At 49.6% G+C, this 143,327-nt stretch overlaps 1 protein-coding gene across 12 annotated transcripts; it reads right to left on the bottom strand.

Annotated features, from left to right (window-relative positions):
* Positions 1–86,392: 86,392 nt before the first annotated feature.
* On the bottom strand, positions 86,393–131,295 carry Tle3 (TLE family member 3, transcriptional corepressor). Of its 12 annotated transcripts, none has more exons than XM_051156607.1 (20): positions 131,155–131,295; positions 130,556–130,656; positions 130,032–130,095; positions 129,097–129,141; positions 110,895–110,957; positions 109,438–109,542; positions 101,857–102,061; positions 100,266–100,282; positions 96,210–96,329; positions 95,331–95,381; positions 94,727–94,879; positions 94,192–94,333; positions 93,490–93,689; positions 92,270–92,346; positions 90,873–91,122; positions 90,297–90,544; positions 89,402–89,549; positions 88,702–88,852; positions 87,977–88,053; positions 86,393–86,769 (listed from the first exon to the last, which is right to left on the bottom strand). In XM_051156607.1, the coding sequence occupies exons 1-20, from the start codon at positions 131,176–131,178 to the stop codon at positions 86,662–86,664; spliced, it is 2,349 nt and encodes a 782-aa protein (XP_051012564.1). In that variant the 5' UTR covers positions 131,179–131,295; the 3' UTR covers positions 86,393–86,661. The 12 variants fall into 12 exon arrangements, with proteins under 12 accessions (XP_051012564.1, XP_051012567.1, XP_051012566.1 ...); XM_051156610.1 differs by having other exon boundaries at positions 93,505–93,689; XM_051156609.1 differs by having other exon boundaries at positions 94,201–94,333.
* Positions 131,296–143,327: the final 12,032 nt, after the last annotated feature.

The raw sequence follows: 143,327 nt of genomic DNA, 5'->3' as shown, positions 1-143,327 counted from the left end.
GAAGCTTGAGGCGGCTGTCCCAGTGCCATCAGGAAGCAGAGAGGTGGTTGCTGGCTGTCTCCTTAGGTGATTCTAGATACTGCCAGGTGCCAGTATGACATCACGGTATCACGCAGGTCAATCTTTTAGAGTTGGTGCCTACATTTAGAGCAATGCTTTCTGGCAATTTGGAGGAATATATGGCATGAATCTAAAGTGCAGTAAGGGAAGGAAAAACAAATAATAACAGGAAGATTGCAGAAGAGAAACATAAAGGGTAGATGAGGCTGCCATCCTTAGACAGTGAGGTTCAAGCCAAAGCTTGAAGAGTTCAGGTAGCATACGAATAAGCAAGGTGGAACAAATATGCCAGAGACAAGAGGCCAAGAAGAAGGATGCATTGTCAAGATGGGGCAGAGAGCTGGGCACGGTGGCACATACCTGTAATCCCAGCACTCAGGGAGGCAGAGGCAGGTGGATCGCTGTGAGTTCGAAGCCAGTCTGGTCTACAAAGCGAGTCCAGGACAGCCAAGGCTACACAGAGAAACCCTGTCTTGCAGCAACAACAACAAAGATGGGGCAGAGGTTGCTCAAGTGACGGGGATAGCCGGGCAGACACCTATGAAGGTTACACAGACCCAGGCCTCCACTGTACCCATGATCTCTGTTTCAGATCAGCATCCACTGAAGCCGTCCCTGTGTGTTGTTGAGTATCTCCTTTCTGCCTCTGGAAGGATGCTCCAGGGAGCTGATTGGCTCCCCCACCACTGCTCCAGCTCCAGGGCCTAGAACCGCATCTGGCTCATGGTTGTTGGGAAACATTTGACGAGTGAACAAGGTCTAAATGTTGAAATCACTTTTGGAGCAGTGGGAGTGGTCACGGGGGAGTGTTCACATGCTCTTACAGAACATGTTACTTTCTAAATATCACAAGACTCAAAAGCCACAAACGAATTTTATCAGTTTCAATCAAAGAAAAAAACCATTCAAGCCAAAACCCATCATAATTAAACACAAAAATAAGTGACAATCTGGTTTAAAGAAAAAAAAAAAAACCTTATATTTTGTGTAACAGAGTGCTCATAACGTACTGTAAAAAGAGACCTTTTTGAAAAAGATAACACGAGAGAAAAATTGGCAAAGAGTGCAAATAGAAATTCACTAAAAGTTGTTCATTCTTATTCATGATATGAAAATTGCAAATTCAAACTCCAACGAGATACCAGTTTTCATCTACTAACTTGGCAAGATCTCACATTTCAACAGCACACGGAAGTGTTGAGGGTACACAGAAAAAGAACACACACACACACACACACACACACACACACACACACACACACACACACCCTTATAAATCACCCGGGAGTATAACTTAGTTTTCTGTGGCAGGCAGTCCAAAGATGCCATCCAAATGGTAAATACTTATGCTTTTTGATTCAGAAATGTCACTTCTAGGAATTTTCTTTACAGATGTGCTCAACTGGGTCCCAAGTGGGCTGAGCCAGGCTGGACATTTAGTATAGAAAGAAAGACAACCCTGGTGTCCCTGTGTAGAGAGATGATCAAACCATAATGAACCTTCATACAACAGAGCAGTGGGCTCTGTGTTGCTGGGAAGCCTTGACAGCCAAACAATCACAGACAGACAGACAGACAGACAGACAGACAGACACACACACACACACACACACACACACACACACACACACACACACACACACAAAGAGTCATACATGTCTAGACTAGCTCTGAACGTGGGCACGGGATTCTAACAGTATCAGTTGCCCTAAGGAGGAAGTATGACAAAATGAATGTAAAAATTAGACCCCCTTATCTTCTGGCTCACTGTCTTAGTTAATGCTCTATTGCTGTGAAGAGACACCATGACCGTGGCAACTCTTTTTTTTTTTTTTTCCATTTTTTTTTATTAATTTATTCTTGTTACATCTCAATGTTTATCCCATCCCTTGTATCCTCCCATTCCTCCCCCCCTTCATTTTCCCATTATTCCCCTCCCCTATGACTGTTCCTGGGGGGGATTACCTCCCCCTGTATATTCTCATAGGGTATCGAGTCTCTTCTTGGCTACCTGCTGTCCTTCCTCTGAGTGCCACCAGGTCTCCCCCTCCAGGGGACATGGTCAAATGTGAGGCACCAGAGCACGTGAGAAAGTCATATCACACTCTCCACTCAACTGTGGAGAATATTCTGACCATTGGCTAGATCTGGGAAGGGGTTTAAAGTTTACCTCCTGTATTGTCCTTGGCTGGTGCCTTAGTTTGAGCGGGACCCCTGGGCCCAAATCTGCCTATCATATTGTTCTACTTGTAGATTTCTAGGACCCTCTGGATCCTTTTATTTTGCTATTCTCCCATGCGTCTCTCATTTAGAGTTCCAATAGGATGCCTTTCCCTCTGTCCCAGTTTCCTGGTAAGTGAAGGCTTTCGTGGGACATGCCCCTTGGGCTAGTATGCAGATATAAGTGAGTATATACTATTTGATTCTTTCTGCTTCTGGGTTAACTCACTCATTATGATCATTTCTAGCTCAATCCATTTATCCACAAATTTCGAGAATTCCTTGTTTTTAATAGCTGAGTAGTATTCCATAGTGTATATGTACCACAGTTTCTTTATCCACTCTTCTATTGAGGGACACTTAGGCTGTTTCCATGTTCTGGCTATTATGAATAAGGCTGCTATGAACATGGTTGAGCAAATTTTCTTGTTGTGTGCTGGAGCATCTTCTGGGTATATTCCAAGGAGTGGAATAGCTGGGTCTTGAGGAAACCCTATTCCCATTTTTCTGAGATAGCACCAGATAGATTTCCAAAGTGGCTGTACTAGTTTGCATTCCCACCAGCAATGAAGGAGTGTTCCTCTCTCCCCACATCCTCGCCAGCATGTGGTGTCGCTTGAGTTTTTGATCTTAGCCATTCTGATGGGTGTAAGATGGAATCTCAGAGTTGTTTTGGTTTGCATTTCCCTGATGACTAAGGAGGTTGAGCATTTCTTTAAGTGTTTCTCAGCCATTTGATACTCCTCTGTTGAGAATTCTCTGTTTAGTTCCAAGCCCCATTTCTCTATTGTGTTATTCGGTTTGGTGGTGTTTAATTTCTTGAGTTCTTTATATATTTTGGATATTAGACCTTTGTCAGATGTAGGGTTGGTGAAGATTTTTTCCCAGTCTGTAGGCTGTCGCTTTGTTCTCTTGACAGTGTCTCCTGCCTTACAGAAGCTTCTCAGCCTCATGAGGTCCCATTTATTAATGGTTGACATTAAGGCCTGGGCCGTTGGTGTTCTGTTCAGGAAGTTGTCTCCTGTGGACCGTGGCAACTCTTATAAAGGAAAACCTTGAATTGGAGCTTGCTTGCAATTTCAGAGGTTTAGTTCATTGTCAGCATGGCAGGAAAGCGTGGCAGGGAAGCGTGGCAGGACTCAGATAGATATGGTGCTGAGGGAGCTAAGAGTTCTTCATCTGGTTCTACAGGCAGCAGGAAAAGAGAGAGAGCCACTGGGCCTGGCTTGGGCTTTTGAAACCTCAAAGCCCACCTCCTGTGACACACTTCCTTTAACACGGCCACACCTACCCCAACAAGGCCACATCTAACAGTGCTACTCCTTGATGACCAAGCATTCAAATCTCTGAGCCTATGGGGCCATTCCTACTCTAACCTCCACACTAACGACAGAAGTTGTTTTCTTGTTTACTTAATAGTCTAGGATGGGCAACCTTTTTAAACAAACATTTGGAGATTCCTGCTGATGGTGACACTCTGTCTTTTAACAGAAGACTTCAGGATGTGTAGTCACTGTTCACGGAAGGGGACAGAACTGGAGTGGCAGGTAGTGCAGCTCTCCTGGGCCAGGCCTGGAAGAACAGCCTCAGGGACTGTGGGTTAGGTCTCAGCCACAGTACACAGCTGCTGCAAGGGAGGCTGGGAAGTGCACTCACGGTGAGAAAGGAGAGTGGCCTGGCACCCATGATCCTGGATCTCATGGACCAGAAAGGCCTCAGCTTTCTGAATGCTGGGATTGCAAATGTGCCCAGCGATACTCAACTTCCGTCTGTAGTTTTTGAACTTTGAAATCCACAAATAAAAGTTGAAAGAAAAACCCCGGAGTTATGTCTGTCCTGAGAGCTTTCAATTAAGAATTCTCAGATACATAATATTTGCTTATATGAACGTGACAACTCTTGTCACTGAGAAAAATCATAGATGTTTCTTAAAGACGTGACATTAGATAAAAAGAGTAACCATGAAGAAAGACAGAACTCTGGAGCTTTGCCTCACCTCCTGCCTCATGAAAACACTTAAAAATGCACTCAGGAATTACATTTAAGAGAAGAAACAAAAGTCTTAGAAGAAAATGTAGCCTGGGAGAAAATGTCTTTTGAAGACTCAAGGCTCCATGGGAGCCTGTAAATATGAGCGTGTGAAGATGAGGAAGGAAAGCGTAAAGTCAGAAGACAACGGACTAGAAGAAAACGTTTGCCCTGTGAATGAAAGACACAGGAAAAATATCCCCTGTTGTGAGAATTCCTCTCCCAGGACGCCATAAGCCATGTCTACCCTACCTCCTCTTCCTTATAAAATCCCAGTGACAAACCAAAGCTCACCCTGGGGAATCAACATCTTTTTCCAGGCAAAGTCACAGAGTCTGAGATAGATCTGCACATCTAGCCATAGTGATGGTAGTGGGTTTGTTTTCTCATAAGTATCAAGTGAGGTGTGCGTGTGTGCATGTGTCTCTGTGTTTGCATGTGTGAAGATGCGTGTGGGCAGGGTGTGTGCGGAGGCCTGAGATTGCCAATTACATCTGTCTTGATCACTCCCACCTTTCATACTGAGGCAGGGGCTCCCAGATGAAGTCAGAGCTCGTGGATTTAAGCTAGCCAGCTTTCCCAGAGTGTCCCATGGCCGCTCTCATGTGCTGGGACTGTAAGTGAAATGTGACCGCCACTCTTTTTATTCCAGTCCCTGTGTCACAACACGAAGTGTGGAGGTCAGAAAACAACTTTGGGTCAGTCCTTCCTTTCTAACCATGTAAGTTCTGGGGGACTGAACTCGTGTTGTCAGCAAGTCTCACAAGCTGGGGCTTCATGCAGGCCCCACCCAGCGCAAACACTCACCTATTAAGCACAAGAGGTCTGTGGAGGACCTGCCCTATCTGGCCACTGCACTCAGCTCTGCTTTCAACATCAGGGGGTGGACACTGTCACCCTCACTTGCAGGTGAGAAAGAAGGTGATATAAGAGGTTAAAATAGTCTCCTGGGTCAGGGGAGATGTCTCAAGGGGTAACATGCTAGCCCCAAACCCAAGAGGGCCTGAGTTCAATCCCTAAACTCAACTAGAACTGCAAGCATGGTGTCCCTCACCTGTAATCCCAATGCTGGGGAGGCCACAGGCAGCTCTCTGGGGCTCGGTGGCCAAATCAGCAAGTTCCAGTTGCCAGAGAGGGGTAATGGCGCCTGGGTTCAGGCCCCAGGACCAAAGTGGTGGAAAAAGAGAATTGACTCCTTCAAGTTATCCTCTGACCTCCACAAGCATGCTGTGGCATCTGTCCTCCTACACTCACAGATTGCAGGGGGTGGGGGGAGAGAGTGGGGAGAGGGAGGGAGAGAGAGAGAGAAGGGGGAAGAGTGGGAGGGGGAAGGAGAGTGAGAAGGAGGGGGAGAGAGAGAGAAACAGAGTTAGGGGAGAAAAGAAAAACGAAGGGAAGGGGAGAGCAGGGGAGGGGGAGGAATGGAAGGGGAGGGGAGGGGTGAGAGAATTAAAAATACAAGGTGAATAACTCCCGAGAAATGATGCCTGAGGTTGACCTCTGTCCTCTACACATGGAGGAGGTACGTTTACACGTACCTCCATGTGTATACATCCGTGATTTGTGCATACACACACACACACACACACACACACACACACACACACACACACACACACACACCAGTCTCCTGAGGTCTTTAGATAAGAAGCGCTGAGCTGAGATTGAAGTTTAAGGGTCTGGTTTTAGAGGCCTCTTTCAGCAAGAGTGGGAAAGAGACCAGAAGTGCTAGGGTGAGAGAGCCTCTGAGGCAGGCAAGGTCCCTGGAGATGAGTTCCTGTCCCATCAACCACAGCGCTGCCTGGTTTTCAGCTGGCTCTGATGACCCCAGAATTCTAACCACATCTGGATGGCAGATCTCAGATGAGAGCATGTAGCAACTCTCATCCATGGCCCGATCTTCTCCTGGAAGGGGGGAGAAACTGAGGCTCACACGGGATGGGGCTCCAGACATCAGAAGTCAGCACGGAAGCTAAAAGGAGACCCAGGTATTCTTGGCTTCTCTCCCTGTAGGCTGCGAACCCTAACCCCAATGGCAATGTCTGTGCATGCAAGTGCAGCTCCAGCACTTCCACAGACAGAGGATGTCACAATCGCTTCTCAGTGCTTTGCACAGTAGTGTGCTGCCCGGATTCCTACACTTCAGACACCTGGGGATATTCCTGGGGAAATTGTCACAAATACCTCTGGTGTCTTCACAATAGCAGGAGATGGCCAGGGTAGGGCTTGTCCTTTGTCTTTTGAGGGGCCTCTCTCTCTCTCTTTCTCTCTCTCTCTCTCTCCTTCTTTTCCTTCCTTGCACTCCCTCCTTTCTCCCCAGTCCCCTCTATCTTATTTTAAATTATCTGACTGCTCCTGGCTAGGCTGAGCAGAGCAATTACTGCCCATTGATTGGATCAATCTTTAGGGCCTGGGGACTGCCTTCTGGGTTCATTAAAATGACTGTTGTTGCTCCTGACCAGAGGATCCAATACATCTGTAGACTAAAGTCATAGCCCAGGATCCTTGGGTATGGAAACTTTGCTCTCAGAAGTCCTGGAAACACTTGCCTGGGCATCTTGCTGATCCTGCCCTGCTCTGGCCCGGTTGCCTCCTCGTTGTAACCTCAGGCCATCAGAGAAGTTGTCAATGAAGGAACAGGTCGAAAATGAGGCCTCAGAATGTGGGGCATCATATCACTTGGCCAGGATGAACGCCAGGCAGCTGCACACTGGACACTAGGCCCTGGAGTGTGGTAAAGCACCTTGGCTCTCCAGGTCATGACTGGATCATATTTTTGTTGTTGTTCAGTTGGCTGATTTGGTATTTGAAACAGGTTCTTGCTATTTTGCCCTGGACAACCTGGAACGCACTGTGTGGCCCAAACTGGCTTTGAACTTACAGTGAACCTCTTGCCGAGTTCTGGGATTCCAAATGTATGCCACCATGCTCAACTACCTCTGCCTTATTTTAAATCACTAAATTTGTGACTATTTTGTTATGGCAGCAGTAGAAGCCCAGAAAAGCTTAGCAATTGCTGTAGTTAATGTACCACACTTCTGGAAACCATTTAGAAATGCTATAAGGTTGGTGTCATTAAAGATAGTTTGGAAGTCATTGCTCTGGATGGGTGACAGGCTAGGGAGGAAGGATTGTGTCATCCAAGGAGATTGCCTCGACAAAGAAACAAGTTGCTGCACTTCAGATTCACCAAGTACCAGATCTATGCATCTGACAAGAAAGAACTGCCTCATGAGGGATGCTGTCTCTTCCGTGTGCCCCTTTCCCTTGCTAACCTCAAGCTCAGGGAGTACCTGTGATGTGCTGGAGTAACTTACCTGCCCTGTGCCACTTCTCCACCATGTCCTAACGCTTGGGTACAGACATGGGGTAGAGCAGAGCATGGTAAATACTAAAACGGGGCATAAACACAGCTTACAATGCTCAGTGACAAGCCAGACACCACACAGCAGTCATAAATAAATAAATAGGTAGACGAATAGATAGATAGATAGATAGATAGATAGATAGATAGATAGATAGATAAAGAAGGCAGAAGGCCTGTGATGGGCATGCTCTGAGGATATGACCCCCAGAGCCTTTTGTGCCAAGATTTTGTATGGTGATAAGTCACAGGGCTCTGAATTTATATTACCTAGAACTGTCATCTTCCTATGCCAAAGCTGATACTCAGAATCACTGCTCTATGCATGGAAGGGGAGGTAAGACAGGACAGAGTTGTAGGGTCCCAGGACAGTCTCTTCTGGGAAGCCTAGGGTGACAGAAGGTAGGCCAACAGTCCTAGGGAGTGATAATGGGCATACTGTTTGGAAGGTCAGAGGAACCTTCCAGAAGAATTAGTAATGGGAACAGAGATGCCACCGACATGGGTTATGTGTTGGATTCTTGGACAGAGGCACAGTGTATTGTCATCTGCAAAGTTCACGCTTGAGAGCCACACAGAAATATCATCAAAAAAAGGTCTCAGTCTTGTTTAAAATCTCCATCTTATTTTAATGTGTGTGTGTGTGTGTGCGCGCGCGCGCACGCACGCGCTCGCTCACAGGTGCATATGTAGTCAGGTAGGGTGATATATACTCATGGTTACAGGTACCCATGGAGGCAAGGACATTAGATCTCCTGGAGCTATAGTTGCAGGAGGTTGTGAGCCACTTAATTCAGGTGCTGGGACCTAAACTGAGGTCCTTTGCAAGAGCAGCCAGTGCTCTTAGCTCATGAGCTGTTTCTCTGGCCCCTTGTCATTTTATCTATCTATCTATCTATCTATCTATCTATCTATCCATCCATCTATCTATCATCTATCATCTGTCTATCTACTTAGGTCAAGGTCTCTATACACAGCCCTGGCTATCCTGGAACTCAGTCTGGCATCACAGAGACCCACTTGCCTCTGCCTCCTGAGTGCTGGGATTAAAGGTATGCGCCACACTGGCTCCCCTGTGATGTTTTAAGTAAGTTTGTGATTTTGTGTTAGGTGAAATCATAGCTGTCCTGGCCTGCAGGCTACACACAGTTATTGGATAACACCCCACCTTCCAAGCCAACACACACACACACACACACACACTTCAGCTGGACTGGTAATATAATGTATGATAATTTGTTAATTGAACAAAGCTATTGCAAAACCATACAAACACACACTCAAAAGTTTGGTATTGATTTTGCTAAAATCAAAATGACAGTGAAAGAACAGAAGAGCCATCAAGATAGAAACCATTGTGGTGTGTTTTATCCTATTTTTTATGTACACGTTTTATTATTACTGTCACTTTTACAAAAGTGGTTTTGCAGAGCCACAGCAACGACTGTCCAGACCCTAAGCAAGTATGGCAGCAGTATGTCTGCACTTCCCAGATTTGCACATTGAGGTCTTGTCTCCAAACTAAAGATATTAAAAGGAGGAGTCCTTATTAACGGGATTAGGGAACTTTTCAAAGAGGCCCCAGAGGACGGCATTGTCCTTTCCACTACATGAGGACACAAGGAGAGGGTGTCATCTAGGAGGCGCCTTGATCTTGGACTATGGAACTCTGACCTTTAGAAGCTCCCGCAGCTGTGACATATTGTGACAGCAGCTCAGGTGAGCTACGACAGTAACTCAGAAGAAAGCCGTGGCCAGTGAGGGACTCAGAGGTTAAAGAGTGGAATGCTATGCAGGAATCAGAGAGGTGACAGGTACAGAAACTGGAAGGAGTTGAGCAGCAGCTGTGTAGGTGCATAGGAGGAAGGGTTCATGTACAAGGACATCCAGTACAGCCTTCATGACAACAGTGTGACACTAGAAACAACTCTGCTGGCCAAAGTTAAATAGAAGGTGATGTGGCCCCATACCAGGTGATGTCATGCAGCAAAATAAGCCAACGCAATGCCAGGGCCACCTTTCAGCAGAGAAAGATGACTTTGTTGATGGCATCAGGGTCTCCCACAGTCCACTGGGAGAGGATTGCTCAAAGTCAAAACTGGGTAGAGTCAGTGTTGGCCCAACATTACACAGCAGCAATTTGACTATATAGGTATCAGAATTGAGGGTTCACCGAGATGGCTCAGTGAGCAAAGACGCTTGCCACCACAGTTGATGAGCTTGGTTTGATCCCTGAGATTCTCACGGTGAAAGGAGAGAACTGACTCACAAAACATGTTCTTTGACCTCTCTACACGTGCACCATGGCATTTGGACCCGCAGTCACACACAATAAGTCTTGATTTTAAAAAATAGTGTTTATGTTGTTTGCTTAAAGTAAAATTTCTTCTTTTAGAAACACCCTGAAGAAAGTGTCTAAAGATTGATGATGTACACCACACTGTTACTTACAATAGTAGAAGAGAAAAAAGGATCCAGGCAAAGGCCCAAACCTGAAACAACAACACAGTAAAATATGGTGCAGCTCTGTGATGAGATACGGGGGGGTCATCAAAAGCATGCTTTGACAGCCAGGTGTGGTGGCACACACCTGTGATCCCAGCACTGCAGAGGTCGAGACAAGAGGGCCAGAGTTCAAGGTCAGCCTAGACTGCATGGAGAGACCAGATTCTGTCTCAACAAAACAAAACAGAAATGTGTGTTTCACTTGTCTGTTTGCTTTTAAATACTATTGAAAAAAATGTTGTGACACAACATTAAGCAAAATGAAAAACAGTCAAATTATATACAGTGCAGTACAATACAGAAAAAAGAAAAATATCCTTAGGTAAGAAGGGAAATAAATATGTTCAATGTGGTTCTAATAGCTGCCTCTCGGTGCCACTGCAGCAAGGGTGGGTGCCACCACCTTCTTCACTCTTCCCTGGACTGGAGATAATCTTGAGTGTGGACCACATATAATTTAAGTTGTTATGAAAATAATAGGCCCAGTGAGATGTTCCAGGGGGGTAAAAGTGTTTGCCACAAAAGCCTAGAACCCGAGTTCAATCCCTGAAACCCATAGTGGACAGAGAGAACCAAATCAGAAAGCTGACTCTGATTTCCACACGCTAGCAATGGTATATGGGCATTCATACACACACACACACACACACACACACACAAATAAATAAATATTGGATTTTTTCCTCTGGATAAAGAACAGAATGCGCATATGTAGAAAGGGAGAGTAGTATGTATGGATTGTTCTTTTTGTACAACCAGCTGCCAAGAAAAAAAATCTCGAGGTTGGATGGTATTACCTTGGGTGCAAGTCCCAGAGCAGGATGGCTTTTCAGTTGCCGTTTGCTTGTGTTTGTGTGTTTAGAGTGGAAGAAATACGACGGGTTTACAATCTCTGTAGCAAGCACCAGCAGAAACGAGGCTGCCAAAGCAGGGCCCAGGAAGTGCAGGTGAGCTTGACTGCAGGAAAGCAAGGCCCAGGAGGCTCCTCGCACCTCAAAGTGTCCAAACTGACAAATGTCACTCAGGACACTAGCAGAAGGAGAGGCCTCACAGCCAAGTCTGGGATCCCCAAGTCTCAGCTACAGAGTCCAACAGAGGGTGTTGCCACCCTCTGAATGGAAATAGCTGGCTTAGGAGCTAGAGAGATGGCTCCGATGTTCTATCAGAGGACCCAGGTTCAACTCCCAGCACTCACGTGGTGGTTCACAACCATCTGTAGCTTTAGTGCCAGGAGATCTAACACCCTCTTTCACCTTCTGTAAGAAGAAGACGGTGTGTAGTGCACAGGCATACATGCATATAAAACACGATGCATATAAAAACTAAATCTTTAGAAAAAATAGCCAGTTGGGCCAGAAAAGTGGCTGGTTCACTCCAGGAGCTATATGTGGCTGAGGGAATGAATCCACAGAGCTACTCCCATCCCTTCCTTTAGAAACACTACCACAAGTCAGGCGGTGCATCTGACAGAGTGGGGTGGACCCGTTCTGTTTTTATAGGAGTCTCACTGAGGAAAAGACGGCAGGCAAGAATGCCCTCACCATCCAGTGTGGCTCCATCTGAGAAGGCAGTCCTAGGACTTGATCACAGATAACACATCACCCAAGCCACACCCCTGGGAAAGGATATTTCAGAATGATCTCTGAGAAACAGGTCAAATTAAGTGTTCACGAGATGATACAGAAGAAGGCGAAAGACCCAGAGACAGACACCACGACGGACTTAAATGCTGGGCCGCCATTCTCAGAGGAGCGTGGGAGGAAGGAGCCTCTCATCAAAAGAGGTTACATGTACACTTCAAATATCTGAGGAGAGGGGCTGGGAAGATGGCTCGATTTAATGTGCTTGCCATGCAAGCGTGAGGACATGAGTTCAGGTCCTAGCAGGCACTTTACACGGCCAGGTATAGTGTGTACAGTACTGTTGCTGGGGAGGTGGAGAGGGAGGACCACGGGGACCATGGGCTAGCCAGTCTAACTGAAATGGTGAACTACAAGTTCAGTAAGAGACATTGTCTCAAAGTAATAAGGATACTGGTGATCCTGATAAATAAAATGGAAGGTTATTAAAGAAGATACCTAGCATCGACATGTGGCCTCCACATGAACATGCACATACATGTTTGTGCACATGCACATGTACACACATGCATACTCACAACTGAATGGCTAAGCTCTCATTTGATTGACAAGTTAAGCAGTAGGTACAGACAGGGCAAACTTGAGGTACATATATAGTAAAGCTGCCACAGCCTACCAAGGATGCAAACTGCCATGTTACCAGGGCCTACCTCAGGAACACAGGACCCACATAATAAGCAGGGTCTGACAGATATGGCACCCCAGTGTCAAGCTAGTTTTTTCACATTTGTTTGTTTGTTGGTTGGTTGGTTGGTTTCATATGTGTGTGGAGGGTGGAGACACAGGCGTCTCAACACAAGTGTGAAAGTCAGAGGACAACTTGTTGGGGAGTAGGTCTGTCCTTCCAACAAGTGGGTCCTCCTGGAAAACAAACTCAGATCATCAGGCTAGGTGGCAAGTGCCTTTAGCAAATAAGCCATTTCACCAGGCCCAAACTTCTGAAATATTTGTTCATAATTAGCCACTGTGTTTGAACATTGTCCTGATTTTGTTTGTTTGCTTTCTTTCTGTTTTGTTTCATTTTGAGACAGGGTCTCTCCGCACAGCCCTGGCTGTTCTGGAACTCACTCTATAGACCAGGCTGGCCTCCAACTCACAGAGATCAGCTTACTTCTGTCTCCCGAGTGCTGGGACTAAAGGCCTGCACCACAGTGCCCAGCCCACAGTCTTGATTTTGAAATCTCAGAAAACGAAGAATACAAAGACCTCCTCCCCACCCCCACCGCCACCAACATGGAAAAGAAGCCAACAGCCAAATTACAAGTTGTAAAACCCCATTAAAGTCAGCTCTAAGAATATCCCTAACAACCACGGCTTAATTAATGCCTACACAGAGCCAGGTGTGGACAGGTTCCCAGGAGTTGTTACTTCATCCCCCAGCGATCTTACTGAGTTGATGCACTTGACAAGATGAGGAAACCAACATGACTTAGGAGGGTCATGAGGGAGACACACTGAATCGTTTTGATAAGACAAACCTAAGTGGAGGGTGGACCCAGTTCCTAAATGGGCTTTTAATTGACTTCATACTATGTGCCAATCACAAGTGCTGGGTAAGAGAGAGAAAGAGCAGCAAAGACAATAGGAAGGCCAAAGGGAGGTGGTTGGGAGCTTAGGAGAGACTCTGAGGTGGAGGAGGGGTTCAGAGGCCTGTTGTTTTGTTTGGGAACGTAGGGATAAGTGAGTGGATGGATGTGTGGGTGTGTGCGCGCGCGCGCGCGCGCACACACACACACACACGAAGGCCAGAGGTGACATTAGGTGTCTTCCTCCAATGCTTCTCCATCCTCACTTTTGAGATGTGTCTCTTTCTGAATCTGAAACTCATTTGTTGGCAGGGATCCTCCTGTCTCCATTTTCCCCAGCTCTGGAATTACAGGCACACACTACTACTGGGGACCGGAGGCTGAGTTCATTGGGGGAGGGGAGCACTGACAGTATGCACCAATCTCGAGTTAGGAGAGCAACCATTGTGGTGGGGCAATGAGTCACCCTGAGGGGCCAGAGCGAGAGTGATCAGCAAACGCTGGCACAGCCAGGGGAAGGCTCTGAGAACTGGAGGGACAGCGGCTCAGCCCGGAGGGGCACACCAGCTGGGGAAGCAGAGAAACCCCAGCAGTTGAGTCTGGAATTGTAGCCACATTCTACAGTGTTTTCAAACAGCAAAGGTAGACCGAATGCACAGGCCATCTGTAGAGGCGGGTTACCTTATGGTACCAGCCAGCTTCGTATATGGTACTCCCTAGATACTTGTAAAAAAAAAAAAAAAATACAGCCACAAATGTGGAACTGGATCCGAACTGAACCACACAAAGTGGCGGCTTGGCAAAGTCTGAATAGGTCATGTGACAACATTTTCACAAGGTGTCACCTAAGGCATAGCATGATCTCAGCCGTGATTTCTAAAATAAAAACAAAATGTGTGTGTTCGTATACACTGCAGGAGATGGCTGGGGTGGGCATGAATTGAGCAAGGTTACTTTATTCGACTTTATTATCCTTTAGTTTTGATTAGCATATGCTAATTATACATGATAGATTTCAGTATGACATTTTCATATGTTGAGTATAAGGCATTTTTGTTCTATTCACCCTCTGTTCCCTTTTTGTCCCCTCCCACTCCCATAGATTCCCTTTCTCTCCCACTAGCCCCTTCTGCTTTTGTGTTTGCTTGGTGGTGATGCTGTTTGAATCAGCCAGTCACACCATTTTCACTTTAGCAATATGGAAGCCGGACAAGAAACCAGCCACAGGCCTGAAAAGATGCCCTGTGGTTGCCCCAATCCCTCCCCAAGTGACTGTGTGTGTGTGTGTGTGTGTGTGTGTGTGTGTGTGTGTGTGTGTGTGTGTGTGTGTGTACACACACCCATGGCGGTGCGCCAAGTATGCACAAGCCACGGTCATGTGTGGGAGGTCAGAGGACAACCTTGGCCGTCAATCCATTGCCTTCTCCCTCATTAAAGATGTTTCTCGTTTGGCAGCTTCCAACACCAGCCTACCTGGTATGTGACCTTCTGGGCATCTCACCATCTCTGACACCCGAAGAGCCACAAGAGTACTGAGATAACACCCACATGTTACCATGCCTGGCTTCCTGTGGGTGTCGGGGGTCTGAACTCAGACCCTCACACTCACATGGCAAATACTTACTCCACTGAACCATCTCCAGGGTGAGACCAGTCACGTGGAGGGACAGGATCTCTGGCCTTTAAGGCTCCATGGAGTTTCTTCTTGGCTCCAACATGACTTCAGGTCCGGTGTTATTTTCAACTCTACCTGTGACCCAAAGTCACCTCCATCTGCCAAGTCATCCAAGTCCTTACAGAGAACACTATTCAAAAACCACTGAAGCACCTGACCCCAGCAAGGAGGCCCCAGCCAGGGCAGGGGTGGGTGAGTCTTTTAATGTCCTAATGCTTTGGATGGATTACGCATTCACTTTTATCTGGATTATTATTTTTTTCCATGAATATAAGCCATTTTGCATTTTGGAGCCCTTCTGCAAACAGAGCAGTTTGTCTTTGTGTTTTCTCATTTAAAAACAAATATTTGCCTGCCAAGCAAATACTGTCTCTTAGGATGTGCTATTAATAGAATAATTAGGCAGCCGGTAATGAAAAGGATTGCTGGTAATTATGGCAAGATTTGTTTTGGCATTTGAAGGCAGCGATAGAGGCTGGAGTGCTAAAATCTACCTTAGAGTTAATTAGCACAATTAGAACACACCTGAAAAAATAGCCCAGCTAACAACACTTGCTTTGCTTTTAAAGTGACAGCACTGGCCTACCCAGGCGGCCTGGGCAGTGCCCTGCCGCCAGGCGTTTCTAAGGTGACGGTGTGGTGCACAGATAGAACCTGCCTAGCCTTTATCTCCATGGCACCCCTTCTCTGTGGCCAGTTTTCCCCTTCAAGCCACTCCCATCACCTCTCTCTGGTCTGTAAGCCTTTTCTCCTTAGGGCCTCCTAATCCTTCCAGCTAGATGTGGTTGCATTCTTTCTCTCATCTTTCAGATAAGGAAATTGGGGATGAGAGATGCTCAGGGCGTCCAAGGCCACAGATGAAATCAGAAGTTATATGTAGGGTAAGGGGTCACAGATCAGGTCAGAGGTGACAGCCATGCATCTAAGAAATGTTAAGGAACAGATGCTTTAGGGAAAAAAAATAAAAAATAAATAAAAGTAAACTTCTGGTTCTTGCTAGGGTCCCCTGGCTCTGGCCTTGTTGAGTCATTCATGAATGAAGTAAGGTTCTCAGACTCTCTAACTGCAGCTCTCTTCGGTGTCACCAGTAACATGATGAGCCCAAAGCATAGATCACTCAGTTCAGGAAAGATTTTCAGCTGGGGGTGTAGCTCAGTGGAGAGTGCTTGTCTGGCATGTTCAGGCTCTGGGTTTGATTCCCAGTGTCACCAAGAGAAAGGGATGTGTTAGAATCTGCCTTCCTATCTTCCCTTCCTCACCCCCCTTTCCACCTCTACAGCCAGGTGCACACTGGTGTACCAGGGTGCACGTCTGATACATGTGGGTTTGCATGCACATGAATTTGCACAGGTGCTCTAGTGTACACACACTCAACTATCGGGAAGAGCATTAAAGAAACAGAGAGTACTGGGTGTGTTGGTGTGTACTTGCAGTCTCACCACTAGGGAGGTTGGAGTGGTTGAAGCCAGACTGGTCTGTGCATAGGGGGCTGGAGGAGGAGAGGAAGGGGGGAAAAGGAAGAGAAGAGGAGGAAAAGGAGAAGGACAGGAGAACTCTGAAATTGCAGACAAGTTATTCAGTTTCTATAAAGTCTTCATGCCCTCAACCCCGCCCCTCCCCCCAAACTGCTCTTCACCTTTACTGCTTGGCCTTGCAAATCCGCCGTGAGACCGTAAGACATAGCACACAGCCTGGCCACCCATCACTCATAACTAACCCTGTGGTGGACTTTCTCACTAAGCAACCCTTGGGCAGCCAGACAACACTCAAGCTCTCCTTACCCAGACCTGTGGGGTGGGAAGGAGAGCTGGTGAGCCTGAGAAGAGTACACCTCATGGCCTTCTGGGATCTGTCAAGCCTATGCTGAATACAAGGTAAATATTGAGTCTCTAAATCCTGAGAGAGGGAGGGGGAGGCAGAACAAGATTTGAAGGTGTGCCGGGCACTCTGTCAGCAACAATTTCCCCCTGAGTTGCAAACAATGACAGAATCTTCCATTTGAATGGTGATATTGTGCTTTCAAGTGTGGTGTCTAATTCTTAGGACAACAACACGAGGTCTTTTCTTATCATCTTCCCAAGACTGCAGACATTGGGGCTCAGAGAGGCTGGATAGCACATCCTGGACCACACAGGCAAGATGAATTCCAACCTGACTGACTGGCCCCAAACTCAGCCTCATTTCATTGATCTAACTTTAAGGATTTGAGGCCACAACACACAGGTCTCCCAGTTTCTACCAACACCCCATAGCCACCGGGAATTAGAAAGGACCAGAACAGAAATTGTGTTTTGTAAACTGAACTCAAAGAAGAAAACCTCTCACATTAAAAAAATGAAATCTGTGTCCCAGGCAGTAGCTGGATTTGCACTGATTAATTAGAAAATTGCATTTATATAACCCTTTAATCTGTATTTATGTGTTGCTAAGGATGCAGCGAGCTGGGCAGGGAATTACATCCAGATTAGCCTCGATCGGTAAGCAGCCTGGATGGGAGCTGCTTTCTACCCGGAACAGAGAGCATCCAAGGATTTGGGGCAGGGATCCCTGGCGAGGACCCCTTGCTTGCTGCTGCCTTGGACCTAAGTCTCCTGGCCCTCTAAGTGCCACACAGCAGCCTTAACACCGCAGGTCCAAAGGAGAGTTGAGAATGCTCAAAGAGCTCATTTCCAACCGAGTGCAGCCTCTGGTTTCCTAAACAAAATTGGTTTTATTCTTCTCAACATGTGCTCGGCAAGATTAAAGTTCTATCAACGGCGAGGCTTAGCGTGGGCTTTTTTTGGAAGTGGCTTATGCCCCAACGAGAGGGAGGGGGAAGTGGGAGGAGGCAGGGCCTGAAATCCTGCTTATTGGATACGAAAATGATCTCTTAATGGATAAAGGATATTTGAAGTGGGGTCCCCAATGCTTTTTGACATTCCGGGAGGGGGAGTTGGTCACAATAACTCATTGTGAGGTGTTTCACTGTGATTGTTGCTTTTTCTCTCATTATCATCATTGTCGTCGTCGTCGTCATCATCATCATCATTATTTGTGTGTGTGTGTGTGTGTGTGTGTGTGTGTGTGTGTGTGTGTGTGTGTGAGAGAGAGAGAGAGAGAGAGAGAGAGAGAGAGAGAGAGAGAGAGAGAGAGAGAGAGAGAGCGCCTTCAGCCTCTCCTTCCCCAGCACTGAGATTCCAGCACCCAACAAGTGCCCAGCTCTTTATGTGGGTACTAGAGATTCAAACACAGGCCCTCGTTTTTATGTGCCAAGTACTTTACCAAGTGAGCCATCTCCTGTGTCCTTTATTTTACTTTATTTCTTTTTAAAATGGATGGATATCAGTGGAGAGAGGTGTGGCCAGGGAGAGTCAGTCAGTGTCATCCTTCAGCGTGAGAGGCAGTCTAACTCTGTGCATTCAAGAAATAACATGGGTCCTTGCTGCCAAGAGATCAGGTAGTCCAGACTGGACTCTCAGGTACCTTTCAGGAAAAGAAGACAGTGTCAATGGGACAAGGGGCCTCCGGTGAATCGCCCCTGTTGCCAGGGAGTTTAATTGCACTGAGCAGAGTCTAGTATGGTTGCAGGGATGGACCTCGACTACGCTGTTGCCCACTTGACCTGACCAATCGTCTGTTCTACTGGAGGAAGTTGACTGACAAGAGTGAAGGGGGTACACAGCCTCACTTTTAAGAAAGCTTCCATCAACATCCTCACCAGTGAAAACGGTGTTTCCAGGGCTCTCTCACGCTCCTCGGGATGGTGTCTTATGGCTTCCAGGTTCCCCAGTAAGCCTGGTGGCAGAAACCCACCATTTCTGTATCGCTCAGGAGCCCTGCACCCTTACCATTCTTGATCCTGTTTCCTCTTCTTCGGCACTGGGATGATAACAGTATGTGCATCAGAGCCGGCTTGAGCACAGAATGGGTAAACGTGTGCCAATTTGGTAGCATAGCGCCTGGGAGGGGTGACTCCTCCATCCCCTGCAGCCTGTGATCTCACTCCCTGACTGCTAGCCACAAGCCACCCACCCACGGTGACTCACTGTGCCTAAGGGTGCATACCTCGGATAGCTCCTGGCTTGCATCTCTTGGCATGTACCTGGCTGTGCTCTCAAACCAGGCATTCCAAAAGTAGGCGTGGGTCGACGAGCCACTCCTTGCTTCCGCACTGAGTTCTTCCTGGCCGGCTCTGTCTCAGCTGACTATCAGTGATGGCTACCACGTAGCCACCGTGCATGGCACATTTACACACCTGCTCTTTTCTGGGTGTTTTGTGAGGAAAGTATGGATTTTCTGGTTTTGGTTTTGTTTTTGTTTTTAGGGCCTTCTGGCACCTCAAAATTGTAAATGGCCCTGGGCCTTCCAGGAGGCAGAGATAGGGTGTCTTTGGCAGATGTAGGCAGGTTGGTATTTCGAAAAAGTCCAGGGTGCCAAGCACCACCTGGCTCACCTGCACACACATACACACCCCCCAAACCATGGCACAGTGCTATGCTACTCCTCCACTTGGCAGAACTTGGGTCTCCCAAAAAACTATTGTGTGGGAAAGGTCTGGTTATGAGTCATTATGGAATATGGTTGTAGCTCTGAGGCAGGTAGTGAGTGACACCCATCCATGTGTGAAAGGCCCTGAGAGGTCCTTCAGCTGGGCAATTAGGCTCACTAGGAGTTCTGGTGACACAGCCCTCTTGCCATGTGACCCTCTTTCTGGCCTCTTACCACTCTGGGGGTGAACCTCTGATTGCCCTACTTCTAACACAGGCCACTTTTTCAGGCAACACTGAAAAACACACCCAGCAGCCATCCTTGGAAGCAGCTCCCAATCTTCACTTCTTGGCCTGAGGAAGAAAGAAAAAGGACACCAAAACAGAGCCTGTGTCCCCTGCTGTGTATAGCAAGGACAGAGGTGAAATGTGGCTGCAGGGGAATCTGGGAAGCCCAGCATGAATTGCTTCCTAGGAATAAATAAATCAGAGGTCACCCTGCAAAGCACGTTATGTTGCATTAGTTGAACAAGGCTGCTGGACATCTGGACTTTTTGTGAGCCCCCATCTCTCCTGTCTTCATAATTTAATCTAATCCTGTGGGGCCGGGGATCATAAGAATAATCCTCACATCTGTGTGGGCTTTTCAGCTTCTGAAAGCTCATTCATGGAATTATCTCATTAGTCCCACTCGATGCCTAGGGCAGGGACTCAGGGACAAGCATCAGCATTTAGCAGATAGGATACGAAGACTCAGAGAAAGCAAATGACGTTCTCAAAGTCACATGGCAAGCCAAATAGATATGGCTCCCCTAAAACCCAGCTCAGGACTGTCCCATGAGTACAGGACTCTATGATGAATCCATTGAGACTCAGAAATATACCCCTTTGCTACAATGCCAGAGCTCAGGGCTGTGCCTGACCTGAAGAAGTCATGGCCTTGTGTGAAAATAGAATGTGGAAGGAAAGATGAACTATGACCCTCACAGTCTGACTGCCTAACTTCAATTTCAGCTTTGGCTTCCTGGTCACCAGGCCTCAGACACTGTGGTTGTTGGTCTGTGCAAGCCCCTTCCCCATGAAGGGAATGATAACGCTGCGGGGCATCACCTTTTAGTAATGATACACAGTCTTTTGAGAACTGTTCCTCCACCAGCTCCAGCCACGGAGCTATGTGGGCATTTTCCCACCACTGCACAATCTGGAGCTGACATGGGATCCCACCAGATTGGTCAGAGATCTTCCCGGAGCCTCCCTAAGGTGAAAGAAGGACTTCCCTGGTGGGTGTGAAGATGCTTAGGTGAGTCTGGTCTTGTGGAGGCAGGTGTGATCTGAGATGCAGGAGTTATGTGCAGAAAGAAGCAGGCACGAGTCCTGGGGATGTGCACCCTGGGGCATGGTCCCCCTGGAGGAAACCCCTTCCCAGGGGTGTGTCGCAGAGCTGTTAAATCCCTTAGGAGCTCCTCAAGACAAACCTCAGGGCTCGAGATTTCTTGACTGCAGAGCAAATGGAACTACCACCCCTGCTGCTCACATTGCGGGTCCTGCCAAAACAAACAAACAAACAAAAACAGGTGGTGGCCCAAGGGACACACCAAACAGCACTCAAGTAGAGAGGAAAGGCCTTCCTGGACTCGAGAAACTCAGGACTCAAGAAGGGAGAGAGTTTCTAAAGTCCAGATCTCCTATTTGGGCCTAAGGGTGGGAAGGCCTTCTTCATGCATTTGAATTGGGAACTCTAAATGCTTGCCCCTGGTTAGGAAGAGTGGGGACAAATGGCTCAGAGGCACTGGCTCCTAGACTGATGCTCTGTATCTTATGTTCCCCCCTGCACTGGCTGTTACACTCTGGGGGGAGGATATTTATTGGGGGAGGGTACACACATGTGTATGGGGGGGCCAGAGGAAAACATTGGGTGTCCTGTTTTGTTATTCTCTTTGTTTCATAGAATATTGCTACTGCTGCTGCTGTTGCTATTACTACTACTACTACTACTAATAATAATAATAATAGTAATAATAATAATAATAATAATAATAATAATAATAATAATGTGTGTTACATGTGTGTAGGTGCCTGAGGAGGCCCAGAGAAGGCTTTGGATCCCCTGGAGCTGCAGTTAGAGGTGGTTGTAAGCCTCCTGTTGTGGGTGTTGGGAACTGGAGTGGGGTCCTCTGGAAGAGCAGTAAGCACTCTCTTCATCCCCACCTCCTTATTCCTTTGAGACAGAGTCTCTCACTGAACCTGGGGCTAGGCAAGCCAGCTAGCTATGGAGATCCTCCACTGTGCTGGAGTTACAGGCAAGTGTGATCATGTCTGGTGTTGGTTGTGAGTGCTGGGGCTTGGGACTCAGGTGCTTGTATTTGCAAGAGTTTTTTTTTTTACCCACTCAGCCATCTCCTGGTCCTGGTTTTCATGCTTTGAAAATAAGAGGGAAACAGCTGAAGTCAGTACTAATGGGAACAGGCTTGTTCTGTTTTCTGAGAGGAAGGAGTGAGGAAAGGAGCAGGATGACATGATAAGCAGATAAAGTCTACCATCCAAAACCAAAAGATCATTGCTTTGTGGAATTATAGAAGCGATAAGGGAAGAGAAAAGAAGAAGGAGATAGGATGGGATGTGGGGAGGGGAAGGATAAATAAAAGAGGAAGAAGAGAAAGGAAACAGGCACAGTAGTCTCCCATGGGGTGCTATCTCTCCTGTCTCTAACCACAACCTTTCAGCTGCCTCCACCTAAGAAACCCAGCAATGACCAACTGTCTTCCATTGCCAGGGCATGAGCAGAGCCCCCTACATTTGCTGCATTGTCTGCCATCCCTAACATGAGAGCAGCAACTGGCATGGGCAGCAGCATGCGACAACAGGCGTAGCTCTTCACACATTGTCCTTCCAGGATGCTTGCCTTGGAATAAGACTTCCTGAGCTAACAGACACCTAGCAAGGCCCACCAACTTCAATGTGGGAACCATATTCCTTTACACACATGTCTTACTGCTCTGAAAGCCTCTGTCCCCCCACTGACCCCAGGGCATGACACATGTATAACTAGCTTGGTTCAAACACAGCCCTTAGTGCCTGCCGCTGTCCGTAGTGCTGAAACGCCTTCCAAGTACTAGGGGCAAGGCTATTCAGTTATTCATTCAATAAATATTTTTACATATTTATATCTTTAATATCTTTAGCAGATAGTTATGACTATGAAGTGGCTTAACGCCTGCTAGCTTAAATTTCATTATTTCTTATAGTTCTGTGGGATGTGCCTATGGTGGTCTGTAGAGGCATCTGTGGTCAGCTAGTGCATTTGAACACTTGGTCCCCAATAGATGGTGTTGTTCAGGAAGTCTAGGGGTGTGGTATTGTTGAAGGAAGTATGTTACTGGGGTGTGGGCTTTACGATTTCAGAATCTCACACCACCACTCCCAGCCTTCCCTCTGCTTCCTGCTCACAGTTCAAGATGCAAGCACCTCAGCTTCTGCTCCAGCTGCCATGCCAGCCTCTTCCCGGTCATGATGGAATCATATCCCTCTAATACTGGGAGCCCAAATAAGCCGAAGTTGCCTTGGTCACAGTGTTTTTACCACAGAAGAAAAGTAAGCTAGCAGGTTCTTTCCTTTAAAAAATGTTTATTACATTTTATTTTCTGATTTTGTATGTGCATGTGTGTATGCATCTGTATGGGTGCACGTGTATCTCAGCATGTTTCCACAACTTGTGAAACTCAGTTCTCTACCATGTGGCTCTCAGGGATGACTCAGGTCATCAAGTGTGGTAACAAACACCTTTACACATTAAGCCATCAAGCCAGCCCTTATGAGTTCTTTCCTTAGGTCTGGGACATACTTTCTAATGAAGGTGATATATTTCCAATTCAAATGAATGATCCTTGAGTCAGTGTGGGAGGAGCCTGCAGATAGTTAGAGAGATGACTGCCACCATCTTTTGTTTGTTTGTTTGTTTGTTTGTTTTTTGTTTTTTGTTTTTGTTTTTGTTTTTTTTTTTTTTTTTTTTTTTTTTTTTTTTTTTTTTTTTTAGACAGAGTTTCTCTGTGTAACATCCCTCGTTGTCCTGGACTCACTTTCTAGACCAGGTTGGCCTCAAACTCACAGCGATCTGCCTGCCTCTGCCTCCCGGGTGCTGGGACTAAAGGTGTGCGCCACCACAGCCCAGCTGCTGATGGCCAGCATCTTAAAAATAAGATGTTGAACCTGTGGGGGAGTGGCTTCTCTCTTGAAAGTGTTTGAGCCAAGAGTTCTCTTGGCCTCTGCCAAAATCACTTTCATAATTTCATCAGGAGTGACCAAAGTTCTTCCACCATCCATCCCTGCACCCCCAGCCCTTGCTGAATCAGAGATTTTTTTTTTCTGCCAAGTGAGCAAATCCCCTTCTGAATCACAAGGTCTCCACAGTCATCAGCAACTGTGTATGTTAGTTGTGCATGGCTGGGCAATGGATCTCCAGGTACCTTCCTGACTGAAAACAGAAATGCTCCAGAGTAGCAACCTTTGTCCCACAGGTCCCCAGAAGGAATGTGTTCTTAAGGACTGCCTTTCGGAGCCTATAGTCAATACTCACCCCCTCCAATAGTGTCTTCACTGCTTCATGGAGAAAGCATATGAGATGGCGAGGGCTTGGTTGCATGGCAATAATTAAAACTCAAGTATTCATCTGGGCGTGGTGGCACATGCCTATAATTCCAGCCTTCAGGGAGGCAGAGGCAGGCAGATCTCTGTGAGTATAAGGCCAGCCTAGTCTACACAGCGAGTCCAGGACAACCAGGGCTACACAGATAAACACTGTCTTGAAGAAAACAAACACACCAAAAAAAAAAAAAAAAAAATACCCCTCAGGTATTCAGTAAAGTATTCAGGGCTGACAAGATGGCTTGGTGAGTAAAGGCTCTTGCCAACAAACTGACACACTGAGGTCCATTCCCCAGAACTTATGTGGTTCAAGGAGAGATCTGAGTACTGAAAATTATCCTTTAAGCCCACATATGCACTGTGGCACATGCAGATAGCTCCCTCCCCACCACACTACACAACACACACACACACACACACACACACACACACACACACACACACACACACATACACACACACTAAATAAATAAAAAATGTTTAAACTTAGACTTTTAAGTAAAATGCAAATTGAGGGTTCTTTCCATACAGACATCACTGTGCCATCACTATGGGGTTGCAGAACGCTTAATCCCAGAGTCTAGGCACAGGTGTTTGATTCCAGCTGTTTCTAGGTCCTGTGTGACCTTCAGGTGCTCCTGTGTGTGTATGTGTGTTGTGTTCATGTGAGGGTGCATGTGTGTGGGAGTCCACATGCGCATGTGTGCATGCACTAGACTAAATTGTCCCCCTTTTTTGGTTATGTGGGCAAACCCCTCAGGAAGCCTAGAAGCTGTGTAAGTCTGAAGACAGAGTGGTTCTGGCCAGAACGTAGAAACTTGCACTGGGTCCTGGTCAGCGACCTCTTGCCAAGCAAAGTCCCTCGGGTCTTGCTGAGCCCTGTTTTCAGCATCTGTGCAATGGGTGGAAGATGCCACATCTCAGGTTGTTGTATGTTTTAAATGAGGAAGGCGAGGCAAGAGCTTGAACTCTGAACAGGTCCAGGTTCCATGATTCAGTCACCCCTGCAAAGCCAGAACTTGTAAAGCACATCTCACATAGTTGTTGAGAGTTGGAGTGACGAAAGGCACAGCACGAGTCTGACACGGTCTAGATCATCAGTGCCGATGCTCTGGGAAGCCCTGCGGAGCTCTGGGGGAGATGGTCCAGCTAGTATAATGCTTGCAACACAAACATGAGGATCTGAGTTCCATCCTAGCACACACACGCACGCATGCACACACACTTGCTGGGCCTGTGCTGACTCACCATGGTGGCAGCATGCAAAACCTCCTATGGTGTGGGCTGGCTCATCTCCCTGAGGCAAGATGAAAATTCTTCAATACCTTAAGTTGGTCCTCTAATATAAAGTATGTAGGGCAGGCATAGTGAGACATCCATACACACCCCTGGTGCTCCAGGAGCCACACCCATGAAGAACAAGACACACTTGAGGTCTAGAACCAGAGAAGTAATGGGTTGGAACCCTGAGTTCACATCTGGATGTCTTGTGGCCTTCAGCTTCATTCTGTAAGCACCCAGGGAGGTCACCTTGGACTGGATGAGGAGGCATCCCGGGGTGGATTGTGAGCCGTCGACAGCTAAGAGGAAGAACCCTTACACTCTGGATGCCACAGGGCCATGATTCTCGTGTGTGTGTGTGTGTGTGTGTGTGTGTGTGTGTGTGTGTGTGTGTGTGTTAGGCAGAGGACAACTCCCAGGAATTTGTTCTTTCCTTCTACCACATGGGTCCCAGTCTTTGAACTCAAGATATTCTCCCTGGCACCAAGCTCCTTGGTCCTGCTAAAACCATCTCACCAGCCCTGTAAGGGCGATCTATGCAAGTGAGGAATGAGATAATGTGAACAGCAGCCTGGCACATCCAGCTTCTCCCCTGTCTGGCACTTGGATGACATTTTTTGTCTGCCATGTCCTTAGCCTTGGATGACTGGCTCAGAAACAGCCTCGGGCTCCTCTCCGGTGTCTACCTGTTTCCCCTCACCCCTACCTACTATCAGAGCTTGTCACCCCCTGGGAAAACACAACACACTCACCAGCAACCACAGTGAGTCAGCGGACAGTGGGTGGCCCGCCTGTGAGCATGGCAGGCGATCAGACACAGGATAACCCTGAATAGTCCAGAAGACCAGCGCCCTCAGCTGTGTCTCTCAACAAGAGCCTGCCCCTAGGCTGCAAACACAATTTCTGATCAAACTCCCAAACACTGGGTCTTTCTGTGTCCAGGCCTTTGAACTAAAGAGATGGGGAGAGAGAGGGAGGGAGGACACCTGCAGCTTTCTGACCCTGAGGCTGTGCCCAGGGGTGTTAAAAGTTCCAACTCCATGAGCTAAATAAAAAGTGAAAGAATATTTGGGAGAAATAAATAAATTGCAAGTGTCTAGGTTTTCTTCTTGGAGGAAGCCTTTAATACTTTTCTGTTTATTTATTTGTGTGTGTTACACGTGTGGGTGCACATGTGCTTGGTGCATATGTGGTCAGAGGACTATATGTGTAATTGTGCAGATGCACAATGACCTTGTGTGTTGGTTTTCTCCTTCCACCTTTCTATGGGTTCTGAGGATCAAACTCAGGTTATCAGTCTTAGTGGCAAGCGCATTTGCTCACTAAGCCACCTTGCCAGGCCTGGCGCCTTTGCTTGTAGACTTGGCATGGATCTTTTCATTTCACTTTGCATGCTGTCTGGTGGGCTTACTGTCCCTTTTCTGAGGAGGCACCTGCTGTCTGAGAATAAGAGCACCAGCACATGTGGGCCCCTTGTTGCTGATGCTCCCCTGGGAACTTGGTAGAAACATAGACTCTCAGAGCCAACCCAGCCCTGCCAAGGGAGAACCTGCATTTAGCAAGGACCCAGGTGTTCTGGTGCTCATGTGTTAGGGAAGTGCATGAGCTCCAAAGAAGGAAAGTTTCCAACATGGGATGCTCTCCTCCTGAGTGGGAGGGGCCAAGTACCCAGTGTGAAGTGATACCAGAGGAAACGTTTTGCTATTTAATAGCTTTTTAACTGTAATGGCTGTGAGTAGCTAATAGCATCATTCATAGAAATGGTAAATCAATATGGGTTGTTGCTTTTAATTACTCTGTGTGTGTGTGTGTGTGTGTGTGTGTGTGTGTGTTATGTGTGTATATTATATGCTTGTATTTGTATGTAAGTTCACTTATGTGTGTGTGTGTTCACGTGTGTATGTATGCACAGGTTCATGTGTGTTGTGTGTGCATAGGTTCATGTGTGTGTGTATAGGTTCACATGGGTGTGTGTGCATGTGTAGGTTTGTGTATGTGTATGTGTGTAGGTTTACAAATGTATGTGTGTGTAGGTTCACATGTGTGTATATGTGTGCACATATGTGTGTGTTTATGTGTATCTGTCTGTGTGTGAAAGATTGTGTATGTAAGTTCACATGTGTGTGTAAATTTATGTGTGTGTGTGTGTGTGTGTAGGTTCATATATGTGTGAGTGCGTATATGTCTGTATACGTGGGTCCACATGTCTGTATATTCATGGGGTGTGTGTGTGTGTAGGTTCACATGTGTGTTGTAATTCTGAGGACAACCTCAGATGTCCTAATTCAGGAGTCATACACCTTTTCTTTCCCAGTGCTGGGATTACAATCTCTAGCCACGATGCCTGGCACTTTTTTATATGTAAATTCTTAAGGTTAAGCTTAGGTCTTAATACTTGCACAGCTGTCATCTATGGCTTGGGCTATTACCCGAGCCAAAATTGCGGTAATCTTTAACTTTTACTATTGTTGTTATTGTTGTTGTTGTGTTTGAGAGGGGAAGTGGGGGGAGTGGGATCTTGCGTTCCACAGAGCTCTTGTGGAGGTCAGAGATCAGTTTTCAGGAGTCTGGAGTCTGTTCTCTCTTTCCAAGATGTGGGCCTTAGGGATCAACCTGGAGTCACTGGGCTTGGCAGCAGACACTATTACTCACTGAGCCGTCTTGTCAGCCCCCACTCTCTTCAGTGTTCCACATAAACTATGCAATGAACCAAATGTGGCATTCCATGCCTGCCCTCCAGGACCCCCTCACCCAGCATTTCGGAGAAGGCCAGAGTTTCCTCTGAACATCTGAAACCATCCTTCAAGGCCCAGTTTCAACACCCGGCCCTTTGAATCATCCCCAAGCTGCGTGCCACTCCCACTCTCCTACTCTGTGGTAAGGGTTAGGACAAGCCGTGAACTGCAGGGCTGTGCGAAGAGTGGGCTGTTCCAGGTTGCCCAACCGAGAGCCTAAAACACAGAAACTCTACTAGGATGAAAGACTTCTTCTGGTCTAGGCAAGTCCTAACCCACTGGGGATACCAGGCAAGGTTGAAGCGGGGCATAACATACCCTAGTTAAACATCTGTAAAAGGAGAATAAAACATAATATCTCCCTCATAAACCGTGTGACTACTACCTCGTAGCCAGTATGCCCGTGGTCTACTTCGTTAGTGCTCAGTATGAGAATAAAAGCATTGAACACTCAGACTGAAAGAGAGGGCCGTAGAGCCTAGCAAGATTGCAAGGCCTCAGGCCTCGGAAGTGCAGGTGGCCCCTCTCATCCACCTGCTGCTGGTCCCTCTGACATGCTACACCGGACACACATTCGGATGCTCCCCACTGCCTCTGACCCTGGCCTGCATGGAACTCTCCCTGCCCTACGCTCTGAATCTCCAGCAAAGAAGTCAGCCATGAAGGGGTTTTATCTGAGTTAAGAAACAGTGAAGATTTCAAACCTCAAGTGGAGAGGATACTTAAAGATCTACCCACTTAGGCTTTTGCCCGGAGACTACGCTTTGCAGCCTCCCAGCTGCACAGGATCTATTGTCAAGGTGGCGCCCTCCTCTCTCTCTCTCCTCCTTTTAAGGGACAATGACTCCACATCTACACTGATCTCAATAGAGATTCCCACAGAAGAGAAGCCAAAACTTCAAGCCACACCAACTTGAGTGGAGGTGATGAGTGAGGGGTGGGGGTGGAGTGGCGTGTCCTTTCTATGGATGACACAGGACCCTGACCTCTGACCTCACCAGGCCAATGACAGTGCACAGGTGACCCCCACACACACACATACACACACACACTTCTGTGACTGAGCTGGTTGCTTTCCTTAGGTGGGGGATACAGCCAACAGGTGTCGGGGGGAGGAGGTGGCCTGGGGCCCTCTGAGAAGCAGCAAAGATATATCAGGCTAGAGTTTTGTATGAGGAACAGTGGCAGCATATGACAACCCAAGTCAGACTAAAAGATTTTTTTTTTTTTTTGAGTCACCTCCTGAGGGAGGTCCTTAGCATAGCCAGGGAGGCCAGGTCAGGTGACAGCTAGAGTATGCAGGAGTCAGACTTTCTCAGGACCTCATCACACAGAAGCTGTCCTCCAAGTCCTGAAGTGCCCAGCCTGCAGGAGACGATTACCTCATTCTCTCTTCACTGCCAGGGGCAAGGCTGCAGACTCCAGCTCCCTTTCATGAATCACTCATCTCCCTTGGGAAAGGACAGACCCTTGGTCTAGTAAAAAAAAAAAAAAAAAGAAGCCCCTCCCATGTGCTTGGTTTCATGAGGGTGGAGCAGGAGAAGAGGGCATCAGCCTGGCATGGTCCTTCTACTGCCCAACTCCAGGCCAGAGCCCTGAAGGACCTGGAGAAAGATGAGTGAGTATTGGCGGGGACTTCTACCCTCAGCACTATGGAGCTGATGCCCAGGCAGGTTGCCTGTCCAGGACCACACGGAAAAAGTCAGGAAGCTTCCCTATGCTTCCTAGGGGGAATTTCCTCCTTCCTTCTTTCTTCCTTCCCTTCTTCCCTCCCTCCCTCCCTCCTTTCTTTTCCTTTCTTTCTTCTGCTTAATTAAGACAAAGTCTTTACATAGCTGGTCTAGAACCAACAATATCACTGCCTCATCCAATGCTAGGATGGTGAGCATCCCTCAGCGTGCCTAGCCTGAGTAGATTTCAGTTTACACCTGTTAGCAGCCTGGATTTCTTCAGATAGCCAAGGGCTCTCTCCTTTGGAGTCCAGACTCAGGAGGCTCAGCCCATGAACTGTGCTGCTTCTGTAGAGCTTTGCATCCAAGCCAAGAGAAGACCAAGCAGATGGAAAGGCCTCCAGGAGAGAAGCCACTCCTACATAAACCAGCAAATAGAAGGTCAGTGACTGTGGGGAGTTGGGATGTTGCAGGTCCAGAGATTAATTATATTAAATTATCTAGCCATTTATTTCCTACCTCTCTGTGATCTAATATTCTGTGACTGTTCCATAAGTTCTTTTTGTTTTTGTTTTTGTTTTTGTTTTTCCTACCTGCCCCAAGGCCAATAATGTCACCAGATAGCATCTGAGGCCTGTATCAGAGATTGCCCCACCTTTCTGAGACCCCCCCCACCTGATGATCCCACCTATGTATTTGAAAATACCTTGGTTTATGGCTTTCTTTCTTCTGTTACAACTAAGATGAAAGTCAAAACAAAACAAACAAAAACAAAAAATGTTACCACATTAGAATATCCTATTTGGGGTAACCTAAATCTCTGTCCCCAGGCCATGGCCACTCATATTTGGCCCCAGAATAAACTCTTATTCCCTGAGGTGAGAGATGTATGTCTGTGTGTGTGTGTGTGTGTGTGTGTGTGTGTGTGTGTGTGTGTGTGTTGACCACAGATCACTTGGTTTTAGTGTAAGATACTTGTAGCTTGTCTCTGTTACTTTGTGGGTTCTTCTTTTTCCCACCCTTTATCCACTTCCCCAAAGTTTCATCCCCTATCACTAGATAGGAGAGAAAGAAGAGAGGAGAGAGAGAGAGAGAGAGAGAGAGAGAGAGAGAGAGAGAGAGAGAGAGAGAGATCCTTGAATCTAATTTCTTTCTTATTTGAGCACAACTACTAACAATCCTCAACCACCCCCCCCCCCCCCCCCCCCCCGCCAATGGCCGAGAACCACCAACCTCACCTTTCAGGGCTCTAGCATTTAAATACCCTCTGAAAAGTTCCCAGAACTCCAAACGCCACACAATCGAGAAATCTATCTGCAGCTGGCAAAAGCACTCCACTGCTAGAGCATGAGGCAAATCATAGTCAGCTGCTGCGAACAGTCAGAAGCAGCCCCATAGCCCCACACCTGGAATTAAAATGAAAACATTCTTATAGTATTTCTGTGTTTTTAAAAAAACCAAACTTCCAGAATCCTCACTATAGAGACTGACCACTTCAACGGTCCTGAGTCAGACTGGCTCAGGCACACACACACACACACACACACACACACACACACACACACACACACACCTGTATCCAGCCATAACCACTTGACCTTGAAACTGCTACCACAAAAGTACCGGAGAATATTTCTCCACCCTAATCTAGGTTGGACTGAGGCTGTCTTTGAACTACAGTGTGTAACAGAAGTGGCAGGACTGTGTGTCATTTTTCCAGCCTTGTGCCCCTGTTTCTCACATGTGCACATGAGAGCTGTTGCCAACATACTGGGGTGTAGTTGGGGGAGTCAGCAACTAACGGCCCCCAGTGAAGTTGTCCCAAGTCAGCCAACATCAGATACATGGGAAAATCTGCAGGGCCTTCCAGGCTGAGCATCAAAGGCCAGTGGGTCTTTCCCAGGAAGCCTAGGTGGAGGGAATGTGGGTACCATCTCGGTGAAGGATGCTGACCCGGACTGCAGAGATGGCACTCAGCCTGTTCAACCCAGGGAGCAACTTGCAGGTCTACCGTGCTGCCAGCTCTAGCAGGATCACTGAATGAGGTGACAGCTCTGGACCATCAGCACCGACCCGGAACCACCACGGATCCGGTTCAGCCTCCGATCGATCCCTTCTGGGGAGCTGCCAGGCACGGCTTCCTGTGTCAGCCAAGCAGAGGGAAACAAATCATTTGCTAGATCTGTCTATGGCTCAGTGAAAGACAGTGAGCCTTTCTGCTGGGGACAGAAAGTGAGCTCCCGGGTCAACCACAGTGAAGCACAGGCCAGAGTGGGTGGGGGAGGCAGAGGAGGCAGGCAGGCACTGAAATCTTCCTTTAGGGGTGGCGGGTAGCCAAGGCACATAGCGGGGTAGCCATATGCTCCGGGTCATATGGCTGTCCAGAGGAAGACCCTGAAGTGGAAGAAGACCCAGCCTTGCCGAGCGCCTCTTGTGTTCTGAGCCGTTAATATACACTACGGAATCTAGCCCTCCCTAAACCTAGAAGGCGCAAGCCCTGCATTATATAAGATGCCCATGTGGAAGACAAGTAAGTAAACTGAGGCTTGGAGGTTTTGTTAAGCAGTCCAACAGCACAAGCCCCTACTGTAGTGCTTCTCAACCTGTGGGTCGAGACCACTGAGAAACATGTATTTCCGATGGTCTTAGGTACAGAGACACCTCTCGCTTATGAAGTAACAATGAAATAATTTTATAGTTGAGGGTCACCACTGCAACATCTGGAACTGTGTTAAAGGGCCGCAGCATGAGGAAGGTTGAAAGCCCGCCGCTCTAGTGTGTGAGGCCAGAGACTTGAACTCCGCCTCTGTCTTAAGCAATGGGGCTTAACCACTGCGCAGCTGCACACTCCAGGGAGGCAGAACCCAAGCTGCCTGCGGCAGAGCCTAACAAAGACCACTGCACCACAGAGCACAGGGCTTTCTTGCCCCTTCCTCTCATCTTCGTTTCTGTCTCCCCACATCTATTGACCAGGGCTCCTCTGCAGGTGGAGGTGTCTTTCAGGTGTGTGTGTGTGTGTGTGTGTGTGTGTGTGTGTGTGTGTGTGTGCTGCTCTCTGAATAATGCAGGGACAAAATTCTGCACTGAGTCAGTAGGTGGATAGATAGATAGATGGATGGATGGATAGGGGACTGCCTCGCTCCATGAGCAACAGACTTGGTAATGAGCAAAGCACATCCCAGCTAAAGCATGTGTGGCAGTCAAGTCTCACCATCATTGATTCACAGCCCATCCAACACTCCCTCCCCACAGCCAATGCATTCCATTTCTGTCTTAACCCAAAGCTCCTTCCCCAGGGCTTGATGGCCTGCATCCAGCTTTATTGTTGATACAGATCTTTATCTACCCGAGGCTTATAACTGACATTTAAATTACTCTGCAAACAACCAATCAATATTTATGGATTCCTGGACCCATGCATTTGCCAGGCCCAGTGTCCCAGAGTTTCTCCCTGGCCGAAGAGGCAGAGGACTCAAGGTCAGGCCTCTGTCTAATTACAAATGGGGATGCTGGGCATGCCTCGAGGCAAAGGTCTGGAGTTCGAATAGAGCTGCAGGTCTCCAGACTGTCTAAGTAGAACAAGGTGGATTCCCAGTGATGAGCCAGTCCACTTCACATCATTTTGTGGGCATCGCCTGTGTGTTCAGAATAGCACCCCCAGCCTAAGAGAGCAACAGATAGAACAAGATTAGAGGCCTCATCCATCAGCAGTTCTCACACTAGGGGCAGAGACGTGTGTAGCTGACAGCAGACAGGCTGTGTGGTCCATGGGAGACAAGGAAGGGAAGAAAGAACCCCAATGACAGAGCTTCTTGGAGGGCTTCCTGGAGGAGGAAGGGCATAGCAAGAGAGAGAAACACTCAAGCCCAGTGAGATGGGGACACAGGACATGTTTTAGGGGTGGCAGAAAAAAAATATGGATCATTCATTAAACTGAAGCCTGATTCTGGGTGGCCCTGGGTACAGATGGCAGCGTGTGGCTTTCCTTCTATACACAAAGGAGGGCTTTGCAATTCAGAGCCTTCTGAAAGCAGAAGAAGGACTTGAGGCAAGGGAAGGAGTTCCTCTGATACCAGGTCTCACTCCCCAGGCACAGCTAGGCTATTTTTCACCCTCCATTTTAAAAAGTGCAGCCCTCACCTGCCTTGAGGAAAACCAACAAACACGAGATGGATGCTTCCAGGGCCTCTTTGGCACAGTGAGTTATGGTGGCGGCCTTCATCTTGGAGGCCAAACCATTTATCACCCTAGTGAACTGAAGCTCCAGTTCCAGGAAAAACAGCTCTCTGTCCTGGCGCCAGCAGCAACAAGCCTTCTCAGACATGGAGGACATCACCCAGGTGCTTAGACTCAGCCACATGGTGGGGTGCCTGGCTCCCCAGGGGGACCTGTCCCCATAGAGTGAGGAAAATAGTCTGAGGAAGCAACTTTCACTAACCTCATCTCCCCAACCCCAGGCATGGGGAGCTCCATGTAAGGTCTGGGGGCACTTGCTTGCAGGCCCCTCTGGGTGATTGACTGCAGGGCATTGGGGCCAGGAGATGGCTCTTCCCAACAGGGCTGATTTATTTATCTAGTTGGCACAATTGGGTGGACCTGAGGTCCAGCATAAATTTTAATTCCTTTTAAAATCAAGAGAGAAACATGAATACAGCCCACCTTGGTGCACATGCATCTTAATGCCAATGCAGTTATAAATCAAATGATCCATCTGAAAGCTGGGGAGGGGGGTAATGGGGGCTCATTCTCAGAACCCCCCAGCAGGCATGAAAACCTGAGTTCAGTCCCCAGCACCTGTGTAAAAGCTGGACATGGTGGCTTCTAACCTCAGGGTTTGAGAGGCAGAGACAGGAAGATCCGTGGAACTCAGTGCCCAGGCAGCTTAGCTGAGTCAGGGAGCTTCAGCTTCAGTGAGAGACCTTGTATTAAAAACAAACTGGACCTCAATAGAGAAAGGTACCCTAAGTCAGCCTCTAGCCTCCCCACGCACACACATTCACATATACAGTCACTTGCATGGACATGTGTGCACATCTGTGCAAACATACACACGTACGCACATGCAGCCACATATCTCTCTCTCTCTCTCTCTCTCCCTCTCTCTCTCTCTCTCTCTCTCTCTCTCTCTCTCTCTCTCTCTCTCTCTCTCACACACACACACACACACACACACACACACACACACACACACTTATCAAGGCAAAAGGAAGGCCCCGGGAAAAATGGCCAAACCTCCCATTTCAACCTCCTTTCAGAGAGATTGCAAGAAACCAGGCAAAGATGAGGCCAAGGACCACCCATCACTCATTCCAACTCCTTTTCTGTGTCTTGGTTTCCTGTCTGTCACACACAGACAGTTGGGTTGAGGAGGCTGGAGATGTGCACCAGTGCTTCACAGAAAGGCTCCCTGGCCATGCCTGCCTATACTGCATGTGCGTTTCCTCCTCCTTGGTCTGCCTCCCACTGGCTTCTTCCTCAGTGTTTGGGGCTATTGGTGGCAAACAGGCCCTCAGAAGCCTGTGACCCACCTCTGCTGTTTTCTTCTGTGCTACATCCGGGTCCTGCACACTAGATGTTAGAGGTGGGGAGGCTGCTTGTGTCAAAGCAGGCTGTCACCAGCATGAGGTCAGGAACCACATAGGTGTCATTCTGCTGCCTGATGCAGAGCCACACCCACCAGGTGATGAGTAATCATTCATCAGACAGGGTGTCCGTGGGGCGCTCACATAGCAGGCTCCACTTCCTCTGATACAATGAGACATCACTCCGATGATGAAAGAGAGGCCACCTATGCTTTCCAGCACTGTGCCTCATCAGTGGGTCCACAGCACAGGACACAAGTAGCTGTCTTGTCTTTCAACACCTGCAATTCCTCTGACATAGAAATTTGGCCAAGTCAAGTTGTTAATGTGTCGTGTGATACACACAAAAAGAGAGAACAGGCCCAAACCTCAAAACTTAAGCATGGGATGTACTTGACAACCAGAGCCTCAAATAACCCCATATGGCAAATAAAATAACCTGGAAAAAGAATAAATACCTTCCAGGTAAAAAAATGGACTATTTTTGTCAGTAAATGAGTAGATACGTAAATTAAAATTTGTGAATTATATCATGTGTTTGGACCGGACAGGCACTAAAGGGGCCACAAGTACCCTGGGCATTGGTGAGACACCTTCGGCCTGTGCCTTGTGGGTGACTAGAATAGCCAGGTGCAGGTCATACGCACAGCTGCCCTGTGAAGCATCTGAGATCCCCGGCTGAGGCCATCTCACTCAAAGGTGACATTGAAAGGGTCTCTCTGTGCATAAGAGGTAGTGTGGGTGTTTTCATAAAGCTTGGAAACTTCAGTAGGACCTCATATTCTATCTGGGAATTAGGTGCAGTTGGAAGAATGTGGGTTTATTCGTTTAACAAATGAAGACTGGCTAAGCTGCCACAGTGTGCCAGACACTGTGTTTGGACCAAATACACTGACTCGGAGATGACAGGACACAGGTATGTTTTAAATGAATAAATAAAGAGGTGGATCCAGCTCTCTAGACTGTCCATTCTGGAAGGAAGCTTAGACATCACACATCACAGGCACCTAGGGACCTTGTAACCTTCTGGAATCACTGCTAGACACCTAGGCTGTGCCCTGGCCAGGCTGAGAGCTCTCTAGGAAGGACAGGGTCAGAGAAGATTGGTGCCCCTGGCCTAGAATAGAGACTGCTGTCCTGGAGGAGCTACTACTCCAGTTCTTTAGGGACCCCTGGGGTGCATACAGATCTGTCAGAGAGATCCTACTTTGCTTTTGTTTTTTGGTTGGTTGGTGGGTGGTTGTTTTTTTGTTTGTTTGTTTGTTTGTTTTGTTTTGTTTTTTGTTTGGTTTTTTTTTTTCATTTTGTTGTTTTTTGGTTTGGTTTGGTTTTTTGAGACAGGGTTTCTCTGTGTAGCCTTGCCTGTCCTGGACACACTTTGTAGACCAGGCTGGCCTCGAACTCACAGAGATCCGCCTGCTTCTGCTTCCCAAGGGCTGGGATTACAGGCATGTGCCACCACACCTGGTTTGAGACCTGACTTTGCATCCCAACCCCTCAGAGATAAATGTAATCCTATACCACCTAGCCTGGCTTTTGGCAGTGTGACATGTGTGTTTATGTGAAGGTGCACATGTGAAAGTGAGCACAAAGCAATGTGTGAGCTGGCATGTGTGTCCATGACTATGAACATGAGTGAACACCTGTGAATAGATGTCTGTGGCAGCATGTAAATGTATGCTAATGAATTCGAGTGTTGGCTGAGTGGAATACTTGGGGAGCATGTGTGTGGCTGTGTGTGTGTGTGTGTGTGTGTGTGTGTGTGTGTGTGTCAAGGCTTGTGTCTCTGTGCTAGCTTCTGCCCTAGCCAGGCTGTCTTTGGCTCTTCCTCCCTCCCCTGCTGCCCCTCCCTCTTCTCTGGAAGGAAGCTGCAGGAAGGGGCCAGATGGTCTCCCCTGACCTGCTATTTATCATCAGGCAAAAGCTTATTCAGTTTAATGCTCGTCGGCAATTCATTTAAAGGCTCTGTTTGTTTCTGCTGATGAGGGCTGTTAATTTGCACAGCGGTCTCATTAGGCCTAAACCACCAATTAATTCCTTTTGTTCTCATTAAATGGCTGATTCCTAAACATTCTGAGGACAACAATGGGCTGCCCAAGCCTAGACTGGCAGTGTGGGAGGGGACAGAGTAGCATGAGAAGGGGGCTGGGATCAAGTCCCTAAGTCCTTGGCACAGCTCTCCTGGAGACAGAGCTCTATAAGCCCTCAGGTCCTATCAGCCACAGCTGGGCCAAAGTCCAGGCCCTGAGGACTATCACCTGGGAAGGCGACACAAGCAGAGGGCAGCGGGTGGCAGGCAGCAGAATGTGCACAGGCCGATCTATGCTCAGGACCTCTGTGTCCAAGGGCCACAATCAATCAGAGGCCAGCTCTCTTCCAGGTGGGCATTGGCAGGCCTTCTGAGGGGCCTCCCAACAGCTTTGAACAGTCTGCCCTTCTCTCACGGAGATGCCAGACCATGGCAGCAGCCACCTGCAGGATGCACAAGATAGATACCCAGAAGCAGAGGATGTGGGCGAGGGAGGATGGTCTTTAGGATTCCCAGAAGAGTTGCTGCAGATGGGATTGTCTTAGAATGGCAGGGGTGGCTCCAAAGTGGTAGCACTCATTGCCTACAGCCCATGAAGGGGCTCTAGGCTGAGATCTGCCTGGTTTCCTATTTCTGTCTTAACAGATTACCCCAAAAGTCCACACCTTCCTTCCCTAAGGGCACCAAGGAAAACTCTAGAAGCCTGATACTGGTTTGCCTGCTTCCAAGCACCTCAAGTACCTGGCCCCACCTACTTTCTCTCTTGTTGGGGCAGCTTTGCAGTTGTCAACCTTACCCTACCCTGTGGAGGTAACAGGAGGATGGAGTGAGGGAGACGCCACACTGCAAATGCCATGGAAAATTCCAACTAGGTACAACTGCACTTATGCCAAGGCTGTTGCTTAACCTGGTCTGTAAAATGGGAACAGTACAGAGCCACCCTCCCAGGGACTGGGTCACGTGGAGTGAGTCAAGGCCAAAGTGATGGACAGCTCTAGGCCTTTGGCAATGGCTCCTGTCAGCGTCGAGTATTGGTAGGCAGGTCTTACTGATGCTGACTGGACAGTGCCCTTCCCTGTCTCTTCTTCTGACATCTCTCTCACACATGAGCCCTTCTGTCACAAAGCTCCTTCACACCCACAGAGTCACCAGCATTATTAAAAGTGTGGGGTGCTGGTGGAGTTTAGGTATCAGGGATAATCTTTCGAGTCAACATTTCCAAGTGTTGGGAAGATTGTAAGTGTGCTAAAGAAATTGATCTAATCCTGAAGACAGACATGTAAACACAGAACTCAGGAGACAGAGGCAAGAGAATTACCCATGAGTATAGGTCTAGCCTGGTCTAAACAGGTAAGTTCCAGTCCAGCCAGGGCTATATAGTGGGATCCTGTCTCACAAAAGCTGGGGGCTATATAAGTAAACTTGAAATTTGACTGGGCCACATCATGTGTGATCTGGCAGTTGACCATTCAAAACACACCTCTTCCTTCAGAGAGAATTGGTAGTTTAGTTTGAGTGACTTAGAAACATGGAACCAGGATGTTCATAATGACATGCTCCATTGTAGATGAGATTGTGTGAGACTGTCTAATCACAGAATAGAACAAACTAATAAATCAATACCCTCACCATTGGGGTGGGTGCATCAGGTTACAGAACACTTGGAGGGAAACATGGCTACAGGTTTCAAACATCTGAAGGCATTCTTAGCTGCTAAATTGGTGGGAGCTCATGGTGGGCCTGGTTAATACATCCTAAAAGTTTACCCGTGGTCACTGACATGCTAGATCAGATCAAGAGGCTGGTAATAAGTGCCTATTAAAAAGACTAAAGATAGCTGGACATAATTTTGGTTCTTGATCTGCAATGTTCCAACTCTTTATATTCACAGAAGTTGCTCTCATTGAGTGAGTGAATAATCTGCATTGTAAGCAGGGCTTTTTTGGAAGGGGGTGGAATCCAGTTCTCCCAGCTTTAACTCTAGCCCATGGGTATGGCAGGCTTCTGCTCCCCCAAGGAACCTTCCCTGATCTCCAATGGATGTAGCTTCACCTTGATGGTGCTTCCATCCTGGCTTTCACTGTTCTGCAGTGTATGGCCTGTGGGTCTACTCTCCCTTCTAGCTTTTCGAAAGCCTGAGATGTTGATAGGGAACTAGGGTCAAGTTTAATATCCAGAACTGCCTACCAAAACATGCTTTCATGAGCCTTCCCTTCCATTCTTTTCCACTTTCAGGGATTCTGTACTCTGTGTGGTGTATCCTCAGCTTCAGGAACTCTTTCCTGTCCTTATCCCAAGATGAGGGTAGTAGATGGAAGACTAGAACTTGAAACAGTGCCTGGGAACTGCCACCCAACCTCTTCACACTCCTTTCCTTATTGTTGACAGAATCCTCCCTGGGGCCAGATTGTGTGCAGCTTAGAGATTCCATTTTCGAGCATCTTAGTCGCTATGACCAAGGCAGCCTTCATAAAGAAAAGCATGTAATTAAGAGCTATATGTCTGCATGGGTTCATATCCCACTTATGGTACCAATCTCTGTCTTAGTTTGGGCTACTGTTGCTGTGATGAAACACCATGACCAAAAGCAAGTTAAGGAGGAAAAGGTTTATTTGGCTTACATGTCCATGTCTGTAGTTCAAAACTGAAAGAAGTCAGGACAGGAACTCAAACAGGGTGATAATCTGGAGTCAGGAGCTTATGCAGAGGCCAAGAAGGGGTGCTGTTCACTGGCTTTCTCCTTTTCATTATAGATACGCATTAAGAGTAATTACTAATAACCATACAACACAGTCAGTACTAAGCTGTCTTGAAATCTCCTCTGTCAATGCCATTGATCTAAAACTCTTCAATTTAACTTCAGGCTTATTTTTAGCACAAGGGCAAAAAGCATACTTTTTTGCCAAAATATCACAAAAACAGTCTCTAGACCACTTATTAATATTCTTCCTTTATGAAACTTCTTGAGCCAGGCCTCCACAGTTCAAATTGCCCTCATGACTGTCTTACATACTCCTGGAGAATGCCTTCATTAAGCCCTGCTTAAAGCATCCAATCACTTTTCTAGTACAAAGTCCTAAAGTCTTCTATATTCTTCTAAACTAATAGCACGGTCAGGCTTGTCTCAGCAATACCCCACTCCTGGTACCAACGCCTGTCTTAGACACTGTTCTATTGCTGTGAAGAGATCCCATGACAAAGGCTACTCTTACAAAGAAAAGCATGAAATTGGGGACTTGCTTACAGTTTCAGAGGTTTAATATATTATCATCACGGCAGGGACATGATGACATGACAGTGGAGCAGTGACTGAGAGCTACATCTACACGGGAAGAAAGAGAGAGACACTGGACTTGGCATGGGATTTTGAAACTTCAAAGCCCACCTCCTGTGATACACCTCTTCCAAGAAGGCCACAGCTCCTAATCCTTTCAAATAGTGCTACTCCCTGGTAACTAAGAATTTAAATATATAAACTTATGGGGCATTATTAGTCAAACCAACATACCCAGCCTCCCTTGCAGCTAGGTAAGAGAGATCCCTGGATCTGCTGGTCATCTAGCATAGCTGATTTAGTCAGCTCCAGGCCAGTGAGAGCCCCTATCTCAAAACCAAGGTGGGGACTGGTGAGATGGCTCAGTGGGTAAAGGCACATGCCTCCATACCTGGCCACCTGAGTTTAACCCCTGGGCCCCACACAATAGGAGAAAATGGAATCCTACAACGCCTCCTCTGACCTTTACACATATACAGAGGCATGATCATGTGCCCTTGCAAACACACACACACACACACACACACACACACACACACACACACACACACACACTATACATGAATAATGTGGGTGGCCCCTGTGCAGCTGAGCCTCAAAATTCACAGTTCGTAACGGGTTAAAATACTTTCATGTCCCACCTCCACCTCATTGTGGAGGGAACTCATTGCAGAGGCTCAGCCAACCTTTGTCACCTGCTCTCTCTATGTTCTAGGACTGTGGATGCATTTCTTTGTGTTCCTTTCTTTTTCTTGCCAGAATAATTGCTCTTTGGGAGCTTGGGTATGCGGGAGGGCAGGAGGGGGGCATGCTTCTGCTTATCAATCCACTAAATGTGTGCTTTAGATTAAGCGCTGTACCTCCTGCCAGCTCACCCAGGAGTAACATGAGAGCCAACTGTTGGTTGGCCTGCCTCTTGTCATCAGTGCCAGGCTCGCTTTTCCTTCTCGTCTAGGGACAGCCGTTATGGAAGTTTCTAGCAATAAAGCAATAATCTAGTTCCCACAGCTCCCAATTGCCCCGTTGTTTTTGTTTTGTTTCTTCTTTCTGGTTCTCTCCCCCCCCCCCCTTCTCTCTTTTTCTCTCTGATCTCTTTTCTTTCTCTTCTCTCTCTTCCCTCTTATTCTTCTATCTCCCACCAGCATGTTCCTGGTTTATGCATTGCTGGGAATTGAACCCAGGGCTTCATGAATACTAGGCAAGCACTCTACCAATTGAGCTATATCCCCAGAAATTCCCCTTCTTCTCCTCCTCCTCCTCCTCCTTCTTCTTCTTTCTCTCTCTCTCTCTCTCTCTCTCTCTCTCTCTCTCTCTCTCTCTCTCTCTCTCTCTCAGCTCTGGAGACCTTCCTAATCTTAAGAGGACACAGCGCATAAATGGCTCTTTGTCTCCTGTACTTTCAACCATCCCTCCTCCAAATAGTGTATCTGTTTGCTCAGTCAGCAAGCTGCCGCTATGCCTGCTGAGGGTCAAGCCCAGTGTTAAGTCCTTCATGGATGTTGTTGCATATAATCTGATCTAATCCCCAGATGAAAGAGGTTTTGTTATCACTCTGTTGCAGAGGAGAAGCAGAGATCTGCAGAGGGAGGTAGTGAGGACTGCTCAAGGTGAGGCAGCTCATGGCAACAGAGATGCCAGGATCACCATGCTGTGTCATTCCAAACCCACACCCTATACCCAGCATCCCACAGTGGCGACTCCTGACACACTCCCTGTAGTCATGAGACAGAATTGCAGCTGTCCTACGGATATTTGTTCCAGCATCTAGCATGGTCCACACTAGTGACCACGGCCTCAAGTAATGGATAAACAGAAATACAGTTCTCTTTGCTACCCCACAGATCTCTACGCTAGTGGCCTTATAGTCACTGAGATACATCAGCTAATCCTTAGGTCAGGGCACATGCTCCCTTTAAAATACATCCATTCTTCAGGCATCAACTTCAAGATGAACAACAGCCATGTGTCCATTGTGGGCTTAAACAGTCACCAACGTGGGCCTTGCTACTCTGCAGTTGGCAATTTGGCCTCAGCTTCCTGCCTGAGACTCCCTCAGCACAAATAAGGCAGCTACTTCATGGATCTGGTCCCTGTTGTTCCTCTCCACCAGCCCCGGCTGCTCCATTTTTCACACTTCCAGCAACACTGCTCCCAGACAGTATAGGCAAACTCCTGTTTCAGGGCCTTTGCATCGGTGCCTGTCTGGAGTGCGCTTCCTTCATGTACTTACTTGGTTCTTTCTCCACATCCCACCAATCTGTTCTCATAGTGATCATTTCACACAGGCATTGTCTCTTAGTCTGCTCAGGCACAGAAGACTGGCCAAGAGGACAGATCAGTGGTTCTCTGAGCAGTGCTTATCTCCCTCCCCAAGCTTGGGGACGATGGCTCAGCTGGACTACTGGGGACAGGGTTAGCGAATTGTTTTTCACTAGCATGCAATGTCTGTGCTTCTTTATGAGGACAAATGTGACTGCTTATTGGGCGTGAGTCTTGAGGATAGGTGGAAGGCCCCAAGATGTCACTTGAGTGTGCTGAGTCATGCCACTGGCCATCTTGCATGTGGAAGGTGGGAAGGGAAGAGGTACAGCAGATATAGTGGATGTGGTGTGGTATTTTAGGGCCTGGAGGCCATTAGCATCAGAGTGAGGGGCCCACCACTCACTCTGACAGTTTCAGTCCCCTTTCGGTCTCTTAATTCCTTCCACATCCTCTGGGAGGCTCTTCTTATGGGAAACTATCTCTGTGAACGGCATCAACAGTGGTTGTGTTGGAACCCAAGATTCTGTCACTCTCCGAGCATGCATCTGGGACTCCCATTGGGTTCTGTCAACCCAGGCTCAACATAAAACTTGAATTCAGAACTGGGCTGAGAACAAGGAAAAGCAAGCTGAAGGCTTTTTGCTTTGCTGCCAACCACCAGACTTCAAAGCTGCTCCTGCTCCAGCAACTGCTGTGTCAAGGACATTTATGATGTATAGCCCACGTCTCCAGATCTCCTGGCAACTCTAACAGCCACCAACGGCCTCATGATGTATCCCTGTCTCTGCATTTGCTGTTGGGAATCAACTCCCATCTGATTTCTTCACTGAGTACCACTGTGTCCCAGCAGCTTGCTGTCACAGACCTCTTGCCATTACTGAATCCCAAGGGCTGCCTGGAGTTCTACACACAGTAGGTACACAGGAAATATCAGTGATGTACCAGATGGAATGCATTTCTGGACCATGCCGCTGCTTCTGAGAGAAACCTGGAAGAAAGGGCTCTGGATAGAACCTTGTGTGACACATGCCAGGAGCCTTGTCTTCCAGGAGTAGCAGCCTCTAAGCTTTCTGTTTTTCCTTTGTTTCCATTTTCTCTGTTTCCAGCTGACATCCTCAAGTGGCAGGTGATAGAGAAAGAAGAGGAAGCAGCCACTTTGCCCAGCAGCCCATCTCACCCCTCAGGGAAGGCTTTGACATCTCTCAAGCCCACCCACTCACACAGTCCTGCAGGGGCCCCCAATTGCTTCACCGTGAAGCAAACCCAACCATGGGGCAAATTAGCTATATTGATTTGCAATTAGAAGAGTCAATTAAGAAAAATATCATGACTGTTTCTAATCCTTGCATAAAATTCAGTTCTGTGGAGAGTTCCCAGGTGGTCAGGCTCTCCCTGGTCCCTCTTGGCAGCTTTATCTTGGAGAAGAAGCACTCCTGCCCTGTCAGGAGTTGGAAAGAAGAGGAAGGAGATGACCTGAGAGACTGCGGGCTTCCTCTCCTGTGTGGCCTGTGGGCCAACACTTTAGGACCATGAGCAATAATCCTGTCTTGCTCTCTGTGGCTCGGGTACAAACCACAGCCCTGGAAGAGGTTTCTCAAGTGTTCCTGAGCATCAGCAGGGATAATTCCTGAGTACTCATGAATAAGCTCTTCTGGGTACCACAGCAATCCCTGCTGCTTCTATTACGTGTACCTCACCCATCCTTGAGTTCATCCCCACTGAGGTGTTCTCAGACCTGAGCTCCCAGTCTTCTCTCTGGAGGCTCTGGACCATCTTCTGAGGCCTCTCCTGCCATGAGAGGGGCCTTTGGAGAGATGGGGCACCCAGCAGTGAGTTGTTTGAGCTGGGAGGCAAGGACTTAACCCAAAGGAGGCTCCAAAGCAGAGACACTGGGAATCAGGCCTCCGAGTTTACCAGGCATCATCTCCAGCACTCCATAAAACTAGGCGACTCATGCCTGTAATCCTTGCACTTTGGAGGTAGAGGCAGGAAGATCAAGAGTTCAAGGTCGTATTCAGCCACATAGCAAGTTTGAGGGCAGCCTGGGATGAGCCTTTAAAAGCCTATTTGCTTTGAAAGCTGACCATTCACTAGGCGGGACTTCACACCACTTTCTGTATGCCTCACCACTTACCTTGTGGAGACCCGAGTCACATCCGCATCCCCTGCCTCGCTCACACTCCCTTTATGCTCTGCCGGCCTGTTACTGGTCTATCTAGACCAGTGGTTCTCAACCTGTGGATCGCAACCCCCTTGGAAATCAAAGACCACAGAGGTCACCTAAGACCATCAGAAAACGCAGGCATTTACATTGCAATTCATAACAGTAGCAACATTACACTTATGAAGTAGCAATGAGAATAATTTTATGGTTTGGGGTCACCGCAACATGAGAAACTATATTAAAGGGTCATAGCATTAAGAAGATTGAGAATCACTGAGGTAGACTCTAATGGCGGGATGTCATGTAGACTCAAGGGAAGACCCTTAGAAAAAGCATCCCAGTGCTCACATCTGTCAGGATGCCCTCCCATCCAGAGGCCCTCTCAGTGCAAGTGCACAGGATCACAGGGACCCTGCCATGTCTACCAGCCATTATACAGAATAAGCTGGTCCAGTGCATGTCCAGCCCTCGGTGGCAACAGGATGCTATCAATAACCTTGGGGTGTTCTTCTCTGCCATCCTTTGGAGGCTGACTTTGATCTTCAGCTAGACAGCTTCACACTTGGAAGATGGCTGCTCAGCTCCAGGTATCACACACACTCACCCAGTAGTGCTCAAGGCCACAAGCAAGAGTCCCGTTGTGTCAAGACACATTTTCCCAGGAACCCCAGCATGCTTTTTTTTTTTTTTTTTTTTTTTTCTACTTTGGAGCAGAGTTACATCCCATGACTTGTCCTTCTCCATCACTGCTGGCTGGTTTGGGCCGAGCACTGGTTACTGCCTGGGCTGGGTGGTGCCTTACAACAGCCCTCTACCAGCTATTGTCCTTCTGAGGTCTGCCTGCAGAAAAAGAACAGATAGGAAAATCCTGGGCAAGTAGGCATGAAAACATAAGGGGCCTGGATATAGCCTCCAAGTGAGGCAGGAAGTGTGCCAAGGCTTACTTCATGGAAGCAAAAAAAAACCTGCTCCCAGGACACATGGCCACAGAAAGTAAGGTCAGCCTTTGACCTCTCACTGGACACCCTGCTCTGTCCAGCAGTGATAGGAGAGTGGGTCAGAGGCAGGATACAAAATTGAGACCCTGATGACTAGGAATACAACTTCAAAGGACAAAGGAGAATGGTCAACAGTTCTGGAATATTCTACTGGGAGGTGGAGCCTTCATTCCCAAGAAACATAGGAGGTTACTGTGTTTATAAACTCCACCCTCAGGGACTGTGGGAACCCCACTCCCCCCTCCTCGGGTGTGTATTTCATCACCTTACATCTCCACTCCTCTGCCCTCTGGGGGACTGCAAACAGGACAGTTATGTCCTCTGCTACATAAACACCTGACCCAGCAGTCATTAACAGAGTTACAATCAATTTCTCCAGAATGTTCTCCATTGCCAGGGAACTTAATGGAATCACAGGGTCATTTTTCATTATGAAGGAAAAGGAGGGGGCTTTGGGTAAGGTAGCAAACAAGGGAAAGACTGGCCTATTCTAGTTCAGAGCCCATCCAGGGGCTCCTCTCAGAGGGGGCCAAGGGTCTTCAGTGGGCCCACCATAGGGCAACCATCCTGAGAGAGAGAAGGTGGGCTAATTAGGCAAATGGCTCATAACGAATGCTGTATCCCAATAATGCAACCAGGAGGGTGGGTGGCGGCCACTGGATAAATGTGCTCTTGAGGATGGGTTTGGGGCTGGTGACCACAGGGGACACCGAGGAAGAAAAGCAGGCTCAGGGAATAGTAAGGTGCAGAAACTATAAGCTCAACTAAAAGCATCATTGCCTTTCCTTCGCTGAACCAGAAACCCCTGAAATGTCACCTTGTTCCCACCGCTTCTGTGTCCCCAGATGGTAAGGCAGGTTGGGGACAGTACACACTTTCTGTTACCTCGGGGGAAGGCCCTATCACAGAGCTGCTTCCCCCACAGAAGAAAGGCCTGTTGAGCGGTGGCATCTTCTCTATGGGCGAGGGAGGGTGAGGCTGCAGTGAGCTGTGGCTGCATCTCAGTGCTGCCATTCTCCCGGCGCCATGGCAGAGTGATGTGCTCTGGAGAGGAGCCCTGGCAGTGACTTCCGAGGGTCTCTTATGACCCATTTCTCCAGGGTCTACTGGCAGAAATGTTCCTTGATATAGAAGCAGGCAGCTCGGCTCTGTTGGCCCCAACTGTCCTGAACACCCATCAGGATCTGTGTGACTTCACCAAATCCACCCCAGCCTCAAGCAAGGGCCTGTGCAAGGCAGGACCCTCACCAGAGTACTCACCCTCAGGCCCTCTCTGGTGAATTCAAGCAGACAGGAACAGACTAACATCACCCAGGCTGGGTCTGGGGTACAGATGGTGGCACAGGAAGGCTCACTCAGGTGGCGCCCCTTGAGTTCTTTCTTCAATTCTCTGTAGGCTATTGCTCAACAACTCAAGCAGATTGGCCCCCATTTCCTGCCTGAACATGTTTTCATTTACCCACAAAACCTTAAACAGTCAAAGACTTGGTTCCTGGAGTGTCACTGGTATGGAGGACCAGACAGGTTTTCTGGCCTCAGGGGCCTGAGAGCAAGGAAGGACTGGCGTCAGATCTGCAGAAGCCAGGACCGGACTCTAACCTTACATTTCCCAGCTGTGGTGCGCAAGACAAGTCCTTTGGCCCCAAGTCTCTCTATCTGGACAAGGGAGCCATGTTTGTGTGTTTTGAGTACTTCAAAAGGGTGAAAGAAAGAGCTTAGGACCGTAGAACCCTAACCAAATTCCTTGGGTAGAAAGAGTTTTCGGATTCAAATCTCTTGGGACTTCAGATATGAGGAATATGGACATGCTCTCAGCGCCTTGGGGGAAAACTCATACATTTCTGCGTCCACAACCTAAAGCACAGAGACATAAAACAGGGGCTTTTTCAGAGCCCCTGTGCCTAGGGTTGGGGAATTCAGGACAGCAGATGGGGCCCCAGAGAATAATAAGTACAGCTAGAGGACTGATGCTTTGTGGATTCAAATGCATTTCTGGAAGTCGGGGCTACGGTGATCCTTGCCTTGGGGGAAAGCCAGGAGACCACAGAGGTTAATTCACAGCTCTCAAGTGCACAGCGGTTCACACGCAGAGCAAAGATTGGCCCTGGGAAATCAGGCTTCAGCCTCTGTGGTCATTCAACTTAGACACCGCGGAAGGGGGCAAGGATGCTGGCCAGGCCTCTGGAGCACCTTGCTCGCGTCTTCTTCATGTGACCTGGAACAAAGAAACAAATGGTTTCCAAGATCTGTTTACAGGTGGCTAGGGCCAGAGAAGGACACTCCAAAAAGTGCCCACTGAGCTTAGAGCATTTGCATATGCAGAGTCCCACCAGTGTCTGCCTCCCTGGCACCCAGAAGAAGTGAAGACGAAATGGCAACCAAGGACTGAAAACAATCCTTAGCCCTGCTCTCCCTTCTGCCTTTATTACCTGGAATATAACCATGTTCAGAGAGCTTCATCCCTCACTCTTGCTTTCTCACTAGATATCAGCAAGGTCTTCTGGGGCAGTATCCAGGGGGGGCCTGCTGCTGCACAGAAGACAACATGAGGCCCAGATGATAGGAAGTTCCCAAGCACTGAACTCAGAGGCACCCCAGTCTACAGCTGAAATTCTCTTCGCCTAAGGCAGATGATTTTCAACAGGAGCTTTCAGCCCCCTGTGGCCCTAGAATAACGGGTCCCCTAAACTCCCTGGGTGAGTGAATTTCGATTAGCCAACTGTGGGTTGGAAATACACAGGAGGGAAAAAAAACTGCCACCGTATTGAACACACACAGACTTTTTTCTTGCCGTTGCTCCTCAAAATATACTGTGCCACTTTGATCCAGGGGCGTTTGTATTGAACTCAAATGGACGTCGCAGAGGAACAGTTTAAAGAATAGGAGGATGTGGGTATGGGCAGGTACAGTGCGTGCCATGTTATCCGGGAGCTTCAGCATTCTGGACCTGGGTGTGAGCAGGTAAGTCAATGTGGGCCTGTTAGGTGCTCAGGGCAGCTGGAGCTGAGCTGATGGCCTCTGTCCCCAAGGAACTTACTGGAGCCCAGAAAAAAAACCCACCACCGCTACCAACAACAATAACCCATCACTCCATGAAGAAAGCTGCATGCCCAAGATAGACCTTGAAAGCTGCTACTGGGCAAAGCCTCCAGGGCACCTCTCTGTCCCACAGAGAGACCTAGCTGCAGCTCTCATGCCCTCCCCCACAGCTTACTAGTTACTACTGCTAATTTCCTTCTAATAACATAGGGACACACACCCCTTCTCCCTCTCCCCCACCAGTTTATTTACAGGAGGGGCTCCTTCTTGTAATAGGGACACAAATTTCATGGCATTCCTTGTCTGCTCTCGCCACCTGGAGACAGGGCAATGATGGGCATGGTCCTCTCTGTGGTCTGTGGCCATCTACCCATCTTGTGCAATTGCCCCATCCATGCTTGCTCCCCAGAGACCCAAAGTCCAACCTCAGAGTACTATCTTCCATTTGCTCATGGGGCGAGTACACTCAGAGCTTCAAGCATAAGATGTGGCTTCTGGCCATCTGTTCAGGAACAGATGGGTCCCTAGAAAGGCAGTTCAGGCTCACAACAGGGTGCTGAGCCGGGATCCCAAGCCTGAACTCTGATCACATCAAGCATTAGCCCCACGACCTCTTCCCTCCAATGCTTCTGTTCCTCGTCTGTGGGCAGAAAGGATAATGCTATTTACTTCAAAGGGCTGGTGCGAGGCTTGAGCATCAAGCAAGGCCATTGATTCAACAGCAAAGACACCTTGAGCACCCGCTGCATGATGCCACGGGAATGTGCTTTGGTTGGAGTGCTGAGCAAGACAGTCTGGGTCTTGCTGAGCCCACATTGGGCAAATCCAAGGTCAAGTATCCAGCAAAACCAAATAAAATATAAAGAACTTGGCTTAATAAATAAGAGCTCCTATTAGCTACCTTAGGCATGGACATGCTTAACACTGATTTCGTAAAGCACAGTTATGGATCAGCATTTGCTATTCATTAATAGGTTTCATGAAAGTTAATGGGTTTAATTAATATTGCCTGTAACCAAGTGTGTGTACAGATGTCTGGTACCAGGAAACCTTATACAACATCTGCGTAGAAGGAGTTCTCCCCAGTCCTCAGCTGGGAAAGTGGTTTCAGAGAGGAGAGGTGGCTTCTTCAAGGTCCTCAGAGACTTGAACCCAAGGCCGGTGCCCTTTAAGCATGTGTTCCAGTACACAGAGGTTCCCTCAGAGGCCAAGGTGAGTGGGGAAGGGCTCTGCAAATCCTAGAGCCCGCTCAGGAGCAAAGGGCTACTGTGGCTCCCTTCACTGCTGTGCATCCAGTCTCTTAGCAGGACACGGAGCAGAGAAGCCAGCAACAGGAGCCTAGGAGACAACTGCATGGACACTCCAAAGGAGGACTTGGCTTCCCATGGCATAGAGGGGTGGACTCTTGATGGATACAGGTGCCATCCAACTGGTTGATGCGTCTTCCAGGTTCGCTAATACTCAGCTTAGACACGAAGCGTCACTGGGAAGCCCCTATTCTGAGGACGGCCACTAGCTCGTCACTCTTCCTGTTATCACAAGGGCAGTTCCATGCACATTACCCCCCTGCTCACCCCATTTGCTATCCGGGAGCCATGGACCTTAGTGGCAGAGAAACTCAGCTCTGATGTCCAACATGGTGACTTCAGGCAGGCTTTCTAATCTCTGCGTTCTCAGGGGTGTTGTCAGAACAGGAGGCAACATCCACAAGACCCAACAGGATGGAGCCTGGCAAAGTCATAATTTCATGATGGTAAGGGACAAAAGACAAGAGGCATTGCCAGAGAGATGTTCTCCCTGACACCGCTTGCAGGTGCAGCCAGCCTGCAAGGAGCAGGGATGACACCGAATCCAGCCAATTAGGAGAATTTCCCATAAAAAATTTAATTCTCCAATAAAATAACAGTGCGAAATGAAATAGGTGAAGCATTTTTTAAACTGTAAATTAATGATCTATAGTTATAGCCATAATAACAATGATAGCTACCAATTACAGAATATGGAAAGATGAATCTAGGGCCAGGAACTAAGTGTGGAAAGCCCTGGCCTTCTGAGATTGGAACACTCTGGGACACTGGCAGCCAAGGGGTAGGCTTCAGAAGGCCAGTGAACTACTCATGACCCACAGACATGGTGGGGCAACACTAGCCTTTCCAAATACACTGAGGAAAATGCAAAGAAAAGCAACCTCTCCCCAAATGAAAGAGTCTCCCCTTTCAGCTTGTTTCCTGATACTGGTTCTGCCCTGGGCCAGGCTCACCATATGATCTTTCCTCTGCTGGGTCAGAGAGAAAAAAGACTCAAGCCATCCCCACCACACCCCCACACCCCCAACTGGAGTTTGTGGGCCTTGGACTGAGACTATGTCCGTGTGATCGTGGGAGAGCTCATCAGCCTCTCTGTGACTCTACCTGTGTGCATGCATATTCGTGTGTATGTGTGTGTGTGTGCACACGCGCGCGCGCGCGTGTGTGTGTGTGTGTGTGTGTGTGTACATGCATGTGGAGGTCAGAGGACAATATCAGCTATCATTTCTCAGGCGTTGGCGTTTGTTTGTTTTGGGGTTTTTTGTTGTTGTTGTTATTGTTGTGTGTGTGTGTGTGTGTGTGTGTGTGTGTGTGCGTGTGTGTGTGTTTGCTTGTTTTGAGGTACTTTATCTCACTGGCCCAGAGCTCACTATGGAGGATAGGTTGACCGACCAACATGCCCCAATGTTCTACCTGTCTCCAGCTCCCCAGTGCTGGGACTACCCACGTGCCCCATCACACACGGCACTCTATGTCTCTAAGGATTCCCCCCAACAAGAAAGATAAAATGAAAGCCACACACAGCCGTGGCCCACACCGAGCTCTTTAAATGCATCCATGCCAAAACACGTTGAGTGGCACACAGTAGGTGTTCAGTAAATGTCAGGATCTCTGAACACAGATATTGCCTCTTTCTTTGGGGGCTACCACAAGAATGAGCACCCAGGAGGTGGGTGTCAGACAGTGTATCTGATCGGTTCCACAGTGCTGGGGATGGACTGAACCTCAGAAATGTGTGTGCTAGGCACTTCACCACTGAGTGACATCTCTGGCACTCTGGCCTTTTGAGACAGGATCTCATTATGTAGCTCAGACTAGCTTGGGTTCTCAGTGCCTCTGCCTCGTCCTCCCTGGTCCTGGCCTTACACATGTGCACCACCATACCTGAAGAGTGTTTCTTAAAGACAACAAAATTGGCCTGTCCCTCTGCTGTATCTAAAATAACAATTGTAAAGGTCACCTACTGTCTGATCCACCCCTCCCAGGGATGTCATTCTTGTGGTAGCCCCACCTTGAGCCCCACCTTCTCAAACCTTGATGCTCACCTGCCTTCTACCCAGCCAGTTCTCAGCTTCTGTAGCTATCCCTTTAAATACCCACCCCTCCCAGGCTTTGCTTTTTTCAGCCCCTACCTGTGACTCCTCTCTCTCCCATCAGTCTCCTGCCCAGGCATCAGTGGCTTTGAAGAAGCTCTGCTCAGGGTCCCCCTGCGGCTGCAGCCAGTCTACTCTGAGGCTAGCTTTTCTCCCTGGGGATGATGTGTTTCACTTCCTCAGCTCTGCTGAGAACTCTGAAAGGTAGCACCTTGCTGCAGGCCCTGCAGAACCCTGCCAGTTCCCTCGACACCTGACCAAGGAGCGCACTGGAGCCATTTGCAGCTTGCTTTGCCAGGTTGTCATCGATAGGGTGGCTGGCCCCTTGCGTTCCAGCCCAGTGGAGCTAGCTCTGTTCTCAGGTTGAGAAATGTTCAAGGGCCTGATTTGCCGGTCTGAGAACTAGGTGTGGTACTTAATGTCAGCGGCTAATTATACTTAACCATTATTAATAGGTCTACACTAATTATCTCTTGCGCATAGGCAAGATTTTCACAGATGCGATGGAAGGACATGAGGAGGGATGAATCTGCCCAAGGCTGCCAGATGAGTGGGTTGACAGGCCAGGCTAGCACTGGGGGAACGTGGGTCCTTATTAGGGACTCCCTTAGATGTGAGGAGGACATGAGTGGGTGGCACTGGGCTGCTGAGCTGGACTGGACCGAGAGAGCAGTCTTCCTAGGTCTCTGGATCTTCAAGCTGGCCTTTCTCCTCCCCCTCCAGGAATGCAATCTACTGAAACCTCTTATTAAAAGTATTCTGGAGGTGATAAAAGTGTCAGGAAAGATTTGCTCATTTTCTAAACTGTCATTAAAACAAAATTTATAGTCCCGGGAAATCTCAGCAGTGGAGGACAGAGGTGGGCAGGGGGAGGGAGGGTGATTTAAAACCTCGCCCTTAATAAATTAAAAGGTGCTCACTTAGAAGAGAGGGCTCGAAAAGGAAATTGCTAGAGAGCCGTTGCTTTCTCTGCTCCTGGTGGCCAGTGTCTTTGCAGGCTGCCAGCCATGCCTCAAGCTCTTGTTATCTCCCTTACTCTCCCATCCAACCCTTCTGCCCTCCTGATTTGCACAGCCAAATGCCCCCACTACCACCCCCATCCCCACCCCACCCTCTGCCTCCTCAAATAGACCTAGGCCAAGGCCAGTCCCTTGGGCATTAGCATTTGAGTCCCAAGTGACCTGTTTCGTATGCCCACTGCACTGTACGATCCATACCTGTGCTGGCTGGTTTTCCTTAACTGGGCCAAAATTAGATCTGGAAAGAAGGAATGTCAACTGAGAAATTGCCTCCTTCAGATCGGCCTGTAGATAAATCTGTGGGACATTTTCTCATTAATGTTTGATGTCGTAGGATCCAGGTCACTGGGTGGTGCTGTCCCTGGGTAGGTGGTCTTAGGGTGTATAAGAAATCAGGCTGAGTAAGCCATGGGGGGTGGGGCAAGCCAGGAAGTGGTCTCTACGTCAGCTCTTGCCTGCCTCAAGTTCCCGCCTTGGCTTTCCTCAATGGACTGTGACCCAACATGTGCGGGTTGCCTGTGGCATCCATCACAGTGATGGAAAACACACTAGGACAGCCCTGGATAGAGTCCTGTCCCCAGTTTGTATGTGACTCATTACCCTTCCCATGTCTCCACAGGGATGGGGGAGGTACTTCTTCCCATGGACCGTCTTCAGTAGTCTCAGTAACGGCAGAGGAAACATCGCAGGAGTCATTAGGGTCAGAGCCTGGGTTCGGCAGCCCTGACTAGCTAGGATTGGCCACTGGTCCACAATAATCTAAACAGGCAAGGAATTGTGAGAAGCAGAAAATGGAGATTTATTCTCTTGAGAAGAGGAACAAAGGGCTGTGGTGACCCTCCCTACCAGCACCATGTCCATCCTCAGGATCTTGACATGAGCCTCAAGTTTAAACAGAGGGCAGGAGGGATGCATAGCTAAGCAACTGGGGCCAAGCTGCGGTCCCGCTGCTGTATTGGCCCCGTCCTCTCCTGCAAGGTGGTGTGACAAATATTAGAATTCTGTGAGATCATTTTCTGAGAAACAAGTTCTTCCTTTCCGGCACTAGGGACTCAACTTTTTTCATTCTCCCAGCGTGAGAGTCCCAGGGAAATTTCCAGTGTGTCGAGTTCCATTGTTTAACAGTCTGACAGCCAAAGGGAGGGAGCTCCTGTGTTTCTTCAGAATCTGCATTCTTGCAAGGATTGGTTACAAAAGTGAAGTGAAGAACCCAAGAAGCCTACATCCTCATTTTGCTCCTGGGGAGCCTGAGGCTAGATCTGTGATGGCATTCACACAGGACAACCACCAGAACCCTGTCTTGCCTAACACAGAGACTAAGACTGTGACTCTTCATCACCCACTGGCTATGTGATCCACTGCAAGTCTCAGGGCCCCATGCCTGGTGTCTTTTGGTCACCTGAGCAGTTCCGTCAGCCCGAGACACTGTCAGTGCCAAGCTTAAAGATGTTCCTATCCCACCATCCTGCTGCTGCTTCTGTCATTGCTGCCAGTGGGGACAGCACTGTGGCTGGGAACTGGCAGAGCTTCTGTCCCTTGGCCTGATCCACTTTATCTGCTCCAGCCTTGAGGGCAGTGAATTGAGTATGGGACACTTAGGGTAGCGAGCCCTTGATCCTCTGAGAAGAGGCTGGCATTCTCTGGAGCACTGGAATTGACCAAGGGTCGCACTTGGTCTCAGAGGACTGGTCTAGCAGGAGGTCTCTGGGGGAAAGCAAGAGGGTGTGTCTGGCTGAGGTGAAGACATGGTTTTGGGGTGCTCAGCAGATGCCCAGCCACCAAGAAGGAGAAGTGAGAGAGCAGATGGGGCCAGGTTGAGGCTCTCAGACCCCAGCCAGGTCAGTAAGATACCTACTTACTGTATACCATACTGCCCAGCGGGGACCCTGGGGAGACTCCACAATAAGGGCGGGGGTGTGGTGGAGCTCACTCATGCCAGGTCTCAGTGACTTGAGTGTCCCTTCCTAGCTCTGTTCTCTGCTTTCCAAACTAAAGGCTGATGAACACGGTAGAAGGCCTGGGTTGGGAGCAGGGACAGGAATGACTTGTTTACTTGGTTGGGTTTTAGGGCATGGATACTGAGGCACTGTAAGTGATGGCAGCCTGAAGAGATTCCCTGAGGATTAAGACCCTGTGGGCTTCGTGGAAAAAAAGGGGGAGCCTGCGGAAGGCTTTATAGGCACTGTGCACATAGGCTGAGACAAGTAGCAAGCCAGAAGAAAAGTCTGGAATGTGAAGCCCCGGCCACTGCAGGCTAATGCAGGCCTGCCCTTCTTGAGCTGTGGGGGAAGGGATGGGGGTCCTCCCACCTTTTCAGTGCTCCTCCAGCCTGTTGGGAGGGTTGGCTGTCTATCTCTACCTGGCAGCCTCCATGGAAGGGAAAGGAAGGGAAGGGACCCTGGTCACCAGTTTTAGACCTCTGTGGCTAACCTTGCTTCTACTGTGCCCCTCTCTTCCCCTCCTCCTCCTCCTCCCCTCCTCCTCCTCTTTTTTCTCTTCCTCCTCTTTGCTGCTCTTTTCTATGAAAAAAACAAAAACAAAACAGCCACACTTAGTGTCTGTGGCTCTTTCCTTGGCTGTTTGGAGTGTGTGTGCATGTGTGCAAGTGCATGCGTGCAAGTGCACGCGTGCGTGTGTGTGTGTGTGTGTGTGTGTGTGTGTGTGTGTGTGTGTGTGTGTGTGTGTGTGTTTTGGAAGGGTTACTCTTTTCATGTGCCTTACTCACCCCTCCCATACCCCACCCCACCCCTGACCCTGCTCCTAGTGATCGGCAGCCTCTGTCCCTCCCCTTGTCCTAGACGTAGTTGACAGAGGTTCGGATTTCCAGCCAGAACTTCTCTGGGGGCACCAGGCAGGCCTCCTAAAGGCTCCTGCCAGAAGGAGAGCAGCTCCCCGACTTTAATCCCATGGTGATCTAACCGTGGCTCCTTTGACCTCCTCTGTCTTTGATCTCTACCTCCCTTTGAACCATCTTGTTGAAGCAGACTATTGACTTCAGATGTTCTCATACACCCCAGGCAGCTGGGAGGGGCAGGGAGCAGCAGGCCAGGAAGCAGGCTGGTACCCTAGAGACCACATAATGAGCTCCTACTGGGCTGAGCCAGAGGCTGCCGGTAACATGGATGGCTGGGTCACATGGGGAGGAGGGTTGCCATAGGGGACATGAGCTGAAGAGCCCAAACTTCTAGCTCTCACCCAGCTTGCAGTGACTGCCTGCTGCCAGGGACAGGTCCTAACTCATTTTCTCCTGTGGGCAGCTCTGCTCTCTTAGCTTGTGGAGATGAGTCTGAGTCTGAGGCTGGATGCAGTAATGTGTGAAAAATGAATGCCCTAGGAACTTCTAGGAATACAGCAAATTCTCAAAACCATCCCATTTCCTCCCCATCTCTCTCACCTCTCTCCATGACTCACTGAAGTCCAGGATCAAAGGGCATCCCCGTGACGACAGGCTGGACTTTAGTTACTGTGGCAGTTTAATAGATGAGCTGACCACTACATTGAGGGGTGTAATGACATACAGTACCTGCCATTGGCTCTGCCTGCTGCCACCCACACCCCAAACACCAGCCATGAGCAAGCATGAGGCTATTGGGGGAGAGGACATACAGTGCCTGCCATTGGCCCTGCCTGCTGCCCCCCCACACCAGTCATGAGCAAGCACAAGGCTATCCCCACATCCTGTACCTCCAGATGGCTCAGCTAGCCAAGTTCAGTTATTCAAAGAGACCACAGAGAACCAGCAAAATAAGATGCACAGAATCGAGACCAGCCATGAAGCCATCCCCTCACATCACACCTTCACCTCTGTGAAACTTCGCCCCAGACCAGCTTTGTGTGTTTCTCATAGAAATTTTGGTGAGCTGAGACATCACAGGCAAGAGGCCACACCTACTCAAAGCCAGACCCAAGGCTCTGCTTAGTGGTCTGACTTTAGGCTAGCTCATTATGTGTACATCCGAAGATTCCACTTATGGTCCTTTGAGTAGCTTTCCCATGAGGGGTCTGCGACATAACCCCTGCCCAGTGTCTGAATAGAAGGAGTTATTTCTGCTCAGCTTTCTCCAAAGTAATAGAGGAATTTTGAATCATGGTGGCACAATCCTAGTCCTTATGAAGGCAATTAGGGACAAAGGATTGTTGTTGTTGTTGGTATTATTATTATTATATAATCTGGAGAGAGGCCAGTATGGCTGGACTCTTGAGTTCTGCTGCTGCTGCTGGACAGTGCCTCTGTAACTCGCTGTTAGGGCTCCTTGGTGGGTGGAGAAGTGAAACAGGAGCATTAACCTTCGCTACCTGCTAGAGTCTTCCGGAGGCTTTCACCAATACTAACGGCTGGAGTCAGCCCACAAGATTGATCGGTCTGGGATGTGACCAAGCATAGGAGATATTTGAAGCTCCCAGGAGCTCTGATGTGAAGCCAGGTTTGGCAAACACTGAGGTCAGTTTTGGCATGCTCAACTTGTGATAATGTTTGGAGCACGTGTGACACAGGATGTGCTATCTATGTGTGTCTACATGTTCCTGTGTGCTGTTGAACATACGAGAGAGGCTAGGAGTATGACATGCTGCATGGCTAAGAAGGGCTGAAGATACTAGCCCTTACCTTATTTTTTTATAATTACATTGATTAATTGACTGATTGATTGATTACTTGACTGATTGGTTGATGGTGAGCCATCCACAACCCATGGCATGTATGTCAAGGTCAAAGGACAATTTGTAGTAGTTGTTTTTTCCTTCCACTGTGTGGGTCCCAGGTCTTCAGTCTTGGTGGCAACTACCATTACCCACTGAGCAATCTTGCCAGTCCAGTCTCTTCACATTAGACAGAGGATGGAGAGGGTAGAAGACTCACATAGCCAGCTTCCCAGCACTGTGTCTACCTACACCTCAAGATCTAAGACCGAAAAGGGGACACAGAGACTGGCATGTGGGGCCCTGAATCTGTCTGGTTGACATGAGTTCTTGCTTTGCCTCCTTACCTGCTGTGAAAGGCTAGGCTCGGCTGACCTTGGCCTGGTTTGCAGCGGAAACAGGAAGGACACAGCTGTTTCCCAGCCCATGAGCCCCACCAGACACATCATGCATGTAGGATGCACCTGGGTGAAGAGGGCCCAAGTAGAAAACTCCCTTCCCAGAGCTCTTGGTAGCTAGTGATGTTGGATGCAGGTAAAGCCTTGGTTTCCCCACAAGGTGAGTTGTCAGGCAACACCTGCTAACCTCCTCCCCAGGGAAGCTAGAACTTGAATGTGTTGTCCCCAGGAACAGGGCACACAGGCAAGAGAACATCACCTTGCAGGAACCAAGGAGTGCCCCCCCACGTGCATATCCCCTTCACCACGAAGGAGTGCCCCCCCACATCCCCTTCACTGGCCTGCTAGGCCTTATTGTCCCTTCTATTCACTCTGGCCTTCTGAGTCAGGTATTCAGTGACCTAGGGCCTTGGTTCCCATGACACCCTCTAAGTCCTGCCCTATACCAATCAATTCATCCTTGCAATGTGACTGGCTGCAGAAAGAAGCACAAGCTGGGAGGAAAAGGCCACGCTGGAGCAGACCTGGAATGCTTCCAGAGCCAGTACAGCTGGCTACTCCTGAGGCCTTCTGGGCCACAGGACTTGGGATGCTGGTTAAATGTCTCAAGTAAGCTAGAAACAACCAGCTCAGGAGTGAAAAGGGCTGTTCAACTCCATGGCAATTTAATTCACTACATCCTGGCCCATCAGAAGGGCCTGGCCCTGGGTGGGGGGGAGGGAGGAGGACGGCTAGCAGATCTGATCCCATTCAATGGATCTTCTGCATCGCCTTACCCTCCCCGAACTTGGTGATGGTGATACGTGAAAAATGGAGACAAGAACAAGCACCTGTTACTGTTATTGACAGCTTTGCTGAGGCCCCTCCCACAAGCTCACTCTTTCCCAACCTCCTCCCTGCATCAGTATTCCACCTCCATGCTGAATGGATGGAGTGCTGCTGCTCTGAGGAGAGAGGCAGGACAGAGTCCGCAGACTTAGGTTCTAATTCTGCCTTTCGCTGGCCAGAGGACCCCCCAGAAGTCTCCTTACCCCTCAGAGCTCGTTCTTGCCCAGCACTTACTGAGGGGGAGGGGCAGGCCCTTGTACGAGAGTCCTTAAAGCCTTCGAAAGCATCATTTCTTCCTTCCTTCCTTCCTTCCTTCATTCATTCATTCTATCATTCCATCCTTCCTCCTCCTCCTTTACATCCCCTTTTGAGACAGAATCAAACTCCATAGCCCAGGCTAGCCTTTAACTCACCATGCAGTCCAGTCTGCACTCAATTTGCAGCTGTGATCCTTCTGTCTCCACTCTAATGCCTATAGCTGTGAATCACAGGCCCTTGACTTGAGATAGATCCATTTCTATTTGCCTACTTATCTTTATTCTTTATTTTCTTCTTTCTTTCTACCTCCTCCTTCTTTTCCTTTCTCATTCTTATTCTTGAGACTTCAAACCTCACTACGTAGCCAAAGATGACCTTGAATTCCTGCCCTTCCTGCCTCCACCTGCTGAGTGCTGAAATGACAGGCACATACTATCATACCTGCCTCTGCTCTCTTGTTGCTCTTCCTCTCTCTCCCCTCCTCTTCACTTTACTTCCCTCCCTTTTTTGTTTTCCTTTCCTCTCTTTCCAGTGGAGAGGCTCAAACCTAGGATTCTACATGCTAGGCATGTGCTCTACCCCTGAGATACGTCCTTAGCCCCTTTCACAATCTTCCTGTGAGGGACACACACCCCACCACCACCCCACTACAACTTTAAAATGGTCCCTACTTCTATTCAGGAGGAAACTGAGGCTCAGAGGGCTTCAGCAGCATGATCAAAGGTCTCCCAGCTTGACAAGAGCTGAGCTTTTTTAAAAAAGATTTATTTATTTATTATTATGTATACAGCGCTCTGCCTGCATGTACATCTACAGGCAGAAGAGGGCATCAGATCACATTATAGATGGTTGTGAGCCACCATGTGGTTGCTGGGAATTGAATTCATGAAGAGCAGACAGTGCTCTTAACCACTGAGCCATCTCTCCAGGCCCAAGAGCTGAGCTTTAATCTGAGTGTAGGTGGCCACTGCTTCAGGGCCTAGGCACAATCGAGGGACGACTGCTAAGAAGCCCCAAGACAACATCCTTAAATGAAGTTACCTTCACAGTGCCTTCAGCCCATCTTCCAAATGACCCCTCAATCTGGACATGTGGCCTCCACAGAGCTCGTATTGCTCCTACACCAAGACCAGAGATGCCAAGAGATCCTCTGGATCCATGGCAAGCCTGAATCTGTCCCATACGCAGCTCGGTCCTGCAGTGGTGCTGGGACTCCACCCCTTCTCCAGATGTTTGCTATGATGCCTGGTACCATGCGCTCTTGATGGAGCTGGGCCTTTGATGCTGGCTTAAGACATTGTGTTGCTGATAATATTTTGCATGTCTGGAAGCTTCCAGGTTGCAACCCTTAATAACTGGTAGTCTAGATTCTGATGAGAGCCAGGCAACAGCACCTAAGGAACGTTCCAGAAGCTTTCTCTCTGCCCCTCCTCTTTCCTGGAACACAATGGCTTGTATTAAAGAGCCTGCAGTGTGGGATTCTTTCAGCTTCTGGGGCTCCCCTTCAGGCTCTTCTCCGGGTATTTTTAGGTACATTTAATTTGGTGATGCTGAGCACTTTTGATTTCACAATGATTAGTTAGAGCCTGGGAGCCTGGCGCTTGCCTGTTTTTCTTCTTTTTGCCGCCTGTCTCCCCCAAGGGGACTGGGTGTTTGTTTTGACTTTTATATGCTACAATAAAAACTTTCATTGTAGCAAAATGTTTGCTCGTCAAAATTAGCTTGGTTAATTCCTAAGAATTGTTTCATCTTGGCTCCACAGGCACTAGGGATCCTTTTTACAAGGCGAGTTGGCCACTAGCCAGCTGTCTCCCTAAATCCTCCACAGCCTTCATCCTTCTGGAATTTACCTTTGAGGGGGAAAAGACCTGCCTCCCAAGGCTTTCCAGAACGTTCCTGGTCAAGCGCTCCAAAGCAGGACAGGAGTGGCTCATAAGCATGTGTTTGGTTTCATTGAATTTGAAAAACACAGGCATCAAAGAGAGGCCTGCACAAAGAGAGACACGTGGAGACAGGGTGCACATGGGCACACCAGATCCCCACCCATGGTTACATTTACAGCACACTTGAGGCACCCCTAAACCTTTAAAGGGGACTAGCCACCTCAGCGTGCTGAGAACCTCCTCCATCAGTCAGGGAGGGAGGCAGTAGGCGCCATCCTGGCATCCTCTTGTCATAACTGCCCAAGCAAGCCTACACTAATTTGTAAGTCGGCTGATGCTAAAAAAAAAAAAAAAAAAAAAAAAAATTGTCTTGTGTGCAGTTCCCAAGGATGTGTGTTTTTGAAGGAAAGGCTGAGGGACTGATTAGCTTGGATAACAGCAGACGCTGAAGACTTGAATGTATTACTTCCCCCAAAGACAAAAATAAAACACCGTTTTTGCTAGTGAGTGAGCTGGAGAGTCGGGTTGGTCTGTCCTGGGGACTCAAGCTGGCTGAGCACTGGAAGGCTGGCCTCTGACTCAGAAGACAGGCTCTGAAAGTCAATGTAGTGATGGTTAGCTTTTTGTTTTGTTTCGTTGTTTGTTTGTTGCTTTTTGTTTTTTGTCACCTTGACACAAGCCAGGGTCAGCTGGAAAGAGGTAACTCCATCTGAGAAAATGGCTTCATCAAATTGCTCAAATTGCCTGCAAGCCTGTAGGGCATAGCCTTAGTTAGTGATTGATGTGGGGAGGCCTAACCTACTGTGCTGCCAGCCCTGGGCCGGCAGGTAATCCTGGGTTGTACAGAGAAGCACACTGAGGAAGCCATGAGGGGCAAGATGGTAGGGAGCACTCTTCCATTCTCTCTGCTTCCGGTTCCTGCCTTGAGTCTCTGCCTTGGCTTCCCTCAGCTACAGACAGTGATCAGGACTTGTGCACTAAATAAGCCCTTTCCTCTACAATTGCTTTTGGTCACAGCAATAGAAAGCTAAGACATTAGGTGAGGGACTCCCCAGTGTGCAGCACCTCCTTGAGAATTCCATCTGTACCGTTCAGCTGCCTGCCCTGTGGGAGACCACCCCCACGCCTTACCCCACCTCCACCCCCACTCTCAGCTTCTCTGGGACTGTCTTCCTCCAGCACTGTTCCACTAGCCCAAAATCTGGTAATGCTGGCTACTGTAAGGAGCAGCCAGGCCTTGGGTCAGGCAAAGCAGCTCCAAACAGCTCAATTCAGTCCATGCTCTGAATGAAAAAATCCCACTCTAATGGGCCCCTGAAGAAATCAGAAGACATAGTTGGGTATGGTGGCGCATGCCTTTAATCCCAGTACTCAGGGGAGACAGAGGCAGGCAGATCGCTGTGAGTTCGAGGCCAGCCTGGTCAACAAAGTGAGTCCAGGACAGCCAAGGCTACCAGAGGAACCCTGTCTCTAAAAAGCCAGGGAAGAAGCAGGAGAAGGAGGAGGAGGAAAGAAGAAGAGAAGAAGAAGAAGAAGAAGAAGAAGAAGAAGAAGAAGAAGAAGAAGAAGAAGAAGAAGAAGAGGAGGAGGAGGAGGAGGAGGAGGAGGAGGAGGAGGAGGAGGAGGAGGAGGAGGAGGAGGAGGAAGAGAAGGAGGAGGAGGAGGAAGAGGAGGAGGAGGAGGAGGAGGAAGGAGGTCAGGAGATTGCTATGAAAACCTATCCAGGAGCCTAGGGAGATGACTCTGCAAGCATAAAGACCTGCTGTAGTCTGACTCCCAGCACTGAGGTGAGCGCGCCCTTTCTTCATCATTTACCACGCACCTATGTCCTACACAAACTTCTAAGTTCCATGTGTACCATGTTCATTCAGTTCTCTCAGAACGCCAGCAAGGGGAAACGTCTTGGGGTTTCTAAGCAGAACTCAGGCATATATATGTATCTATCTCTGTCCCCTAATAAGGCTGCACTCAGGCCCCTTTGTCTCTGCTGGCAGGTCTCCTCGCCTATGTCTACCCTGCTACAGGGTCTTTTCTGTCCCCTAAGCAGATGTGAGCAAGTCCTGCTAGACTCGCTGGTGGCCCTGAGCCAAGAACATCACAGCCAAGTGATGTCTGTGGATGAGGCCAGAGTGCACTGTCCTCAGCTGCTATGGATCCATCCGCCCTGGCATGGGGAAGGTAGCCTTCGTGGTCACCTCTCCTCCAAAGGTTACTGTCATTTCCCTTGGTCCCACTTATCTCACTCGCCAGTTTCTCCTAAATGGCCACAGTTAGGAGGGACCATGGAGGATTATCCACTCCTTGCCAAGCATGGCTGCCATGGCATCAAATCCATGGGTACAGAGCCATGTCACATGGCAGCAGCTGTTGCAGCTGCCTCCTCAGTCTCATCCCATGTAGCTGGGTTTGGGTCAGCCTGACCTAGAGTGGAACAATAGACTTAGCCAAGAACTTGCTAGCCAAGGGCATCCTGGCAGTTGGACAGGAGTCGTTGCCCAGCATGCTCTAGAGGCAGTAGGTAGAAATTGGCAACATGCAGACCCTGGCCAGGCTCACACCTCATTGTACGACCATGCGTCTATGCCCTAGCTTTGCTCCTGTGACACGGAGACATGGTATGCCAATCCAGAGGGTGTGAGGATTAAACCCTTACTGACTGGCAGAAGGCACCAGGCTCCAGAGATCCCTTTGACCTCCAGCAGCAGTGATTCTAAGAGGCAGGAGGAAGTCTGTCTCAATCTGTGACATAAGTGGTGTGTGACCACAGGTCAGAGGTCACTTACCACTTGTCATTTGAGACACCTTCAAGAGCAACCTCAAACTTCACTCCAAACCCCTCCCAGGACACAGTAAAAGCATCTCTACTGAGCACCTCAAGGGCTGAGAACTGCTCATGCAAGCACTTTCTTTAAGAAGGACCCATGTGTAGAGGGGACCCAAGGCTGAAGGTCAGGGCCTGGGCCAGCATGCAGGACAGCTGAAGTCTGGCTCGGGGAAGTGACACTTGTGGTAGTCACTTTCCAAGGCCAGTCGTGATCCCTCATCCCTCTTTTAGGCAACATTTGACTGTCCACAAGACACACTTTTTTTTTTTCTTTTTAAAAGTTTAGACATTGTCTCATGTACGCCAGATTTACAAACTCACTATGGAGTCCAGGATAATCTTGAAATCCTGATCCTCCTGCCCCTGCCTCCTAAGTGCTAGGATTACAGGTGTGTGCTACCACACTGAGTTCATGCAGTGCTTGGGCCCAAACCCAGGGCTTGGTGTATGTACTCTGTCCACTGAGCTGCATCCTTAGCCCCTGCAAGCCTTATTATGTATTTATTTTTTTACCAATTTTCTTTTCAAACCCATAGCCCCCAGGAGATAAGTCAAAAGACTTGGGTCCAGACAGACTCTGTCCCTGTGCCTCTTCCACATTGTCAGTACATTCAGGTGGTGGATCCAGAGCCTTGCCCATCACAGGGTTACCCAGAACAGCCAAGGAGCATGGTGAGAGCCTACCTCCTGGACCACTGTGATCTGCAAGGAAGCAAAATGTGGAAGCTTGATGGTTCTGGGCCACCACCAGCCATTTTCCATACCATAGAGTTTAGGGCTGTCCACATCCAGGGCAGAGCCTGTATCCCTGGAAAGATGCTGATGTCAAGTCCTGTAGAAAGAGGCAGCAAGTGCTGCAACTCCAGGCCCCAACCTGCTGCATGTTCTGCCTGGAAGTCCAGACGGGTGACACAGAGCTGTGAGCTCAAGGTAAGGTACCAGGTGAGGTACCAGGAAGGAAAGGTACCTTTCCTCAAAAGAAAAAGACCTTACCTGATCTGAGTCCCCTATCCCAGGCCTACGGAACAATTGCTTCCTCTTGCCTTCCTCTGTTTCTGGCCTTTGCTGAAAGTCCCCTTCTGGTAGCCTGGGCCAGTAGGCTTCATTAAGGTTAGGAAAGGCAAATTTGGCGTCTACCAAGCAGAGGTACCCCAGGAAGCAACAGAGGCTCAGCCCCACACCAGGAGAAAGAGAGAGCTGGCAAAGCACTTTGGCTACAGAGGGCTCTGGGGGCAATGCTTAGAGAACACTCGTTCTAGGGTGGTCACTATGTCATGCATTTGTGAGGTGGTGTCTCAGCTCCAGGACATTCTGGGGGTCCATATGATATTTCCTAAGAAGAGAAGCCTGAGCCCTGCCCCCTTATGCTCACAGGCCTTGCCAGTGAGGCTCAGGCAGAAAATCCAGCACCAGACAGCAGAGTCAAGAGGGCACTGAACTACAGTAGTCGGTGCTGTGAATGTTCGTGCATGTATGCACCCACATGTTTGCATTTGCAAGAGCAATGCACAAGGAGGCATGGCTTTCAGGTGAAACCCTGAGGTCTGTCGAGAGCTAAAAATGTGGCTGTTTGGGGAACATGGACTAAGTCTCCCAGTACCCAGCCCAGCCCACAGGGCGTGTGTCTCTGTACCTTCATGTACTTATAGGACTTTGGGCAGGATTTCAGTGGTTCAAACTCCTCTTCCAGTGCTGGGTTTGAGGGAGGACTGGGAGACAGTAAATAGACAGGGTAGGTACCCCTCATTGGCATCCCCTGTGCTCACAGAATATCCAGAATATAAAGGCTAGCACCCGCTTCAGTTTCCCCAGACAGCAAGAGAAGGAGCTTTCCATCCTAGATACTGGTGCTTCATCAAAAGAGAAGGTTCAAGGACAGAAAACCCTAAACCGTGGGCCGTGTGCTCACAAAGAACACTACACCAAAGTGATCACTGTTTTCTGAGTAGCTGGTCTCCAAAGGGCACTTGACATGCCTTCCCAAGAGGCACTCCAAGAGTAAGCAGCATGGCTTGCTGGGAGGGCAGCTTGCATCAGGCAACCAGACTCACCACACTCTGTGCAAATGGATGAGAAATGAAGGGACCAGAGGCTGGGAACAGGTCAGCACGTCTGCTGAAGCCTGGCTTTCACAGCACACATTTCAGGGAGCTGAGCATCTAACAGTCTGTGGGGTGCAGAAGAAAAGCAACGGGAAAGGGGCGTAGGTAGCTCAGAAGCACAGCGCCCACACAAGAGGGCTCAATGGACGCGTCTCTAAAAATAGGTATTATTCAAGCATTTTAAATACTACTATTTATTTGTGAATCTCTCCATGAAATGTAAATAATGCATTTTTAAGATGCAATTATTGTCACTTGATAGAAAAGGAAAGGTGTGCTAGGATGTGGGTGCATGGCTTTCATTCTAGCACTTGCAGGGTAGAGGTGGAAAGATCCACAAAGTAGAAACAAGGCTAGCATGGGTAGCCGGAGACCATCTCAAAACAAAACAGCCAAACAAACAAACAAAAAACAACTGGGGTAGGGAGTAGCAAGGAAGAGAAGGGTAAAGAAGGTAAAAAAAAAAAAAAAAAAAAAAAAAAATGCTGCTACAGAGAAGAGTGGGAGACAATGGGGTGACCTCTGACTTCTGAGCTCATCACTGTAGAACAGAGCAGGCTTTGTAGATCATGCTTGCTGGGTTCCAGGCAAGCATGGAAGAGTCCTGTTGATCTGGCGTGTGGTCCTGTCTGCCGGCCTCCAACCCACTGCTTCTCGAATTAAGATGGCCAGGCTCTGCCCCACATGGTCATGGCCTAGTGGAAGGATTCATACCTTCTCTTCCCACCCCATTGTTCCCTGGCAGGTAGTTCCTACCAGTTTCAGGTGAATCCTCTGCCCTCTGTCATCATTGAGTCTCTAGATATATTGGAGTGGCACCAGCTGTTGGCATAATCCTCAGGAGCCTGTGCATTGTCAAAGCTAACAAGGCACCCCAAAAAGATCCTCTCACCCTCCTCCCACAGATGGAAAAGCAAATTGTATAGGGCTTAGCTTCTTTTCCAGTGACTTTGGAATAAATAAATAAATAATTCTCTGACAAAAGCAACTTAAGGGGAAAAGTCTTTATTTCAGCTTACAGTTCCAGTTTTACAGTCCATCGGGGCCAGGAAGGCACAGCGGCAGGAGCCTGAGGCAGCGGGTCACACGGTGTCTGCAGTCAGGAAGCAGGGAGCAATGGATGCTGGTGCTCAGCTCAGTTTGCCAAGATCTTAGCCCAGGCAATGGTGCTACCTACAGTGGGCGGGGCTTCCCACCACAATTAGTCCAGTACTCTGAATCCCCGCCCCCAATCATGCCCAGAGGCCCACCCCAGGTGATTCTAGATTCTGTCAAATTGACAGCTGACATTAACTATCACAGCTGTGCTCCAATTCAGCCAGAGGCAACAGAACTCAGGAAATGCCATTACCCAGAAACCACACAGGGGTCATGGCTGGTCTCTTGGAAAAGATAAACTGTCTCAGGTGTTCACTCTTTGTGAATACCTGTGTTTTTGCGTGCATGCATGTGCGCGCGCGCGCGCGCGCGCGCGTGTGTGTGTGTGTGTGTGTGTGTGTGTGTGTGTGTGTGTGCGCGCGCGCGCGTAGAGAAAGAGCCTCAGCCTTCACCTGGGAAGTTCTCTTGCCTCTCTGTTGAGCAGAGGGGGCCTGGAGAAAGTGCAAAAGAAAAAAAACTTAATGTCTCGGAGCAGAATCATTTGTCATTTGCTTGCTGAGCGCACTAGGCTAAACAGGCTCAGCAAGAGGTTGCAGCTGGGCAGCCAGCCTTCCAGCTGTGTGAACTAGGAGGGGGCGGGGCACATAGCCTCGGGGTGTGTGTGCTGCCAGCTCTAAAAAATACCCCAGCAGAGTTGTCTACAGGAGTTGCTACTACAATAGGTCTTATAAAGAGAAAACTCACCCAGACTTCACTACAGCAGTGTTGGGTGGCAGCAACTGGAATTCCTCTCATATATATATATTTTTTAAGTCTGAAAAGCCAGGCAGTGGGGGTGCATGCCTTTGATCCCAGTACTTGGGGGCAAAGGCAGGTGGACCTCTGAGTTCGAGAGGCGCTTGGTCTGCAGAGACAGTTCCAGGACGGTCATGGCTACACAGAGAAATGGCTGTCTTGAGAAACCAAAACAAAACAGAAAGTGTGAATGCTGACACTGTAGCTCAGTTGAGACTGCTCACCTGGCATGCAGAAAGGCCTGGGTTAGACCCCAGCATGACATAAATCCAGGGTAGTGGTACACGCCTATGATCTTGGCACTTGGGAGGTAGAGGAACAGAAGTTAAGAGTCATCCTTGGCTCTAGTAGTGAGCTCAAGGCTAGCCTGGGCTACATTTTCTTAAGCCATGAAGTCTGAAAGAATATTTACCAAAATAAGGAGGGTAGCAGGGTGACTATCACCGAGGGCCTGGGACGCAGTGGTCTCTGTGCCTGGGACACAGTGGCCTCTGTGACTGTCAGAAACACGGTGGCCTCTGTAGCTTTCATTCTTTTTCTTCTTGTTTATCTGTCTCCCAAGTTCTCCACAGTCTGACTTCATTGTCATTTGAAAGTGATAATACAGTGAAGCACAAGGCGGCCACCCACTGTGGAGATGGCCGCCTCCATACGGGGGAGGGGAACTGAGGGCAGGCAAAGCTGGGCACTCAAGCCTGGGGCCTGGGGGGAAGGCAATGCCCCCTCTCGGTGTAGTGCAGACCCCTGCCTGGGCCGCCCAGCTCACTGGCTTATTCCGGCTGTGCCTGGCTCAGACAATGCGAGCGCACAATCATTCATTATAACTCAATTACAGTGATTAAAGCTGGTGGCATGCAGAGGCAGGAGGGAGTGTTGCCAACAAAATTTACACTCCGTGTCATCAGCAAGAGATAACAGCAGCTGACAGCCCGCTGCCTCCCCTGCCATCTGCTCACGGTGGCCGCCTGAGGGGCAAAAGCAGGCGCGCTGTGCTCATGGTGGCCTAGAGTACTGAGGTGGGCTGCCTTGGAGCTGGGCTATGGCCTGAGCATGGTGCTTGTGGGGTGTAGGGGAGCTGGGGTCCTGGGCCCCTCCACATAGAGCTAGCTCTGACATGCACTGTGGAGAATGGGGTTGCAGTAGGGCAGGGATTGAGACGACTAAGAGGTTTTCATCTACTGTGGCACCGGTTGGCTTTCTGAGATCTGGTTTCCCCCTCCAGGTTCTAGTTGAGGAAACTGAGGCACAGATACACAAAGGACAAATCAATCCATACAGTCATCTGGGGCAGAGTGATAGCTCAGGCTCCTCTATTGTTTCCATAGAGATGGTAGACAGAGGGGGTGCGGGAAGCTGGGGCCACACTCTGCTCAGGCCATTTGCCCTGGGATTTGGAATAAGGCTCTGATGATAACAGAGGGGTCTCTAATGAAATGCAGGGCCATGAAGCCCAGGCAGGGCTGTGGAAAGATAGGACCATGAGGTAGTTGTCCTGGGTATGAGAAGACTCAGGTCAGGGGCACTGGTAGGGGAAACGGAGGCAAAAGTGAGAGGTGAGATCTGTGCCATGAGGCTACAAGGTGTGAAGGTCAGAACTGCCTTTCTTAATTCAGGTTGACAGTGACCCAGGCCACCCAGAACTTGGAACCTGACAGCTCAGAGTGTTTGGACAACAGGGCTCCTATGCATGGGCCCAACAGATGCACTAGCCCCTGTCATGGACCAGTGGTAGGTGATGGTGGGATGGAGTGAAGAAGACGTATAGGCACTTGTCAGGCACTTGTCACGACACCCAGTTCCATGATGCTGAGACTCCAAGCCAGGGCTTTGTGCACATGCTAAGCAAGCACACTGCCAACAGAGCCGCACCACAGCCCCTGCTTGTTCCCCGGCAGGCACGCAGTTCATGATTCTCACAAAGCCTAAGCCATGCTCACACGGTTGAGCCTACCCGCCTGCTGCCCACCGCCAGACCCCTTCCCCCTGCCTGGCCCTGGCGGCTAACTAACCTCAAATCCAACCCCAGACAAGCATAGCCTTTGGCTCCCGGAGGGCACATCTCACTCCTCATAGGTTCTCAATGAACCCTTCTCCCTGCTTCCTGTGGGGCAGGCACTGCCCATGCTGCACCTGAGCAACCCAAAAGTTGTCCTCCCCAGCGGCCTTTCTCATCCACTTGTCCTTCAGAGGCCAGCGCAGACCTCACCTCCTCCGTGAAGTTATCCTGACCCCAAAACTCAGTAGGGACCTTTCTATGAGATGCTGTGCCCTTGTACTGGTGTCCTGGGGATACTGGTCAGAGATTTCTTTCTTTCTTTCTTTCTTTCTTTCTTTCTTTTCTTTCTTTCTTTCTTTGTTGTTGTTTGGGTTGTCTTAAGACAGGTTTTCATGTAGCTCACGCTTGCCTTGTACTCGTCGGTAGCCCACAGTGACCTTGAACTCCTGATCCTGCTGCCTCTGCCTCCTGAACGCTGGGGTTGCAGGCTTGTATCACCACACTTGGTTTTTGGCTGGGTCCCGTTAGCTTCTGAAGTCTGGGACCTAGGCTGGGTCTGGGAGCTGTGGTCTACTGAGCCTTCTCTCTCCCAACACTTTGCTGATCAGGGCCCCTAGGGGCTGAGACACTTGGAGGCACAATAGGGCACATGAGGCCCACATGGGAGGACATTGCTACCCTGGAGGGCACAGTCCCTGGAATTCCCCAACAAGAACTGAAAGAGGAAGCTGAAAGGGGTGGAGGAGCTGAGGAGGGTGGGGAGGGCTTCGATGCAAAATCCAGGCACCTGGCTCTGGGTGCCCAGCTTGGGCAACTTGGTTCCGCTGATCTGCAAGTGCACTGGGCACTAGGGACACCCAGATTTAATCATTTTTGCTTCCAAGGAACTTCTAGTTCATTCCCTGCTTTGTTTATCTGGGCCTTCGTTTTCTGTAACAAAGTGGTCGGACCAGATCAGAGTTCCCCCAACCCGTAAGTTCATAAGGCCCTGATCGCCACCAGCCCATACAATGGGCATGGCAGTTTCTCTCCTGTTGCTATGGTAAAAAACGCCCAGGCAAAGGCAACTTAAGGAAGGAGCTAGGAGCAGTTTGGCTCACAGTTCAAAGGGCACATCTATGAGGGTGGGGATGTCATGGAGCTTGAGGAAGCTGGACATCCTGTATCCACAGTCAGGAAGCAGAGAGAGAGAGGGATGCTGCTGGTGTTCACCTGACTTTCTCCTTTTTGTCTGGTCTGGCATAGAGTGGTATTACCCCCTAGATAGGGTGGATCCTCCCATCTCAGTCAACCTAATCTAAATAACACCTCAGAGGCATGCCCAAAGCCTGTCACCTAGGTAATTCCAGAACCTTCCAAACTGATGATTAGGCATCAGGGAAGCTTGTCCTTTCCTAGGGTGTGAGTGTTGAGGTCCCCGATTCCCCTAAGACTCTGGCCCACCTCTTGGTTCACACAGATGGAGCTGAAAGGGCTGGAGGCAGGGCTAGCCCTGGCACACTGTTCATTGTAAGCTCCTGAGAGGCCTGAGAGGCTGGGTTTCCATTTAGGGGTTGCCATACCAAGTCAGTCTTTAGATAGGCATTTACTTTCAAAAGCAATTTAAAGATAATCAAGCTGTTGTCACCTGGTGGGTTCTGGGGGACATTTAACCAATTGGCTGTCCGCCGTGACTCTTGGATGTTTGGGTCCAGGAGGCTCTGCCCATTTTAGAGGACATTAGGAGTTCTCTAAAGAGTAACCCCAAGGGAGTTCCTCATCTAAGGAGCAATCTACACAGCCTTCCTGTGAGTTAATCAGCTCAGAGACTAGTGTGCCCAAATTAGCTCCCTTCGCAACCAACTCCTATGGACCCTCCAACACCCAGTTCACATATCATCTCCTCTGCAAAGCCTTTATAGATCTGTCCTCTTCTGCTCCTTCTAAGAGCCACCCAGTGCCCCTGCAGAGGACCCCTACAGCCCACTGTTTAAGCCATTAACTACTATTTGCGTTTGGTGGTGTTTGCTTTCCCTTTCAACAGGTGCATTTTAGGAGGGCGTGGCCCCGCTCTTGAGCCCCTAGCCTCCAGCATAGGTCTCTTTTGTCTGTGTTGTCGAGTGAATGCATGAGTGGGTAGGGGGCGAGGCTTGGCTTCGAGTTCTGAGCTAGTTTTGAGATTCTATTCTTGCCACTTCTCTATTTAAGGAAAGAAGGCTGTTCGTTGAAAGCATTGTCTTCGAGGCAATCAGTAGCTGTGTGACCAGCACAAGGACACAATGTGACCAAAGCTGGACCTCTGCCCTCCAGAAAGTCACAGGTGAGCATCAGAAATGTGCGTGAAGGGGCAAAGGAACACAGCAACAGAAGAATAGGTCACCTTCACTTAGGGGTGAACTACTCACAGTTGAAATCAGATACAACTCTGTGTGTCAAATATCAGCAGTCCTTGGACATTAGTACACATACACACATCCATACACAAGCACACGTGTATACACATGCACACATGCACACCCAAATGCATACTTACATGAATGAAATCCCTCACCCCCTCTTCTGGAAAGGCCTCAAAACAGTGGCCATTCCGTTAGCAGCCAGTACCTCTGGCATGCAGATTATGTGTCTAATACTATTTCTCACTGACCGGACTCGGCTTGGTTGGGGGAAGGGCTGCCTCCACAGGCAAAGCAGTTGCCATCATCTATAGTAGCCTCAGGTGTCGGGGAACTTCTCAGTGAGGACAGTCTGATAAGCAGTAAGAATCACGCCTCTTGGCTGGAACAAATCCATAGTATCACAACGATATTTTCAAAACAGTATGTTCAGAGGTCAACTTTATAAGCATCCTTGTGGGTGTTTGTGTATGTGACTGAGAGTGCATGTGTCACGGCTGTGAAGGTCAGTGGTGACCTCACTGTTCACCTTGTTTAAATACGGCATCTTATTCGTTGCTTTGTATACCAGGCTAGCTGGCCTGCCTCCACCTGCCATGTCACTGTAGGAGCACTGGGGGTTACCGACAAGTGCTACTGCCCACCCCTGCGGCCCCACGGTGTCATACCACTTCTGACAACCCATACTCAGCAAGTCTTTACCCACCGGGCCATCTATCCAGACCAGCTGGTCAACTTTAGAGGATTCTAGTGTTACTTGCATCTCTGTGTTCTCATTGCTGTCCTTATGTTGCTTTTGTCACTGTTACAAAAACAAACAAACAAACAAACAAACAAAAAAACAACTATAACATACAAATAAATCAAGTATGTATGTTGTGCTTTCTATGCATACTGTTTCAAGGTGGCAAAATGGTTGAGAGGAAGAGGCAGTTTCTTTTTAATGAGAGAGTTAAGTACTTTGCCCTCTGGCAGCTTCCATGAAAGCGCACTCTGTTCTTTGCCTCCCTAACTCCACTCTGTCCCCCTCTGGCTCTCTTTTGCCTATTTACACATTTTTTTGCTCCTCCCCAGGCACTCTCTCCTACAATTACCCTGGGTTCCAGAAATGACAAGATAGATCAATATCTCCGAAACAACAGCAAGTATTGCAAGGCAGATCTCTCCCCTGATGAGATCACCTCTAAAGGTGGCAGTTACCCAAGATGGAAACTGAGGATGTATCTCAGAGCAGGAGCGAGCATCTCATGGGAATGAGATCGCTTCCCTCACAGAATGACCTAGCCCTAACCCAGTCACATCACTGGCCTGGCTAGTGATCTGTGCTTTCAGCTATGCAAACCCCGCCCCTAGCTCCCCAGCCTCTCCCACTGGTTTCCTTTCCTATAGGACCTCAGCATACCTTTCAGCTCCTTGAAGACAGATGTGGTTTATTCTAGCTCTGTCTTTTTTTTTTTTTTTTTTTTTTCTAATGAGATCCCATCCATCAGAGATCTGTCTCTTCTCTTTGATTGGCAAAGTTGGGATGGCAAGCCAGCCTATTGTGACTCTCATAACTGGGGCTTTTGACCTCAAACTACAGAGACTAGCTTTGGTGAGCTAGGAGAAAAGATGCCTTTCAGGCATTAGCCAATCACAGTGGATCCATCTCAGATGAAGAGGGGAGACCGAATGGTTCCACACAATTACTGGTGTTCCTGTTATCCTTGACACTTTTCCTAATCTCAACTTGGGCCTTTTTTCTACCATTACTCAGTGAGGCCAAGAAAAACCCACGGTAAGAGCCTTCAATCCAGGACAGCAAGTAGCCAAGAAGAGACTTGATACCCTATGAGAATATATAGGGGGACGTAATCCCCCTCAGGAACAGTCATAGGGGAGGGGAATAATGGGAAAATGGGGGGGGGGGGGGGAATGGGAGGATACAAGGGATGGGATAAACATTGAGATGTAACAAGAATAAATTAATTAAAAAAAAAAAAAAAGAGCCTTCAATCCTTTCCAACAGTGCACACTGGGCCTCTGTTTTTGTTGTTGTTTTGTTTTTCCTTTTGTTTGTTTAAACTCTAAGATTCTGGAATCAAGCCATTTGTTTTTGACAAGGAAAATTTTGAAATTATTCAGGAACAGTGGTACCAAATAGAAGGCAGAGATACAAGGTACCTTAAGGAGCCAGGATGTCTAGGGAAATCTCTGTCGTGCTTTGTCCAACAACAGGTAGTGCTAAGTCTGTACTGTGAGGAAGGCCCCAGGGGAGGGTTGGTCCCAGCCAAGGAGAAAATGGTGTGTTGTACAAAACACAACATGAGGATGCAATAGATGGAAAAGAAAGATGGCTTTCATGTGAAACATTATATGAAATGTGTCACCTACACCAACCCAAAATGGCACTGTAGACTAGAGTCTGTTCCACTATGGCTTTTTGATTTCTGGGGCGAGAAGCAGCACTTAAATAGTTGTGATATTCCAGATGGGCCTCTGGCATAGGATTCCAGTTACAGTAATTATTTAATGAATTTACATAATGATGATCAGCAAAGGCCATCATACAAAAAGAGAAACACCCACATAAGTGCGTGCTTCCTAAGGACGCCCCAAACCCTGCCCGAATCTAAACGGGCTCTAGAGTCTAACTGCAGATTAGCAGTCAACAAAATTCAAACTGGGTGAAACTCTAAAGACAAATAGTTTGTGGTCTGTGTGTGTGTGTGTGTGTGTGTGTGTGTGTGTGTGAGAGAGAGAGAGAGAGAGAGAGAGAGAGAGAGAGAGAGAGAGAGAGAGATCTTAAAATTCATAAACTTTATTTTGATTGTAAGTCAAATAAAAAAATATTGAAGCTGAGTGATGGCGCATGCTTTTAATCCCAGCATCTGGGAGGCAGAGGTAGGTGGATTGTTATGAGTTTGAGGCCAGCCTGGTCTACAAAGCAAGTCCAGGACAGCCAGGGCTACACAGAGAGACCCTGTCTAAAGAAAGAAAGAAAGAAAGAAAGAAAGAAAGAAAGAAAGAAAGAAAGAAAGAAAGAAAAAGAAATATTGAAAATTGTGAGATGAAAATGAGAACTATAAATATATTTTATTATTGTGTCTGCCACCATTGTCATCCCTGTGACAAATGCTGGACAGAACTTGGAGGAGATTGTTTTGGTTTCAGTCTGTCATGGTTGTGGCAGGCATGGCAGTGGGGGTGACTTGTGGCTAGGAAGTGGGAAAGTTGGGCAGCTAGTCTTTGCATCTTTATATAGGTCAGGAAGGAGAGAGCTCAGACAGGAACCAGAAATGGATGTCACATATCACAGGATATCAAAGCCTGCCCTCAGTGACCCATTTCTGCTAGAAACACCACAAGTCTGCAAGCTTTCACAAACTCCTACAGCGGCCATGCCAGCTGGGACCATGTGCCCAAACACACGAGCCCGGGGAGGGCATCCCACCTTCCAACACAGCAGTGATAAATGATGGTGTCCAGGTTATATTTTACAACTAGATCCTACCTTTTGGATTTGGTAAACTTTTTACTTTTTCAGTGATGGAATGTCTAGATAAATGGCTAGCGGAGGCGACTGTATCCTGAGTGGATGACCTGGTGTGGTCAGGTGCGATTACCCGAGATATAATACTGAGGGTGAGTGGCGGCTACATGGACTCATCACACTGTCCTCTCAATTTTCTATGTTTGCTGGTCACAGTGAAAGCTAAACAACCCTTACCTACATTGTTTCTGCGTGAGACAGCTAGCTGCTCCTGCCTGCTCACAAAACCACTAGCATCACGAGACACCCAGGGTGGCTCACAGAAGCCTCCCCGTATGTACCGGTGCATGGCAAGATTAAGGGATGGAGACTGGAGAGCTCCAAGTGTTTTCCTGGGGACCCAATGAGCCAGGCCACCCTCAACCCTGTTGGTCACCAGAAGCTATGTAGAGGTGACTCCTCCAGGTGGAACTCCGATCTTCCCAGCTCTCTCTTTTCTTGTAAATGCTTAACTATAGGGGGGGAAAAAAGCATACCAAAGCCACTACCCGGATTTCTAAATGGTACATTTCAATGTTTTTAAGTTGGGCTCTCTCTCTCTCTCTCTCTCTCTCTCTCTCTCTCTCTCTCTCTCTCTCTCTCTGGATCAAATTCAGGGCTACATAAGTGGAATGCTAGGTAAGTATTCTACCACTGACCCACAACATCCGACTTTAATTATTTTTTTAACAATAAACTGTGGGGGGGGGGCATCCTATCAACTCAGGTCACTGTATGTTCATGTGCACCCTCTGAACCTGTGTATGTTCTATACTCCATCGTCTATCTGTGCATCTTCTCTCCTGTCATCTACTTATCATCTGCATGTCATCTATTTATCATCTATTATCTATGATCTATTTATTGTCTCGCTGTCTAAATGTCTATTTAGTGTCTATATTCAAATAGTTCTTTTACATGGATTTGTGTCATAAACAGACCATGCCTCTGAGACTTGCTCTTTTCAAACAGCATTGTGTTCTGAGACTTACTCTAGATGATGCATAAAGTTCTGGTTCATACATTTTAATATCTATAATTTTATCATATAAGAAAATGCGGGATGGATGGAGAGATGACTTAGAGGTTAAGAGCACCGCCTGCTCTTCTAAAGGGCCTGAGTTCTATTGCCAGCAACCACATGGTGGCTCACAACCATCTATAATGAAAATCTGGTGCCCTCTTCTGGTGTGCAGGTGTACATGAGGGCAGAACATTGTATACGTAATAAGCAAATCTTTTTTTAGAAAGAAAGAAAGAAAGAAAGAAAGAAAGAAAGAAAGAAAGAAAGAAAGAAAAAGAAAATCATAGGTTAAAAATAAACCCTTTCTTCCATTAAGAAACAGGTTGTTTTAGTTATTTTTGCTCAAATGAGCAGGCAACACAGGCCCTACCTACATTTCTTCGTAGACTTGCTTTAGGGTCCATTGTTAGGCACAGAGTTGCCAGGTCCTAGGGCACTTCTTCCGCTTCAAGATTGCCAGGTTGCTTTACAGAGTGGCTGAGCCAGTTTACACACTCACAAAATATTTGATCAGACGAATCTGTCTCCCTCCTCCTAGAAGCTACCTACTGTCAAACCCACACACTTGCCAATTCGGTGGGAATAGATTGTTCCCTCTGTGGCTTTTTTTTTTTTTTTCCAATTCACATTTCCCTCAGAACTAGTACAATGGAGACTTTCTAATCTTTTACCAGCCCATCCAGTCCCCTCTCTCATGGACACCTGCCACCGTTTTCTGCTTGCTCCTCCAGTTTTTGCTTTTCTGTACTGAATTCAGAGGAATTTGAATTTATTATACAATCTAGATATGCTTGTTTTGCTGGTGGTAATTATGGCATTCCTATATTTTATTACTGTTTTCTCATTTCTTGTTTGGCATTTCTTGTTGTAAAGGCTTTAAAATTTTTTAACATCAAATTCATCACTCAATCATCTGTCTGTCTGTCTGTCTCTTGTGATAGCTTTGCTTCCTGTGTTGTATTTAACCATCCTTTCTCTCCTTGGGATTATGGGGTGATTACAAGACCACAGAGTCACACTCAGGGTTTTGGCTGTCAGCCAAGGAAAGTGACCGGACTCTGCCGGCTTGGCTTTCATGAACGGCTCAGTCTTCCGATGAACTCAAAATCTGAGAAGACTATTGAGAGGCAGAGGAACTGTGGGAGGTGGGTACTAACGGAGGAAGCAGCTTACTGGGATCTTGCCCTCACCCCTTATTGTTACTTCAGCCTCTGCTTCCTGTTCATCATGAGGTAACTAGCTTTTGCCACAGGCTCAGACTGCCAAGATATTTTGTTTCTCCACAGGCCAGACTCAACAGATCCCAGGCCTTTGAGCTGAAGCTGCTGAAACTGTGGGTGAAGAGAATCTTTCCTCCTGAAGATGTTAAGGGTTTTGTTTTGTTTTTTTTTTCTTTGTTTGTTTATTTATTTATTTGTCACACAGATGCAAGGACTGGCTAACACATCAAATATTCTATTCTAAAAGCTAAAAAGGCTTTTAACCTGTGAGATATAGAGCCATTTTTGTAACATAAGTGCCTATTGGCTGGATGTGTGTCTTAGTGGTAGAATACTTGCCTAACATATGAAAAGTCCTAGGTTAGAGCCCTGCACTGTGGGTGTGGGGGAAGGTGGCCTATTGTCCAGAAAATATTTGAGGGATAATGCTTTCCTCCACTAAAACTACCACCATCTGTGTTTTGGACTCACTTCTCTTGACGCAGGGTCAATCTATGGATTTTTCGAGTGTTCTGTTGGTTTGGTCTGATAGCACACTTTCCCATTACATTATGATGTCGGATTGTGTGGCAATCCTTTCATTCCATGTCTCTCTCCAATCATATGGGATATTTTGGCCCCTTATTCTTCATATACATTTTAGTGTCAGATTACACAGAGAACAAACAACCTGCTCAGATTTTACATAATATTACATTTATAGACTGCACAGAAAGGCAGCTTTTTAAATAAAATCGAATTGTCTCATTACTCACTAGTTTAGCTTGCAGTCTATAGTTTTTTAAGTTTTTGATAAAATGGTGTGGTTTTTCTTCCCTAAGTATCTTATATAGATTTACCCATGGGTACCTTTTATTGTTGTTTTAAGTGCATTTTCCTCTATATTGGGTTTCCCATGGGTTTCTGTTTATGAATGAATAAGAGTGCTACTGGTTAGTGAATATTGATCTTGGATCCCAACACTTAACTAAACTCTCTTATTTGTTTCAATTGTTGTGTATTCTCTCTATATGCAGACAAGGCGTCTGCAGGTAATTACAGCCTTGTTTAATTTCAATCATTGTATCTCTGTTTGTCATTTCATTTTGCCTTATTGCATTGGTTAATTTGAGGGGTAAATATCATAAAAACACAGACACTGGCAATGTCATAATGAAACCCATTACATTGTACAATTGATATACACTAATAAAATTGAAAACCATAAGAAGCATATTCTTTTTTTTTTTTTTTTTTTTTTTTTTTTGCTAAAATAATACTTCTAAAACTTTACTGTAATTTAATACTTGGCTACAGGCTTAATATAGCTATCTACTATGCTTTCTACTTTGATGCATTAAGAAAAGTCATAGGAGCTGGAGAGACGGTTCAGCTGTTAAGAGCACTTTCTGCTTTTTCAAGGGATCAGGGTTCAAGTCCCAGCACCCACATGATGCCTCCCAACCATCCATAACTCTAGTTCCAAAGGATCTGACCTATTCTTTTTTTTTTTTTAAAGATGTATTTATTCATTATTATATACTCAGTGCTCTGCCTGCTTGTACACCTACAGGCCAGACAAGGGTGTCAGGTCTCATTATAGATGGCTGTGAGCCACCATGCGGTTGTTGGGAATTGAACTCAGGACCTCTGGAAGAGCAGTCAGTGCTCTTAACCTCTGAGCCATCTCTCCAGCCCCGGATATGACATATCCTCATCCCTTCCATGAGCAATGCACACATGTAATGTACAGGCACACCAGCAGGCAAACATCTGTGTACATGAAATAAAAATAGAATCTCAAATACATTGAGAAGTAAAAGTTTAAAAAGTCATGAATGAATGTTGACTTTTGTAAGATCCTTTATCCGTTTCATTTCATTGGTAAGCCTGAGTCATCTGGTGCTTTTCAAATCATGTGTTTTCCAAAGGTTGGTTGTGTGGTTCTGTGTAATAACTCTATCAATTATGTCATTCAAACTCTTTTTATCCTTGTCCATTCTTCTCCATGTGGTCTACCAGTTCCTCTTAGAGGCTTGTTAAAACATCCATTTCTCATGATTGGGTCAAGCTTTGCTCTGTGTAGTTTTGGGTGTGTTATTAGTCTGAGCTTGGGAACTCATTCTGCCTTCTGAGTTGTTATTTATTTAAGGGTGCTCTTCCTTTCAGATATGCTAGTAAAATAGATTTAGTACAGCACATTTTTTTTTTTACATATATGTACTAGATGTGTGTGGGTGGGTGACCTGCCTGTGTGGCATGTGTGGAGAAGAGAGATTGGCATCTGGCTAGCTTCTTTAACTGCTCCCCCACCTCACACTTTTGAGACAGGGTCTCTCCTTAAACCTGAAGCTCACCATTTCAGCTAGACTGGCTGGCCAGCAAGCCCCTCCTCCCTCTAGGATCTACCTGTCTCAGATCCCCAGGGCTGGAGTTAGATGCTCACCCCCATCCTGCTAAACTTTTCACATGTGTGCTGGTGTATGCGTTAGAGTTTTTATTGCTGTGATGAAACACCATAACAAAAAAAAGCAAGTTGGAACATGCCAAATACAAATAGCCAAAACACTACGAATGTAATATATATATGTACGTATAATTTCTGATTGTTTTGTGGTTCTTGCTGAAGGTGGTTGATTGTAAATATGTGTAATAATATAAATGTATATGTAAAAAAATTTAAAAATAAAAAAGCAAGTTGGGGAGGGAAAGATTTATTTGGCTTATTTGGAACGTCATCAAAGTCAGGACAGAAACTCAAAACAGCAGAAACCTAGAAGCAGAAGTTGGTGCGAAGGGCATGGAGGGGTGTTGCTTACCAGTTTGCTCCTCATGGCTTGCTCAGCCTGCTTTCTTATAGAACCCAGGACCACTTGCCCAGGGATATATGTTGGGCCCTCCCCATCAACAACATCTTATGGAGGCATTTTCCTCACTGATGTTCCCTCCTCTCAGATGACATAGAACTGTCCACCACAGCTGGGGATTCAGACTAAGGTCTTCATGCTTTGCTCTGCAAATACTTGGCTCCCTTAAGCTGTTTCCTCAGCCTCTGGTCCAGCTGAACTGCTCCACCTTCCTTCTATTAGCCTATATCCCTTAGCTAAGATGGGACCTTTTTAGCCCAGGACTCTTCTTCCATCTGCTCAGCCTATACTCTTAGCCTGACCTCTGGACCAGGGAATATCAACAGGGAAAAGGTAGCAAAAATGGGAGCTTGCAAAAGTGAGGCTGGGGCAGGAAGGGAGGAGGAGTAAGAACTAGATGGGGTTGGGTTAGGCGTAGTGTTCGCGTCATGCCCCTTCCCCAGGCCTCAGAACATGCTGTTCCTTTTCTCTGGAACACTGCTTCCCACCTCCCCTTGGCATGCCACCTATACCCTCCAGGTATGCTTAGCTCTTGCTCCTCCTGGGGTCCACTTTGCTCTGTCTCTTGCCCAGGTTAAAGCCACTGCATGTGACATCTCACAGCATAGTGACTGGTTTTGTTACTGTCTCTCTTGATGGATAAGAGCTCTGCAATGGTACTGTCTCATCGATCATTCCATCTTAGCCACTAGAACCAGGCCAGGCAACATGGAAGATTCTATCAGAAAAGCACCCACCAGATGGGTAGATGGGGTAGATGAATGCTAAATAATGGGTGAGACAGTGGATGGGAGTGGGTAATGGATGGATGGATGCATGGGTGGGTGGATGGATGGGTGGATGGATGGATGGGTGGGTGGGTGGATGGGTGGATGGATGATGGGTGGGTGGGTGGATGGATGCATGGGTGGGTGGATGGACGGATGGATGCATGGGTGGATGGATGGATGGATGGATGGTGGAAGGAAGACCAAGAGAGCAGGTGATTTCTAGAATTGTTCCATGGCTTCCCAGAGCCATCTGACTTCTGTGAGAGATCTTTCCACCAGTGACATTGGAGAAGGGCCAGGAAGCCTTGCTCCCTGAACTAGTCCTTCAAACAAAGCAAGTCAAGCCCGTGGGCAGCTCCCTCCCCATTCCCATCCTTGAGAGTATGAGAAAGGCCATAGGTTGAGATAGCTTGGTTTTAAATGACCTGTTTAAAAAAGAAAACCAAAGGACTTAATACAGATGTCCCTTCAGATACCAAAGGCCATTTTGTTGGTTTTTTGTTTCAGTGTTGGTGGCTGGGGTGCACTGGGGTGGCTGGGGTGCCCAGGCTCACCGGAAACTCACTATATAATCAGGCTAGCTTCAAGTTCACAGCAATCATCTTGCCCTCAGGCCCCTAGGTACTGGGATTCCAGAAGTGAGACACTATGCTGACTGCTGTAATAGGTTTTAAATGCTTCATGAATATAGAATATGTTCACTATGTAGGCCAGGCCTGCCTTGAACTCAGAGATCCACCTGCCTGTCTATCCTAAGTGCTTGGATTAAAGGTATGTGCCACCATACCTGAGCCTTTTCCTGGTGGTTGCTTTGTCTTTTAGGGAAGAATATTTTATATTGTTAGTACCAAAAAAGAAGAAAAAAAAAAGCCAAATTATTGTTTGCCTACTGTTTTTTTTTTTTTAACACCTACCAACCTTGTGAAGTGACCCTTTGGCCCAGACAGCCCAGACATCCAAGTACCTGAACCCCCATATTTTGAGCCCTAGTAAACAATCTGGAGATGGGGTGACCTGGGGGGGGGTTAGAAATCGCAACGTAGATGACCTAAATGTACCCCGATGGGGATGACTCAGGCTCTCCTCCCATCTGAAGAAGAGATCTTGCTTGAACAATAGAGGAAGAACTCCAGGCTTCATGTCCTAGCACCACCCAGGCTCTGAACTGGAAAAGCTAGTCCAAGCTGCTGAGAGCCATTCACTTGAGGGCTGAACCGAACAGCTAGACCTAGCTGCTGAGACCCACAGGCAACAAGATGCAGGAAATGCTGCAATGGCTAAATGCCAAGAGCCTATTTTTGTTTTGTTTTGGTTTTTCTTAAGAGCCAACTAAGAGGGAGTGACCTCTTTAAAAAGTCTAGGGAAACGGCATCAAGGCCTCTTTGCCACCCTCATCCTCTTAAGGGAGCAGAGGTTGAGGGTGGCGCATGGCTGACTGCGGCTGCATTAGGAACAACGCTCAATAGCCTTTTTGCGGCACTGGAACCACCTCAAGTCGTGAGTGGAGAGGGTGAGGGAGAGGGTGAGGAAGACCGTGAGGAATGGGGAAGGGGAGACCTGAGGAAGCTGCTGAGCAGAGGTAGGGCAGGCTAGGTGAGCTCGCAGGAGGCTGTGGGCGGCGAAGACACTGTGGTGCCGGCAGGATTCTTGGGCAGGGACTGAATCTGGCTTCTCTCCCTGGAGCCTTGACCAGACAGATCCAGTTATCTGAGCTGAAGAGACTGTCAGGAACTAATGGGAATTAACAGGAGCCTTCCGTCCTTGTCCTTACAAGACACACCTGCCACTTTTGCGGGGCTTGTGTGCCCTCCCCTCCCCACAAGCAGCAACTTCAACCAGCTAGAAGCTGCCCATGGCTCCCAGCTATGTCCTGGGTGGAGGACAGGGTGCTCTAGAGGGGATGCTGGACGGGATGGGGCTCTGATAGGCCCCTTCCTCAGGTTGGGCTCCTCCTGGCATCATCCAAGCAGCCAGCCGTGCCCTCTAGGCAGACTCCTTCATTTGCCCCTTGCCTGTCACTTAGCGTTACTCTCCCTGAATGAAGGGACAGCAGGCATTGGTTGGAGTGGCTGACACTGACTTTGACACAGTAATAAGAAGAGACCCATTAAAATCCCAGATCCTCTGAGAGGCTTATTTCAGCAATGGGTATACGATGGCCCGGGAGTTAACTCTCAATCGCTTCCGCTATTTGAGCCTTCTTGAGATCATTACCTGGTCTTGCCCTGTCTGCCTTGCTCAGCATTTAAAAGCAGCACACGTTTGTGATCCAGAGACTGAACGTCTCCTGTCACATAGTCTACATCTGCAGATTTTTCAGGCTCCCGAAGATCGTGATGCTTAACGTTTCACTTGTAATTTTTTCATTCTGCCCAAGTAGCTTCCTGAGGACACCCATAAATGAGCATGGCGCTACCCCATGGCCTGTCCACCCGAGAATCGTCTCAGCAAGGGGTTCCCAGCCTACTCCTGCCTAGTGCGTAGACCAAGGCGGTGATGTAGGCTCCAGATTACAGAAAGCCCAATAGCCCTATACAAGCTTTTTAGGGGGGTTGGGAGGAGGAAGGCATGGCTTTTAGGTGACATGGTCTAGGGCTGTGTGATGAACTACTACCCAGTTCCAGAATCCAATGGGGCCAACCCCAGACATTTCCCCAAGTATGACTGACACACTGGAGGGGATAGGTAATTAAAACACAACAATCAAAGCGACCTTTTTAAATAGTAACTTTTAAAAATATAAAAACAGCTCATTACAATGACTTTTCAATTTTTCTTTTTGCTTCAGGAATAACTCTCTTCCACCCTCACCCTCCCTTCTGGCTAGAGCCTTAACAAGTGGTGGCCAGTGACCATCTGAAACCCAGAGACAGATGGACAGACTCCAGACAGGCACAGCAAGCCTCTCAGGAAGGTGCGGGGTGGGTGCCACGGCCTTTCCGTGTCCCAACACATATCCTGTTCGGGGCAGCCGCTCAGCCGGAGCATTGAAGATGGGCAGGTTTCAGACGCCCTTATCTTTTTTCTTCCCAGACTGAGTCCCACATTATAAAATAATCCATAAAAATGCAATATAAAAACTCTTTCCCATATGCTACATCCACAGAGAGCCCACCAGCACGGCTCACACGGTCTTTAGCTTTTCTTTAATAAAACAACGAAAGACCAAAACAAAACAAACCTAAATACCACAAAAACATTGGTACCCAAGGGGTGATACCTGCAGGTGACGTCCATCTGCCCCAGCCTATGACAGCTGCAAGTTACCACAATGCACCAAGCGGTGCCCTCCCCCCAGCCCCCTTGCCCTGCCCATCTCCTCAGACTCACAACCCTGGGGGGAAGGGCAGTTACCATTTCACCCCTTCAAGGAGCAGAAAGGGCTGAAAGCAGGAAAGGGGAGAAGGCATCTTATGAAAGGATATCACTTCTAATTCTTTTTATTCAAATTAAAAAAAAAAAAGCACCCACACCAGTTGCTGTTTTTCTCTGGTAGCTCCCTGAGCTGAGTCCCCGTTCCCCCACTAGAATGTGGAATCCTTTCTAGGCTGCTCCGGAGGAGAGTCAGAGAGCGAGTTCCCTTGAACTTCCATTCCTCATCACAATGATAAGAGTGTGCACCAAAGAAAAAGATGGGATCCAGGGGGACAGAAAAGAGAGATGGGCAGAGAACAGGAGGTGTGAGGGCAAGGCAAGATGCAGACAGAGCACAGGAACCCACAGGAAATCCTCGCTGTTCCTGTGGAGGTAGCCCAGGCTGGCCCATCCCAGCACAGTCCATCGGTTTGTCTGACCATCTGAACACTCCCTGACTGGTGCTAAAACCCGTGTAGCGGTATACTTCATTCCCAGTGGGCCAGGCTGGAAACGTCTCATCCTGCTCCCCCATTTTCTCTCCCTGCCTACCTTCCCCACAGGAACATTTTTTAAAAAATAAAAATAAAAATAAAAAAAAGAAGAAAAAAAGAAAAGCCACCACCATGAGTGGGTTACAAATACAGCAGGCAAAAATACACGGCGAGCATCGGTGGGAAGAAGGGGCCTCCTCCCTCACTGGCCAGTCAGCAACCGCAGTCTCTTATTTACATTGCTCACAAACCTCGTGCACTGCACAATCAGAACGAGGTGCCCCTCCCCCAAAAACAACAACGTGGTTTACTCCAGCAACTCCCAACCCAGAGTAGGGAGGGGACAGGTAAGAAAGGAGAGGAAGAGACAGAGACTCGTGAGGGTGTCTGAGGGTGGGGGTGGGGGGGAACAGGAAGCAGAAGCCTCCAGAGAAATCTAATTGAAGCATCTGTCAGCACTGGTTAGGGGGAGAGGAGAAAGTCCTTCAAGTCTGTCAGACGACACATCAATCCATGAAGGGGGCGTGCGTCCTCTCCGCCTCTGGGTGGAGCACAGCCCCACAGTACTGCTCCCTCACTCCTCTGCCATCCTCGGGGCCTGGCCAGCATCTCCCTGTCAGGGCCGCGTGGGTGTCTCCCAGAGTTTGACAGGCCTGTTAGAGTCCTTGTTCAATAGATGACCTCGTAAACTGTGGCCTTCTTGTCACCGGAGCCTGTTACAATATATTTGTCATCCGCCGAAATGTCACAGCTCAAGACAGATGAGGATTCTTTAGACTGGAGGAGGGAGACAGGGAGAAACGGGAAGACATTTAGTGTGTGGAGAAAACAGACAGGGGTTCACTCCCTACTACTCTCCGGCACTTCAGGGCTCTCATGGAAATCACCGCCTACTCTCCACCTAGGCCTGGAGCAGGTGCTGGTAGGAAGAGGCCCCTCCTCCCGGCCTCTCCACATGGACCAGCTCATGAGCTGGCTAGTGTCTTCCTCAGGGTTAAGGATGAGAACAAGACACTTAGCATAAGCACCTCTGTGAAGTCAGTTAACTGATGGGAAGGAGTGTTTCAGAGCCACAGCAGCATCAAGGGACAGGCCCTCAGCTGGACCAGGCAGGAAGACCAGTACCAAGTTTTGAGGCCCTCAACATAGAGACCTTCCAAGAAACATGTGTGGCACATGGGACCAGACATTTAAGCAAGAAGCTGAAACTGGCTTGCTGTAATTGTGTGTGTGTGTGTGTGTGTGTGTGTGTGTGTGTGTGTGTGTGTGTGTAAGAACAAGAGTGACTGTAAGAAAAACAAGTGATTATGAGTTGCACTGTAGAGGGCTGTGTGGTGTGTGTGTGTGTGTGTGTGTGTGTGTGTGTGTGTGTGTGTGTGTGTGTGTATGTGTGTGTGTGATGATGATGATGACGAAGGGGCTCTGTATCTGTAAAAATGCATGTCCATTCTAACACCTTGTCACACTGATGACTCGGAGTGGCCATCCTAACCTGAATGGGTATCACTGAATGAAATGGCTACTCCACTGGCCCAGAGTCAGGCAAGCTCGCTTTGTTTTACTCTGTAGGTGCCATGTGAGGGAGTCCTTTCATTGTTGCACTTACTCTCGGGGATCACAATCCTTTAGCAACAGAGGCTGTGCTGTGTCTCACTCTTGTCCCCACATTCTCCCCCTATCTAGCCGGGGCTAGGCAGGGATGGGCCAGGTCTGCTCCTAAGCTGCAGAGGCCTCCTGCTGCCCTCAACCTCATCACTGTGGCCACATCCTGACTCAGCAGTGGAGAGGAAGATCAGAAGGGGTGTACCTGAGCTGGACATGATGGCACACGCCTTTAATCCCAGCAGAGGCAGGTAGACCACTGTGAGTTTGAAAGTAGCCTCATATACAAAGTGAGTGCAGGACAGCCAAGGCTACACAGAGAAACCTTGTCCGGAAAAAACAAAAAAAAAAAAAACAAAAAAAAAAAAAGAAGGGGGTGTACCTGGAAGATGCTGGCTCCATAGGGCGTCCTCCAGGCATTGAGAAGGTTGTCTTTCCCAGTGCTCACAAACCACTTGCCTGCAAGGCAAAGCAAAGGCACCCTCAGACTGTGGCTTGATGCCATGTGCAGCAGGACTCACCCCAAATGTCCCTGCCCATCAATGGCAACATCCTCAGACATGCTTAGTGCTTGCTGTTTGCCACTCCTGAAAACCAGGCACATGGAAGCATGCCTTTGCCAGCTATCCAGGGGGGAGAGCCAGGAAGGGCCAGGACAGGAAAGTAAAAGTCAGTGAACTAAGCTTAGTGCTTCCCCAAAAGTCTCCCGCTGCAGCCACTCAAGTCAGCTGGTCCTTCCCAGTCTATGACTGGCAGATGAAACGGCAAAAACCCAACAGTATAGAGAAGCGGCTCCCAGCTGTGGCTCCTAACGTCCCTGAGTCACATGCTCTTCCCAGCACGATTCACTGAGGCTAAGAGTTGGCACCGTGTGTCCACAGCTGCATAGAAACCTGTGGCCTAACTGTCTGGAGAGTTCACTGGCCCAGGGTGACATCTGTGTCCAAGGGACAGGAAAGATACCTTTCCCCTCCAGGGCATTAAAGGAGCAGAGGCTTGGCTCACTCAAAGACCGTGGGGTCTCCCTCTCCTCCCCCCCCCCCAACCGTCTACTGGACCTCGCTGCTCACACCGGCTCCCATGCCAAGCCAGGGCCCCATGGCTTACCACAGTAGGCAAACTTGAGGGACAGCACACAGCTCTCATGCAGGTGCAGCTGGTATTTGTCGGGCTTGGTGTGGTGCAGGACTTCCACGTTGCTGCTTTCCATGCCCACAGCCAGCCACTCCCCAGTGGGGCAGTAGCCCAGAGAAAAGATCTGCCGGGACAGAAGAGTTCAGTGTCTGCTCTGCACATGGGCTGGAGCAGCTCCTTAGGACGAGCTGGACCCTCCTCACCCCATCCCCCACCCACTTGCGAGCCAAGCCCAACAGCCAGCTGCCTGTTGCCACCATGCCCCGCACCAGGGGATTCCTTCATATCCCATTGAGGAAGCCTGCTCTGAGAGGCCGTGCTTCCCTCACTCTGCAAGCTGCATTCACTCCTTGAGAAGTTGGCGACTACCACACTCCACATTAAGGTCCTGGACATTAAAATAATGAAGCAAGTCTAATAGCAAGAAATATCAAGGATCATGGTCAAGGTTTGTAGGAGGCTTGAGTCAGATGCTTGCACCAGAGCTGGGAGGGAGCTATGAGCAAAGCAGAGGGAACAACAAGCTGTGGAATCAGGATGAGTCAAGTGTGTCCATCTCGGAAGCCATGCCTACTCTACACCAAACCTTCCCAGATAGCTCTGGCCGGTCCCTCAGTCCCCTGACAGGTGCTAAAGCCTGAGAGCAGAGGAGCACAGCGCTTGGGCTACACACCTGGGAGGTGAAATCATGCTGCTGTAGCTGCCGTCCCTCACGCAGGTCCCAGGAACGCACAGTGTTGTCCAGGCCCCCAGTCCACAGCTTAGTGCCATCATGAGAGATGTCTATGCAGCTGGCCCCATCTGTGTGGCCCTGGAACTGCCTATGAGAGCAAGCAAGGACAAGGGACTGACAATCATCCCAAGGAATGGGCCAGCTCTGGAGTTGGGTGGGTCACATGCTTCAACCCCTTAGCATGAAACAGTGCTTAGACCAGGTCCTTCGCACTCTATTCAGGGGTGCTACCAAGGACAGATTCCCTGAGAAACAGGGTGGCCCTCTGGTTCTGTATGTCCATGTGGGCCCTTAGTGAGCCTACATTGCTCTAGAGAGGTTAATGAAGAGCTAGGCAGGAAGAGTCTAAAGGATTTTGTGCATAGTTAGGCAAATTCTGCCTTTTGGACACACCCCTCAATCCAGTCTGCACTGTCTCTATTTAACTTAACTACTCTGTAAGGCTACAGCCCAAAACATGTGCAACGTACCCTCATGGGTAACACCGGGAAGTAACTGGGCAGACTGCTCCCCAACACACACAGGTGGTGTGACTCAGAGGAAGATATTGCACCAACCCCAGTTCACACGGAACCCAAGCAAGTTGTGCCTGATGCCTTAGAGTCAGGACTCAAAGCTCAGCAGCTCTACCCACCCAGGGCTCACCACTAAACAATGCCACTCTCGCCCTCTGCCATCTCCACTCCTCATGCTGCTTTCCTAGAAATGCTCAAAGCCCCGCCTTCCTCCAAGCTCCTAGGCTCATGGGGTCCCCCCTGAGCTGCCATTTGCCTCTGCCCCTCACACCTCCAAAAGGGCCAAGACCTTGCCAAGCTGCTCCCCTGGCCAGCCTCACCTGACCAGGGTCTGGTTGTGCAGGTCCCAAACTGCAATGTTGCCGTCGCTGCAGCAGGAGAAACAGACTTTGGCATCAGGACTAATGGCCAGGGCATAACAGGCCGGAGCTGAGGATGTCAGCTCAGCCTTGATGCGGGGTGTGGGCGAGGCCAGGTCCCAGATGGTGAGCGTGCTGGCCTCACCACCCACGATAAGCGTGCGTCCATCGGGGAGAAGCTTGCAGGAGCGGATGTAGTTGTCCCTGTTCTGGAAGTGGAAGGACAAGGCTAAGTGCTACCCACTTGCTTTGTCATGGACCAAGAAAGCCACATTAGGTAACTTAGCATCCTGCCTGACTGCTCCATCCACAAACCCACGCCCACTCAGCTTCTCACACCTCTCTCTAGAATCTTGAGCCTAAGAGTCATCTCCATTTGCAGATGCCCCAAGTAGGACTCGGAGAGGTCAGTCAGCTTACCCAAAGCTGTTCGGCCAACCCAGAGCTGAGCCTGACCCTTCCCCTCTAGCTGGTCTGTCCCGCTTCCCTCTGCCTCCTACATGGCTGCAGAAGATGCCTGTGGCTCTGGACTCTCACCAGGCAGTCCAGCTGGGAGATGGGACTCTTGCTGCCCGGCTGGCTGATGTCCCATATCTTCACGCAGCCCTTGCCGCCTGTGTAGACGTGCCGTGTAGGGTTGCTGATGGTCACAGCGCATACCACCTCCCCATGGCTGAGCGTGTTGATCTGCCGGGCGTGTCTGGGAATGCCGGGGCCTGCTAGCGCATCGTGGGGGAAGGGCACAGGCTGCATCTGCCCATCAGCGCTCACGTGGAAGGAATATGCCCTGCAAGAAGGAAAGTGGGTTACTCTTGCCATCCACCCCTAAGGGCTCCCATAGGCCTCGTGCACGTCAGTGTATACACACAATGACTTACTGCCCTGATTCCAAGCCCCCCCACCCCGTCTCCCCCAAAATCACTTACATCCAAGAGCCACTTCGTACTCAGATGGCTCCATCAGGTCGGAACCTACTTAATATTCCAACCTTGAATTTTTTGTTTGGTTGGGGTTTTTTTTTTTTGTTTGTTTTTGTTTTTTGAGGTAGGTTTGTCTGTGTAGCCTTGGCTGTCCCGGACTTGCTTTGTAGACGAGGCTGGCCTTGAACTCACAATGATCCGCCTGCCTCTGCCTCCTGAGTGTTGGGATTCAAGGCATGCGCGACCACGCCTGGCCCCAATCTTGAATTTTATTCCCATTATACATCCTTGTTCCAAATCAGCTAAGGAGCACCATGGGTGTTATGGACTAACCCCCTACCACCATGCGCATGCGCATGCGCGCGAGCGCGAGCGCGTACGTACACACACACACACACACACACACACACACACACTGATGTGGGAAAGGACTCAACTAAACGTCACAATCTGCCTTAGAAGTTAGTGATACTAGAGATGAGGAACCTTCCTGTCCCTTTAAAAGCAAAAACAAGAGAGGCTATCTCTGAGCCACAGGGGTCCAGCTTGGTCTGCCCATGTTACTGTGAGCGCCTTCTCAATGGCCACAGTGGCATGAGATCTATTCAAGTACAGGACTCGTTTCTACGTCGTAGGCATGATTCAGCCTTTATTTTCCCAATAACCCATGGGGCAAAGAACAGGGTAATGTGAGCTATGGAAAAACAGGGGTGTTAGGGGCTGGAGCCTTGACAGAAGGCAGACCCTGAAGGAGTCCCCAGGGCCCACAGAGCTCCACACAACTGCTTACAAGCTCTCCTACCCTCTGGAGGAAACAACCTGGGCCTCAGCATCCCTAAGCGTCCCTGGTGGAGGAGGTTTCTCGGTCATGACCTTGCCTAATGCTTCTCTGGAGGAACGGACACTTTCCTATAGAGAATGGTACATCCATCAAGACCCTAAGCTCAGGGGATGGATGGGGTGTTTTCCTTGTCTATGCCATGAAGCATGCAAGAAGAACAGCCAAGCACTTACGGTTTCCCTCCAGGAATGGAAGCGAGGCTTGAGGGCAGGCCTGTGGCCCGCATAGGGGGGTGAGGGTCAAAGCCAACCTGTAAAGAAAGGAGAGTGCCTCTGAGTCAGTTTTGCCACCACACATCCCCAACCTGTTCCCTGTGGCCACCATCATTTGGGCCTGCTGCACCCTGTGACTGCTCCAGAGCCTAGTGACAGCACTGCTGAGCAGAGCCGTGTCAGAGAAGACAGATGCCGGGAAGGCCAAGTGGCCTGCCAGGACAATAGCAGACAGGATGGCGGTATTAAGCCCCATCTCCTGACCAGTATCTTCTCTGCTCTGTCAGAGAGGATAGGCCCTGCCCTGTTTCTCTCCTTCCTGGGTGTGCTGTGAGCCTGTGGAGTGGGCCCACAGGAAGAGCAGCGAGAAACCGTCCTGAAAAATGGAGTCCCCTCTGCAAGCCATAATTCTGTTTGTCCATAGTAACTGTCATCACCAGCCCCAGCTCCCAAACTCCTGTTACCTGGGCAGATGTCACTAAGCTCTTATTGGGACTCCTATCCCCTTTCAGGGTAATTGCCCTAGGTATCAGCCTAGAAAGGGCAGTCTGAGAGCTACCTCAGTCATTTGAGACTGACAGGCAGGTGGGGGTGAAACCCAGGTCTGTCACCCCTAAGTAAACTCATTCTGAACAGGTGCTCTCTCCCTTTCTGTCAGGTGTCCACACCTGTCTTGGCTAGCTCCCTGTAAACTCAACACAAGCTAGAGTCATCAGAAAGGAAGGACCCTCCATTGAGAAAATGCCTCCAGTAGGTCCAGCCATAAGGCATTTTCTTAATTAGTGATTGATGGAGGAGGGTCCAGCCCATTATGGCTGGTGCCATGCCTGGGCTGGTGGTCCTGGGTTCTATAAGGCAGCAGGCTGAGCAAAGTCATGGGAGCAAGCCAGTAAGCAGCATCCCTCTGTGGCCTCTGCATCAGCTCCTGCCTCCAGGTTCCTGCCCTCACTGCTTTTGATGGAGTGTGAGCGAAATAAACCCTTTCCTCCCCACGTTGCTTTGGGTCATGGTGTTTCATCACAGTAATAGAAACCCTAACTGAGAGACCACCCAAGGGTCCCTTCAGCATGCAGGGACATGTACTACTACACCAGCCCTGCTGCCAGCTCCCACTCCCTGCCCAGGTGCACCCATCACCACCACCACCACCACCACAAAAAGGAGCCAAAAGGTCTACGTACAGCTCCAAAGCTCACCATTGGCGACCGGCCATAGGCGGCAGCGGCAGCGGCGGCGGCGGCACTCATTTGGGGCGGGATGTTGTGCAGGCCGGCGTAGGCGCTTGGGCTGGTGAGGGAGCCATTCATCTCGTGGTGGCTCATCATGGCAAAGGGTGCTGCATAGGAGCTGGTGAGGGAGATGGGTGTGCGCAGGGCCGAGGCTGTGAGGAAGTAAGTGAGGAGGTGGGCATCAGTGCGAGTGGGCTCACCCTTGTGCTCAGCAGAGCTGGACCGAACCCTCCTACACACTGAAGCAGGCTACAGCGAACCTACCCCACAAGATTTCCGAGGTCAGAGCACAGGGTTGGGATCATTTCTTTTCAGAGGGTTAGGGTTAGGCCCAGAGAAGAGGGCTTGCTCAGGGCTTCACAAGTGGACACAGGTCTAGGGTAAACAACCTGTCAGATGTTCTCTCCACACAGTTGGCCTGGCAGCGGCCTTGTAGACTCAGACAGAAATACCAGGGACCCTCCTAAACCCTGCTGTAGCAGTGCCAAAGGTCCAGGCTTCCGTATCCTTAAGCCATCAACAAGGACCACCAGGCAGCACTGAGAAGCCCTAGTTCGGACACACTATGCTTTTGGCCATCTGTTTGTCTCCAGCCTGGCCAGGAACCATCCTCCCATCCCCCATCAGATCGACCCGGGGCCCATGGTTGCCTACCCATTATACCTATCGGGTCCATGCCTGGAGGTTTGCCCGGCATTGACCTGAGCCCCGGGGTCGTGCTGGTGCCTGGAGTTGGGGCATCATTCCTTGGTGTTGGAGTGTTGGATTTGAGCCCAGGTGTGGAAGATTTGTCATTCTGAGAAGGAAGGACACAGAGACCAAGAGACGCCATGAGGATTCCTTTCTCCCAAGAGCTGGGCAAAATGCCTAGCCCTGGTCCCACATGAAGCCAAGCATGGGTTGAACAGAAGTCCCTACTTGGCAGGGTCTGTGATGAAGGCTCTAACTTAGAGATGCAGAAGAAACCAAGGCTCTCAAACACTCAGTAGTTAGAGGCTCAGCCAGCGTGGGTTAATGATTTAAATTTGGACACAGCCAATCCCAACAGCCATGTTCTTCCCACACTCCAACCCGCTGCCCCTCCCCCCGCCACACCCTGCAAGTGGCACTACTTGAGCCCTAGCCTCCGCATGCCTCTCATCTCTCCCCTCCCCCACCTCTGTAAGGTGCCAGGGCAGACTCCACATACATGACCAAGGTCTTTGGTCTTGGAGGAAGGTGTGCTGCTAGAGGAAGCCACAGAAGCTGGGCTGGTGGGGGCGTCTTTCTTCAGGCCACGGGCTTTGTCCAGCCCGTTTTCAGGAGGGGAGTGTGCTGGGCTCACCCGGGGTGTCGCTGGGTCCTGAAAACACAAGTGTTACAGAGCTCTTAGGCTGCTGCAAGCAGGTACCCCTGTCCTTGTATCAGGAAGGCAGAGGGGTGGTAGGCAATTAGGTCTTCAACCTGGAGCCTGAGAACAAGGACCTAAAGGCAGGGAGGAGTGGCCCGCCTCGGGCCATAGAAAAATCCAGAACACTAACTGGCAAAGTTATACAGGGCCTTATTGGAGATTCTCTCCAGTGACTCACACTCTCCAACCTTGGAGGAGGAGGACAGGGCCACCTAGAAAACTGGGGATGGAAGACTGTTGCTACTTGGGGCCTTTCAGCACCCACATATGAAGCCACCATGCAGCGAAGCTCCACTGTGCCCACCTGCTTCCCCTGATGGTCTGCTGCCCTGCAATTTGTTCCAACCCCCGCCCCTACCCCACCCCCATCCAGGGGTCTCCCTGCCACTGTGGCCTGCCTTACCTCATTGGAAACGTCCACCACCAGGTCATCACTCTTGTCCCCATCACTGTCCTATAAGCAAAAGGGACGCCAGACAGCTAATAAGAGCCTGAGTTGACCAACCCCCCCTTGCACCTCAACTCCTTTCCCAGCCCAACCCCAAAGTCCATGCTGGCTGTTTCTGTGCCCTCGGCCTTCTATAAGTAGTACCCCAAGCAGCAACTGATCTTCCTTCTGGGTTCTTTCTAGAACAGCCTCTGGGGCTCTAAGCAGCCTCATTATCATAGTCCTGAGCTTTCTAAAGCCAGAACCTTCTCCCCAGCTGGGTATTGCGGTACAGTCATTCAGAAGGCAAGTCTCATCTTCTCACTCCCATCACTCTGGGGTGGGTGACTAGTGTCACTCCACAGTGCAACTGAGCTTTGTGTGACATGCTCAGAGCCACAGGGCAGCCAGGAGGAGGCAGGGGCTTGGTCCAAGTCCCTCTCATCTTAGCTCTCACCCCTGTGCAATGGGAGACACACCGCCACGCTCCCACTGGGATCTCACAGATCAAAGTCATGCTATCCGGTTGTTACAAGCTGTGTCTACGTGCCAGCGGAGGGCTGTGAAGACTGCGAGGCTCACACTGGAGCACACCAGGGCACGCCCTCGGAGTATGGGTGCAGCAGAGAGCTGTCTAGGAGAATCTTCATCTCTCTCCAGATTGCATAGAAGCTAGGACAACTTCGCTGTCCATTTCTCTCCCAATGGCTCACCTGACCACGGGACACGTATGAACCCCCTTCTGGGCCCCGGCACCACTACCAGTCCCTCAGACTCAGTACTCAACTGTTAGAGTTGAGGCCATAGCCAGAACACAGCCCTATCCAACAAAGCCGCATGCCAACCCCTACATACGTATCGGCTTAGGCTATCTTTCTCCTCTGCTTTCCGCTTCTTGGCTTCCATGCTGTAGTCTGCAGAGCCCCGGTGCTTTTCACTGGCCCGAAGGCTTTCTGATGGTGACACAGAATTGTTCTGGAAGAACAGAAATCTGGGGGTCAAAACTCCATGCTGAATGCAATATCACACACAGCCTCTGAGTCAACTAAGAGCAGATGATAGAGGCCTAGGAGGAAGTGATCAGGTACACTGTGTCTGCAGATCCCATTCATCCAGTCCCTGGGGGGCTTCCCCAAAATATCAACTATTTATCCAATAGTGAACCCTGCAGTGAAGAGACTGCGTCCTGGCCTGAGGCCAGGTCCCAAGAGGGTGAGAGGCACCTGTCACTCCATGTAGTCAAAGGAAAGATGAGTCTTTTATGTCAGACCTGAGCCACCGGACAGGCACGCATGCAGAACTTCCATCTTAAGTTCAGCAGTGAAAGAGAGAAAAGTGCCAGGCTACCAACAAAGCCTTAAGCATAGGTGAGCAACTTGAGCCCCTAGGGCTCCTCCACAGTTAAGCCTCTGGCAAACAGATGGGGAGCCAGAGTCATAAAGACACCAAGCCTGCAGGGCCACTAAGCCTTTCCCTTGGAAAGTGAGGAACCCTCCACCCCACCCCCTCACTCAACCTCCATCAGGGTGGAGACAAGTCCCAAGTTAGAGCTCAGGGGCCCCTGTGGCTGCAGCCCAAGCTAAGGTCTCCAGGAGACGGCAGCCCTAAGGAAACTGCAGAGGGTTCATGCTGGGGAGTGCAGTGGGGGTTCTCAGTTCTTCCTCTCTGCTATGGAGGGAGGGAGGAGAATCCTTAGGGATGGCAGGCCTGAGACAGAGGACCATTCTCAGCAAATGTGTAGCAGGGAAGGCTGGAAGCGGGGTGTCCTGTGGCTGTGCACAGGGATGGGGAGCCTCTGGCAAGGGCTGTCTGCAAACCTTGAAGGCCTATGCCCACTTCAAGATACTGTCTAAGAACTCCAGCTATACCTCCACCACCACCACCACCACCACCCCACCACCCCACCACTGTTTGAATGTGAAATGCTACTTGGTCCCAGCTGATAGCACTGTTTGGGGAGGTCTTGGAACCTTCTGGACATGGGGTGTGGGGAAGGGCAGACACAAAGCCACAGAGGATTATAGTGAGCTCTGATCCATCCCAGCTTCTTACTAACACTGGCCATGATGTAACCAGTTGCCTCACACTCCTGCTCCCCCACTCCACCCCACCCCATCCCACCCTCCACCCCCGGCCACAAGCCACTCCTGTAGCCATAATGGACTGGACCCCCCCTCAAAAACCATGCGCTAAACAATCCTTCCTGGCTCCAGGTATTTTATCACAGTGATAAGGAAAGTAGCTGGTAAACCTGCCCACGCCCAGATTGACACTAATGTCAGGAGTGACTGAACGCAAAAGAGGCTCCTGGTCTAGCTATAGGGAAGAGCAGCCACAAGGCCACAGATGGAGGGACACTAAAGATGCATGGTGGGGTCATGTGGGAACACAGAGCAAGATCTGCTCACAACGAAGGACACTGAGGGCAAGTAGGGTAATCATTCACTTCTTCCCTCATTTTACCAGAGGCCAATAGTGGCCCAGGGATGAGGTTCACTGGGAGGGAATGGGGGTGGCCAGCAAGCAGGTGGATGGGTTTGGGGAAATGGTGCGGGAGGGAGCCAGCCGCAGAACTTAATTTCCTTTCCTAAGCCGGTTTTCTGGGCAGCCCTTCCCTGCCAAGTTTCTGCCTGAAGCAAATTAAAATGGCAGAGTTATCAAGCCTTGAAGAAAAAAAATGGAGGTTATAATGGAACTGCAGCTCAACCTTCCCCGCAGCCGGGCGAGCGGCGGTGATGCGCGCACAGCCGCAATTCAATTAGTTGCTGCAAGCACAGGCAGAAAAAAAAAAAAAATCACCGTCATTTCATTTCCTCTGATGGTGGCGGCCACCCCGTGCTAAGCAGAAATGCTTCCAGCCCCTCAGGCTGGCTGCCCCTGCGTGCGGGTGGGTGATGGAGAGGAGGGAGGGGACAGGGTGGCTGCTCGTGTTTCTCCTTGCGACCCAGTGCTAGAACAGGGAACTCTTTCTTCTCATGCAGTCAGGCTGAAAACCTTGCCGCTACTGGGAGAGTCCTGTCAGGCATTTAGCGGCATCGATCCAGCCCGCCTCTGGTTGGCAGGCGGCCAAAAAACTAAGTATTTTTTATTGCTTCAGCTAGGCAAGGAAATATGAATGAAGCTACCTCTAATTGGACTCCAGACTAACCCCTCTGGGACAGCTTCCAGCCTGTCCACCCGGCCCCCTCCCCTCTCTGACACAGCCTTGTCCTTCCTGCTGGAGGCCTGGACTGTTGACAACCTGTTTTCCTAAGGCTGATTGTTTCAATCTCCACCATCCAACGCCATGGCTGTAAGGATACAGCCCTCACAGTGTCCCCGCCCCCAGGCAGTACCCACTCTGAGCTGCCCAGCTCTAGAATGACATGGGATTCATCCCAGTTCATTCTCCAGCCGTTGTGCTGAGCCCACCAAGCTTGGATGCCAGGGAGCACTATGGGGTGAAGGGCTAAGCGCATGGGGGTCCCCCTCTGGGTTTCCAGCAGAAATCTTTCAACAGGGGCACAAAGCCAAAAAGCGAAAAGGTATGAAGAAGAGGGTGCTGGAGCTTCAAATACCCACTTCCTGGGAAAGGCTCCTGTTCACCAAGTAACAAGTCCGTTACCAGGGGTTGTCCTAGCAAGGCTGAGAGGCTGTGTGGGCAGGAAGTAATTCCCATGGTATGCTCAAGGGAATCTGAGGCTCAGAGGTCAATGCACAACATCTCATAAAGCTAAGACCGGATGGGGGTGGGCGGGAGCACGACACAGACAGACATCCCTGTCCCAGCCCTACTTCTACATGGGCAAACTGCCTCTCTAAAAAAAATGCTACCGTTTAAGGATCAACACCAAAGCAATCAACATGGATTTTCAGCTTTAATCATTTCTTTCTTCTGTGCCTAAGCCATTCCTGAGCACAAGCGGAGACCTGGATTTCTGAGCACGTAGGCAGGGCAAGAAGAGACTGATTCACACTAATGGGAGGCTTCAAAACAGTCTGGGTGGAGGAAGGGATGGGAGACAAGGCAGGTCAGGCTGAGGAGGCTGCTGCCTGGACGGCTAGTTAACGGCCTGACATTCCAAGTCCTACTTAACATGAAGCAATAATGAAAGCCATCCTAGCAGATTAAGATGGTCCCGGATACAAGCATGGCGAGGAGGAATAAAATAGCTCTGCTAATCACTGGAGGATTTTTTTTTTTTTAAATCCAGACTCCACTGCGCTTATTCAGAGGGCTTATTCACTTGAAACAGAACCTCGGAGCCTCAGTGTGATCAGAAAGATTTAAAGCAAATCTCTGAGCTGGCAGACATGCAGACGGCCTGGCCTTAATGCCTGCTTGCTAGCACGTTCTTAAACTGAGTAGAAGTGCAGAGCACGGAGAAACCTCAGGCATTTGAAGGAAGGAGGGTTCGGATTATGCTGGAAGGAGACATCTAACATACAGGTTGATGAACCATGGGCCAGCATCGGGGACATGCCAGAGTCTGAAGTCCTGAGCTCAGCCCAATGACTCTAAAAAGCCCCTTGGGAGATGTAGGGCCATGGACTGAGGGCTTCAGCTGACCACTTCTGTAAAGGGGACTTAGGGGCCACTAAGGCAAGCACCTAGAGGTAGCAAGCTTATCTAACTGAAGGTCAGTAACCTCACCATTAGGAGACAGTAACTATCTCTAGAGCTGGTTGGATGGAGAAACTGTCACCCACACATCAGCCCTGAAGCCAGGTCTTCTAGCTGTGGGCACACATACACAAATGCTAAATAAACCCCAGCTTCCACCCACAGAGCAGAAGGGGGAAACTGGGGTGAGCTATGGGCAGCACAGGCTACTCTCCAGGCCTGTAGTGCTCAGAGCAAGCCTCCAGACAGGCCCACTCTCCACCCACACCCAAGCCCCCTACACCAAGACCCAGAGCACCCATACTTACCGCACTGGACTCTCTCTCTGTGGGGCAGGAAGGCCAGGGCAAGAGGATCAGGACCCCAAAGGAAAAAAACAAAAAACAAAAGAAAAAAAATAATAAGGGTATGGGTCACTCTCAGTCCAGCTAACTTTTGTTTTGCCTGATTTGTTAAAGCTACCTCTTTTTTTTTGTTTTGTTTTGTTTTTTTGAGAGAGGGTTTCTCTGTGTAGACTTGGCTGTCCTAGACTCACTTTGTAGACCAGGCTGACCTCCAACTCAGTGATCCGCCTGCCTCTGCCTCCCAAGTGCTGGGATTAAAGGCCTGCACCACCACGCCGAGCTAAAGCTACCTCTTACTGGTTAGTCTGACACTAGGCCCCTGAGTGCAGCAAAGGCAGGTCCCTTATGCGACAGTTCTCAGTCTGGAAATTGGGCATCCCAATTCTAGTTCCAGTGGTCCCCTCCCACCAGTCCCTAGGCTGGCCTGGAACCCAGGCCATTAGCCTGCTTCTCCCTTGGTTTGCTTTTCACTGTACTTTCTAGAATCACAAGCGGGAGCTAGGAGCTGGGATAGTTATTGCTTTAAAAAATATAGTGGGGTTTGGAAATGACTTTTACTGTTTTGTTTCTTAACACCATTATGGTTTTTTTTGCCAAAAAAGCCCCCAGAAGCTGAGGCCTCTGGTTATACCAGTTCAGCTAAGCAACAGCTCCCATCGTCCTCCCTTCTGGCAAGAAGGGACAAAACAGTTGGCCTCTGGCTCCTAGGATACAGCATGGACTAGGGGTCACTCCTCGTGCAAAGTCCCTTGGGAGCTTGGCTATGTGGCCTGGTAAATACCTAAAATCCAACTTAATACACAAGCTGGCCATTTTACTAGGGGGCTGCATGGGGCTAGGCCCTTTCTTCCTCTGATGTCTCCCTGAGCCCCAACAGTGCTACTTCCTGGGTCTTCAAAAGGGGCGGGGCAAGAGTTCTGATTCCTCATCTTTCTGAGACGGGGTCTTAAATGCCCTAGGCTGACCTTGAATTCACTAGACAGCTGAGAATTACCATAAACGTTTGCCTTCTGCCTTCATCTCCTAGTGCTGGGCATGTACTACCAACCCTGGTGTATACAGTGCCAAGGCATGAACTCAGGGCCCGGGCATGCTTGGCAAGCACTCTACCAAAGGAACAACACCGAGCAGTGCTTGATCGCTAACTGTGTACCTCTTGGAAGGTGTCTGCATTGCTAGAAACCTGGCTTGCGATGACGAGATTTAGGAAGACAGCGAGCAAAGGCTGCAATGGGGCCCCGGCTAAGTTCTTTTGAGAAGAAAGGACTCCCACTCAATCACAAAAGCACCCTGAAGGACATGCTGGGCTGGCCCCAAAGAATAGGCAGGGCCGCTATTGGGAAGATGTGGGCTGTTCTAGATAAACAGACTACTTCCAGGGCAGGTCACGGGGTCTAAACCAGGAACTGCAGCATCTCCACGTACTAAGGACTCAACAGATGGATCCATGTCTTAGCTAACTTCAGACTCCAGGTGACAGCACCTGCAGGTCCACTCACAGCATGTTGGCCAGCCCCGCCCCGCTCTGCCCACCGCAGCCCACCCAGAGCCACACCTCTGTGATCCAGTTCATGGTGGGTCTTCTCATCCTTCACCGCCAAGTGGGCTTGGCTGCCCAGGGCACCGAGTGCCAGCAGCCCGGAGCTGCTTCCTGTCACTGGGGGGATCCCAGGAGGTTGGAGGCCTGACGGGTGGGGTGGCAGCTGGACCGGGGGACCATGGGTGGCATGGGAGAGGTGCTGTGCCTGGAGTTGCTGCTGCTGCAATGAATTTGGTGGTAAGTGATGACAGGTCGGAACAGGGCAGAGGATGGGCCACCTCTGCCCCTCCCCCTCGCTCCTCCACTGGGAAGCAAGAGGGGAAATATCCCCTCCCCAAAACTTGCCCCCTCATCCCACATGCTCCTCTTGCTCAATAAAATCTGTTAATGGACTGCAACGCAGAAGACTTATGTCATCAAGCGCCATTCCCCCCACCCCTCACCCCCGCAGCTCCAGTTTCAGAACAGAGTTTCTCATGCCTGTTTCCAATCCCAAGATAAATAATGCATGCACGTAAAACCCGCACGGTCACTAGAGCTTCCTTTCGCTAGAGAGGAATCCATTTTTAAAGCTCACAGCTCATGCGTACATGCCTTCAATGCCAGCAGCCAGAGCCTCCCACCCAGAAGCTGGAACCTGAGGGAAACCTCCCTGCTTGGGGTTCTGAAGAAGCCGAAGCCTGGCTCGGAGAGTCAGAACAGGGGAGGCCAGAGCAGAGAAGTATCAGGACCAGTGGGATGGAAGCCATCAGAGCAGACAGAACACAGGACTGACTGGGAAGAGCAGAACCTCTGAAACAGGATGGGCCAGGATGCTGGTCCTGATTCTGACAATGTCTGCATGGCTGGTGGGCAGGGACTTCAACTCCCTAAGCCTCAGATTGTCTGCATTAAGCAGCACCTACTGCCGGGGAGTATGGTGAGGTAATGTGGGCTTGGGCACGCAGCCACTGCTCAACGGGCTTTATGGCAGTCACTGGCATGTCTACAGGGCACTCACAGGGCTGGCCTACTGTTCTAATAACCTCAGTACTCCCAGGCACACACAGTAACAGCCACTCTCCCGTTCCTCCCCACACCTAACCCAGGACTTGGCTGCCTGACATCCCCTTCACACTGCCAACCTCAAGGCTCTCCACCCCACTCTGCTCCCATGCTCAAGGTCCTAGTTCAGAGGCTTCCATGCCCCTCCAGCAGCCAAAATAGAGTGGCCCCTTATTCATAAGACTGCCAAGAACCACTGGCATTGTGACACAGGCTTTATCAAATATTCCTCAGATGTGGCAAGATTTCTTGAGACTGGCTCGGGCATTGGGTATGCTTGTCTCCATCCACACACACATCTCTCCTTCTCTCAACTAGCCCAAGAGAAAGGACCAGTGCCACCTGTATGTACACATAAATCCCTGGGCACTATCCAAATATATCCTGTAGTTCTCACAGCGGCCTAGCAAAGGAAGGGCTGTGCCCATTTTACAGGCAGCAAAACTGATGCAGGGGCACTGGAGTGGGCAGCTCAAGTCCCATTATTCTTAAATGGGATTTGGACTTTTTCTTTTTTTTTTCTTTTTTCTTTTTTTTTCTTTTTTTCTTTTTTTTTTTTTTTTTTTTTTTTTTTTTTTGGTTTTTGGAGACAGGGTTTCTCTGTGTAGCCTTAGCTGTCCTGGACTCACTTTGTAGACCAGGCTGGCCTCGAATTCACAGCAATCCTCTTGCCTCTGCCTCCCTGAGTGTTGGGATTAAAGGCGTGCGCCACCACGCCCAGCTGGGATTTGAACTCTTATCTGTCAACCACTAACATCCTCTACAGAGTGTTCCAAAGAATCTCAAAGTAAGAGAGAGGAGGTGAGTGAGATACAGCAAAAATGTAATATGCCAAGGCATGGTGACCATGGGCTGACAGAGCATGCCCCTGTCACTGTGAAACAGCAGCTCTCAAAATCAGCAGGGGGAATCCCTACAGATGTCTGGCCAAGGATTAAAAGCTTCTACCCTCCCCTCAACCGAGCTACAAACTGCTGACCTAACCTTCCCTCCAAGTTAAAGATGCTCTGGCAGTCTTATACCTCTGGTGTCAGAGCCTCCATCTCTCGGCTCTGTCTGTAGGGTTGGCACCCACAGTTATTGCCTGGACTAGAGGACCTGAAATGAACCCGCACTGCTAGGCATCTGTGCAAGCTTTTGGTTGGCCACTGGTCTTAGAGGGCCGTGACCCACACTGACAGACTGAGGTAAGGGAGCTGTTGGAGCAGAGTTACAGGTGTGCTGGGCAGACCTCCAGTCCTCTCAGCTAAGACTGGACTGCTGTCAGATGGGAGCTAAACACACCTCCTCCGGCTTCCCTTTTAAACAAAACAGTATTTTAACATCTTATCACAAAAATAACACAGGCTCACTGTAAGAAAAATTTTAAAAGACTTAAGTTTTGTTCTTTTTAAGTTCCCCACACATCCCACCCTCACAAGACGCCACTGTCAGTTTCTCTGGAATCTAGATTTTCAGATCTACAATTTTTCCATGCAATTCTCCACAAATGAGCTCTTGTTGACCACAGTTACATGACTTGATTTAAAAAGTGTTCTGGGGGAAAAAAATAGCTTTCCCTTTGAACGACTATTTAGTATTCCATAGCATGGCTGGACCATACAGCTTTATCTAGACGTCCTGTTACAAAGCCTCTCCAATGGAGGCCCTGCTGCTTTTAAACCCCTTGCTGGGAAGCCCTTTAATTCTACTGGTGATAATTACTTAATAAGACCCCAGAAAGTAAGGACTTGGGTCCTTAATCCACATTGCACACTGTGGAGAAACAGGCAAGACAAGGCACCTTAAGGAAACAAAGAGGTAAGGGGTGGGGTGGGGTTGCTGGCTGCAGACCTGCGAGACTGTGTGGACTAATACCGTGGGTCTTTGAAAGATGGGTCCAAACACCTGAACTCTCTCACCCTTGCTGGTGAGGTCTCCTCTTCCACCTAATTTTCTCCACCCCCAAGAGCCCAGTCCAAACAGACTGCCTGCCCACTCTTCCTTTCCCAATTTTGGGAACTCAGACCCTGGGGCCAGGCAGAGCAGCTGGGGGTGGGGACTTCCAGCTCCATCCTTCATCAGCGATGAGTACCCAGACAAGTCACTTGACCTCTCTGGGGCCCAGTTTCCTTGTTTGCAAAATGGACGTCCAAGTGAAGCTCACCCTTGGACTGTGCAGAACTCACATTATTCCATGTGCAAGCAAAGTAGGAGGCGCAAGCAGCCTGGGCAAACAGGTACGATCATCACAGTTGCCTTTAAGGAACTTATGAGCTATAGGAAGACAAGGCTGTCACGTTCTCCATGCAGCACCTCCGACAATCCTGGTGCATCCCTCTAGCCATCCTCTGGGTGAGTAAGTGATACACTGGAGGCCAGCAGCAGAGAAGCAGAGTTTTATCCAAAGGTGGCTGAAGCAGCCTTGGAGGCCAAATGAGAGGCGGTGGCTGGAACAGCAGTGTTAGTGACGTTACACAGGAGTCCTGCTCGCCTCCCAAATAGCCACTGGTAAATCCACAGCAGAAGCTTGTGACAAAGGCAATGGCAGCTACTCAGCCAATGTGACTAGTTCCCAAGACTGTCACGATGCTCCTCAGCCTCAGTGTCTCAGCAAGGAGTGTCCTCTGCAACGGAGATAAGGAAGATTCCACACAAAAATGGGCATTTCTCATCTTCAAGAAGACGAGCTCCGCACAGGCAGAAAACACCCCCATAATCTCCTTGGGGTGGCCTGAAGGTACCATGGAGGCCAACACCGAAGACTGCACACGGAGTATCGGAAGAAGCAAGCTGTAAATTCTCCCAGCAAGGTGAGAAGAGATGCAAATGGATGCTAGTGCTCTTTGGGTGGAGGGCCCGTCAGCAGTGGTCTTGGTGGCAATGCAGAATGAAGCCAAGTTTTCTCCTCGATGGGGCAGGCGCAGCTGACCGGAGGGAAGAAGCAGGAACACAGCTGGAGACACTTCCTTCAGCAGGCAAGCAGGATGCAGCCACCCTCAGGCTATGTTTTTGTCCTTTGCATACTGTCCCCTGGCTTCGGAGCACAGACTACTCAAATACGGTTTAGTCTGAGTGGGAGGGTCTCGATCCTTTCAACTGGAAGCTTCTTTCTCAGTGGTAGAGAAATGTCACCAACGGCACAGCCTCCACATTTTACTGTTCCTCCTAATACTGGGTGGCTGTCCTCCATCCGTGAGAAGAAAGGAAGTCTGGGGTTGGCCCTTCTGCCCTTAACCCCTAGAGGACTGAGAAACCCAGAACCAAGCACACTACTGAACATCCACTTCTCATTTCATGACAAAACACCAACTCATCAGAGCTCATGTCCCGGTGGTGGTTCCTGTGCCCTCCATCCCTGAGTGCCTAGCGCCCATGGTCTGGGACTGGCAGGCACGGCTGACAGCAGAGCTTGCTTGAAGAGCATGTGTAACCGGATTACACACCTCACGCTTCATGCCTCTGCTGGCTGATTAGATGCTTCAGTTCTGAGGTTCATAATTTGGGTTACACCCAGGGAAAGCTGTCTAACCGCTTCAAGCCCAGAGCCAAATGGGCCAAGTGCTGGACCAGGGGAAGCAGGCAGGGTCCCTGGAACACAGAGGATAACTCCACCCCCAAGGAGGGGGAAAGCAGGTCTCTCAAACAGCCCAGTGGGTACCCAAGGCTTCCTGTACCCAAGCTTCTGGGCTTGGGAGCAGTTTTTAGACGCCACAGTGAGAGACGACCAAGCAACTCCACAAAGCAACAGAAATCTGAATTCCGCTGTTTCACCTCAGCCTCTGGGCTAAAGAAGCTGATGTTCGGGCAGAGCCTCTCCACCATGGATTCCCTGCGTCTAAAATTCCACCGACGGCCTCCTGCCCAGCCACCTCACTCGGCCTCCTCTGGGAACTCTTGAGACGGCTTCACGCATTTTTGCGTAGTCTGGGACAAGCTACATACCTCCCCCTTCCCTTCCTTCTTAAGAAAAAATACCAAGCCAATGTTTCACAAACCACCCTCTGAATAATTCTCCAGGCAATCCAGAACAGTCAGCCAAGAGCCCACTACCTCCTAGACAACAGCCTTGGCCCACCACAGGACCTGAGCAGAGCCAAACTCTGGAAGGAGACTCCATCTCTGGACCCACCTTCCCCAAAGAGACATGTGTTCCCAAGGACCAACTCAGAGCCGGTGTGTGTTTGTGGGAGCGGGGATTGGCCAGCAGCCTAGGCCCCTTCACCTACCCTTCCATTCGTAACCTTGGGTGTGGCCTGTCATCTCTGAGGAAGACCCATGGAAGACATGTGACCCATGCCCCTGAGTTTGCTAGCAGCCCAGCTAAATGGAGACCTCGGACTCCAACTCCACGACAGGAGACCACAACCAGCCAACTGGGGCAGGTGCAGCACTAGAAACCTTTCTGAGGAAATCACAGACTTGGCGCATGCCCCTGCCTGTGCCCTTATCTCAGCAGGGTGGCCCCCCTCTCCTCCAGGAGGAGAGGAAAGGCCCCCTCGCTGGAGGGCAGTCAAACACAGCTCCCCCAGAACCTAAGTGCCCCAGCTGTCGGCAATTCCTGCCTTGTGGGGCTCTGTCAGGCGCTCAGCGATTAGAGGGCTGCCTGCCTAATGACAGGGCGACCGCCGCATTCACTCAGAGCCCAAGAAGCAATTACCTTGAAAATGGGGGTCACAGGCCCCACTCGTGGGCTTTAATTGAATTCCAATATCTGCCTAGGGCTGCCTTGACCTAACTTGTAGCTTCCTAAACGCTACTTAAAGGAACTGGAGCCAATCCAGCTGTGCTGCTTCTCAATATTACTCTTTAAAAAAAAAAAAAAAAAAGTATTTTCATATGTGGATTTTAATTCCAAAGAGTGAGAGGAGAAAGGACCAGACTGTAGCCCCTATAGACTGGTGGAAGAACTTGCCCTGGAGACTTTAAGGAAAGGCCTGGAAGGGAATGCAGACAAGGAGCCAGATGAGAAAGACTTGTGAAGACAACCTGGAGCCTGTATCCCACCTGTAACTCCCTGTACCACCGCTGTAGAATGCGGGCCATGCTCAGGGGTATTCTTAGGTTGGCTTGACTGCTAAATCTCCATGAAATAATGGTGTGGGACTAAGCCAGTGGTTCTCAGCCAGAGGTCCTTTGGCCCACATAGATACAGGCAACATTTTGGGTGTGCAGGTATGGGGGTGGACGGCTATTATACCCAGTGGGTACAGAGCAAAGTTGTTGCTGAGTATCCAAAAATGCACAGGGCAACAAAGAATTATTATCTGGTCCCAAATTTCAATAGTGTCAGACCCTGATTTTTTTGTTCCCATGAACACCACCTGCAACCCTACCCAGCATGCTTAGCAAACCCTAATTAAACTCAGTTAAAAATTAAAAAAAAAAAAAGACTTTTGGAAAGAAGGGTTTCAAAGGGAGTGGGAAAACACAAGTGGACAATGGGGAAGAAGAGTCGTGGCTGGTTCCGGGGGTGAAAATGCTTCCCGCCAAGCCCAACAACCTGAGTTTGATTATGGGGTGACCACACGGTGGAAGGAGACAACTGGCTCCCGTGTGTCGTTCCCTCACAGTAACACGCGTGCTGTGGCATGTATGACCACATGCAAGTTCATAAAAAATGTAAAGCAATACTTTTTCAGAAGAGGGCAGGTGGGGGTGAATAGGATCAACCCGCACTGTATGTATGATAAAAAATTTAAAAATTATCAGAGAACAAAGTTCTTAAAGAGGACACCTGAGCCAGACGATCACGAAAGACACTCCAAGCTCTAAAGCGTCATGGCTTCTCGCCCCAGGGTGCTCCTCCCACACAGCAGGCAGAGTTTCCTCTCCTCTGAGCACCAAGGATCAAGGGAGGACTAAGCCCTCCTCAGACCCCAGGAATTCTCACAGGGACTAACACCAGACAAAACCCATTGAACTGCCTTCACAGAAGGACTCAGTAACCACAAGTCCTGACAATCCTGAGGGGTCTGTGTCCACACGTGTCCCCTTGCCACATTGACAGCTGGGAAGGCCTAGAACGGTGACCTACCCCACCCTCTCCTTTCTCTCCATGGAGGGCCCCACAGAGTACTATGGGATGTGTGCTGCTGTGCTGGGGATGAGATGGGGCTTCTAGAAGGTTCCATCCAGGTATACAGCTGACAGCCATGCAGCCCAGCACAGGGAGTAGCAAGACCCCAACCCGATACTGTCACAGCAAGGTGCACATCAATCAACAGCAGAGATGGTTCTGACCCCAGGAGGCCAAAGAAGGGCAGCCTTGCCTGGGAGAGGGCAGAGGGGAGGCAGCAGCCAGGTACTGATCAGTACCTTCTGGAAGTCAGGGATGCCAGGGGATGTGGAAGCTAAGAAAAGGGCAGGTGGATTCAAGGTGTGTCTGGTATTTCTTTAGTTTGGGGACAAGGGGACAATGTCTCTGTGTAAAGCCACTGTGTAAAGAGCCCCAATGGATCCAAGTTGCCTAGGGAAGCCGTGGGCCCTGGGGCTGCCCTTCTTTGAGAGCACCTAAGGTCAGAGTTCATCTCTGGTCATGGTAAATGAGAGGAATAAAAGGGCTATACACACGGTGAGAGGCAGATTGGGGAGTCCACGTACCCCGATGATGGCGTTCAGCTCCGTCATGGTGACCTGCTTGGCGCGGTCCACTGCCTGCGCCACTTGCTGCTGATGCTGGGGGTGGAAATAAAGTAAGATCAAGATGTGGCCACCCTTGCTATCCTCCACCACAGGGCACCAGGAGTCTCTTAGGACCCGTCCTCAGAAGATAAAGAGACCCACTCAAGAGGCCCAGGACACAGGGACAAGGGTGATTAGTGATGCCAGGCTCTTCTGAATCTTCCCAGTGAGCATGCACTACTTCTAGGGAAAACAGAGATGAGTACCAAAGACAGCTACTACGCCATGATCTCCTCAGCCTGACAGAGAAAAAGCTTTGTTCTGTGCAGTATGAACATAAGCCAGGTGTTACATACTGTAGTGGTTATTTTCTAGGCATGGTACCATTACTGTGATCACACAGAACACTGTATATTTCAGGACACGCACCTATAGTGGTTAGTGGTAAGTAGAACATGTAGGATTTATTACATTCCAAGGGCTGAGAAAAAACGTGTATCTGATCTATGGCTACCAAAAGAAAGCGCAAGGAGAAAGAGAAAGTGAAAAGTGAATTCTAACACGCTCTCAGGACTTCTGAATGCAAAGACCTGTTGGTATAGACTCAAAATGGTAACAGGCACTTCACCCTGGTGTTGGGAAGCCTTTGTACTTTCCACTAAGTTTTGCCTGCCAAACCTAAATTTGCTTTTTAAAAACTGAAGTCTACTATTACAAATTACATTTCGTAATTCCCCGAAGCCATGAGGTAACATCAGTCATATCTAATTCTTAGATGTATTGAGTCAGACCCTGGTTACTATCTCGGGGCTAGAACTCCACCAGGGAGCTGATATGGTGAGTGGGATCCAATGGGATGGAAACAGGGCCAGTGAGGTCAGCCCAGTACCTCTGGCACCTCAGTGGAGATACTTCCCACAAAATGCTTCAGAGCCCAGCCCTTGCCTGGACCAGGGGTAGGGGTGTCTCTTCCGAAGGGTATTTAGAAAGTGACAAGACTTGCATGTTATGCCTGTAGAGAGAGCACTTAGCTCCTGGGGAGCCATCACCTCACTCAGGGTCTGATCTTTGGCACCAAGCAGCCAGTCTTGCTTGACCTAGGTATACGGACTGCTCCGGGGACAGAAGAGGCCAGTGAGGAAATATGTGTATGCGTACGGCATTGGTCATGGTGTCCATCACAGCTGAATGAAGACCAAGATGACCCTCCTCCCTGGACTCAGATGTGGCAGAGGACCATTTTCCCATTGAAAAAGGAGCACATGGTCCCTGCGATGTGATCCCTGTCCCCAGATCAGCTGGAGAAGACTTGCTAGGTCAGTATGGTAGGCAGGGCTGGGCTGTAGGAGACCTGGCCACACTGGGCTGCCCTGGGCAGAAGAGGAAGAAATAGAAAAAGGTCTTACCTCTTGTGACAGGAAAGGCATGATCTGGGCTAGAATCGTGTTCAATCTCTTGGCAATCTCTGTCTATAAAGGAAAAGAGATCACAAATCAAGTCACTGAAACACTGAGGCATGCGCGCGCGCGCGCGCGCGCACACACACACACACACACACACACACACACACACACACACTCAGCCCCTCACCATTAGCTCCATGATCATGTACTGGAAATCTCCCATTTCACAGGGGAGGTGGTCTGTGTGAGACTCAGGTCATAGCTGACATTCTCTACAAAGAATTCCTACTGTATGTAAACAAAAGCACCCCACGTTTCAGAAAACCCACGACAAACTGAAATCTTCTGTGCTGCTTTAATGATGCTCCAAACTGGAGAGGTCAAAGGCAAGACAGCCCCTGGGCATTGTGGAGTGAAGGGCTCTCCCAGGGCCAGCCTCACACATGATGGTATGTGGCTCCCTCGTCCTCCAGTCACCATTCCTTCTAGCCCTTGCAGAACAATCTGAAACCACACCAGTAGTAAGCCTGCCATCTTAGGGCTTTGCCTAAGAATGGGACCCAGTGGTCCCCTACACCCTCATACAGGCTGCTCACAGAACATGTTTAAATTACCAAGATCTCAAAGCTCAGATCGAGTGCTAAATGGTTAACTGGGCCCGACAGGAAGGCCTGGGATGCTGACAGACAACTCTTGGAATTGGCTTTCTTATCTTGTCTGAACCCTGAGCAGCAAGGACTAAGGTCTCGGAGCGGCCTTCAAAGCTTCCATCAGCACAAGGCAATCTTCCCGACAAAAACCCTGACAAGAGCCTTTTAAAAGCCTGTGATCATCTGCATGTCAAATGATTCCGCATACGAAGTCTAGTGTGCCGCAGATGAAAAACAAGGCCCTCTGAAGCCTCACCAACAGACACTGGCCTTGGGGAGTTCCTGGGGCCAATACCCTTTCCATCTTCTGGGCACTAAATGGATGTCTCTGGTTTGTGGAGAGAACAGGCCCCGACAAAAGCCTGGCGGGCTTTGGCAGCCTGGGTCCTGTGACCACAAGGGCCAGGTGATCCAAGCTAAGGAGCCCGTGCACTATAGTGTAAGTTCCCGGATAGGGATCGGTCCACGAGGGGACAACTGGGTCTCTTTAGGCATCTGTAGCAACACACAATTCTTTAGTATGCAGGGCTGTCCTGTCCCTCAAACTCCAGATCAACTGCATCAGTATGGTACCCAATTTCAAGGCTCTCTGGGAGTAAGGCAAGCAGCATCCAGCTGAGAGCTGGCGAGAGCTGCCACAATGGTGGCAGACTGCAACAAGGATGCCATACATCAAGGTGTCTCAGCCTCGCCGGTCACAAACTGCCAGTTTGGTTGGGTTGTTCTGTATATTACAAAATTCTTAACCATGGCAACTCTGGCCTTTCTTTGGGGATGTCTGCCATTCACAGCATAAGGACCCTTGGAGGATCACTTTGTAGAGTCTAAATTAGCCTGCGTAAGCAGGAAGAATTATACACACACACACACACACCCTCGCGAAACACAGCCCTTCTCGCTTGTTCCTCTTCTTCCTCCACAGACAATGAATAGGAAAAGGGGAGGAAATACAGGAGTGAGAACTGTCCTCAGCCAGTTTAACACCAACGAGCTAAGCCCCGTCCCACTCTGAACTAGCAGAGAACAAACAGCTAAGGAGAAGAGGAACTACAAAGAGCAAAACACCAACACATCAGCCCCATTGCAGAGGAAGCACCCTGGCCCAAGGACTCCTCCCTCAGACAGTGAGGGCAGCAATGACTGGCAAACATTGTGTGCTGAATAAATATGTGGCCAGCCAGGCAGAGGCAGGTGGATCTCGGTGAGTTCTCAGTCAGCCTGGTCTACAAAGTAAGTCCAGGACAGCCAAGGCTACACAGAGAAACCCTGTCTCGAAAATCCAAAAACAGATAGAATAGATAAGCTAGATAGATACCTGGCCAAAGAATAACACTACTTAGCATTTCTTTTTTTCTTTTCTCTCTCTCTCTAGTCTGTGTGGTGCATGTGTGTTGCCTCTTTTTTCTTTGTCTGTGTGGTGTATGTATTATTGCCTGTACCTATACAAGCAGATGTAGAGGCCAGAGGCTGACATCTGGTGTCTTCCTCAAGATCTCTTACTGAATCTGGAGTTCCCCATTTCAGCTGGACTAGCAAGCCACTAGGATCCTCCTGATTGTGTGTGTGTGTGTGTGTGTGTGTGTGTGTGTGTGTGTGTGTGTGTACATGTGGGAAACATCTGTGGGAGAGGCTATAGTGGGTAAAGTGCTGTCAGTCAGCTGGAAGGGAGGTAGGGGTGGACAGTGGCTTAAGCCCTTTACCAAGAGGGTGAAAGCATACACAAGACAGGCCAAACACAAGCCAGCTCACTGGGTCTCTCGGGCCCATCAGTTCCCCACATAACACAATAGGGAAGGTAGGGGCAGACTGATCCATGCCAGCCATTTGACCTACTGCAACTCACAAGGGTTTCAGACAGAGCTTGCATCCTGCTGGTCAAGGGGCAGGGTCTTGGTAGAGAACATGGGAGCTGGCCTTCCCTTCCCCACACCTATAGCAAGCTTGTGACCACCAGTTCCCTACAGGAAATGTCTGACACCTTGCTGGCTCCAGAGCCCAGCATCCTCTATCATTAGGAAAAGGGATCCACTAGGACTTTGCAGCCATGTTCAGATCAAGTTTTGGAACCCTGGCCACCAAGTAACCACAGCTGGAGCCCTGTGGAGAGCTGTCACTCGGTGTCATTCGTCCTCCCTACTTCATCCATCTTGCACCATCACAAACACCAAGTGAGCACAAGAGCTGCTGGAACAACTCCAAGTAGAGCGTTCTAGGAGCCTATGGTATTGACACCCATGCTCAAGCTTGACAGAGGGACAGAAAGGAGTCTGACAAGTCACCAAGAGCATTGTCAGGGGCAGGGGCAGAGGGGGGCACACTTTTATAACCACCAGGCTTCCCTGTATTGAGACCTGGACTTGCAATGGCTACTACATCTTTCTTAGTCCCCTTCCTACACAGAAGCACAGACTGAGCCGTTCCCGCCTTGTGCACAGACTGCCCTGTACTCCAATGAGTCCAAAGATGGGCAGGAAAACCACTCACCAAACAACTTCTTGGGAGGCTTGTGTTAGAGCCGTGGTTCTCAATATGTGGGTTCCAACCCCTTTGGGGGTGCACATCAGGTATTCACATTACAATTTTTTTTGTATGTTTGTGTGTCTTTTTGTTTTGAGACAAGGTTTCTCTATATAGGCCTAGCTGTCCTCGAGTTCAAGTTGTAGACCAGGCTGGCCTTGAACTCAGAGAGATCCACTTGCCTCTGCCTCCAAAACGCTGGGATTAAAGGCGTGAGCTACCACTGCCCGGCTTACATGATTCTTAACAATAACAAAAATTATAATTATGAGGTAACAACAAAAATAATTTTATGGTCGGGCGGTGGTGGTGCACGCCTTTAATCCCAGCACTCAGGAGGCAGAGGCAGGTGGATACCTCTGAGTTCAAGGCCACCCTGGTCTACAGTGGGAGTCCAGGACAGCCAAGACTACACAGAGAAACCGTGTCTCGAAAAACCAAAATAATAATAATAATGATGATGATGATGATGATGATGATGACGTAATAATGATGATGTAATAATGTTGTTGCTGCTGCTGCTGCTGTTATTATTATTATTATTTTATGGTCACCACAATATGTCGGCTGCAGCTTTAGGAAGGGTGAGAACCACTGTGCTAGAGGAAGGGGAGGGAACCAGCAGCCCAGACAGAACTTTTAAGAGGAGTAACCTAGTCTGCTGCTACTAGTACACTGTATTTGTGAACTCTCACAGCCCTGCAAGAGGCACCTACTAACAGTCTCTCTTTTCCAGACAGGGAACCGACAACCAATTCAGCGATTCCGCTAAGTGACTTCCGGCCAGGAAGCCAAATTTCAGTAGGTTGAGACAGCTCAGAGAAATGTTTTTGAAAGAAAAATCGACCGTCAAGGCTAATGATTGACAGCATCTTTGATTACAACAGCTGTCCAAATAGCATTTGATCCAACTCAAACAACCTCTCCGCACCCGCTCTGAGAAAAGGGGGGACAAGAATCGAGATGTGCGATTTCGACAATTAGAATAGGTCACAAACCACAAGCTGGAGCTAGAGTGTGTGCTAGAAAACTCCTGGCGCTCAGGCACAATGTGTTACCAGTGTGGCAGATAGATGGAGTCTCGCTAGCCTGACCCCATCCTTCCGGCCTCCTGGGGTCACAGGGTGGCTCTGGCCAGTTAGCCTGAACTTTAGATGCACCTGACAGGTGGTGGGAGGGGAGGATGGCTTGCTTTGACCATTTTGGGAAAAGGTGTCTGAGGAGGCTAATCCGGTCTTTCAAAGTGCTTTGTAAGTACAGTTCAAAGGTGGTGGCATTGCTGGTAGAAAGACACTGCAGCTCCGAGCTACCGATCTCCGAGACAGACAGAAGCAGTTCAGGGAAGGACAGGGGTCCTGACACACTCAGAGTATGTGCTACCAACTGGGAGTCGGAGTCAGGAGGAACATCTGCTTTGAGTGTCTATAAATGATACAAAACAAGTTAGTGGGGGGGGGGGGCAAGTGTTCCCTGTGCCTTTGTAGCTCCCTTTGTAAGTCAGTCTCCCCCATTAAAGCAAGACCTCTCCCAGTGTGTGGGCTGCATCTCCCCCAACTTCACACTGCCCCTGACTCTTGACCTATGACACGGAGTTAAGAAGGGGATGGAGTCAACTCTTGGTCCTCACCTGCAGCAACTGTTTGCCGCTGCGGGCCCTTCCACACCCGGCCAGTCTTCGGCCTATTTGTCTCCTTTCGCTGACCATGCTTGACACGGGACACAGTGTCTCTGACAGTCACTCCACTAGACTATCTCACTGCTATTGCTTTAAACTGCCTGGTCGCCCATACCTGAGGACTCTGAGAGCACATTTCATTTTAACCTCAGCCAGACAAAAACAAGGTGGAGGAGAAAACCTGCCATGTTAAAGAGCACCAAAAGCTCTAAAGCCAGAAGAAATGACCCAGCTGTTACTCCCAGCTGCCTCCACTTCTCTTCTCCTGGCTTTCATGTTACTTGGAAAAGGAAAAGGCAAACTAGGCAGCTCATCTAAGTCCCAGGGGCCAGATTCAGCCTTTAGACCACCACACACTTCTGAGTGGCCTGATTTGCTGTGTGTCCTCCAATTTCCCACTTCCTCACACAGCTCTGCAAAACAGAACGCCACATAAATGCCTGAATGGAAGAGCAGTGGGGGTGTACCAAGCCACACCCTGACAGCCGGATGAGAACCCCGGAAAGTGGGCAAAGCCCGCTGTGGTGCTGCTCAGAGCTGGGTCCTAAAGTCCAATCTTCCCGTGAGCCATTCAAATCTGCCCAACACCTAAGCTGCATGCAACTGTCTTAAGCAAGAGAAACGTGATAGCCAGCATTATCAACCTGAAATGACCTAGGAGACAAGCTTGGGACATGCCAGTGAGAGACTCTCTGGGTGGGGCGCAGGCCGTAGAAAGACCTCCCCTACAAGTAGCTGGGGCCCTAACCTACTTACAATGGAGAACGCCAGCAAGGCATCAGCATTATCTTTCTGCTTCTGGCTGCATAAGGTACATGAGCAGATACCTCTTACTGCCGTGCCATCCCCATTATGACCAACTGTACCCTCGATCTGTGAGCCAAGACTTTTCCTTCCTTCCTTAACTTGCTTTATATGTGTGCATGGTATAAGCATGTTTGTATATATAGACATGTGTGTGTGTGCCTCGGAGGTGTCTTCCTTGATCATTCATCACCTTTTTTTTTCTTTGAGACAGTGTCTCTCACTGAACCTTGAACTCACCAATTTGGCCAAGCTGGTTGGCCAGTGAACTTCAGGGGCCAGCCTGTCTCTGTCCCTCTCCCCCAACCAGAGTCCAGAGGCATTTCAGCAGCAGAGGCATTTTACCAACCGAGATATCCCCCAAACCCCCTTAAGTTGCTTTGGTCAGGGTTTGTTTGTTTTTAGCACAGCAACAGGACACTGACCAATACAAGCAGCAATGACACGTCGTCTCTAAATACCTTCCTGTCCAGATCTTGTGGTACACAAAGTAATGCTCCTTCACCAAAACTCATTTATAGAGAGGGAGCGCCATAACTGCCCACCTGGCACTCAGCAGGCGCCAGTTACATCTCTAAAATAAGGGTTTCTTCCTTAAAGATCAGAGCGGTGTCAAGGACACTCATTATGATGAGTCTGGAGGCCCGTTTGTGGATACGTGTGAGACAGACATGGAACAGACACCTGCCTACCCGAAGTGGGAGTACACTTCAGAGCCAAACAGGACCACTGACTTTCATCCCGGCTATATCTAACCTTCCGCTGTGATCTCTGGAGAGTCGGATCCTGTCTCCGAACCTCCAGAACCTCCAGCTAATCCTCTAGGCGCCTATATTTGAGGTGGAGTGTATCAAATCAGCCCTAGGATTCCCCAGTTTGGATCAGGTCTTACCTACCTAGTTCTTGGGGTAACTAAAGTGAACCTGCTTCATCGTGAATTAAACAGAGAAGAGGTTGGGGCCAGGAACCTTTATGTTCCCAGAAGCCAGGCTCCATAATCACCCAGCAATCAAGTATTAGAAGACTCCAGAACAGAATGTCTGGGCAATCTTGACTTGGCATATCCCTTGCTAATTCCTAGGCAATTCTAAATTGATAGCCCCTCAATTACTAAGATGGTCCTCTTGGCCAGGCAGTGTCTCCTTGGGTTGAACCAGGTGGTATTTATCAACAAGAGAAGGAAAAAAGCAGGGGAGGGGGAGGACCAAGGAAGCTAACAAAAGCCAGGGTGCTGTTCCCACCCTGGGATAAAGGATCCACTTAGCAGCCTAGGAGATGATGCTTGCTCTTTCTGGGGGTGGGGTGGAGTGGGGGGCTGGTTTATATCACAGATTGCTTAGTGATAGGTGAGCACTGACATATTGATAAAATTATAACTACAACACCATTAAATATTTACATCCTTCTGAGGAAGCCTGCTGGAGCCTTTATGCTAGGAAAGACTGAGTGCAAGGAAGGGATTGTGTCTCCGCATGACCCCGAAGATCTCTGTCTTACAAGGCAAGAATGTCAAGGCTAGCCTGGGACAGACACCTCATGCATCAGCTGCGATGTCCTTCCCATTGAGAGGAAGGAACAGTGAGGACAGTAGGGAGGAAGGAAGTCACGAGGGCTTCCCCAGACAGAGAGCCTGGGGTTTGAGTGGTGACATGACCCTTCTAGGCACTTCCCTGAACAAAATGAGCCTTCCTTGTTCTTGTAAGAAGTCGACAACAGTACCAGGCAAGTGAGAGTGGGAAGGGCTGAGTTGGGGGCGGAACTGCAACCCAGTCTGAAGCCTGCACCCCTGTCCTGGGGCTGCCCTTGCACTGGGCCTCTTTCTGCAGAATGGAGGAGGTGAGGGCAGGGGTACAGCTCGCTGAGAGCTCTTAGCAATGCCCAGATGCCAAGCACGGGGGGGGGGGGGGGCACTCATGGGGCGACGGAGGCACCTCATGCCATAAGAAGGAAGTGAGTCCGAGCGACAGCCCATGTCCCTTCCCTGGGCTCTAAGATTCTAATACTTTCATTTCTCTGACTCTCACTTTCCATCCACCCAGCTTCCTGTTAACAAGATCCAATAATCTTTTAAATATTTGTTCACTTTAATTTCTTGGTTCCCAAACACATTAAACTATTTGCCTCCCACCCCCTATGAAGAGAGACAGCTCTCAAAGAGCCTGCTTGTATGGACAGAACAGAGAGGGCATTTCAGATTACACCTTCCCCCAAGCTGCCCACTCATCCCAGGGACACCCTCCCCTTTCCTCCGCCCTCCCCTCAGATAACCCCCGGTTCCCTCCCCCACCTTCCCAGGCTCCATTGGCCAACTCCTGTGAGGAGGAAAAATTCTCAATTCATCCCTGTAGAGTTGCCATGGCAACCCCCAGCCACCTAATTCCCTCGGCCCCCCTCCACCCCTTGGAGCATTATGCAAATCTCCCCCTTGCCCCTCAACAGGCTGTAAAAGTCACATTACCCTTGCTGAGGCAGCTCATTAAATTTTGGGGGGTCTCCTCACCAGGTCAGGGCTACAAATGAAACCAACTGCTTTGACATTTTGAGGACAGGCACTCATTGGGAAACCAAGGTAGGATGAAGGGAAGAGGAGGAAGAGGTATGCCGCACACTGAGTAGGCAGACGCAGAGCATGTATTCTATTTGCGCTCACCAGCACAAAGGAGTACATCCCCTCCTTAAATTAAAATTCAGAGGGTCAGCAGGTCTCCGTTCCTGAGTAAACCGAGGCATTTCACAGGCCATGGAAATCAAGTTCAGACACTGCCAAACTGACTCCTCAGACAGACAGAAAACCTCCCACTTCACAGATGGAGTGTATGAGGTCCAGAGAGGGCAAGGGGTAACCACTTCTCCCAGGTCTAGAGTCTGATTCTTCCCTTACACCAAGGGTCTTCTCACCCAGTGCTAGTTCTGTCCCTTAGAGAACAGGAAAGTCAGTAAAGTCTGGAAACGTCCATCGGGACCACAGCAGTGCTGCTGACAACCACCCAGTGGGGAAGAGCCTTGGAGCAGCTGAACATGCCCCAACGCACGCGTGTCTTATTGAATTCTTTAAAGATTTTATATAAAGACTTCTGAGCACTGGAACCAAAGCCCAGAGTGCTTCTGGGGCAGGGAGCACGCATGATAAGGCCCAGGTAAAACAGATGTGGTCCTGATCTGACCCTGCCATAGGGTCCACCTCCAGACCGGACGCGTGCACTCGCACATGCACACACGTGTACACACACACACACATGCCTTCCAACCCTTACGAACAGTGATGCCCCCTGCTATGCAGTGCTGGGGATGGGACAGCTGAAGCTACTGCAGGGCTGGGAATGTGGAAGTGGATAAGCAATAAGATGAGCTCAGGGACGTCTAAGGAGCCTGGCCCTTTCTCTCCTCTTCACTCCCTTCTCCCTCTCTGAGGCCTTGGAAATTTTGAGGCTCTATCTGTCCCACTGTGAGAAAACCGAATGAGACCTGTCTGTGTGCTAAATTCCTGTAAATCCATCCTCATAATCCCTGTCACACTTCCCTCCCCATGTCCAGAAAGCCACATGCCACACAGGGCCTAGTGCAACTGGATTTCACCCAGTTCTTCAGCCACCACAGAGTCACATTTCAGTTGCTCAGCAGTCTGTGTAGCTAATGATGACTGTGTTGGGCAGTGCAGATATACAGCACTTGCCCGGCTGTGAAAACTCTGAGACAACTCTGCTACTCTAGCAAGCAGGACCATTACCTATCCTACCACTAGCAAAAGCTCACAGAGGACAAGCAGCTGTCCAGAGTCACACTGGTAAGGGGCAGATCAAGGTCCTGAGACTCCAAAGACCCACTCTTGCCATCCAGAGAATCCCATCCCCCACTTGCCAAGCTCCTGGTTTTCTCTCTCTTGAGGGCCTGGATTCCCTGCAAGAAATTCCAAATCTATGATATCTCCACTGTCACCCATGTAAAAACAGGCTTGTTAGAAATCCTGTCCCAACCTTGTAGACCTGGAAATGCCCCTGGGCTTTCAGCATAGGAGTTTAAGGGGTCTGCAAAGAGGTCTCTTGAGAAGCAGGGTTAAGAATCAAGTGAAATGACAGGATAGGGGAAAGCTAAAGGGTACAGGACACACACACACACAACACACACACACACACACACACACACACACCCTTTAGGACATGATATAAAAATAGCTAGTGTCAGACCCACAATGGAAGGACCCTGGCAGCAGAGGGCAACTTCTGGTGACTCTGGCTCAAGGAGTCTGGCTTCACCTCCTATGGGATATGTGTGCAGTCTCTAAAGCTGACTTGGTAGAGGCAGACGCTGCTCCAGACTGCCCCCAGGACTTTTATTCTGAGGCAAAGCTAAACTGAGCTGCAGTCTCCTCATGGAGAGACAGCCAAGGAAGGGACTCTGTTGGGAAAAACAGGAGTGAGGGCTCACAGAGGAACCACAGCGCCTGCCTGACCCAGGACATCCTTCCAACCTGCTATCATCCAACTCTGCCATGCTGGCCACCAGGCTCCACATCCCAGACCACAAGTCACCAGCACTCCACTGGACATCTTCCCAGTTGGGAGGCTAGCATGAAGAACATGACATCCATGCTGGGTGGTGGTGGTGCACACCTTTAATCCTAGTGCAGGGACAGGCGGATCGCTGTGAGTTCGAGGCCAGCCTAGTCTACAAAGTTTGAGTCCAGGACAGTTGAGGCTACACAGAGAGACCAGACCGTGTCTCGAAAAATCAAAACCAAACCAAAACATGACTCCAAGGCTAGAATTGACTCGACTCCCTGCACACTGGTCTTCACTAAGCTGTCTTCCACTTCCACTGGCTCCTAAAGCAAGTGTGTACTGCTTGTCTGACTAAGGTCCTCAGTTTCAGACCCTGAGCCAAGAAAGGTCTTATGGTCTTGGGGAGTGGAGGTGGCCTGCATTAGCCTCCATTCTCCTTTCTTCCAGTCATGTAGCTGACTGGGTTGCGTGGAGGTGTCCCTCCTGAGTGGGAGAACACTGGGTGATTTTGTGTCTCCATCTGAGAGAAGATGGAGCCGTTCAGTATAAATTAGAGACATTTAGCAGGGTCACAGACATTCTCAGGGTTACAAGCAACCAACCCAAACCTGGAAGGAGTTATAAAGCCAAGACAAAGGCAGGCCAAGCCCTACCTAGGAGCCTGCCACCAAAAGCCAAGGTCAGACAAGCCCTCATGCCTCCCTTGGGTCTCAGGTTCCTCTCACGACCCAGACAGAGCAATGTCACCTGGTGCTTCCTCATTCCTGTCACACCTCAGCTTTATCACCCCTTCTCCTGCACCTCCCCCCTCCCTCTTCTGACTTGATAATGAGATAGCAAGAAAGACAAACAGAAAATACTTTCCAGTCAAGGTGCAGGGCACTAGCCACCCACCTTCACAATCACAGCCTTTACAGCCCACGGGCCTTAGAAAAAAACCTGAGGACTCCCTGGATGTCCCACATAGGATCAGGCAGAGAACCCTGGACTGCGCCATTATCCTCCTCCAAGTGTCCCACGGAGCGCAGCACACTGTCCCATCACTCTCAGACAGGCATCAAGGCCCAGTCAACACAAAACCACCCTATCCCTCCTGGTCCTGAGCTCCACACCCCCAACACCTTCACACCCAAAGTGAGAGGCAAGCCCCCCACCAGGCACACATACAGATTATCTCCCTGCCCAGGTCTTCAGGTATCTAATCCTCTTGTTCTGGGTGCAAACTCCCCAGTATTTCAGATGAAAAAGCCTCATCTGCATTGCAATCGGGCACTGCAGGAATCTGAGGTGGCTATATTACTCCCAACTATGACATTTGCAAGACCACCAGTTTTTGTGTCCACCTGCAAAGATGTAGGAATAGCTGTCTCAGAACAACTTTGGATTGTCACCCAAGGCGTGGGTAAAAGGGAAAGGACCCTGGCTCCTATTTTTGCCAGGAGAACTTGGCTAAGGACCACCTACAGCCAAACTCCAGGTGCTGGCTGACAGGTCTTCCCCGCCTCTCAGACCTCACTCACTCCTCCCCATAGCTAGGCACTTGGTTCTCACTTCACCTCTCACAGGGTGGCTGGGGTGAAGAGAAAGGGGTCTCTGGGGTTGCTTACCAGAAATCTCCTCTGGGTCCCCTCAAGCTCAATAACAACCTTTCAGTTAAGAATACCAGGCCCACACTACCCACCCTCTTGGTTTCCAGACAGGCGCCTTAGATCCAAGGGCTCTGCAGAAGAAAGGGCCTCCTGGAATCTGACTAGGAAGCGAGGCTTGGCATCCAGTCTGGCTCCAACAGGCTTACCTGTTCTCCACGTCCTGTCATGGCAGCCTCTGCATTCAGCCACAGCTCCTCCGTAACCCAAATCCTGTAACCTCTGGCTGACAGGCAACATGCCCAGCAAGCAAAGGGGCTTGAGGACCCTATGTTAACCAGAACCCAGATTCCCTGCTCCCTCCATGAGAAACTTGAGGCTCTGAGGTCAGCAGGGAAAGGCTGACCCACAGCTTTGGGTCTGGAGTGGATGACGAACGCCTTAAGCGAGCCCAGTGGATATCCACCCCCCTGCTCTTAGGGCAGATCACTGCTTTTCCCTGAGTTCTCTTAGCCCCAACGGGAGGGGAGCCTTTATTCTGAAAGGCCAGAGAAAGAGAAGGAGCCAAGAGGAGGAGGAGAGGTACAAGAGAAAGGAAGAAAGCATCTTGGATGTGTCTCAGAGAGCATTTGTTGAAAACAAGATATTGTCCCTTTAAGCATATAAAAACAAGGCTCTTGAGCATGCAGTTCTCACTCTGGTACACAATTATGGGTGCTTTCAGCTGTCTAGCACTACTTCAAGTGCGCTCTTAAGCCAGACTGTCAATGGCATGTTGAAAGCTATTTTGCTGGCTGCTATCATTAATAGCAAAGTGGAGAGCCAGGCTGATGAGAATTAAATATGGGGGAGGGGCAGGTCATACCCAGTCATTACAGAATTACCAGTATGAGAAAGGAGACAATGCCACTTTGGGGAATAGAGTTCAAACCAGAGCATGATGGTGGGGAAGCAGACGGGGGGGGGGGGGGGGGCCGCAGTCTGCATAGGGCCGAGAGCATCCCCACCCCCACCGCATGCCAGATGGACTGGAGCCAGCCCTGGAGAGCCATATGGGGACGGAGGGAGCCACTGAGTCGTGGTGAATGTGAGGGTGGAGAGGCCTTTGGATAATGCTGTGCTGCAAAATGTCACCACCTCACCTTACTTCTCAAGAGCTGGGGGGGGGGGGGGCGGGCCTGCCCTTCCCCCAACCCATTCGTCCTAACTTGCAGCTTCCCGACTGTACTTCACTGCCACCCCTGGAGCTGTTGTCACCTGGGAGGAGCTCAGGCTGCTGGCTTCTGCCTCTAACAACTCCCCTCCCAGCCTCCTTTTAAGGCCCCTCTCAAGTAACAGTCCTCCGACAGGGACATCCTTTCTGACCCGGCTCTGTTTTCCCAGGAAGAGTGAAGCAAGCGTGTCGCAGCGGCCACATTAGCGCTTACCTCACTGCATCGCAATTACTTATTTAGAGGCCTGATGCCCCAGCGGAGGGAATGGTGTCTTATTCGGCTGTGTAACCAACCCCAGCCCACACCCAGCACATCCCAGACCCCTAATAACCGTTTTGGGAATGGATCCAACTCTCTCATTTCGCTGATGAGGAGACAGTATGCTGAACCACAGAGAGCAGGCTGCAGACCAGCAGGCAGCCCACAATTACAACCCCCCCACACACACACACTTCCTTCCCAGGGCTCTGTGCAGTGCAGGTCCACCCACAACCCAAAGAAGGAAACCCCCCACATGTTTACCGAACACCTATGACACACAGTGTGTGCTTGGCAAAGGGGCATCCTCCATAGCTGAGCTGAGCTGAAGAGGTTCCTCTTGTGCAGGCTCACAGGGGAGAGCCCTGCTGAGAATTGTTTTATCACCTCCAGGCTCCTGGTGTCCCTGCATTTTGTAGCGACACACAACATTTTCCTGTCTGGAAAGGGAATTCATTCCTCGGCCAACTCTCTCCTTCAACAATATGGATTCAAGGGCCAGAGTAAAGGGGCCCCTTAGTAAACAAGACCCTTCCTGGCTGGAGGAAGGATTGACTCCAAAGAGGATGAGAAAGACAAGGAGAGCAACTCTTGGCCCACCACACATTCCTATTTCAGGAGAGCTTGTGGAACATTAGAAATGGGAGTAGGGTTCCCAGCAGGCTTCTCCCACCGTCTTTATCAGATTGTCTCAATGGTCAGACGCACAAGGGAAAGACGTAGAAGTACAGAAAGCTTTGCTTTGAACAGTTCTATCGGCTACTACAGACAAGGGCTCCACAGAAGCCTGAGATGACAGGCAGCCTTGAGGGTTAGGTTACCCTCTAGCTGGATGGGACCAAGTAAAAGGAGCTTCAGGCTCAGCAACTCCCAAGGGACAGTAGGGATAGCGTGCTGCTGAGGAGATCACAGAACCCCCATGATTCCAGGGAGGAGAGCCCCGAGGCAGCTGAGGTCACAGAACCAGGACTGTGAATGAAGGAGCTTCCAGTAAAGCAGTAAATGTCACTCACAGCTCAAGCCAGATGCCACAACACTAACAGGCACTGCCCTAGTACCAGTGCTGGTGTGTCCCTGTCCTATTGCCACCAAGGTCTCTCAATTCTTTGGCATAGTTTTTCCAGAAAGCCACTGCCTGGTGGCTTTCCGGTCACATGACCCCTTAAGCTGTTCTGCCTAGGGGTCTAGGTCGTTCGCTTCTTCTCAGCTCTGTGTAGATGGCCACCTTGTGGCCAGGGTCAAACAGTCAAGGGTTTTAGCACCCTCACCTTATCTGTGAACCTGCTCTCTGTGTTGTTACCAAACACATCAAATCATTAGTTGTGCAAATAGCTGGCAAGTGGGGACAGGACTGTGGACACAGAGCATTCAGCTGACACGGTTATACAACCCCAAATGGGGTACTTTGGACTTTGGTGGAGCCAAGTATGAAGCCTTAACCTGACTGGATAATAGCATGGCACAAGCGGAGGTAATTAAAGACACAGAATGCTATGGGTTCCCAAAAGAGGCGTGCTACAAGAAGAGGCCTGGGGTAGGAAGGGAAAGTCTGCAGTAACAGCATTCCCATCACCTGTGGCTGTAGGAGTCTGGATATGCCAGTTCCAGTCTCTGGGCCCTTTCCTCGTCCACTGCTTCAAAGGTTTGGATAAGAAGCCAAAGGGCTCTTCCAGCTCTGGGTCTTTGGGACTTGCTTGGGTTACGGAGAAAAACCGGTGACTGTCTAGTATTGGCATGATGTAGGCCCCAAACGAAAACGCCTCAAGTCAGCTCGCCAAACATCAGTGCTCCCCAGCAGAGGGTGAAAGGCCAGCCTGCCTGCCGGCTTCCCCCAGCACCATGTCTCAAAGCCACTGCATGACAGTTGCTCTGGAGTCTGTTTCTAAAGCTGGCTTTGTCATTTGCTGCTGACACTGGAAAGGCGAGCTGCAGGAACAAGACGGGAACTGATGAGCCGGTCAGCCATCATCGCCTCCCCGGCCCTCGCTGAATCATCCTTGACACTCTGCCTGGAAGCAGGAGCCTGGGGGAGGTGGTGACCTCTTCAAGTCCCGGGCCAGGCCTGTGATTCTGTAATCTTTGCTTTACCATAATTAGGGAGGGAGGCAAAAGAGTAGGAGGACCCATTTATTACTTCTCTGAGATTTGACAGCTTGGAAGAGAGATGGGGGGTTGGGTGGGGGTGGGGGGAGAGAGACAGAAAAACAGCCAGGGACAGAGCCAGCCACAGTGAGTTTAACCTCACAGTAAAATAAAAACGGGCTGGACGTACCTCATCAGCTGCCCTCTGTCAATACGAGGGACCATCTGGCAGAAAGCACGGTTCTCAGCTAATTGGCATTTCCCATGGAGCTAGTGAAGAAGAGCTTTTGGAAAAAAAAATATGTGGTGGTGGTGGTGGTGGTGTGTGTGTGTGTGTGTGTGTGTGTAGGCTGAGGATGGCCAGATACACTTTCCCAAGGTGCTAGCTCTGTAGACCATCTATTATATAAAAGTACATACAGTCCCCACCCCCACCCCTACTCGCTTCAAGATGAAGAACCCAGCCTGTTTGTTCCAGGCAGATGTAATCACACAGTCAAGTCTAGAGGGCAGGACACTGCATGAATAATTCAAGCACTCCAGTCACTTGATTGTGTGTGCAGATAAAACACCAGTCAACCGCTAAACAGGTCAGCTGATAAACTTGTTTGCTCAGGTCTAACCACCATCCGCCAAATGCACCCAAGACCCACACTACAATTAGTGGCAGGGTTTTTTTCTACAGAACCTTGCAAGCCCAGGGAGTGGCCAGCACGCCATTAGGTCAGGGTGGTATTGCGTTTCTCTGTCAGGGTTTCTCCACCTCTTTGACTCTTTGTTCCTACACAGCCACAGGGTGAGTTCACCCAACCCAGAGACTGCTCTGGCATGAATGCATGCTGGGAAGGGGCTCGAAGGCAAAGGGAAGGCACCTGGAGCAGAGAGAGAGGGCCTAGCTGCAGAACCCCTAGGCTCAGAACTGAGCCCCAGCTCTTGCTGTGCAGGCTCCCTTGACGCCTTGGTTTCCCTACCTATAAAGAGGGCAAAGAGACCCCTTATCCACCACTGGCAGCTGAGAGGACTAAAGACAATGTGGCCAGATCTCATCTTAGAACCCTGTTTGGGGAATGGCCAGAAATCCCAGATGAACACAGCTGCTCTGTATACAAAGCCCCAACCACCAAGAGCATTGAGATGCTTAACCCTTCTGGGTTCATAGCATCCCCAAGGCTCAGAATAGCTTTACTCTGCCAGCCAAGGTGACTTTTTTGTGCCAAACAACCGTCTACTCAGACCTGGGCAACACCACCCATGCAGCCCTCAACATGCGAGGACATATTACACCTTAATTAGAAGCTCTTACAGGAACAACTACTGCTATAAAAATTTGAACTTGGGTGCAATTACTCTCTTTATAACACGCCCAAGATACTATTCACAGAGGAGGGGGAGGACTGGAGAAAGGGAAGGAGCCGAGGTACCTTGCATAATATCCCCCAAAGTCCTTAAAACACCTGCGACCCTGGACCAGTTCTATCTAGAATGAGGCAGAACCCATTTCTGGTTTACCCTCCCCGCAGGAGAACCTTCTTTACATATAAAGAAAGCAATGTCTGTTTATTATTTCTGTGGGCCAAGAAGTGGAAATGCGGTAGCCTCCATGTGTGCATGCCTAGGGAGCCAGTTCCCCAGGAAACCACAGCTGGCTTCCCACACTGCTCACTAAATGCTGGCCCCTTTCTGGCTACCGTTCACCCAACAGCGGGGCTCCCTACAGGAGGGGGAAAAGAAACTAGATTCAAAAGGCTCTATAAGAAGCCACTGGAGCAGGCAGGAATCTGCACATTTCCCCTCAGGGTCACCTGCCCTTCTCACCTGCCCTGGGCCCTGCCCCCTTTAAAGAGCAAAATTTAAACCTTGTAAATGACTGTTAATTTAGAGCAGAAAATCCATTCAAGTCACGGTCACCAAAGGCTAGAATGAGTCAACAGCCTTCTGAGGTTTCAAGAACACCAATTGTTAAAAAGAACAACCGGCCTGCACCATTTATACGTGCCAAGTCGATGGTAATCGTCCGCCAAGCCAAATTATAGGCAGCCTCTCCTTGGAACACAAATAGACAAACAGGCCTCTCCCACAGCTTGGCCTAGCTCGGGACTAGCTACTGATATGCACTGAGATAAAGGGTGTTTGTATTTGCTGGGTTTGAGGTATACTGTTATTAGAAGGGTGACAATGTGAGGTAGTTTACATATCCATCAAAGGATACCACACTAGCTAAACTGGTTTGACTTCAGGATTACAAAGCTGAGCTCAACTGCCAGCCTTCTCAAAAGGCCTGGTGAGGCTGGCCCCTGGGCAAGTTACTTCACCCTTGGGCTTCAGCTTCCTCCTGTGAAATGGGACACAGCTGCCTTCAGATGAAGGGAGTTGAGAAACTGGCTCCTAAATGCAAGGCACGAGGATTGCATTTCACTCTGGCTTTAAGTTTTTCAGGCCGTTAGTGGCTTCGTTCCCTTACATTTCGACAGCTCAGCCTGGCTTTCAAGGCCCTTGAAGTCTAATCTTATCAAGGCAGTACATCACATTTTTTTTTCTTTTTGCAAGAAAAAGAAAGAAAAGTGGGCGGGGGGGGGGGGGGGGGGGGTTGCTGGCAAGGAACCCCCTCCTGCGTTTCCTAAAGCAGATAAAAGCAGACAGCCAACTCTCTACCTCCAGGAGCCACTCAGATCCTAGGGGACCTTCAGGACAACTTTCCCTTTGGCCCTTTACTAGCCAGATCCCCAGACAAGGGCCTAAGTTCACAAGAACAAATGCCAGAAGCTCAACATAACCAAGGAACAACAAAGCCCCAGCACCAGGCATTCAAAGCTCTCACTGAACATTACCCTTCAAGACCAAGCGGGAAGAAAATTCTCTTATTTTATAATTTAAATATATACATTATATATCTATTTATATAAGTGAGAAAAGGACTTACCTGTTTGTGCATTTCAATATTCAAGCCATAGGACATTTCATAGTACTACAAATTAAAAATATTTATATATATATATCACCATTAAGACACCGAATTCCACCCACCCACAAAGACAACCTATGGAGGTGTAAAAGCTGATACCGGGAAAGTGGCCACGCGTTCCTCTTGATCAAGAGAATTATACACAACAGTGAGAAAAGCTGGGCCTCCCCTCCTACAAGCACCCCATGTGCTGAGCACGCATGCTGTTTATACAAGGTGCAGGCTCTACAGGGAACGCTGTACACCAGCCTCCTCTTGTCCTCTGAGAGCTTAGTACTGGGTAGAAGGTCTCTTATGTAGAAAGACTGCTGCCGGCCTGCCCGTAAGTGCCTCTCATGCCCACTCCCAAAAGGGAGATGCCAACTTGCAGAAGGTCTAGCTGGGGGGGAGGGGGGGGGAGACCAGACTACTAACTGAGGAAAAATCTTCGAGCAGGATACACGGAGGCAGAGGGCTTTAAAAGGCTCCTCCAATCTGGAAAAACTCTGGGAAAAGCAGGCTCTTCTGTCCCATTCTAGCTAGATCCCAGCTGCCAAACAGAAAGTTTCTGAACACTCCCAGGAGGGCTCCAGGAAGGATTTTTTTTTTTATATACAACCCTGACACTGGCTCATCCAACTCTTACATTAGTAACCCAGTTTAAGGCAACCAGCCCCCTGGGAAACCTTCAAAACACAAATGAAAAGCTCCCTACAAAGGTGGCCAGGAATTCGGGCTTGTTTCTCTTTCAGCCCCTCCTCCAAGCGTCCAGGAAGAATAAACTCAAGAAGGGAGCCCTCCAGGGGGCTGTCCTGAGGCTGGGCCTGGCTCTGGCCTTCACCGGCCCCAGCTGGACCTACAGCCTAAGTGCCCTGCCCTGCCCTCCCTCCGCCCCGCTCCGGGCTGCCTCTCACCATCACATAATGGCGCTGCATCTCCGTCTTCTCGTTTGCCAGCTTGTCGTACTCCACTTTGAGGCTGTGAGGGCAGGAGGAGGCTCTCAGGCCAGGAGCTTACAACGGCCTTCCTCCGAGACCCGGACCCTAGGGCCTCGGAGAGGCACGTCCCAGGGAACCAGAGTACCCCTATTATCCAGCATCCTCCGGGCAGTGGAGGTGACCGCCCGCCACCCGGAGCCTGGCTATACCAACTCCAAACTTCCCTTGATCGGGAGAGGGGACTCGTCGCGGCCACGCGGGGGCGGGCCGGGACGTTGACTCAAGACCCCGACCCCTCCACTCCAGAGGGCTTTCGAAACTGGGCGACCGCGGAACACAAAGGGTTAAGACTACGCGCTTGGAGAGGGGAAACAAAAGGCGGAGGCCCCGCCGCCCCGCTGCCGGGGGTCCGCATCCCCCCCCCAAGTCCCCGCGGGGGATAGCTAGAGCGCGCGCTACAGCCCTCCTCGCCCGCCCGAGGGCAGCCCCCCTCCCCTTACCTGTGATACTGAGCTTGCAGGAACTGGAATTCGTCTTTGATCCTGTCACAGGACTCGGCCACCGTGAATTTAAATCCCGGCTGCCCGGGTTGATGGGGTGCCTGGAGCCCACAAGGACGACACAGGGGAGAGGAGTAGGCACATCAGAAAGGCTCCATGCGGCCCGGTGCCTCCGCGGGGTCCCTGCCCCTCCCCCGCCGGGAGCTACCAGCAAGGCCACCACCCCGCAGCCCAGAACCTTCCCAGCAAGTTTTTCTTCGCTCTCCCGACGGGGCCAGGAAGGGGGCACCCCGACCATCCCCAAAGTCAGAAGGATTCCCGTGACCAAGTGCTGCGGAAGCTAGTTGGAAGTCTTGGGGGGGGGGGACACGGGGAAGGAGCCAGCGTGCCCCTCCAACGCAGGCCGCCCCCCGGCCACTTTGAGCGCAATTACCCTTGGCTCTCTACGGCGCCTCCCCCCCCCCGCAGCCCCTTTGTGTGAGCGCACACACGCGCGCGCACCATAAAGGTAGCAACAAGCAAAATGGAGGTGCTAGATAAACTGCCTCGTTTACCCTGCCATGATAGATGCTTAAATAAGCCTACTTGCAATTACTCACCGGATGTCTGCCTTGCGGATACATGGCAGGGAGGGGTCGCGATTCCGAGAGCTTGGAAGCGCAGAGAGCCCGTGCTGGGGACGTGCGAGGGAGGGGGGAGGCGAGCCCGAGCGGGGGGCGGCCGGGGAACCGAGAGCTCGCCCCCGGCCCCCCCAGCCCGCTCTCGCAGCGAAATCCCAGAGTCGGGCGTGCGCCCCAAGTGCAGACAAAGAGCGGCGGAGCGAGCGGCAAAGTAGTCGGCGGGCTCGCGCTTTGTGCGCCTAGGGCTCGGCCGGCTGCAGCCGGCCGCCTTCCCCAGGCTGCGTGGACAGTGTCAGAAGCCGGGGCTGCTTGGACATCGTCGGCTCCCTGGCGGCTCCAGTGCGTGATCCCGAGGCTGGGGTTGGCGGTGTTCTCTTGTCCCCTCGCGGGTCACTCAGCACGATGAGGCTGAAGGGGGGCGCGTCTGGGCAGCCCGGAGCATCCGGGGCGCGCGGGTCGGGTCCAAGAGGCGGCCGGGCCCGGAGCTCGCGGCGAAAAGAAAGGAGGCAGGCCACCAAGGTGACGGGTTGAGGACGGTGGGCGAGGGCTGGAGCCCAGCGAGGGCGCTTCGACGCCCCCCCCCCACCACCACCACCACCTCGGAGAGGAGAGCCTGCTTTTCCGTCTGCCCGGTCGCCGCTGCTAGCCCTTCCCAGGGCCGAGGAGGAACTCCGGGCTCAGTCGGTGCAAATTATGCGCCCTGGCATCCTAACTCCAGCGAGCGTGGGAAGCCTCGGCGAAGGGGTCCTCTCTGCTCCCAAATAGAGTAGCCGCTTCCCTGGTGAGGAGCGGTCGTTGTCCCTGCCGCCTCGGAGCGCGCAGGCTGGAGAGCACCGGAGGGGAAGACGTAGCCGGAGCCCAGGAGCTCTGCGGCTTCTTTCCTTCCTCCCAGCTTGGCTCTCCTCTCCGCGCCCCGACAAACCCCCAAAACACACAAACACACGCACTCAACACACACACATACACGCACCCAAAAAAAAAAAGTGCCTCGGACCTGCGGATACCACACACAGACAGGCGAAGGGGGCCGAGCACGAGGTCTGAACTGCCGCGAGAGCAGTTCCAAATAGGGACTGAAAAGTAACAAAATAATGTGGCGGCTTCACCAAGCGTTGGCCAATAAGAGCGCGAGGATCCCACGTGGGGCCACGGGACTTGGACTGCGACTGGGCGCCGCCGGGCGCGACGTCACAATGCCCTCTTGTGTCTAAAACTATGCATGAAAAGTAGCAATCAGGCCCTACCCGCTGGTGACTTTCGCTTGGGAGTGAAAAACAGCGATCCTCACATCAGGAATTAACCGAAAGACATATAATAAATAGATATATATTATAGTCCTGGGTTGCTAGAGGTTTTTTTTTTTTTCTCTCTTTTTTTCCCACGATCTACTAGCAAATAATTATTTGGCGGGAGGGGAGAAAGAGAAAACGCATAATAACAAAAGGGGAGGGGAAAAAAGGACAAGCTGTACGTACAATCCTTAAAACCTGTGGCTGGTAGTAATGGATCAGTTGATTCTGCAGAGGCGGCGAACGATTGCCCCCTCTAATCTCATTAGGGCTGCAAAGCAGCCCAATTAGATACTATAAAACAAACAGAATCACTTTGTCAGTTTAATGTTTTCACTTCAGAAGATTTAGGACCGATAAAATGCTGGCTCCCAAAGTTACCTCCAACCTCTAAGACTGTTCTCCAAACTGATTTTCTCTTTCTTTTATCCGTTTCTGTCCCCCCTTCCCACCCTTGGGCGCCCCGCTTTCCTCCTTTGTTCATTCGCCCTTCTTTTCAGAAAGCCAAATAAACAGAGCCTCTGATGCAAGGCGGCTGCTGGAGAGGGGGAAGTCTGAGAACTCTGGCTTGGCGGGCAGCGCAGATGGAAGGGCCTGGCTGTCTGCGGACAACAGGCTCAGTAGTGCGGCTGGCCCCACTTAGGGTTCCTGCCCTTTGGGGACAGCTACGTCCTGGCCGCAACCTTGTCCAGGCGGGCTCCTCGGTTGCGCTCCCGGCCCGAAGTGGTGGGGAGAAGGGCATGCAAGGAGTTGGGGCCCTCCTGGCTACGACCTGGAACCCCGGTCCCGTTTCTTGGCCTGTTGGGTCTGCCCGTACCACATGCATTGGCAGCCACCCGTGGAAGAGCGACTGGGAGCCTTAAGCGTCCACGGTCACCGGCCTCGATGCCCAAGGAGACATAGACATTTGACTCTGGGGCACATTTGCTCGCAGACAAGGGTCACGTCCGGGCACACTGCCCACCCTTGGTCCGTGGACCTCGGACAGCCACCGCCGAGTGGGCCGCCCAGGTGTCCCTGGATCCCTCCCGGTTTTCCCACGGAGCACGAAAGCAAGCACGCACACCGGGCCCGCTGCGGCCGCGCGCGAGCAGGCCGCGCGCCCCCAGAATCTATATTTTTCCCTCATTAGGAGGCCGAGGTTCGCGTTTGCATCTTAATGAGGAGCTGGGAGCGCGCGGGGACCTCCACGTGAGCGGCCGGCCTGAGATGAAGCCTCTCAGCGCCCGCTCCGGCCGCGACCGCGCTCCCCTCTTCATTTATTTATTCTCCTAAATAAAAACATAAATCGTGTACGACGCGCACAGAAAAGGGGAGGGGGCGCAGGGAGAAGCCTAGCTCGACAGATGCGAGCATCTGGCCACAGCATCCATTAGTCTCAAAATGGCTCCTCTTTGGAGCTTCCCTCTCCCCTCCCCCCCTTCTCTGCCCTCCCCCTTACGTCACGGGTGGGCGCACCCGCTTCCTACCGGCCGGCCCCTTTCTCGCTCCAGCCCCCACGTGGGGCACGCCGGCCACGCCCCCAGGCAAGCTTAGCGACCAATCACAAACAGGCAAAGAACTTCTCGAATATTGATTGGTGGAGATTCTTGGAGCTGTCAGTCCTTGGCGGAAGCTGTCAGTCAAAACCACGCGGGGTGGGGGAGCGCTGACAAATGCCGAGGCTTCTGAGCCTCCCGCTTGCAAATAGTGCTTGGAATGGCTGCTTAATTAGCTTTGAATGGCTTTTCCTTCCAGCTCAAACAATCTGTCACTACCATGTGGTATAAAGGAGCCATGCATAAAAAAGTAAGCAGAGGCTAAATATCAATTTGATTTTGTGTATCAAAGGAATATTTTATTTTTCTCCCTAGTAATGAAACGTATCAATTTAAATAATAAAAGGTAAAAACACACACAAACCCTAAAAAAAAAAAAAAAAAGAACAAGGAGAAAAAGGAGAAAAAAAGAAAGAAAAAAGAAAGAAAATCAAAACCCAAACTCCACGATGTTCCGACTCTTGCGCACGTCTGAAATAGGTAATTTCTATGGGCCGCGTTCAGGAGGCAATCTGAGATTCTCCCTCTCCACCGCCCCCTTTAAACTTGCATTTAGTGTTTTGTTGTCCTGGTCCTTAGCGTGGTGGGGGAAGGGTGTCAAGGGGGAGGAGAGGTAAGGTTGGGGAGAAAGGAGAACTTTAAAGGGATCTCTTTGAAGCTGCTAATCAAAGTGCAGTGGTTTTAAGACCCCTTAAACTGGGGGTCCTACAGAAGGTCTTGATTTGGGAGCCGAGAAGAGAGGGGGGAGATAGCGGGTGTGCTTGTCGCCCAGATTTATTAAACACAATGCCTTCAAGATGCCCGGGCCAAGGCGCCTTTTCTCGGCTTCCCTCTCCTTGGTCTCCCTCAGGACTGGCTCCGATGGCGCCCTCGTGCTGGCGGCCGCCTAGGCTCTGTGCTTTCAGGTCGCGTCTACGCGGACTGTGTACAGAAAAGCGCTGCAGCTCTGTCTCCAGTCTCCGTGGACTTCTGCCAGGGCTCCCAAGGACCCCCACGAGTCAGCCTGAGCTGGTGCAAGGCAGACTCCACATTGAGTTCTCCTGTGAACCTAGGCGCCGGCACCCGGCCTACCACAGGGAGGGTGAGTATGATGGATGCGGTTTTGCAGAGCGCCGCCCCCACGCCAGAGCCCAACTGCAGCAGCGCTCCCCACAGCGAGGAAGGACAACCCTTGAGCGTTTAATAGGTACAAAGCAGGCCATGGTTACCCACTACGTCCTCACTTCACTCCCAAGGCCTGGCTGATGACCCGTCTTATAAGAGTACAAGAGTGGCTGAAAACAAACACACAAACAAAACTTAGCAATAGGCCGCGAGCTAGGCGGAGAGGTTAGAATTGGAATCCAGGACACCCAGCTCCAAGGCCAAACTTAGAAACTCCTTTGTCTGTGCAAGCCGAGTATTCGCTGAAAGACATTCACACACTCACCCATCCATTCATTCGTTCGTTCCTTCATTCATTCTAGCCCTTTCTAGGTCTGGATGTAGAGTCTCCGGCGTTGCCCCTTCAACTAGGCTTCTTTTTTTCTGTTCTGAGAACCCAGAGCCGGGAAGGGAGCAGGGTCCGCGGTAACAAGGTTCGGATCCCTTAAACTCAAAAGCTCGCCACTGCTCAGAACCCCCACCGACCCCCATGCCACCCCACAATTTTTTTTTAAGAAATGGAAATGTGCGTATTTTATTAGCACTGAAAGACGCACACAACGCAGTGTCCGAAGCGCTTGACAATTATTTTAAAGAAGGAGGGGACTGAAGAAAAAGACTTCAAACAGCTCTGTCTCCAGTTCTAATTGGAAGCGTTTCAACTGTTTATGTTACAAGAAGTGTCAGGGTCATTTGCTACCGGAGAGCTGACTTCTCATTGGCTGCTTAATTGAGTACCTCGGAGTCCACCCCACGTGGGAGAGGAATTCCTGGCACATTAAAAAAAAAAAAAAAAGTCACACGGTGAGCTGGAAAGCCCGGGATGGATCAGCAGAAGCCGCAGAAGGCCCCCAGCTTCTCATTTGGGATATAGGATGGCTGTGGGAACTTGGGGTTGGGACAGAGATGCTTCTCTGGTTCCTTAGAAATAAATCCAAAACACATTAGATGAGTGTAATATGGTTTTTCCCCCCCCTCCGGAATGAAGGAAACTGCCTCCGGCCAGCCACCAGACTGTGGCCTGCCCTTTGAGGAACTGATCTCAAGGCCTAAGATGGGGTTTGGAAACCTCCTCTCCTGTCGTTCCCAGCCCCCAACAGCTACTGGCGTGAATTTTTGGGAAGCCTCTTGTTTGAGGCTCCCTCATCACCACCTACCTCCCTCTAGCTCATTCTGTGGCTCCCTTCCTCTAGTTTAAGTTGGTTGCCAGAAAAAGCCTGCTCCCTCTACCCATCCCTCTACCCACCCACTCCCCTGCCCCCACCCCACCCCTCACACCATCCCACCCCAACCCCCATCCATCAGAAATCCCAGATCATCCCCTGAATGCTAGCACCACACCATGAAGTTAGAAGAAGGAGAATTGGTATTTGTTTAACAAACTTAACACGGTGCTCACTCTGCACCAGATTCCATTCGAGGCACTGGGCAAATATTAACAAATCCTCACCCAAAGAATGAGGGCAGTGCCACTGAAGCCATGCCTGCCAAGCAGATGGGCAATTGATACTACTCCGAGGTACAGTGACTTACTCAAGGTCACTGGGGTGGTTGATGGACTTGAATACGGGGAACCAGCTCCAGAGTCCACAACTTAACTACACTTGCCCTGTCAGTCAGGGCTGCGAGATGAACCCAGCTCACTTCCGGAAACTGAGCTGAGGTTCCTGGTGGTGAAAGGACTTCCCATTGTCTCTTAAACCCTCCTCCAACTCTCCAGCTGGGTCAAGTTCTGTGACTATGGGGGCACTTGTAGACTCTTTCTAAGCCTCCATTTCCTCTTCTGTTGAGTGAAGAGGACCGTCTTGTCCACCTTGGAGGAGTATTGCTCCCGGGATCAGTGGAGATCCTTCAAGTGCTACTTGGTATAGGCCTGGCACATTAAGTGATCGATAATAGTTAGCTTTGGTGGCCCTGATGAAGAAGTATCAGCAGCTGGGGGATTCTGCATCTGAAACCTGTGTGTGTGTGTTTGTGTGTGTGTGTGTGTGTGTGTGTGTGTGTGTGTGTGTCTGTATATCTGTGTTGCAGCCAAAGGACAGCAAAGCCAAGCATGGTCCTGACCCGAGCCCACCAGGAGCACTGCCCGCTCCCTCTAAACCCCCAGGAATGTCCCAGAGCATGTACACCTATCTGCTGACTCTGGGATTTTCATTATTTTTCATAGGCCTTCATAACCTTGGGTAAGAATAGGAAGGAAGGAATGGGGGCCGGGGAGCAATTCAAACTAATTTTTGAGGGGCCAGGGATCGGTAGAGGCAAAGAGAAATCTGAGTACCACCACAGGCCCTGTTTTCTGAGAAAAGCTGTGAAGGAGTTTGTAAAATATATATATATATATGGTAGTCTTTTGGAGGGGGATTGCACGTACAGTGAAGGAGAGTTTTCTGAGGGCTTGCTGGGAAGTGGAATTTGAGTTCAGCCCAAGAGTGTAGACAAAAGCTCTGGTGGGCTGAGGAGACCAAGAGGAGGAGCCTTCTCCCTCCCACCTCCTTCCAAGGTGGTGTCCCTCGGTTACAGCCTTTCTTTTACTGCCTAGCAGGCTGTCATTTGGTCCTGAGGACGGAAGCTAACCCTGGCTTCTCCAGAAAATCAAAACAAAACAAAACAAACCCTTGTTCTGAAGTGTATGGCCTTGGTTGACTGAGAGTAGAGCTCCAGACAATAGTGTGGCTATGGGATCTGCTTGGTGGCCCCACTGCCTCTGTCCAGTAAAGCTAAGGCAACTAGACTACCAGGTGATGATTTACAAATGGGCTAACAAGTCCACCTGGGACTTTGTGGGGGGCAGGTGTTGGGAGTAGGCATGGAATGTGTTTGCTCACCTGTCTTTAGCAGAGGCCTGAGACTGGAAACATTCTCCCGACACCTCCTCCCAAGCTAAGCTGAATTGCATCCTGCTGTTCCCGAGGTGCACTTTGCTGACCTCTATTGACTAATGGCGCCGGGTTTCCATGCCTCATGCTGGAACCGGGTAAATATTTATCGAAGTGATTGGGCGTCCTAATTAAGAGATTTGTGCCGTTTCTCTTTCCTTTTTAAAGATTCAAAGCTGAGGCTTAGGAGATTAAGAAATAGTTTGCTGGTATTAACGCATCCATCTTAGCAAGGGTGGAGAAGAATTACCCACGGTAGTGCAGGGGGTGGGGCTGGGGGGTGGAGAAATACGGGGCCTGGGATGAAGGCTGGGGCAGAGCTCTGGCCCATGCACCTGCTCCATCATGATGGGACAGAGCTGGAGATGGAGAGAGAAGAGGGTTTTACCACTCCCGTTCTACCCTTTCATGCATACACAGTGACACAGTGTGATTGCTTATCAGGTGTGCTTACCTTTGCTGGTTCTCCACTGAAGGTGATTTTGCCCTCTAGGGGATATTAGGCAACACCCAAAGACATTTCTTCTTGTTGTTGTTGATTACTGAAGAGTAGGGGTGCACTGTTATGTGGCTGGCGGTTATTGTTATTATCATCAGCATTATTGTGTTTATTTTTCTCTCGTCATTTCTTGTGTTAGTGTGCATGTGGAGGTCAGAGGACAACCTTTGGGAGTCAGTTCTCTCTCCTTCCACCCTGTGGGTTCTAGGAATTGAACTCAGGTAGTCAGGCTTGGCTGTAAATGGCTTAACCCAGCGAGCCATTTTGCTAGCCCACAACTGATATCAGTGGAGGCTTCTAAACACCCGAGAAAAAGCCACCACAGCAAGGAATTGTACAGCTCCTAATCCGGACAGCGCTGAAGCTGGGTAACTCACGTATACGGTATTAATTACTTTTTGTTGCAAGGACAAAAATGCATGACCAGAGCAACTTGAGGAGGGGGAGGGTCTGGTTCTTCCTGGTGGGGAGGACGTGCTGGTAGAAGTTAGGTCTTCCGGCACTGGCATTGATTCTTTCCATAAGCCAGTCAGGGTTTCCAGCAGAGCTCTGGGGAAGTCCTGGGACCTTCAAAAGGTAATGGGTCAGAAAGAAGATGAGGAAGTAAAGACTGTGACTTCAGGAACAGTCCCCTCCCCCGCCCCACACACACATCTTCTATCAGAATAGCTCTGACTGTTATCTTGTCATGTAGGTTAACTTCTCTTAAAGTATTTTGAGGGGGCAGGTGGATTCCTGGGGCTTAAAAAAAAAGTTTTAAGGTTTCTAAACTTCTTGGTATGCCTGCTGAGTTTAGAGAGTGGGGTTGCAGTTCCATGCCCGGGGACGCATCCTGAGATGCATCACATCAGAGGCCCTTGTGCTAACTTCACACATAAGTAGTCTGTTAGCTACAATTCAGCAGCTCCTACTCCTGTGTAAAGGCCCAACGAGGGAGGGAGCCTGGGAGGCAAAGGGTACCCTTTATCCCTGGAATAGAGAAGTGGGGGGGGCACCACTCACCCCATAATTATTGATAGGGAAATGGGGAGCACTGTTCACCCTGGAACTATAGATACAGAAGTGGGGGCATTGTTCACCCCCAAAACTATTGACAAAGAAGTGGTTCAAACTCAGGGTTCTGTGAATGCACACATTCTAGGGGTGCATGTGTTCAGGCACCTGTGAAAACCAGGTGAGGGCGTCAGATCCTCTGAACCTGCATTTACAGGTAGCCATAAGCTGCCTGCTGTGAGTACCCGGAACTGACCTCCAGTCCTCTGCAAGAACAGTGAACACTTTTAACCGCTGAGTTGTCATTTTCCAGCCCCATGTTTTGTTTCGTTTTGAGACAGGATCTCTTGTAGCCAAGCCTGGTCTTGAGCTCCCAATCCTTCTACCTTTGCCTCCCAAGTTCATTGAGGCTGCCCAAGCAATCAGGGCCCATATCAAATGGCTGGGAAGCCCCCCAGAAGGAAAGCCATGGATCCCACGGAGGAGCCAGCTTTCTCTCTCACCTTTGACAGAGGAGTTTGAGGAAAGACCTAGGCAGAGGTGACCTTTTTGGGAGATCTGGATTTTCATACCAGCTTCCTGTAGCTGCAGAGGAGATGCCCATAACCACTGTGCTGCCCCACTTGGCAGCCTCCTGCTTCCTTCTCATTACAGTATCCCTGTGAAACAGTGTTCTGTTCTGCTCAGCAAGGCCAGGCACTCTGTTGCATCCCCTTGATCTCATGACTCCATCACCCACTCCAACCCCATAATGGGGCAGCCACACTAACATACAAGCAAGTCAATAAATGAATTTTTTAAAAAATGGCCTGGGCTGGTGGCGCATACCTTTAATTCCATCAGCGAGGAGGCGGTGAAGACAAGTTGATCTCTGTGAATTTGAGTCTAACTTGATCAACATAGCAAGTTCCAGGCTAGCTTAGGGCTGTGTATCTAAACCCTATCTCAAAAAGAAACAACAACAAAAAAAAGTTACTTAAAAAATAAATAAAAATAACCAAGGGACCAGCAAGATAGTGCAGGTGCTGAGTTCAATCCCTGAAACCGACAGGAGTAAGAGGGAATTGAGTCTGCAACACTGCTGTTTGACCTACAAATATGTGCCGCCCTAATCGTGCACACAGATGTGTACACACACACACACACACACACACACACACACACACACACACACACAAATAAATAAATTTTAAGATGTAACAGACAGGGTCTGTGGAGAGACCCTGGTGTGCTGTTGGTGGGACTGGAAAGTTGTGTAACTGGCATGAAGTCAGTGTGGCAGTTTCTTAAGATGTTAAAAATAGAAGGCCCGTGTGACAGAGCGGCCCTGCTTCTGTTGTGTACACCCCACAGAGCTGAGAACAGAATCTGAAAGAGATAGTTGTGCAACTGCTGTTGCATTGCAGCATTGTTTACCATGACCAAGAGGTGGAAGTAACCTAAATGTAGGCCGTAAAGCAAACTGATAAAGACTATATGACACACCTATACAATGAAATATTATCCAGCCTTTAAAAAGGAAGAAATTCAGTCACATGCTGCAGTGTGGATGAATCTTGAGAGGATGACGCCGAGAGAGAGAGAGAGAGAGAGAGAGAGAGAGAGAGAGAGAGAGAGAGAGAGAGAGAGAGAGGGCAGTCATAGAGAAATGTTTTATGAGTCAGCTACTTAAGTAGTTGAGCTCAGAGAAACAGAAAGTAGCATGCTGGCTGCATGCTGGGAAGGGGCAAGTGGGGGATGGTTAGGGCTACACAGTTTCAGCTTGGCAAGATGAAGAAGTCTAAACATCAGCTGTGTGACTGTATGTATAGTCAACACTATCCTTTGTGCATCTAACAGCAGCAGGTTTTATGTACTATGGTTTTTACTACAGTTAAAATAATAACCCCCACCCCCATTCCCCTTGACCGGCGAGTTCTGTAGTGTTTTAAACTCAGTTCCTGGCGATCATAGCCCTAGCCCTCTCTTCTAACCTAATACAGCAAAAAACAGGAGGAGTGGGGCTGGAGAGATGGCTCTTCCGGAGGTCCTGAGGTCAATTCCCAACAGTATGGTGGCTCACAACCATCTATAATATGATCTGATGCCCACTTCTGGCCTGCAAGTGTATATGCAGGTGGAGCACTGCATACATAATAATAAATAAATAAATCTTTAAAAAAAAAAAAAAAGGAGGAGTGGACTTGGCTTCTGGCCCCTGTGCCTAGCCTGGCCTCATATTGTTTTGCTTTGCCCAGCATGTTCTTTACCAAAATGCCATCAGGCTGGCTTGGGCTATTGAGAACATGTCATCTTTATCTATTTAAAAAAAACAACAACAACAGTACACACACACACACACACACACACACACACACACACACACACACACGGATGCACATATGAAGATCAGAAGACAACTTGGGAGAATAAGTTCTGTCCTACTATGTGAACCCCAGGAATCAAATTCCAGTCACCAGACTTGGTGGCACACATTTTTACCTGTAGGACCAACTCTCTGAGCCTCTCTGCCGTGACTGATTCTCAACATTAGTGATTCTGGGACTGAAAAAGTGGCTCAGTGAGGTGCAGGGAACAAGCTGGGTGTCAGGCATGCATTTGATCTCCCAGTGCTGGGGAGGTGAAGACACTCACCAGCCAGCCAGCCAGCCAGCCAGCCAGCCCAGCCTGCCCAGGCCAGGGGAAGACCTGTTACAAAAAAACAAAAAGAAAACAAAAGGCAACCAGAGTGAATGGCTGCTAAGGAAGGACTGCCAAGGTTGATTCTGGGTTCCACATGCACACACGCTAAGAAAGAGCACTCATACCAGTGACATGTTACCCTCAAGCTGTTCATAGACAGGTCAACAGGTTGGACGATTCCTGGTTCTCTTTACTGTTTTATATCATTATTAATTTCTGTTTTAGTTTATTTAACTTATGTGTGTGTTGGGGGAAGAGGGTATGTGAAAGTGAGTGCCAGTGTTCCCAGAGGCCTTGGACCTAGAGTTATGGGCAGCTGCAAGCTACCCAACATGGATGCTAGGAGCCAAGCCTGCAGAAGCTGTGGAAGCTCTCTTTACTTTTGGGCTGTAGGTTTTTATGCCTTGGCTTCCCTTTCTGGAAAATGGGGTAATGAGAGGCCCCTTTCTACGGGGTTACTGTGAGGACTCAGCCATGCAGCACAGATTGGTGGGAGCCTTCCGTGCCTCGGTGGTTCTGAGTGAGTCAGGAACGCAGCAGCTTCTTTGTCTCAGTGAACTTCGACTCCTGGCCATGCCTGCTTTTCTCACATTGATGGGAGACCAGGAAGACAGGAAAGTGGGTATTCGGAGACCAAACACTAGACGTCAGTGTTCAACAAGAGCCCTGAGAGCCCTGGGAGAAGGCAACATGGAGTTAGTCAGGCATGGTGATGTATGTGTTCAATCCCAGAACTCCGGAGGCAGAGGCAATGGCTCTCTATGTGTTCAAGACCAACCTAGTCTACACAATGAGACCTTGTCTCAACAAACAAACATGGTTGGCTTTTTGAGGTAGTAGAACACAGCATCCGTGGAATGAAAGGGTGGGATCATGTTTCTAACACCTGCAGCCTCCTTCCTTACAGGAGGCCATACTCAGGACTAGGAGGCAGACCGAGGCTGCTCACAGTTGACATTGCAGGGCTCTGGTTAGCAGGATGTCCACTGCAGCCTGCGTGGATGCAGACAGTGGAGTCCTAACTCAAAGGAGCCAGGCTGACCAGGAAGAGCTGTCTCCAGCAGGTCTGTGGGTCCCAGGCTGACCAGGAAGAGATGTTCCCAGCAGGTCTGTGAGTCCCAGCTTCAGAGGT

The sequence above is a fragment of the Acomys russatus genome, chromosome 14 (genome assembly GCF_903995435.1).
Source record: "Acomys russatus chromosome 14, mAcoRus1.1, whole genome shotgun sequence".
NCBI classification, from domain to species: domain Eukaryota; kingdom Metazoa; phylum Chordata; class Mammalia; order Rodentia; family Muridae; genus Acomys; species Acomys russatus.
This window is presented reverse-complemented; position numbering and strand designations above follow the sequence as displayed.

Bases quoted from the DNA above. Each gene is read 5' to 3' on its own strand.
- Tle3 (XM_051156607.1), bottom strand. From the start codon at position 131,178: ATGTATCCGCAAGGCAGACATCCG. The intron at 110,958-129,096 runs GTAAGTCCTTTT...TTTCCTTTATAG, and splicing joins ATATTGAAATGCACAAACAG to ACAGAGATTGCCAAGAGATT. The intron at 89,550-90,296 runs GTGAGGCTGGCC...TTGCTCTCATAG, and splicing joins CACAACCAGACCCTGGTCAG to GCAGTTCCAGGGCCACACAG.